The following is a 144,179-nucleotide window of genomic DNA, read 5'->3' as shown; positions in this document are numbered from 1 at the left end:
TGTGTGTTTAAGTTGCTGTAAGGTGAGCTGTGTGTAATAGACCCTTGTTTACACCTTGTGTTTTACCTTAAAGGCTAAAGCTGGTAACATTTCTAAATATAACTATTTGTCATATTTGCTCAAACTGTCACTATATCCTGACAGTGTTACATTGGACAGATAATCCATGATCCTTCTCACTGGCATGTGGGCACTAATGCAGAGGAAAACAAAGGCACAATTAGACTTACAGTAATTATTCATTGGGCACAACATTTCTTTTTAAATTATCAATAACTAAAAGAGGCAAAACATGAAGAATTCAGATGCTGTAGCTGACTTTAAACCTTGATATCTTCATAATTAAACAGTAATTTTGCCACAAAGACACCTATTAGAAGAAGTAAGCTTAGGTAGCAAATTTTCAAGGCGAGCATAACCGAATGATCCAGTAAGTTTGCATTTGAAACAAGAACGTGCCCTGACTTGAGAAAAGGTTGTGACGTCTCAGAGTACTGTTTGGCTCAACTTGCAGAGCAATTAGCCAGCGTTAGTCGATGGAACACCGCTTGGTGTATATCTCTCGACTCTCGCAATTCAGAAACTTGCAAGCACTCATTTGCTATACTTCCCTAATCAAACACGCGCTAAATGTGTCATCTGTCATGTCTTGTATGACTTCCTGCCTTGTGCGAGAGCCTTTGTGATTGTCTCCCCCACCCTGATGTGTTCCACCTGTTCATCAGCTCTCATATCACCGGTCTCTGGTTACCACCCTCAATGCCCTGTGTATTTAGTCTGTGTGCTCCCTTTGTCTGGTGGCAGTTCGGCGTCTTACTTGGTGTCAAGAAGTTCTGCCTGTTTTCTAGTGCTCCGTTTCCTGGAGTTTTTAGGGTTTTTTGCCCCTGTTATTTTGTTTTTTTGAATTTACTGCCTGCTTACTTGCACCGTAAGATTATTTTTCGTCTTTGAAACCCTTTTACCTCTGTGTCTCTTCTTCTGCGTTTTGGTCCTAACCTGCAACTCTTAAAACTGTGAGAAAATGGGAAGCAATCCACATTGTTTTGCCCGAGTCCTCCTTTCCCTGAATCTCTACGACAGAGTTGGCAAGTGCAAAGTTAGCCCGACCGACAGAGCCACATTTATAGGAACCACGGCAGGTTAAAATCAACCAGAATCATTCTTTAAGAGACATAACTGTCTATAGGTCTGACAGTTATTTATGTACGAGACAAAAAAGTAGGGAAGGGACGCAGCCAAAGAAAATATCTTGTGGAAGATGACAGTAAACTAGTTGGAGAAAATCCATGTTACAAAGTGACAGCAGGCTATGTACAAGGCTGTGGGGCTCAATACAATGACAGTAAAAGCTGGAGGGAAATAATTGTCTGTCTGTTTATACACCGTTTATGGAGCCATTTCTCAATGTCTGTGACTTGCTTTTTTTACTTAGAGATTCACTGCCAACTTACCGTTTAAGACTGTCCTTACCCAAAAAACGTCCATAAGATGTTTGTTCAGGCAGCAATTACAGCCTATATTTACGTTTATAGTGACGCCATCCTCTAGTGGCCGTAGTAATTATGAGTCTAAAAGTATATTATGGTTCCAAGTTCCTCATAGGCAGGGATGGGTCAAACAAAGACAGGACTTTCACCCAGGAGACTGGGGTTTGAAAGTAAGAGTAAATGGTGATTTTGTTTTCTTTTTCTTTTACTTTACGGAGCAAACAGAGCTGCATCACGTTCAGTGTCACTTGGCTAACCCAAACCACGTTCTTTACCTAAACTTAACTAAGTAGTTTTTGTGCCTAAACCTAACTGGTGACCGTTACGTTCTCTGGTTTAGATACGAGGACGGATCATGCTCCTGTGAGTCGTATTAAAGGGTTAGAAATAACTACTCTCTACGACCCTCTCCCTGTGCTTAAGGCCTAATCATGCAGTTCAAGAGGAACATACTGTCACTGCCCTGTTGTTCACACTTGCTTGACTCTAATGGCAACCTGGAATTCACTGAGTGTTTCTGATGGCTATCCTGGGTCTTTGCATAAGATCACCATTATAAAGTTTGACTTATACATTTGCCAGTGGATGAGTTTTGCACAACTTGATAAGACAATGAGGGCATCAGAACGTTTCAGTGAGCAGGGAACCTGTTTTGCATCTCTGAGCTTTGTGTGTCCCAATCATCCAGTCAGACTCAATTGTGTGTGTGTGTGTGTGTGTGTGCGTGTGCGTGCGTGGCCTGGGGGGCTCAACAAAAATCCTGGGGCGCAGCACCCCCTTGAAACCAAAGCCATCTGTTTTAATCAATGTATTTCATGTTTTTATCATCCCTTTACTTTCATGTAAGTGCAAATTCACTATATCAAAAGAGAAATGAATTGTAGCCATTGATTCCAGTGCAGACAGGATATTGAAAAGTCATATTGGTAAATAATAAATGAATAATAAAGTATGCAGCACTAACAGCAGGAGGTCACTGACTGATCTCCTGACCAGGGGCGATTTTAAATCTGCATTCAATGTTTGACCAGGGTGAGTGAGTACTGGAAGATTGAAACAAAGAATCATGTTCACGCTTAAATGAATGGCGCAACGGAAGGCACAGTATATTAAGTGTTGAATCAACATCCTCGCTGCTTTTTGCAGATGATGTGGTCCTGATGGCATCGTCGGACCGTTACCTGTAGCGCTCACTGGATTGGTTCGAAGCCGAGCTGCTGGGATGAGGATCAACACCTCTAAATCTTTGGCAAGATGGCAGCGCACATAGTCGCAGCAACCCGGAGCTCCCTCTGCGATAGCAGCTTTAGTAGATGTGCTTGGGTGAGAATGTGCTCGTGGATGTGTATATATCTATATATTTTTTTTCCTTCTTTTTTTTACTTTTTACTCTATGCTGCTATTTGGAGAGGATGTCTCCAACAAAATTTCGTTGTACCGCAAGCAATGACAAAGATCTATCTATTTATCTATACAATCTGAGGTAATGGTTCTCAGCATGAAACCGATGGAGTGCCTACTCCGGGGAGGGAATGAGTCCTTACACCAAGTGAAGGACTTCAAGTACCTCAGGGTCTTCTTCATGAGTGAGGGGACAGTGGAGCGGGAGCAGCGGGTGCGGCATTGCATTCGCTTTACCGTTCCGATGTGATGTGATGAAAAAAAGAGATGAACTGGAAGGCAAATCTCTCAATCTACCGGTCAATCTTCATTCCTACCTTCACCTAGGGTCAAGAAGGCTGGGTCATGACAGAAAGAAGAAGATCCAGGGTACAAGCGGCCGAAATGGGTTATTTGTCAAGAGAGTGGCTGGCGCGTCCCTTAGAAATAGGGTGAAAAGCTCCGTGAGGAACTCGGAGTAGAGCCGATGCTCCTTTGCATCTAAAGGAGCCAGGCACCTCCCTAGGGAGGTGTTTCAGGGACGTCCAGCTGGAAGGAGGACTTGGGGAAGACCCAGAACTACGTGGCGAGATTATATCTCCACCCTGGCCTGGGAGTGCCTTGGGATCCCCCATTCAGAGCTGGCTAATGTGGCTCGGGAAAGGAAAGTTTGGGGGGTCCCCTGCCGGAGCTGCTGCCCCCGTAAATAGTCCGAGATAAGCAGATGACGATGAGTTAGTGAGAATGAGCAAATCGAAGAATAATATGCATAATCAGAACAGCAACCCAACCCTGCTGTGTTAGCAGAATGCAGACAGACTTCAAAATAATCAATTGTCCATGCAGTTTAAAACACCAGGTTTAAATAAAAGCAACACTAATGGAAGTGGAGTCTTATTTTATGTTTATCCAATATCCTTACAATATATTGTTCTATTTAGCTGGGTGAAGAGCACATATATCATGTGGCCAACAGCTCAATGTTCCCTTAGTGCATAGACCCTCCTCTGCTAATTGCTTAGCACTCTGACTGCAAGTGGATCATATATAAAGATGCCTGCTGCCTGTGACACACTTCATTACTCAAAATGTATTCTAGAGTGCAATATGCTCAGTAGGAGCAGCTCACTGCACACAACATTCAGTGAGAGTTAACGGACACAGGCAGGCTGTTCTCATGAACCATTTTTACATATATAGTAGCTACGTAAGGTAATGCACTGTAATTTGTATATATTCCACATATTTATTACTGTTTGAACCACAGTGACTTAACTTGAAAGTTAAATGTCGTCGCCGCAGGACAGTCCCCTTTTGTCGGCTAAATTGTAATTCTAACGACCGCTGAAAGGACCAGAACCTCGCGGTGTTCTGTACACGGCTAACGTTCACAATTTGTAAGTACACCCCTAGGTTAAATTCCCATGGAGGCAGGCAGGCCAGTTATTTCATGGATCCAGGATACTATGCATCCTGATAAAGTTCCCTTGGCCTTTGGAATTAAAATAGCCCCCCATCATCACATCCCCTTCACCATACCTAGAGACTGGCACGGGGTACTTTCCATAAAATCATCTCTCAATGCAAATCAAACCAGCTATTAGGCTAACTGAAATAAAACCATGCTCTATGCTCCCAATCTATGGGAATTTAACATAGGGGTGTACTTATGCACCCTGTATTTTAAGGAAGAACATTTATTTATTTACTATACATTATTCATTCACAAAGGTAATTGGCGTCCTTAAAGGTTGGATTTTTTTCTTTTTCTTTTTTTAATTAAGGCATTAAGATCAATTTCCAAAAGATGATTTTTTTATTCCTCTTTTTAGTCAACGTATGAGCACCACTGTAATAGTATATCACTCCAATTGTTGTACATATCTTTTCGTACAATATCATACAAACCTGTTCATGAGAATGTGTTGACACAGGTGTCTCTGTTTCAATAAAAATATGTAAGGTGTAAAAGCAAATAACTATTTGTGTGAAGCAAATAACAATTAACTAAAGTTTATTTTACTATCAATTTACCATCTATTAATGATGGTTATTATAAAGTGTTACCAGTTTTTTTTTTTTATGTTGAACAGGTGTCCTTTTGCATATTGTGATGTATCTGCTGAGATTAATTTTGGAGAGTTCATATGGAAAAAAGGATACATTCATGTTAACAAAAACAATATTTTGCTTTGGACTGTGCAGACTGACATGAAGATTGAACTAATTGAATGCTTCACACACTTGTTTCCAACTGGTTCAAGTTATAATATAAAGCATATGTTTCCATTGTCAACACATTCAAAATGAATCAGGCTCAGCTTTTAGAGCATGTCGGAGGATAGCTGCACGTCTCTGACATATCAAATGATTTCTAAAGCTTCAAATTCCCAACATTCTCAATCTTCCCGGCAGCCACTGTTGTTCTGATTTCTTGTTATTTCTGTTTACTTCCACATCACACAGGCATGGCACGTAAATAAATTAGCAAAATGCACCTGCAGTCAGTAAATGTATTTGGTGCAAGTATCAAGTGTGTTGCTATTTTTGGGTAAGTTCATCTTCATTGTTAGTATGGCTCTTCTTTTGAAGACAAGCTCAGCGCTGTAAAAAAGGGACGTTTGTAAGATGTGACACACCTCAGGTTCAAGAGCTACTTTAAGAGATCCCAGAAATAATATTTTGTATGTCAGTTTGAATAGTTTACTGGATGGACAATGCCAGTAAAGGTCCAGTTTAAAGGTGACCTGCCACACGTATTTCATTACTTTGTGGTAATGTCTGAAGTTCTACCATGGACTCTGTAACATTTTTTTTGTGGAAAAAATGCCTTGGTTACCTTTGTTTCCAGCCATTCTAGCGTGGTGTAGAAAGTCTGTAGGAAGACTCAGCTCGATTTGTGCCAGTTCTCATTAATATGCTAACAGCATCCTTTACCCAGCGCAACTGGGCAAACTCATGAATAGTAATGAGCTCAGGCAACATGATGTCAGACTGACCAGTTGTTGTGATTGGTCTGATTTCTCTGCTGATTTCTTTTTAGTGGCTAGAGCTGACAGAGGAGGTAGCAGTTCATTTTCACATCCACCACATAACACAAACACATATGGATGTAGAAAATATGATGGTTGGCAATCTTCTTAGCATCTCATCAGGTGGGGAAAAATTAGGTAGGCAGGTGCAAAGTATCAAAAAAACAAATAGTCATTACAAACCAAGCCCCCAGAAATGGTGCTGGGCTGTGAAGCCATTTTTGGCTAGCGGCTACCTGTCGTAATACAACATCCATCCAGCATCAACATGACACACGCTGTCCCAAAAAGCCTGTTCCCATACACACTCATTGGAAAGGAAGCAGCTGTAAAACGGTGACTACATTTTTCTCAGCATCACAAATCCAACGAAATGACTCTTTTTTAAAAAAAAAAATTTATTTTCAGAGTTTAATCCATTCGGTCCAGTAACCCTTGGACAGTCCAGCAAAGCCGTGTGATTAAATAACTTTGTCCCATTCATGTGTGCAGGAAGCCAACAGGAGGTCGGCCGGCTTGGCCAGAGGAAGTCTCGAATGCTCTCAACAGAAGCGTGAGAAAGCCTGCTGAGGCTTTGTCACTGTATGTTCCGAGTGAGCAACTTTCATACAGTAACTCTTCAAAGTGCCGGCGTGTGTTCCAATATAATGTCAGTAGGGGATTGAACTCCAGACAGAACCTACATTTTTGGCCGTTATGAGATTGACCCTGTTGACTCCGCTGTAAGTATTTCAGCCAACAAGGTCTTGGAAGGATTTTATTTTATTTTTTTAAATATCTGATATCCATCTGGATATCCATTTTAAAATCATCATAGCCATACTTGTTTCAGTTTAACCTGTACGGTTAAAAGTAAAAAAGAAATGAAAGATTCACATACTCCATTAAGTTCTGTGTTATCATTTGATAGAATGCAGAAATATGAGTACTGTACTTTATTTCAGAGGACTTGAGGCAGACACTGGTGATATGTCTTTATTCATACTTAGGAAGGAGCAATACAAGCCTGGTGGTCTAACAAGGGCACCGAGGATTCTGAGGAGACCACCATAAGGGTTTGGGTCGCGTATAAAAATAACCTTGCATTTATTAAGAAAATAAATGCAAGGTTTTTTTTCTTACTTGATGGAAACAAACTATGTAACTATGTAACATTCTGCATCATGTGTGAACTGAAAGGAAGTGAAGAAAGATAACCGATATGTTAATTTGAACCCAAACCACAATCTTCTTTTCTAAACTAGTAGTGGTATTAGTTTTTGTGCCTAAACCTAACCAAAGTACAACTGTTTCACAACGTTAATGACATGTTTAAAACCGTGACCTTTACGTTCTCTGGTTCAGGTGTGAACCTGCCACCGCCAGGGACGCTAATTTCTGAAATGCTCCTATGGGTCGTATAAGAGGGTAGGAATAAACAACCACTATAACGTCGTATGGTTTGGAGGACTTGTTTGTTCTGAAAGATTGTACAAATCCACCAAGCAGCCTGTTGGAAGCTGAATTAATAGAGGTCCACAGATTAAGGATAAACCAATATACAGGGATATCATAGTATTCAATCAAATAGGGATGAGAGAGAAATACAAACCGATATGGCACAACAGTGTATATTTTGAATAGATTGAAATAATCCCCATACAGGGATTGTGTGCTTTGTCTGTGCTGCCGATAATTGGAAGTCTGTCTGTGCAGTTACCTTCAAAAAGAATTCACAATTTCCAACAGCCCTCACATTGCTCTGTTTATCTGCAGACAGTTCAAGAAGAGTGCAGATAAGACTTTGCATTATTGATGCACTCTGCTAGATTGTCATCAATGGCCATGGCCATCATCTGTACCGAGGAGCCCATTTACTGTAATGTGCTGGATTGATGCATGCAGACTTTGATTTCAAAAGACACACGCTGGGCTGCAGTGCCCACTGGTAAGCATCCAAAAAGCTTCTGTCTCAAAAATAAAACAGCTGGAGCAGAAACAGTGATGACACACTGTAATGCACAGAGACATTTAGGTTGGCAGTGATGCAGTCACATCACATCAGCACATTTTTGGTACATTTACGTTAGTAATTGTAGGGTAAGCAATTTTAGCAAAAGTAAAAATTTCTCATGTATGACCTTTGTTCAATATTTAGTTATTAAACGTCTGCATTACTGCAACTTACGTAGAGTCCATTCCTGCGTCTGCAGACTCCAAAACCCTCATTATAGGTCAAACATATTGATACACAGCATCCAGCAGGTTGTATAATGACATTTTAAAGGCTGCAATGAAACAAGCTGAAAGAAAATCACTGTACAAAAATAACCTGAATGATCCGTGATTTCATTAGAACATTTGTCTGCATGTTTAATGGATGATAATATAATAATACATTTAATTTATGTAGCGCTTTTCACGAACTCAAAGGTTTATCTATTGTCCACATTTCTTTATTAGCATGAGCCAAAGACAAACTAAAACAAAACATTCCAGGAGTTCAACAGTAACCGTGCAAACTAGAGCAAGGCTGCTATTTACACTTTTCAGCGTTGGACAAAATTTGGGTCAGTTGCAAATCCGTTCTAAGCTTAGGATGATCTGGCTTGTTGAGGGTGGTGTTGTCTTAAAATCCAGTGCATCTAGCTGCCGCAGCCAGTCCTCTCGGTGTGCTAGGATGTGAATGTATCTTAGTGAACTGAGGCGGTGGCTTGAAACAGTGATACCGCACATATGCAGCACATATAATGCGCTTTCAGATTCTGCGTCACAACTAAGAGCAGCTTAGAATGAATGAGGAAGCTTTGCTTAATGGTGTCACTGGAGAATGCTTTGATTGACACAGAGAAGGAAACTATCCAGACTCTCTAGTCTTAGGAACCCACTTGTATTTGTGTTCTTGCTTATACCGTTTCACAGCATACAATGAAGGATTGAAGTACATTTTTACATTTATATAACTATGCAAGCCTTGCTCCCCCGAAACAAGACCCCAACGGTTGTTTACATCTATATTAAGACACATAAAGTCTGATAAGCGTGCGTGGGAGTGGCGCTGGATGGGTCAAACATACAGTACTTTCACCCAGGAGGGAGGTGTCCATGTCCTGTTTGAAATCTGTTCGAAAATAAAACGGCAAATTATTTTAACTTTACCAGAAATGGAACGACAATCATGTTCTGCGTCACATGCGTAACTAACATCTTTTTTTTTTTTTTTTTTTATCTGACACTTGTGATTCTACCTTTTTTATTATGAAACTGCAATGCTAATTCACTGGAGGGCCCCTTAAACAGGAATGTAATGTTTGCATTTCGTTCCACGTTGTATAAAACAGCTCAACGGTATGATCCCCACAACAACCAATGTTTCTGATCATGTCCGGCTGCCTGCAAAATTATGGACCCAATGTGCTCAGTGCATTTAGAAAGCTACAAATTTCTTACTGCATCGTATGCAATACATTCAATATGCATTACAATCTTAAAATATACTATATTATTTATATTGCAATGTAAATAATACAGCATGATGTGAGAATAGTTGGGGGTGTTTGTATCTCACTACATCTTTGAAGTAGCTCCCAGAGCCACTCATGTCCCAGTACATCATATTTATGCACCTTGCTTTATTTTCAATTTAGTGGTTGTTATTGTAATGGGTGCCAATTTGAGGTTGGCGTTGGGGCTTACAATATACTGTTTATCATATCAGTTTATTCTTATGCTTTCATACCTGACAAATAAACATTGTAGTAACTTTAAAAGAGAGGCATCAAATAGACAGTAAGATGTGAGCTTCTCCTCTCTTTTCTGTCTCTGGTACTTTATGACTGCATCAGTGCAAAAAGTTGACACTTGCAGGTTGCAATTGTGAGGGACTGACACCATAATCTGAATTTATCTGATCATGTTTTAGAGCGGCAAAATACTGCCTTTAATTACAGGATTCTACACCCAACACAATTTTATATATCCAATTTACTGCGTAGTGATATTTTCTGTTAGTTTTATGATTTTATTTCCATACAATTTCTAAAGGAGAAATACTTAATCCCGTGTTTTTTATTGCTGGCCTAAGAAAAATGTAGATTCTAATGTTTCAACCAATACTTAAACTAAAAGTCTGTTCCAATCAAATGTACCTAACCAACAGATACTTTTATTACAAAATGTTATTGCAATATTTGTGTACAAACTGATTCCAAATCTGATTCAGTTAAAGTGTGCGTATTTACAATGACATACTTTTTTTTAGGAAATATGCTCTTGATTGGTTTAAAAATCAAAAAGATCATTTGAATGCTTCAAAGCATGATCATTTCATCATCAAGTGGAGTTGCAACATGTTCTCATTCCCAACTCGTCAATACTGGCGCTTGGTCAGCGGCTCTCAGCGCCAGATACCGTCACTTTAATGTCTGTATGGAACGCACCGGGCATAGCAGCAGCTCGACCGCGTCGCTGTATGATGACGTGCTATACAGAGCGAAAACGGTAGCGAGAATTATGAAGGACCAAAAAGTAAGGACACAGGATGGGGCCGTGGATGGGTCGAACAACACAGGACTTCTACCCAGGAGACTGTGGTTTGTGTCCCCTTCTTGCCCCGCTTGTCACTTAAATGTACATTTTGTAACCCCACCAACAATCTTTTCCTAAACCTAACTAAGTGGTTTTATCCTGTACATTGAGAAATGTTGCCAAATCAGTCCCAACCCATAGCGTCAGAAAGTGACGCAAAGGGGTCCCGACCAATCGCTTTGAAGATTTACGCCAAAGGGGTCCCCAGAGCATCAAATATCACCACACATGGGATTACATTGGAATAAGTTGAAAGCCCCCTGTGTCTGACTGAAACGCTAAAGAAGATTTTTGCGTCAATAACTAACGCCAAAGGCAGCAAACCAAGCGTCACTTTTTGACATGCTGGGAATGAGACTGTGTTTGGTGGACAGGTAGAAACTAATAAAATAATCAAATAATTGTATTGAAGCCTGAGGAATTTTTATTACAGTTATTACCAAAAATATGTTACTTTATATATATATATATGCATTTAATCATTCTCATTCTTTAGACCACTGTCCAAAATCAGACAGAAAGGAGTAGTTCTAATTTTAGAAAGCGTTGTTAGCATAGACCCAGAAAGCTTTTAAGTTTTTAAGAGACTCAGACCATGTCCTATATTTCAGGAAACTCATTTTTCCTTATTTGAATGCACAGACACAACCCATTTTCCTTATTTGAATGCACAGACACACAACACACATACTTGCAGTTGTTACTGTGTGTATTGTTCTGTTTGTGCAGTTTTCAGGTCACTATCACATTTTATCAGGTCAGCTCTAAAAGCTTCACAAAAACTGTGTGTGTGTGTGTGTCTCAGAGGAACAGGGAGAGAGAGTCAAAGGATAAGTGCAGACACAGTGTAAACATGTTAATGCATCTTTCAGTAAAATAAAACCATATAAAAAGGTGTTAACCCCTTGACGCCTGAATTTATTCACAATTATATAAACAAAGTATGTGTGTTTCTGCCTCCAAGCTGATGCTAAATTAAGTTGAGATTGTTAATTTGTCTATAGCATATGGAATAGATATAAATGTAGGTATGATGCAAATTAGCGACAACAGGCATTATGGTAAAATTCTTTACAAAATGGTAAAATTAATAAAACACATAGTAGATTTCATTCATGTCACAAAGTTGTTAGAACTTCTAAACTGTAAATGACAAATACATGGATCTTGACAACGGCAAGAAAGAAAACACTCTCCTACTCCCTAACATTGACAGTAGTTTCTTTAGGGTTAGGGGTAGGGTTAGGTTTAGGGGTAGGATTAGGTGTAGGGGTAGGGTTAGGGTTAATTTTGCTTCCGTGAACCGGATGTATCTCCCACTCCAACCGGTCCTACGAGAAAACCAGTGCATGCAAAAGGTTCCTAGGTATGTATCGCATGTAAACAAACCGGCATTGGGGGGAATACACACGCTATCTCGCCTGCAGTCGGAATGGAAGGGGTTTGATGCAAATTAACGACAGTCGGCGTTAAGGGGTTCAAGTACTCATTCAGCAGTCTGTTTTCTGTATATTGCTAGACGGATAAGACGGAATGTGTATCTCAGTTATGGTATTTAAATGAAACCTACAGTATCCCATTGATTTATTTCCTTGTTAAAATCTATTCTGTATTATTGACCACATTCTCCTGCCTGTGCAGGAACATCTTTGACTTTTCAACATCCATGCAAATTCCTCATTTCTCATTTATCAAGTATGACCTGTGTACACACAAGATAAGGTAATAGAAAAATGAAAACAATCAATTTCTGAAGAAGTACATTACATGACATGTCATTTAGCTGATGCTTTTATCCAAAGCGACTTCCAATTGCTATAAATGTCAGAGGTCGTACGCCTCTGGAGCCACTAGGGGTTAAGGGTCTTGCTCAGGGACGCATTGGTTGATGTATTGCAATGGGAATTGAACCCAGCTCTCCCGCACCAAAGGCATGTGTCATATCCACTGCACCATCATCACCAAGTATATACTGTTCTTAAGCAGCTGAGAAGTGTCAGGGTGAGTCCAGCTTGAATTCCGTCTTGGACTGGACTCAAAGAAAGTACAAAAGTAGCAGTAGCTTGCTAGTTCAGAGTTTGTTGATGTGTCCAAAGGGAACAGAGTTTGAGAATGGCAATACACAGAGAGAGAGAAAGCAAGGGACATCCAGTGTCAGGCACTTATCCTGGAAATGTACTTCTGTTAATCCAGACTACCATATAGGCAGCAGGCAATGGAAACAAGTGTGCATTGTTTGTCTATTTACATGATTACTGTTATCAGAAGCCATTTACAAATGCTGTCCTGCTGATTCTATAATAACTTGCAAGGGGAAATTTAGGAAAATTAAAAACAAAGCAGGATAGTTTGCATACATGTCTTTCTTCAGTGTCATCATTGCTATCTGTTGACAGGGCTGGATGAGTGTAACAGGGAGCACAGCAGGGTGCTGAGACGCGGGCTGAAAGTGCTTTGCAGTCAGATGCATCACCTCCCTGCAGAGAGTTCGGGGGCATTGTCTGGAGTTCACTTTCATCATCCTTATCTCTGCTGCCGTGTGCAGGAGGCCCATGTTCAGCTTGACAGCACATTAAGCCTTTAGGAGACAACTGGCGATCGTCTGTATTTTTCTCATTCTCAACCAATACCGTGAAAAGACCCAAACCAACAATGAATCAATCCTGCTAACAAGTATTGTCCGTGTATGTGGCCCCCCCCTGTGCCATTGTTGTCCAAAAACTATTAAAACGCATCAATGAGCCACTCTGTTGCTCTGGACATAGTCTGGGTCAACGGAAGTCCATTTTCAGGACAATTGCCTCTGCCATCTGATGTCAAAAGTTGCTGTCATGCGTTACATAGAAAGTAGGGCTGTCATTCCATTACAATTTTTTATTGTGAATATTTGCATGTAACTCGTGATTAATGGCAAATTAATCACACATTTTCTTTAAAAGGGGTTTATTTTCAAGTTTTTAATGCTCAAGTGGTATTTGAGACTGGACGTACTCCGGTGGTAAGTCAGTTCACATCGACAGTACACGCAAATAACTTCAGTCTCGTGGAGAGAACCATCTGGAAAGGCTTTGAAACTCAACTTGCCATTCAAAAGACCCTTTTCTTTATCCATGTCTGCTTAAGGAGCTTTGTTTCTCCTAGCCATCCACTCCCGTTCATGGATGTATTATAAGACCTGTAAGACCCACTCCCCGTTCCACCGTTTGGTCTCTGCAGCCTACCAAGTCTTATGTTTTCCCCGGGACATAAACTCTGCTCCCCGGCTTGAAACCCCTGTGTTTTGGGACCCACTCATCCACCCCAACCGTACAGTAGCGACAGCAATACATACGTGGAATACATACGAATTACGATGCATTACTCTTTGTAGCGAAATGCATGAATGTTTCATGAGAACAGCCTGGCTCTCTGGTATGGATTAAAATACCCATGCCTTCATCTTCCTAGTCATCTGTAGTCCATGATGTCATATTACTGCAGTTCAGTATTGATATGACCACAAGTAAATGACACCCATCACCATTCACAACTCTCTTTTGTCCCTGCAACCTCCAGCATACACTTAGCATCTTTGTAAGTCTCTGTTGGACACAGTAAAAGCAAATAATAAGAATATACAGTAGGGTACATTCCTTCAAAAGTAATGTTCTGAGATCCATTACGCCAATACAATTCCACCAACAAATTATTGATGTTGAGGACTGAGGTAATATTACTGTGAAATATTCCGAAGTTTGGCATGTGTGTGTAGGTGTGTTTGTGTAAACACTTGCATTAAACAACTGCAATTCAAGGAGCAGTCCATGGGGCAATTACACACATCAAACATTTTTCATTTGTCAGCCTGGCACGCACCACACATACACACATACATGCACAGTAAAATCATAAATATTGTATGTTCCATCCCTTATGGGAATATCAGAAAGATCTTGACATGCGCCCGCCCACCATCTGTGAATTTCACCTCGAGAAACAACTTGAATGATTATGAACTGCACCGTTCTTGGAGAGAGAATATAACAAACTGGAGGATCAAAGCAAGGCAACTTTATTTATATAGCATATTTCAGCAGCAAGGCAATTCAAAGTGCTTTACGTAGCAATTAACAACAATTGAAAACATTAGTTAAAGTTAATAGAAAATAAAAACAAGCTAAAATAGAAAAAAATAAAACTTGAATGTTGACACAACTCCAACCCAAGCAAAAAAAACAGTCTGCTTCCCAGATTTCCCCAGATTTTCATTCTGGATTATCGCTAAAAACTATACACAGATTCCCTTTGGGTCTGCTCATTAGTGACGTCTCTAGATTGTTCTGTTTTAGGAGTGGCTTGATAACTGCAGTTTTCAGGGCCTGTGGCCTGACTATGAAAAAACCTAACGTACATTAGACACGCAGGGCACACTTCACTGCATTCTGCACCGCACCAGCTGTTTTACAAAAATAAAAAGCCCAGTGACATGAATCAACGTGTTTACTTTAAGCGCTAGACTCTGACACTGACGGCCAACCGCAGCAAGCTCTGCCTATAACTTTGGTACGGTTCAACAAGGTACCATTTGTACCATGTGAGCTATTATGATTTACCTGGGACTTATGAAAGGTTTTGGATGAACCATTGGTGGCTGCAATGGGAAAAAAAAAATGTCTATCTTCTTAAAACTTTTGTAAAATCTTCTTTTTAGGATGTTGACAATTTGGTCTTCATTACATATTATTGTATTTATTCCATACCTAGTAATGGTCAAATAAAGCTTCATGAGTCTTTGTGAAGCATTTTCTTTATTTTCTGAGCCCACTAGGTGGTGCTCTTGGTTTAAAGAAGAAGCCTCAAGGAACGGCAACTCGGTGTGCTTTCAACCCTTTGTTGAACAGAGAGCACCATCTAGTGGGCTCAGAAAATAAAGAAAATGGTTACTAAATATAGAAGAAATAAAATAATATGTAATTAAGATCAAATTGTCAACATCCTAAAAAGTAGATTTTACAAAAATTGTAAGAAGAAAGAAAAAATGTTTTATTGCAGCAACGACTGGTTCTTCCAAAACCTTTCAAAGGTCCTTCAGGGAATATCCCCCTTTCTCTGAGGTTCTGGTTCAGCCAGTTGCCTTACCATTAGGCAAAAGTAGTGAGATAGTGAAACCAGAATATTCCTATTTGTTGATTAATTCAAAAGTAACCTATTTAATAGAACACCCTTGCCCTTATTAGTGTTGAAATTATCTCTTGAGATATAAACTAGGGGAAAAGAACAATTTGAGGATTTAAGTTTGCTTCAGGCCCTGATATTACCAGAGACGGTGCATTGTTAAATGGAGTTGCGGTTTTGATACTAGGTAGTATATAGTCTCGCATTGACAGACTTATCTGGCTCCACCACAGATACGTTCCAGGATAGAAGAATAAAAAACACCTTGGGTTGTTTGCATTTCTTTAAACCAATCACAATCATCTTGGGCGGTGCTAAGCTCTGGATTCAGCGATGGTGGCTCTGCTAAATAGTCTCGGGAAGGACTTGTTTTGGTGGAACATTTTGCACCCCATGATGAAAAGAAAAACTCCACATACAATATAAAATGAAGCTAACTGTTCACACAATACAGTAACGTGATCTTTTTAAATTAGCTGATACATGGTTAAACCTCATTGGCTCTTACCAGTGTATCGCCGTGTGTACTTCGTCCACAGATATCCTCTCCTATCGCTCCCAAAACGTCCCAGTTAGAGTGTAAATGCCGTGAACATATTATTTGTTAATCTTAACAGTCATTCCCTGAAAGAACCAAGCAGGCCTGCCTTGTTGCAAGATCCAAATTTTCTTCAAAAGACATTTTCAGCGTGTAGCTTCCTAGCTCGAAGTTTGTCGTTTCCCAAAGTGAAGGGATTATGAGAACGGCGACACACAGAGAGCGGAAGGTGAGGGACATCGCGCCGGATGTCAGGCAATTATCCTGGAAATGTACTTCCATTGATCCAGAGTAAGTTGTAATGCTTGCAAACAAAAAAAAAACATCTTATTATGAATAAAAATAACTTTAAAAAGCATGTCCTTCAGGTACTTAGTGTCTCTGTCTGCTTCTGTTTACCCTCCCTCTCTCCTCTGTTGTTCTGTCCTTTCACTCTGCAAACCCACCGGGCATCGTCTGTAAAAAAAAAAAAAAAAACATCTTTAACACAACAGAAAAGGGGAACAGATGGAGTGGAAGCCTGAAGCCATCTACAGGGAGCACCAGCTACTGTTATACAAGTAAGATTAAAATGACCACAGTGGAGGATTCAAAGTGACACCAGACAGTTTGAGCTGATTTTAACAAAAACAAATGTTTCACTCACACATCAAACAGGGTTCTTCTCTGCTGGGACCATCAGTCAGCGTGAATCATTTATACAGCTGTGGCAATGTTACAGTTGAATGAGTTAAAGGGAGCAGTCCCAACGTAATTGGATGAATCAATAATATCCGTTAACACGGCTTCCAAACCTAAGCTTCCCCCGGGTATTTGGTGGAAAAGTCAATGAATGGCCATAAATGATCACACTCTATGTGGGGGAAAGCGTGAAAAGGAGGTTGGCTGTTTCTGGCCTAAGTGATGATCGATGGATTACCTGGAAAAGTGTACTTGTTATGTTCTGTCTCAATTTAAAATCAGTTTTCAGTTCATTTAAAATGAATTGGTTGGGTCAAGGGAAATGTGAGAGGCACAATAACCAACATGAGCTGCTTTTTCTTCATTAATTAAAACATTGTCATTGGCAATTATCCAGTGAACATGCAAAAGCAAAGACAGAGAAAAGTATCATATTTTATGTATCAATCTTTTTCATTGTGTGTTCAGACATTTTGAATTGAACATACTAACACTTCTCAAACTGTGCTTTTCCCAAGACTTGCTTCCAATTACAGTAGCCTTCTAGAAGCTATTTTGAAATGGATTAAAACCTAGAGTAATATTTACTAATGACTTACATCATAGTTGCAGCTGGGAACTGAGAGCCTGGTATTCCCTGGGACTCGAGACTATAAACAGAAAGAACCCAAACTTCGTCAAGACCACCATGCAACTAGAGCTGGGCAATATATCGATATTGTATCGATATCGTGATATTTCTTATTCTTATTCTTTATTTATAAAGGACAACACACATTAATCAACATTTCTGTAAATGTGCCAGTGTTAGCCAGCCGGCTAATTTTCAACTGCAGTCCTTTTGGCCAGATGATTTTAGACCAGAGCATTATTTATCATAAATCTCATTGTGTACATATTTTGTGAAAGTACCATTAGTCAACACTACAATATCGTTGCGGTATCGTTATTGAGGTATTTGGTCAAAAATATTGTGATATTTGATTTTCTTCATATCACCCAGCCCTACATGCAACTGTTGTATCTATACTGTGATCTTGAACTGGATCAACTATTCAGCTAGGTTTCTTCCAATTACTTGTCATACTAAAATAACCAGCAGGGTGCTTGGATAATGTTTAGAATAAGTGTGAAATAATTGGGGAGTAAAAGCTATCAACACAAACTATGCAGGCAGTCCAACAAGTGGCTTAATAAGATAAGCAGGCCTCCATCCCCAAATGAGAGTGCAGAGCGACATTCAACAAGTGGACAGTGAGTGCAGATAATCGCCCTAACATTACAACCATCCAAGAACAATCATCGTGTTCCTCAAACCACAGAAACAACATGCTGGAATGGCATTTTCCTTTGTTGTCACTCCACATGGTAATACTAAGACTCATATACTCCCATAAAACCACTGGTAGGCTACATATTGACACTGGTAATGGTGAAGAGAATATGATGAAAAACACATGATCAGACAATACTGTACTGTATGGCTGGGGTTGTATTTTTCAAAGATAGAATGGAAGAGGAATGGTTCTTTTGCATCCACGTCATCTAATGGATGTAATCCATAATTAATACATAAACATAGAGTGTGTTTAGTCAATATGGCCCAGCAGCAGTAAGATAATGCTCACGTCTATTGTTCATGTCCAACTGATGAAAAACAGAGCAGACAAACACAGTCCTGAACTAAAAAAAACTAAGTATTACTTTACGTTTTGAGACTTGTAAAGAAAAAAAATCAAAATGGCCTTATGGGGTTTTTTTTCGGCAAGAAGGCTGAATGAAGGTTACTATAATGAAGGATGAAATACTAATATGTTATGTGGAAAAAGGTAACACCTCCATTTACTTTATTATTTGTTGTTGTTATTGAAAATTTCTTTATTAGGAGTAACCCCTTGAGATGCACCATCTCGTTTTCGAGGGCGTCCTAAACAATAATTGAATATACATTACAATCATAATTACATACAACAGTTAACAAAACAGAAACAGACAACAAAAACAGACAACAAAACAAAAACAAAAAACAGAATTAGTATAAATATAAAATGTATAAGTACATATAAGTACAAAATAAAAATGATTCTGAATACTGCTCATAATAGAATAGAAAAGTTGTTATGGTGTTGTAGAAGCTTAAAAACGGGTACAGTTGTTACTATAATAAGAAAACAGGGCATTTTTAAAGAAGTGGAGAGATTGAATGGACCGAATATTTACAGGTAAATTATTCCAGTCTGAGGGGCTTTAAAGCTAAAGGCTTTCTTAGCTGTTGAGAAACGTACAGCAGGGACAGAAAAGAAAAGTTGTGTAGAGTGTCTCAAGTGATAGATAGAAGAGAAGGGTACGATAAGATGTTTCAGATAACTAGGGTAATTGCAATGTATACATTTATAAATAAGCAGCAACCAATGCTGATGTCTTCTTATTGAAGGTGATGGAAGACCAAGTTTTTCATACATGATCCAATGATACCAATGAAGTGAAGCAGCCTCTTACCACATCCCCTTATCATGCATTCAGTGTCACTACATGCACTTCACATATAGTGTCTTTTATTATGAAAATCAACAGGGTTACTTTTGGCAGCACCCCTTAAAAAGCCGTTTTTGTGAACCGCTCTCCAAATTTCAATATTGGGTCGCTTGTTCTAATTTACTAGTTTGAGGGACACGTGCTTGTTTCCTCTCATTCTCCCTCTCTGAAACACTCAGAGATGTATAGAAAGTGAACAGAGAGAGGGCTGTAAAGTGAGAGTTCCCGGTGGGGAAAGACTGGAGGAGCATTTTACAGTAGGTAGAGAATTAGGAACACCACGCATCATTATGAATTCTATTGATGCTGCAGACTGTGAGGTTTATTCATGCAGCGAAACAACGGGACACGTTTACAGCAGAGAAGCTGAGTAAATCAAATATTAGAAATGGTGTTTGTTATTGTTATTTACAACTGCCTTTTATTCTCTCATCTCATGCAGGCTTTAAGCAAATATCCGTGAAGAACATCAAAGGATGTCTCCCTGAAAGCCTATTTATATAAATGTGTGAGTAACCCTCCATTGTACAGTACACTAGTCTGAGAGGCTGGTCATGACTAGTTTTGCCATTTTAAAAGCCAAGAAAGGGGAAGATGCTCTAATATTTTGTTTGTGGTAATGTTTGATTTATTCATGTGTCTTAGGGATTCTGTTTCAGGCTTTTTAAATTGTTAAACCACTACTTGTGCTGCATTCCTCTAATCTTCTCCATTAGCCTATATCACAACAGCAATTCTGGCCCCAAGATTTTTGAATTATTGAGAATGTGACAAAAGCATCAAGTTAGAATGTCTGATAGCAGTAGTCTGGGCTTGTCATACATGGAAGTATGAGATGAAGGGTCTATTGTATAGACAGCAAAAAAAAACAATGTTATGTAGACTGGAAGATAAGGAAATGTAGGATTGGACTGCGTTATAGCAGAACGTACTGGGAGATAGTAATTATGTTTAGAACCTTTTAACAAGGCAGTTTAAAGTGCTTTTACATTAGACATAGTTTGGATCAACGGAAGTACATTTCCAAGATAATTGTCTGACATCCTGTCCCTCCATCCATGCCCCTCCACTTCCGCTCTCTGTGTGTTGCCGTTCTCAAAATCCCTTCGCTGCAGGAAACAACAAACTTCGAGCTAGCAAGCTACACGCTGAAAATAGAAAGTTTTGAATAAGATTTGGATCGTGCTACAAGGCAGGCCTGCTTGGTTCTTTCGGGGAATGATTGTAAAGATTTACAAAGAATATGTTTGCGGCATTTCCTCTCTAACTGGGACGTTTTGGGACTGACTGGTGTGATTGCTGTGAACAGAGTACACACGGAGATACACTGGTAAGACCAAATTATGTTTAACCATGTATCAGCTAATTTAAATAGCTCATGTTACTGTATTGTGTCAACAGTTAACTTCATTTAATATTGTATGTGGCGTTTTCTTTTGCGGGGTGCCAATGTTCCACCAAAACAAGTTCCTTCCGAGACCATTTTGCAGAGCCACCGCCGCTGCGATCAGAGCTTAGCGCCGCCCAAGACGATTGTGATTGGTTTAAAGAAATGCAAACAACCCAGAGCGTTTTTTTTCTCCTATCCAGGAATGTATCTGTGGTGTAGCCAGACCTTACTTCACAGAGCTGTGGAGATGGCAATGCGAGACCACATTAGACAAAAAAGTCATGAAGAAAAGATATAAAAGAAACTTAAGGCAATACAAAAAGACACAAGTAAATGGGATTTCAAAATAGCAAAATAAAATAGAAGATTGAAATGAGCTAAAATGGAATTAAACAGAATAAGCAGAAGGGAAAATTCCATAGCGAGTTAAGATATGAAAACCAAAATTTCAAGCCTGGGGACGGTAAGCTGGAGACAGAAAGCAGACCTTTCCTAGGCTAAGAGGTCTGAATGGTTCATTACGTGTCAGCAGATCAGAAATATAAACACTAAGGGATTTATAAAAGTAGTATCAATAAATTCTCCAACACACAGGAAGAGCCACAGGAAGATCCAAAACCTGCAATGCCTTGTAAAAACCGCTAAATGAGCAATGCTGCTCAGAAGTGGTGACTTTATTCATTGCAGAAATATGCACTATAGACAATTTCTTCTACAACGCAATCCAGTGAGGATTTATGATAGAACATGGGCACACATGAGGTTCCAGGGTTTATGCACATTTTAAAGTCATGGAAATCCTATTTGATCACATGCATTATTCTAAAATTACTCAAAAGGATTTATCACAAGACCACCATCTTGCAAAGATTACCATGTATCCTAAATCTGGCAACTATAGACTCTGAATGTTTATATGTTGCAGTGGCTTGAAAAAAGGGTTTGAAAGTTGTGCCAAGCTTTAGGTCTTTTGTTGTTGTATAGCCAAGCTGGCAGTCATTTTTCTTTCATGTGGATTATGGAATGGGTTAAAAGTGCTTAGAATGTTAGGGCCCAGTTTGCTTGAGGAGTGAATCCCATAAAACTAACCATACAGAATAATACTTTGCTACAGTATATGGCCACTTTGACAGATAAGAATAGCTGCAATTCTTCAGTCTGCGCATTTGGCTCATTATCTAAAGTGTTCCTATAGGTTCTTCTATTGATTTATATTTTTGTACAATAAAGACACATTCTATGTCATTTTATTCTGCTCATGCCCTGCTGAGACTGTAATTTGAAGGCAATTTAAAGTATGCTCATGTCAACAGAATAGTCACATTTATTATGTCCCTTCAAAGGGCTTAAGCATGAAATACCCTTAAAGTACCACTTTAAGTCCTTACTTCTACTATGTCTTTTTTTTATGAATATCAGCAGGGTTACTTATATATATATATATATATATATATATATATATATATATATATATATATATATATATATATATATATATATATATATATATATATATATATATATATATGTATGTATGTGTTATTAGAGTGTACTTAAGCCTGCATTTCTCCTCACATTTTTCTTCAACTGATGTGGGCATACTGTAAAGGTGACTACTTCCAGTAAAAGTGAACAATCATTGTTGTCCTTTTTGAAATGTAAGTCATTGTTTGTTCCTCTATCTGGGACAAAAGATTACACATGTGTAATTGTCGCGGGGGATAAGGGGGCACATCAATTTGGCCAGCATGTCTACAGCAACAGGCTGTAAAGCTGTGAGAAAACATACTGTAGCTATGTACTCTAGTGACTGTGTGTAATGTAAAGGCATCTGAACTGGGACATTGCAAATAGTTAACTGTATTCATTGTTCACTGATTGTGAAAATCTATTATTTCTTTCATTTGGGTAGCTCTAATTGTACTCCCCATGACAAATTATTGCAGCATATTTATATTGTTGCCCTTTGGAGTTTTAAAGTAAATTGTGAATCTTGAAGAAATGACTGAGAAAATATAAAAACTAACATTTGAGTTGTTTTCTGGGGGAAACAGCGTGGCGCAAGTCTTTACATTAAAGCATCATAAAATAAATGTGAATTTCAAAGACGTTTCAAGCAGCAGGTGTATCATTATTTGGGAGAGATGTTTGCAATGAGGCTGCACTAAACTATAAAATTCTGAAAAGCAAAAGAAAACTACCATATTTTCTGTGATTAACATGAAAGAAATGAAATCTGGTTCTAATGCCGGTTCGGACGTAAAGCTTAAGAAGCACAGGAAAGATGAACGCAGATGTATTTTCTATAACGACAACTAAATAAAAACACGGCAAAATAGTGGAAGCACATTATAGTTCTGCCTGTGGTACCAAGCTATTTTTTGAAGTGGAGGAAGAAAAAAAAACGTATGCAGTCAACAGCTTCAAAGAAAATGGAGAGATCAAAAAAGGATGAACATCCAAAAATCCCCAGCATTGGCAGACAGTAGAGGACCGTTAGTGCATTTAAAGAGAAAGGCAGCCTTTCTCAGCACTGTGGAGTTCACGAAGACTGAATTCTTCCAAAAATGCTAAAGTGATTTAATAAAATAAAACATACAACAAATCGGTTTTAAGAAACTTTCTGAGTAGAATAGAAATGAAAATGAAAGAACACACATACATGTTCAGAATGTCCTCTCTTATTGATTTGTTGTAATGGCCATATTAGCTGTCAGTCAGTCTCGTTATGGGAAGATATAACCACATGTGATGTAATTGGAGAGGTTCAACGTAGGATCCAGCTGTGATTTCCAAATGTCTTGCTAAAACAGTTCAATGTCAACATTCAGAGGATGATTCTCACTGTTGTTGACTTTATAATGAATACAGTTAGTGAGATTATCAAGGGACTTGTCTTTCTTTAAGATAGAAGATAAGATAAGATAGAAGATCTGGAATGTAGAATATTTATTCCTTAACTGAAGACGTCAGGTGAGGATATCCAGAGAGATGTGTAGCTCTCCTGGAATCTATTTTCTATAATGTAGTTATACAGTATACTCTATACCTTTCTATCTCTAAGATAATAATGAATATATGAATCAAGAAAATTCAACCAACGTAGGCAGGCATTTTGTAGTTGACACATTTTAACATTTGATGAATGCAGACTTTGTCAACCTTTTCAAGAAACAAAATCGAAACTTATTTTTGTAGGATGACTTTTTCTTTTATTTCCTTTCCTTCTCTTTATTTCTTTGTTTCGTTCTTTGTTTCTTTCTTTATTGCTTGTCATCCAATGTCTGCATGATTTATTTCATTTCATTTCCATGTTTTAGAATTGGACTATAACTGTCTCTGCTATAATTTAGTCTTGGAAAGTAGCTTTGATTTAAAATGTAGGCTATTATGAGACGACTGTGTAGCATATAGCCTACCTGGCTGTGTGCTATTATCAGGTATTGAATACATTCACCCTGGTAAAATAGTGATATGTTAGAGACTCATTGTCGGCAGTCCAGAGTCTGTTGGGTCTGGTGCGTCCCAGAGTCAGCCTGATCTAGTCTATGGAATCCTGGTAGCATTAAATAGAACAAGGCGGGGCAGTGAGTGAGGTTACTTTCTTAGGAGACAAAAGAGAGACACCTGTATTATTCCTTAGCGGGCAGTACAGCAAGCAGGTGGGGGACAGGTAAAGTTGACCAGAATGAGAATGGGACACACTAATCTGAGCAGCACACATAAATATTGGGAAACCAAAGCACCCAACCGGATTGTCTGAAGAGCGCTATATAGCAGCCAAAGACAGTACAGTAGGCCTACAGCATATGGGCAGAAAGAGAACTGAAATCATGAAATTTTGATTAACAGAAATATGACAAAAAGTATCCTTTCCAAGTGAGATGTAGCAGGGACCCCCTACTACAGTACATATTGATTCAAATTAAGTTGCATAACTGGGTCTACAATAACTGTTAGGGCAATCTAAAGCCTTCTTGTATATCCTTTTTGCATAAGCTATTAAAATATTAATTGTTGCATGATTTTATAAATCATATTTTAATTTTACACATGTGGCACAGTGAATCTATGATTAACTGTATCTGTGGGCTGCTATCTTAGTGACCACCTTACCTATAGGCCAGTAAGCCTATCATCAGTGGGAATTTATATTTGCTAATAATATGTTGGAATTATGTTAAGGCATTTAATTTTTTTTTAAAAGACTCAAAAATTGACAATAATTTGGAGGACCCCCTGCAATGACTCTGAAGACCCCCTAGGGGTCCCGGACCCCCTGTTGAAGATCTCTGCTCTAGAGTGTTGAGGGAAAGGGAAATAAGTGAAGTTGCTGTTTTACTTCTTGAGAGACTCTGGACAAATAAGAAGGATCTAATAGGAAGTTGGTACAGTAACTGAATAGTCCCAGACGGTGGCAGCAACGCAACATTGCGGATGCCTGCTGCCGTAAAACTCCAAAGGAGGAGAAGATGTGCGACAACTCCGTTGTTTGTGTTTCATCCTTCATCCAGTGGAGGGCAGGAATCTCCCTGTCGTGCTGCTCGTCTGCTGTAAATCCACAGAAGAAGTTTCCAATGCAACAGCTAGGCATCAACATGCCTGCTGCTGTGATTATGGAGGAAAATTTTGATAAATTATTAGAGCAGTGTGAATCTCAAGAGCTCGAGGTAAGTACTGAATCGCGACTATATGCTTGCTTGAAGGCTTGCTAGTAGCTAGTGTCCGCCACAGTTAGCTCAGGGGCCGTTTGTGCTAGCTAGCTAACGTTATGGTTAAGAAGCTAACCTGTTTCCACTTACGCTAATGTTACTTTCAGGCACTGTTAAATTGACGTAACGTTTCGAGTTAGCTCATAAATGAACCGGTTCCGTGCTAACAATGTAGATTAGATTTGCCCTTACTCTCTGCTTTAACGTGGGCTATAACTAGCTAGCAGACAGTGGGCAAGCTAGCTAGTTAGCTAGCTAACCTAAGATAGCCAGACACCTCGTTGTGTTGGTAAACATAGCTTTAGCTGACGTTACTAACTTACAATACTGTTTTATTTAGGTTTTCATAATGTAAAAGCTATTGCTTGGTTCACTGGGTGGCGTTAGGTGACCTTTTAACTGACCAATACCTTTTAATAAAAAGTAGCATTGTAAGGTAGCTAACAGTTAGCAGAAACTAAGGAAAAATAATAACTGACTGGCCGGAAAGTGTTAGCTAGCTGATGCACTAACGTTACGTAGCGAATGTCTACTAGCGGTTAATAATTACAATAACAACATGGGTTGGTTAGGGAAATAATGGCTTGGTTCTCTTCTAATATTTAGCTTCAGTCTTTAACACCACACCTGCATTTGTTTTGAACAGGCTCCAGGGGGCATTGCAACACCTCAAGTGTACGCTCAGTTGCTGGCTCTCTATTTACTTCATAATGATATGTAAGTCAACAATGTGTCTTTCTTCTTATTCTACAAGGTTTTTATTAGGAATGGGGCATGGGCTCATTTGCTTTCAGATTTTTACTTCATAGATAACACATGTTGCCTATTCTGTTCTTAAATGCAAAGCAAAGAAATACAAAGCATCCTTAATTTCAAAATAGCAATTTCAAAACATAGTTGGGATGCCCTTTTCCTCTTTAGCCTTCTGTGCTATGACTTTTTGTAGCATATATCATAGTGCATGGATGACTGTACAAATGCTAAATGTGGTTTTGGAATGGATATGTGTGTGTGGCAAACTACAATAGATATCACTGCTAACCCTGTGTTGTATTGCTGCCTGCACCTGCAACTTACTTCTGTTTATTGTCTCACCTGTTGATGTTCCAACAGGAATAATGGCAGGTATCTCTGGAAACGGATTCCCCAAGCAATAAAATCGGTAAGCAAGATTGATAAGGACTGACTCCTGAAAACCATTTCCGTTAAGGCTACACAGTTAATCGCAATTTTATTAAAATCGCATTATGAACTAGTTCAATACCCAAATCGCAAAATATGTGTCAAACCATTGTATTGTGGTGCTGCAGAGACGTCCCAGCCTACAAATCATATCTACAGACTAAAGAAAAAATCTTTGTTTGGTACAGATCCTTGCAAAACATCACACTTCAAATAATTTATTTTTTTTATATATATATATATATTTTTTTTTTTTTTTTTTTTTTTTTTCAATGAAAATGAGAGTAATGATACTAAAATTATCATTCCCTCCAATATTGTGAATCATATCGCAATCACAATATCAGTCAAAATAATCGCAATTTGACATTTTCCTCATATCGTGCAGCCATAATTTCAGTATGCAGTGGCGGGACCAGAGATGTTCTTTTGCTGGTGCTTTGGGGTTGCTGGACGTTTCAGTGAGGGTGCTCTGAAATTTTGAGTTTCCCTTGACACAAATAGCCTAACATTACACACACTCGCGCAGATGCCCACCCACCTCCGCCGCGGTTTACTAAGCGAGCGAACGAGCGATGTTGATTTAAAGTTGCCGAGACAACAGCACCATAGAACTCTGATTAGCCCATATTTCAAATACCAGCCAACAAGCCGGGTTCAAACCATCATTACTGCAGCTCTTACATTTGTTCAGAAGAGTAATGCAGCAGGCCAAATACACCACACATAGCCAAGCACACAGATAAACACACACGCGCATGTATCCTCACACAGTTTTCACACTTGCGCATTTGATCAAAAATAATGTAGTCATATCTGTAGTGACTTAATATATCTAAATAAGGTAATGTGGGCGAACATGTTTTCTGGGCTAAAATAAACCAATGTCCTATATAACTTTACATTCGGTGATCCATTTATTCACATTTCTGTAAAACACATGTTCACTGTAATGTTCTTTTACGAGACAGAGATAAGAGTAAAGTTCTTGCATGGACCCCTATCAGCTGACTCCCCCACTGTGACCTGGCTGTGCGGTCCCCTGGTCTAATGTCATGTACAGCAGGGTGACGTTAAGCATCCTCAGCAGCAATCACAGCCCTGGTCAGCTCATCTTCCTCTGGCTGCTTTTCTTCATCCCGATTGGTGACAAGTTCACCATATCTCTCAGTCTCATTTACAGATTTTGATAAAGTCTACACACCTTGAAGTTTACGGAGTAAAAAACTATCCTTTGCTAGCGTTAGACTCACTCCTCTGAACCTAACCCCAAATATTGAGCTCTTCTTCTTCTGTGTGAAAACGTTACTGCGGAAGTAAGGTCAAAAGTTCAATGTGTGCTGCACCCTTTGGCCAAATACGATCACCTGTGTTTTTTTAGCCTAAAAATAATCTGTTTGTTTTATTAATGTATTTATTTATTTTTTTTAAATATAATATATTATTTATAAATCAACCACAGCAATTTCTTGGGGGTGCTAAGGGGGTGCTATTCCAATCCTAGTAGCTACAGCACCCCCAAGCCCCTCCCTGGCCCCGCCTGTGTCAGTACGACACATGTCACACATTGCCCTGCTTGTGCTGCTTCATATGATCATTACCATATCTACCAATTTCCAACTTGTAAATACCGTCAACATCAAATAGTAATTACAACTTGTAACCTTACTTTCTTTTTACTTACTTTTTTTTTAACTCTGATTCTAACTTGACAGTAAATATAAAGACAAGTCTGAAGAGTAAACAAAGGTGGCTGTCCAACATCAGCTAAAGTCTTATTAATCAAAGTTGAACGCACCATATTAAATACTTAAATATCTAGTTAATGCACAGCAGTTTTTTTTTTTTTTTTTTGTTGTCTCTGGCCCACCGTAGATAAATAATAAATTGTTCTTAGTAACACATGGTAATACCACCTTGGGTTGTCAGATTGCATAAATGTTGGCAATGTATAACCATGGACAAAGTAACCATCACTTCTGTCACTTCTGGTTCTGCCTGCTGAAACTAATGGAATAATGTTATCAGTCAGATCACAACCCCTTGTTAAATGCTAAGCTGAAGGCTAAGGCTCTCAGATCGTATAAAAGAAAAAGCCTCATCTTGCCTATACACGCTATTATTTGGTGTTTTTAATAGGCATTTTAAAATGGACAGTACAGTTAAAAAATGTAACCGCTGTGATTCAATATCCTATGTATTTGGGTGTGACTGCTATTTACAGTAACATGACAACCACTGCCATGTCAAGTGTAGCATTCTAAAAGTTTTTGAAATGCGTTTCCACTTGTTGTGTGCAGGCTAATCCTGAATTAACATCTATTTGGGCTGTTGGCCAACGCATTTGGCAGCGAGACTTTCCAGGGATCTACACAACCATCGCAGCTTACCAATGGTCAGAGAATATCCTTCCAGTCATGGAGGCTCTTCGAGGTAACAACAAAAATGATTTTTTATCTGACCTCGCACTTTCATTCCTTTATGTCTCATTTAGCTATTTAAAACATTTCTAAATGATAATTATATGTTTTACACATTTGGCTCTGGTTAAACTGTATCAAAAAGTTCTGTAGGTAATTTCCTCTGAATGATTTAGAATTACAATCGGCTGAAAACCGTTATAGCTATGATGCAACCCAGGGGAAGAAATATGTTGGAAAATGAAGGGACTGAATTTGACTGTTTGACAACTTTTCATATCCAGCATTATGATATATCTGTATCATGAAGGCTAGTTGAGGTGGTTACAAAACTATACTCAGAATAAGATAACAGTTTACATGCTCACACACTGACATGATAATCTGTCATAATGTCACAGAATATCTCAACATGTCTGTGTCTTGAGTCACACATCACCTCTTGCATCAAAAGCCCAATTTTGAAATGATTGCCCTCATGCTGAACATTGTTTGGGCATCTGTATCATGTGATGGTTCCCTTATGCAAGAGTTTAAGAATAGCTTCTCCCTCATGTTTACCGTACTTCTTGTTTATCTGCCATGGATGCTTACATACACTGTCATAAGACACTTGGGTAACCATAGAATTGTTTGGGTGGATGTGGTGACTGGGAAAATAGGAGTGTTTGAATCTAAATGCACACATTTTACTCTTTAGGAAATAAGGCAACACATCTTCCCATATTATCTCTATCATAAAGTTGTTATTAGCAAGTAGATTGGTATTTACTGTGTACACTTTCTATTGACTGTTTGTGCAAAAATAACATGTTGCAGTTCATCTAAATAACCACAGTATCACAAGCCAACTGGCAAGTCCCAACAGCTTATTAGCCATGAGCGTGCCATCAACATAAGGCTTTAAAATTAGAAAAATAACACCAAATGGGCATTTTAAATTACTAAAGCTCAAATGATGTGTTAAAATTTCTCAATTAGTCTGAAAGATAGTTTAAAAACCCCAACATTTATTTAAAAACAAACAAAGCGAGAACAAAAAAACAAGTAAATATTTACATTTGAAAATAATTTACCAGCAAATGGCTGCTATTCTTTTTTAGAAAACTACACACACTTAAACGTTATGTAATGGATGATTTAATAAAGACCTTATTAATCATCAAAACTGTCAACTTAGTATTGATTAATACCATTTATCGATTTACATTTTAAAGTGTATGAATGAAAAAATAAATAGTTACTGTGTTTCCTGTAGCAAACAAAACAATTTATATTAAATAGCAAACTAGGTAATTGACAACATATCACAGGAGATAAAAATGGTCAAAACAACACGAGTCCCAGGTTGTTGACATTGACTTGTTTACCAATTTGATTGAGCTCTCTCTCTCAGTTGGGGCTCCTCATATCCAGTCACATGGACCCTGGTTGTCTCTGCTCAGTCCACCAAGTCTGTCACTGTTAGAGGGGAACAAGTGACACAAGAAGCACTGAGTAGGAGGGGGCTATTTCTGTGAAAAGATCCCGAGGCAACAAGCAGGCAGGAATGTGCTCTCCGGTTGGTGGAAAGGATCAGATGTCACCAGCTGTGAGGCGCTGGTATAAAAGCACAGAGCTGCCAGCTCTCAGCCAGAATAGATGTCTGCAGTTCACAAGTAACAGCACACACTAAGGATAAGTTCGCAGAGACTGACCTTTGTTTTGGTAACTTTTTGAAGGCAGCAGAAAGTGAAGCTTTCAGTTTGTCTCTTGTGAAAATTAGGTCTAACTGGTCTAACAGTAGGCAGAGACATTTCCATTATGGATGTTCAGAGGACAGGATCTGTGGTTCGGCCCCCAAGCCCCATGGATAGCTTTGAGAAACAGCTGAGCTGCCCCATCTGCCTGGACATGTTCACCAAACCCGTGGTCATCCTGCCCTGCCAGCACAACTTGTGCCGTAGTTGTGCCAGTGACCTCTACGACTCCCGCAACCCTTACCGCTTCTCTGGGGGCGTCTTTCGCTGTCCTACGTGCCGTTTCGAGGTTGTGCTCGACCGCCACGGTGTGCACGGGCTCCAGCGTAACCTCTTGGTAGAAAATATTATTGACCTCTATAAGCAGCAGCAAGAAGGCAGCAACAGCGGAAGCACGGAAACCACCCTGAAGCCTAAAGAATCCAAAGAGCCGATGTGCCAGGAACACGAGGATGAGAAAATCAACATCTATTGCATGACCTGCCAGACACCTACCTGCTCCATGTGCAAAGTGTTTGGCCAGCATAAGGACTGTGAGGTAGCACCTTTAGCAAGCGTTTACCAGGCCCAGAAGGGCGAACTGAGCAATGCTATCGATACCCTAGTGGCAAGCAACGGCCGCCTGCAGGCCCTGCTCAACCAGATGGAAGATGCCTCCCGTGCTGTGCAGGACAATGCTCAGCATGCTAAGCAAGGGCTGGCTGAGCGCTTTGACCTGCTATATGCTGTCCTGGAAGAGCGCAAGACCATTCTACTAGAGCAGATTGGTAAAGAGCAGGATGAAAAGGTGGCAGCTCTGCGGGCACTGGCTCAACGTTACGGTGAGCGACTGCAGGCCAGTTCAGAGCTCACAGATACGGCGGTGAGGGCATTGGAGCAGGGCGGCGCTGCCGAGTTTCTGTTGGCCTCCAAGGGCCTCATCACGCAGACCAAAGATGCGGCTAAATGCTCACTCGGTGAAGAGAGGCCAGAGCCAGGCTTCGAGAAGATGGACCACTTCACTTTGTCGACAGAGCAGGTCGAAGCAGTCCTGGCAAAAATGGACTTTGGCGTGGGTGAAGATGATGAATTTGAGGATGCGGAAGAGGAAGAGGAGGAGGAGGAGGAATAATGAAAGTAGTAACAGACTTCTAGGAAATACTGCAATATGTGATTTTTAATGGTTTTTTGACACAAGTGTTTATGGCAGGGACGGCATTTGACGTCGAAAGAAATACAAGGCTGCGGTGGATATGGGCTGAAACGGCTTGCCCTTCTAAGTGCAATATTTAATTTCAATGTCGTATTCATACTTTTTCTTTACTTCTTTTTATACTTTTGTACTTGTAAGCCAGTTAAATTGGTCTAGATAAATGTAAATATAGAATGTCTGAAGATTAATTACACATCATTTTCCTCATATGTAGCTTATGGAAATAGTTGTTTGTGTTCTTCTCACTTGTCTAAGTTTGTGTTGAATTGGTGATCAGCTGATCTGCCTGTAATCACCAAATCTGTCTTTGATGGAATGTGGAATAAAGCTGCATGAAGTTAAGCACCTCTTTGATTTATTGCTAAACTAAAACATGGAGTTTGATTCAAGGGAGCATACAAAGGAGGAAAACATAAGAAGACCAAAAATAATTTTCGTTGCATAGATTTTAATTGAACTGCTTCCAACAAAATGTTTCCCAGTCTGTTGTTGCTCTTACTAGGCAATAGGCTGTATTTAAAAATAAAAGCCCTTGCCATGTCCTGTCTGCTTTGCCTTTGCTGGTGAAAAGTGGGGGCTATTTTTAAGAGGTGAGAAATGATAGCGGCCCTGGAATAGACTCTGGGAAAGGACAGGCCAGGTCCTGTTTCTCTTCCATAAAACTCCCATCCTCCCACTCGTGGATGTCTTGCTCAGCAGCTTCAGCCCAACTCTGGAGTGTCAGAAGGGCATATTAAAGGCCTGTCCAGTTGCCACACGAGTCCGCTCCTCACGGTCAAAAGGCCATGGTAAAAATACATGTCTGCCTCAGGACTGGGTTACAGAAAGCCCCTGGAGATGACCTGCTTGGCTGTGTTTGGAGCATTTGCTCAGAGTCCTCATATATTTTCTAATATGCAGCCAGTCGGATGCAAAAAAAAGTTATTCCAACACAAAAAGCAGTTTTATGAAGATTAATTTGTGGTTCACAGGAAGTTTTATGCTCACTAAAGCCGAGAAAAAGAACTCTGTAAGTTTCCTTTGTAATCATTCACCAATGTTGAAACAACCCAATGACAAAACAATAGTATTTCATCCACATTTCTCTGGAACCATCAATCAAATCGTCTTTACTCATCATAGTGTATAAAGAAGGACTGCAAATATTACTCTACAAGCATAACTTTGATTAAACCATACAAAAATCAAGTACCTTCAAACCCAAGTGAGGCACAAACACTGCCTTGCCATAGTTTTCCAAGTTCATTTCTGCACTCCTTCCGTCTCTTTTTGGACAAGTAAAATACCAGAGAGAACAGGAAGCCCTTCGGACAGCAGAATGGGAAAGTGCTCTTGAAAAATCTCCAGCCTTCCACTCACAGCTGTCTTTTCTCATCCCACTTGTTATTGTTACTGCTGCTAGCTGCTGTAACCGACTCGGGGGTCGACTGTTGGTATACATACACCGTTGCTAGGCTATAAAACACGAAAGGCCACAACCTTGAGGCATTTACGTGATAGCTGCAGGAGCAGCAAGTACAGGGCGGTGTATGTTGTTCAATGCTGTTTGTGAGGCCCTGCCACTTTAAAGTCTATCTCCAAAGACTACAGCAGCACGTCAGCTCAGGCAAGATAAATGGGCCAGCTTTGACGTTTTGGAAGCCCAAGTGCCTGTTGATAGACTTGAGTGGTTTGTAGTGTAGGAACTGCACAGCATATAACGTCAATGATTCATGTTAAGCATGCTTCATTTAACATGATTGGTTTTCATGTATTCTTCATTATGGAAAATCCTAATTTTGGTATTTGTTTTAGCTCCTGAGTTCATCATTATCAAATCTAAAGCCACATAAAAAGATATGGACCATTTGATTTGAAAACCAACCCAGATGCTAGAAGTAATTCAAGAGCAGACAACCCAGAGATTTTGCTCAGAATAGCTTAATTTTATATAAATCCCAAACAAACTTGTGTCAGTTGTTAAGTTGGTTGTGACCGTGTGCTTATTTGGGGTGAGCAGGAGATGGACTGGTAAGAGGAAGCCACTTCATGAACTCAAAACACACATAGTTACTATGAGCAAGCCCTAAAATGGAAAATATACAAGAACAGGGAAAAACCTGTGTGCTGGAACTTCCAGCTTAGGAACTCATGCTATGTAAATTGAGACAGTGGTACCCCAGGCCTCAATCAGGTCAGTGTCCAACATACCCTCATAACCTTTCCAGACTTCAACCCTGTGCCTCCATAGATGACGGGAGGCTTAACGGCTGTATGATAAGACAGTGCTGTCTCACCCTGCCAAGGCCATAGAGAACCTAAACACAAAGCCTCCAGCATGAGTTTAAATGCACCTTCAGGAAGACAGGAACTTCGGAGAGTTGGGACGGCACTGCACAATAACACGTCGTGGTTAAACTGTACTGCTTCATTCTCTCCTCAATTGGGAATTCATTAAATGCTCCTGTGTAAGTCAACAAAGTCTCCCGAACCTTCTTCACGTATATGAAATGAGTTGTGCTGTTTGCTTAACAACATGCATCCCTTGAGCATTCACTTAACATTTTACCAAAACCTACTCAACGCTGACTGATAATGATCATAGCAGAGTACTTACTTTTTTTTTATTTATTTTTTTATATATATATAAACAGCCCGTCTTCAAAACCTTACCTGTCACTCTTGATCAATTGCTTGTTCTGTTGTAATTGGCGAGTTTTCTCACAGAAACATGACTCTTAAAGGAACACGCCGACTTATTGGGACTTCAGCTTATTCACCGTAACCCCCAGAGTTAGATAAGTCCATACATACCCTTCTTGTGTCCGTGCGTGTCGTAACTCTGTCTGACGGCTCAAGCGGTAGCTTAGCCTAGCACAGACCCTGCAGGTAACTGGTTCCAACTAGCCTACTGCTCCGAATAAGTGACAAAATAACACCAACATGTTCCTATTTACATGTTGTGATTTGTATAGTCACAGTGTGTACACAAAACAACGTAACATGAGACACAGCCGTCTACTAACCGTAAACAAACTGGGAACTATATTCTCAGAAGGCGAAACTCAGGTACTTCTGCTACTTGGGCGGAGTGATTTACTTTGCAGCAAGCCTTTCTGAGAATATAGTTCCCGGTTTGGTTAGGGTTAGAAGATGGTTGTGTTTCATGTTACGTAGTTTTTTTTAGTTGTACACACTGTGACTCTACAAATCACAACATGTAAATAGGAATATGTTGGCGTTATTTTGTCACTTATTCTGAGCAGTAGGATTGTTGGAACCAGTTACCTGCCGGATCTGTGCTGGGCTGCTACCGGTGGGTGCGTCAGACAGAGTTACACCACACACAGAGATGAGAAGGGTATGTATGGACTTATCTAGCTCTGGGGGATACGGTGAATTAGCTAAAATCCCAATAAGTCGGCGTGTTCCTTTTTAAATGTCACGTTAAATTTACACGGCCCATACAACCAGAGCGGCGTTTTTGATATTAATGTCTATTGTTCATGCTTCCTTCACAGAGAGCACACGGCAAAGGGCGTACAGTCTCGTGGCCCAGGCATACACTTCCATCGCAGCCGATGATTTTGCCGCCTTTGTGGGATACTCGGTGGAAGAGGCCGTAAAAGGTAAGATGCAATTTACACAACCTCTTCACAGGAAATGCTGTATCATCACGGTTGTTGTGTATAAAGAATTCAAAAGTAACTTTTAGTCATAAAAAAAAACAACCAACTGCTGTAGTATTGCAGTATTTCCACAGTGGCGTAATGCAGCTAATTTTCATTAGATAACTATTTCAACCTTTGCTGATGAGGGTGTTTTTTTTTTTTTTTTTGTCCCTAGGTGTGGTGAGCCAGGGCTGGCAGGCAGACCCGGGTACCAGGATGGTGATGCCCAAAAAGCCCGGTAGGTGGCAGTATTGCTCTTCTGATCTGTACCCATCATCATTTTTTTTTTTTTTATTTAGACGCACATAAAAATGTTGGAAGCAGGAATTAAATGGCCATTTTAATCTCAATAAAAGACTGAGGACATTTTCCTTTTCCTAGAGTCTCTTCAAATGTTTTCTTTTTCTTGTTCTTTTTTTCTCAATCGCTTGATAGAGGTAAATTGGAGTAGTATTTTTTAATACAATTGTTTACTTTATCTTATTGGATTGTGCACTTTTCTATGGCAAAGACAGGGGGTAGGACTTGACAAGCCTTCTTCCTATAACTTTTCGAACAAGTTTAGTGTGTGTGTGTGTATGTGTTATGTTGATATTCTTTTTTTTTTTCCCTTCTTTTTTTCCTTCATTTTTATTTTCTTGTCTTCCCTTGTCTATTGTCCATATTTTCAAAGGTTCCCTTATCCTTTCCATCTCTTGTCTTCTCCTGGGCTCTGTCACGGTCAAGATTTTTCTGCACTCCACACAGCGCCACTGGGGCTTAATAGTGCTTGGTAATTTTGAGTGGAAATCATTCTGTTTGGGATTAATGTAAAAGTGTTGTAATGGTCTCCAGGCTGAATGTCTCACAGGCACATGGGGAGACTCTGTAGGTTAGTGTTGTTAAAGCGGTCCGTGGCAGCGGTGAGCTCCGGTGTCGACAGCGCGGTTAACTCGAAACCTGTGACCTGCTGAGTCTGTCGGAGTTGAACACGTGGGCCGTAGCCACCAAGTTAAAGCTGGAGGAGATGTAAGAAGATGGATAGGCCTTGGCACAACAAGGAATCCCCCTCTGACTCAACATTTCCCCCCTCTCTCTCTCTCTCTCTCAACAGATCCTCCCCCAGTCTCATTGGTTCCAAATGAGCAGCAGTTGGCCAGACTCACCGACTACGTGGCTTTCCTCGAGAACTGATAACCCAACACAACCACCACCGACCTTTTTTTGTTGTTGTTCGCTTGGTACAGAGGGAGATTACAAGTTTGGATGGACTCTTCCTCCAGTCTCGCTCCCTGACAGAGATGTACCAAAAACACACCAATCGTCTTGAGTGAAGGCTGCAAGCTCTCCTCCAAGACCTGCCTATTTATGTTCATCGGCCAATATAGCTTCCCCCATTTGAATATCAGATATCTTTCATCTTAGATGATTTATTATTATTATTTTTTCTATTATTTTTTGCTTTGTGCAGCCCACCTGATGGGTTGGTAAGATTTGGGCCTGATTTCAAAGGAGAAATGTGTTTCTCATCACTGTCAGTATGTTTTTATTGCTAACCTAACAGACCCTTCTCACACAATGGAACAACACAAGCTAGTACGTACAGTTCGTCCATTCTGTTTTAGCACTTAATGGTCACCTTGAAACATCTTTTGTCAGGTAACAGAAGTCTTGACATGTATTGCTCAGCGTGTGGATTTTAGTCCTCAGACTTCATATTTTGAAGTTTATGTTTTGACTGGTGAATAAATATTTTGCTATTTCCAATTAAGTGTTCTTGTATTTCTTTTATGCAAGAGTTTTGTTTCAGGTCAGTCTTTATGGAGCATGCTGGGCTCAATCAAGGATGTTGAATATTGAATTATATTTGGCATCCGGGGCTTATTGCTGTCACATTTATTTCACATGAAAATAAGTTTGCCATTTTCTGTGGCCTGGCAACAACAATTCACATTGCAAGGGGAAGAATATAATGTTTGAGGAACACATATCAATGCTGTGGAACATAAGACCACCAGGTAACCTGATATTGGCGCATATAATCAGAATCAAAGCTGTTTTGTTTTCGCCATGTGTACACTTCAAATAGTATGGATTGCTTTGGAAAAGTGGAGTTGCAGTAACCACAAACTTTCATTTCTGTTGCATGACCAAGCCAACCAGGTTACATTACTGTGACATGCATTTACTGGCATGGCGGAGTGTGTGGATTTTTATAAATCTGGCTGCCATCTGTCTAGCGATGCTACGAAATGCATGTCTGGTGGTGATTTTTTTTTTTCTTAGTTCCAACTACATGCTATTTTGAAGAAGAATTTGAAAACTTACACTTCATATTTATTTGATCTACACTAGCTTGCAGTGCCGGACATTTGATGTGATTTAGTGTGAAATTGTGTACATTAAAGCCATTCTTTGCATGTTTGTGGTAGCGAGGAACTCCTTTATTTCATGACATGGTTTACTTTGTTTTAAAATTGGCTCGACTGCAAACAGAAATTGCCATTTTGTTTACATTTTCTGCGTTGGTTCTTCCTTGCTCGCCTTGTCAAGGCTATTTAGTAACAATCAAAAATATATCTTATTGTTTTTTTCTTAAATGTTCAGTGAATAAGTGGCCTTTTGCCGTTTCAGTATTGAATATGTGTTGAATGCAACTTACCGGTTCAGGGGTGTGCGTGTTAGTACAGTATGTTTTTGTGTATTTGCTGTATATACATGTGTTGACTCAATCCCATGTCCTAGCATATGTTGAACCTGCATTGGCCTCAGAGTCAGTCAGCACAAGTGTGAGCGTGAGAAGGTAACTGACACTGAGCACTCCTCTGGGTCTGTCACAACAGTACTAAATTTGTACACAGACGGACTATGAAATGCTGGGCAGAAGTTGCACAGCTTGCAGTAAATATGTACTGATCTGGATAACCTCAATGTGTTTCCAGTGTGAAAGTCAAGAGTAAATTAACAAGATAATGTTATTACTGTATGACAACTGGCTTCCGTTAATTTGAATGGCATACTTTGGGGAAATGCACAACTTAAGCAAAGTATCTAAATACATAATGCTGACCTACATTATAGACCTACTGTATGAAGATTTTGCATTGGCTGGTGTTTCACCATTTACAGTGAGTACAATGTGCATGTCTGGTTAGCTCAGCTTGTTAAAGGGTGGTGCTAATAGTGCCAAGGTTGTGGGTTTGATTCCCTGCTGTTCATGCCAAAGTTATCTTTTGGCCAGGTATGTTCTATTAATTACAAATCCCCAGTTTTCCTTCAAAATAACAAATACAAATTATTACCATGTTTAAAAAGTAATAATCTTAATAAAAATGATCTTGATAACTAATCAAAAAAACATGTTTTGTTGTTTGTACAGTTCTACAAATGTACATTAGGCTATATCTGTGTTTCTACAGTTTAACTTCTTTTTATTTATTCATTTCTGTATCTCTGTTCCTGTATGTTCATAACAGTGTTGGGCAGTAACACCACATTACTTAGTAACACGTTACAGTAATGAGATCACTTTGTTCAGTAAAGAGTGTGAGTGTAAATCCAATTTGAAATTCAGCAATTACTTCCCAGTTACCGTATCCTGTTTTAGCACGAGTTTGATGGCAGGCCGATCAGTTTGGTCTGTCTGTGTTCATATCACAGAGTGTAGCTTGGTGTAGGGGAGGTGGCTATAGCCTCTTCTAAAATAGGAATCATGCGCCTGCCAGTAGCTCCAAAGTAGCCTCATTAAAATGTTGAGTGTGGTTAACGTTACCGCTGATGAGCCACGGAAGCCCGGTCTCCCCAATGAGTGTGGCCTAACAAGCTAACTATTGATCTGTTTGCACCATAACCTCATGTCCTCCACCCTCTCTCCCTACACAATCTGCTGATCAACAGTATGAGCTCTGTATGAGCACTGATCTCCCTGACACAGTCATGACATATGAACCCTAACCATAACCCTAACATGTCATGACAAAAACCGAATGACACTTACTAAAAGAAGCATTATGTCATAAACGTTTATGACTTGTTTATAATGTTTATGACATGTTCGTGACAGTGTCATGTCACTCTTATGTAGATACCTTCAAGTAAAGTGTAACCAACTTTTGTATTTATACTGACAAGTTTCATTAAGACTAGTAAAGTAGTCTCAAAACCTGCTGAAGACTAAATCAGTCTTTACAGTATCATTTTGGTGCTCTTTAAAAAACCCTTTCAGACCACTAATACTGAGTAACTTGATGCGTGTGGATAACCGAAGCAGTTTTACAGGTACAAATGATACATACAATTTGCCATGGCGAGGTTATGAACCAGCTGTGAAAATACTTTGATGCGAAGACACAAGGTCATACTGTATTTCCAGAATAAGCTCTCAGCATTTTTACAGCTGTGGGTCCATCAGCAAGTTTGATAGTCACATGTTGGTTTAATGAAGAAGGCCAGTGAGTGTTTAAATGATCTTCTCTGTTCGTCCGATGCATGCATGACCCAGAGACGGAGCCAGATGTCCCATTTATGGCTGCTATATGGACTTTTTATTCAAGCCATTTGATAATAAAATGCCTTAAAATCTATACATCATTGCCAAGAAAAAAAAATCCTATTTGGTATCTCATTGTTCTCCAACTGTCTTCCTCATTCTAAAACCTGCACATGACTAATTTTCACTCGTGCCATCAAAAGAAAAGGGCAAAAAATGGTCTGATGTTAATATTTTAAGTCAGGCTAAATAACAAGTAGGGTAGGAATTTGGCTCAAACAGCTTTACTAATATTGAAACCTATTTTTGTTTTACTATGCTGGAGTCGAGTTCACAGAATTAGCGTTGATATTGCCCCAGTAATAGAACATTTGCTCAATTGATTTGCCAGTCCAATCAGAGGGGGAATTAGTTATTTTAAAACCCTCAAAGAGAAAACCTTCAGGTCTGGAGCCCCACAGAGGCAAACAGCAATGACTACTTGCTTTAGTAAAGGTTAAAGGTTGTGACCTCATGCAACATTAACTGAGCTTTAAGACTTCTGTTGGACAAAAGGCCGAACTTTGGTGTGATTTTTCATTTCCACTGGTCACTGCTGGTTTGACCAAGACTAGAATGCACTGTTTAAAACAAGTGTTCTGTAATGAACTGCAGTCGTCATTACATAAATAGCTGTCAGCTCTTAAAATCAGTCTTGCCTTTGCTAGGTTTCTCACAGCTCAATACAAATGGCCTGCACATTTCAGTCTTTGTCATTCCCATGTTTCCCGTCCATCCTGCTTCCTTTGAAGTGGCTGAGATCACTGTTTTGTATTAGGCTATTTTTACAATCATCTTATTTTAGTTCACAGTGAGCCTGCAGACAGAATAGCACATTTGAGAAACACTTAACATAAACACAGAAGAAACAGAAAAGCAGAAGGAAAGATGATTGGAAACATTTGGACATCATCAATATGTTGTTCTTTTTCTTTCTTTTTTAAATGTTGGTTTAATTCGAGTGAAGAAAAGAAACTTAACTGAGTCAACGCATCTTTTGCACAGATGCTCACAAAGAGCCGGGGGCTTTGGTGAGGTCATTTTTTCCAGGGATCAAAGGTTACTTCTGTCCTGGATCATATAACATGCCACCAGCATGATGTTATAGGGTGGTATGCAAACATAGTTCTGCTGAAGCAGAGGTTTTCATAGTTTGACAATTTAGCCCCCATCCCAGACAAAATTGAGACAGCTGCACGAGTCAGTTAGCCCTGGGCTAGATCTTGATCCCATTTTATTTTAGCCTATATCCTTTTACATTCTGGCAAACGATGCACCCATGAATATACAGACACCTGTCACTGGATTACTTTGATACTGAAGACAACTTTGATACATGTTGATTCTCAGACAACATAAAGGAGCAGTTTGTAGGATTTAGTGGCATCTAGTGGTGAGGTTGCAGATTGCAACCAACTAAACCCTCCTCCCCTCACACAAATTTGCATTTACTAGGATGGCAAATACCTGTCTCGCCCACCTCTACCTTACTCTGCCTCTGAATGAGTACTAGCCAATCAGAGACAGGGTCATGCCTTCACCATCCTAGGAAATGCACATTTGTTCCCCTCACACCCCCTTTCCAAGCATCTATACTATAGAGAATCTACGGTGGCCTTCAGGTAACGTGAACATGTGAAAGGCCCTATCTAGAGCCAGTGTTTGATTTGTCCGTTCTGGGCTACTGTAGAAAAACATGGCGGGCTCCGTGGAAGAGGACCCTATGTAGATATGAAGGGCTCATTCTAAGCAAACACAATCTCAAAGATTCTTAGTTTCTGGAGAATGTTATATTCAATTTTTGCCAATAGATTATCCTAATTCTGCTCCTTTAAGAAGGAGGTATTTTGTGAAATGATTTCTAGGCAAATTTATCGTATCATGTGTGTATAGTGATGCGCGAATGAAGCTTCATGAAGCTTTGTGAACCATTTTCTGTATTTTCTGAATCCACTAGATGGCGCTCTCCATTCAACAAAGGATTGAAAGCACAATGAAATGCCATTCCTTTCCTTGAGCCCCGTTCTTTAAACCAAGAGCGCCATCTAGTGGTCTCAGGAAATTAAGAAAATGGTTCACAAAAGCATCATGTCGGTGTGTTCAGATTTGACTAAGTTATGACTCAGAGAATAATGCATTTTGACGTAGATTGTGCCAATCGGGCTAATCATTATTGCCTCCATGAGCTGTTTGTTACAGCAGCTGTTGACCTTGTTGATAAGCAAGCCCTATCTGCAGCAAAGACAGTTACAGAAGTGGACAAAATGTTGTTTTCTACGGAGACCAGTGAAGGATATTAGAAGTCACTTTTCCGGTGATGGCTGAGCGTTACTGTGCAGCCTCCAACTGAGCTTGACAACGTAAATGTGACGTGAGCAACCTGTCTGAAAGTGTGAAGTCTTCTGGTAGCTGTGCCGAGAGAAATCTCAATCATTCTCAATCTTACGGAGACGGAGAGTGTAGGTATATGTAAGGAGATAACATAGACACAGGCTAATCATTGATCACTAAAATGCTAGTTAACATTAGTAATTAAACCTAAACAGCTAATGTAAGTCAAAACTGCCCGCAAGCTTCTCCTGTACTGTACGGTAAAGCCTCTACTATGCGACAGTAAGTCACTTGGTTATGACACAATCGTTAACCTATTTTTACAGAAAACTCTGCTACGGAGCCATAACGTGAGGTACAAGGTAATGGAGCCTTTTATACATTGTCGTGTTTTTTTAGAAATAAACAATGGACAAATAGAATCTTTAAATGCTTCAGATGTAAAGTTATTCACTGTCAAAGTGGCGCCAAAATGAATGGCAGTCAATGGGATGCTAACGGCGGGTGATGGCTTGATGGCATCAAAATGGCGCCATAGGAGCTACGCTTTGTGGACGCTCGCTTACCTCTTATGGGCTTGTTCATTTAGCACTTAATAAATCATGCTCATGAAGCTTTAGTGACACAGTTTCATGGTAAATTGAATGCGGCACTACAGTATTGATTGTATTAAGTCAGAATTGTGAGAAACAGACTTTATTCTCAGAATTCTGACTTTAAACTCAGAATTGAAATACATTTTTCACATGTGGCCTTAATCCTCTTTCGTAGAATATGTACACATTACATAAGATATCCATAATCCGTTATGATGGAACGGCATGGATAATGCAGATTTTTATGTGCAGTTTGTGCGGAAATGTTCTTGCATAGTTGATGACAAGTTGGATGTCTATATCAGGTGCAGATGATGTGTTCAGCAGTCTGATGATAGCTGGGAACGGGGGAATGCCTTGGATGGAGGAAGAGCTCACATAAGAGAAGAGATGAGCCAGTAGGGGGCAGTCTTCACTTACGGTTGGTGTGATCTCAGAGCACCAGTCCACGGTCGTCTGACATGACACACACTGCTATTGGATGATCAGATACTAAAATGCATCATAGACAAGTTTATAAAGCCTTCATCAAAAATAGCAATATTTGAATAAGAGGAGAAAAAGCAGATTTCCTTTTTTTTCACATTTTCCTTTTGCTCCAACTTGGAGGGGGTGTTGTTTAAATTCTTATTAACAGTAGTAAAAGCTCCCTCACATCCACAGAGAAAATCTTTCCATGTGGGATGATGAGTCATGAGCATGAGACCAAGACAAGAGTCCAAGAGGATGTGGGAGACTGAACAGAGGACGGTAATGAGAAAAAGAGGGAGAAGAGAGGAGGAGGAGGAGGAGGAGGAGGAGGAAAAGAGTGATGGTGCCAGGGGCGGGTAGGCGCCAAAGTGAGAGAAGTGGCGGGAGGAAGAGGGAGGAGAATGAGGGAAACATTTCAAAGGCATTGCTGCATGAGTGCCAAGTGGACACATATCTGCTGCAAAGAGACAAACATAGAGAATGGAAATTAAATATATAGCTGGAGTACAAGTGGATTTTCCAGCATTATGTTATGTTTAGACTGATTATGGCATGGCTACATTAAAATGAGGTATGTTTTCAAATGATGTAAACAAAGTGGAAAAATGAATCTGTGGCAGCTTTTAAACATGTACTAACGTTTTTGTTATTACAAGCCACATCCAGATTCTGCAGCTTTGTGGATTCATAAATCACTTATGTCAACCCTGGTCTAGTGTGACAAATAGCATGTTTTCTATAGAAGAGAAAATAAAAACTCTTAAGGACTCTCTAAATCTATGCAGTCCCACCAAGTCCTGCATCCTTGAAGAAGTTCATGAGAGCCAGCAGAACGTGAAAATTCATTCTCACGAATGGAAAATTAGATGCAGTTTGTCGATGCAGCTGTTTTCCGAGCCATGTGACCTCAGTGAGAGTTCCCAGATAATGGCCACAGGCCCTCACATCTCTCTTCCAGGAGATTTCCTAATCCACTATTAAAAATCAAGATATCCTGCAGAAGTTGACTTGGCTTAAATGGTCCTGCTGCCAGCTAAAAGTGAATGGGTCTTTTATGAGACCACCATGTGTCTTTCCTTCATTTCCTGCTCCTGGGGTCGTCACCTTTAGACTTTGTGGAATTGCAGAGGAAATTAAATGAGGAAAATGAATACAGATCAGTAGCAGAGTACAGCGAGGACACACAAAAGCATGTTTTCATTTTATTCAGCTCGTATTTGAAAGTTAAATATAAATGTCCTCTTGACACCAAACATTTTTTTCAAATAAAGGCTGCTTTAGTGTTACATAATACTTGGCTGAGAGAATGACACAAGGGGACAGAGCAGAGATGGCTCTTGCAGCTTCTAAGCCTCAGCCAACTAGAATATGCAGAATATTCTTCAGCAATTGTCTTTCCGACAGACAATTTTCTTACTTGGCATTTTATTTCTCATACTTATCGTTTGATCTTATACATGACTGTAATACTATATAATTGTCTTATTGTCAACAAATCCCGTGAAAATACTAAATCCAACTATGAACGTATCCCACTAGCAAGCATTGTCTGTGTATAGCAAACCAGATATCGTATTCGTATTCCTCCACTGTTGTACAAACACTATTAAAACCCACTGAGTGACATTTTTCTTCATTACCATGAACACACACTGTAGTTTTATTTCCCGTCATGCTGCCCCAAATACTCACTTCTGCAAAATGTGTAAAAAAAAAAAAAAAAATAAATAAGGAAAACTACAGTGCCTAGCTCAGCCTTTCTAGCCATGCTAGTGGCTGTAAATAATTAAACGTAGAAAAACATGGACACAAGAGGAGGTGAAATGCCTCATGGACATATGGTCAGATGAATATATTTCAATCAGGAGAGACTTTGTTGCAGATATGTAAAGATTTATCGTGCATGATATGACCAACCCAGTCTCACGTCAGTTCGTGATGGCATTACGAGATTAAATCTATTAGAACGTGATACCATTACGTTATTGTGAAGATTTACGTATTGCGGTTTTTTAAACTAATGCATTTCAATGAGAAGCATCTTACGTAATCACATCACGAAACTTTCTGCCACGGCTGCAGCAGAGAAGCTAGATACAGCTTTGATATTATTGGTATTTTTAGCCCAATAATCGCTGTTTTAATCAACATTTATTCACCAGATCTTATCACGGTTTATATGTATTTCTTTTAATGTTATTATTTCGGTCTATTTCGGCCAGGGAAGCTGGATTGCTTTGTTGTTTATTCATATTTTTAAAACTATAACGCTACATCTTTCAACATGTATTTAGCTGTTATCATGGTATGCATTTCTTTATTTTAATAATATTATTTTGGTCTTATTACCGGTGAAATATTACAGTAAATAAGACAGAACAGTAGGCTACGATACGAGCCGAGCTGGGCGCATTCAAAGCCGATGTCCCACGATGCAATGCGGGCATTCATTCACAGAATCAGACGGCGATCAGTTTAACTCCTCAAATACAAACCATAAAAAGGTAGGTCAGCGTGCTTGGTTAATAGCATTTGCTATTAGGACACAAGTCAACAAAAGCACACAACTTCAACTGAGGGAACTGCTCAAAACAAAGCTGTTTATTCTCTGCTCTTTATGTGCCATCATCCCACTTAGTTAGCATGATTGTTTCCATTTGTGAATAATACAACAGAGGGTTAGTAAGGCAACTGATCACTGCAGTCTACTTTGTAAGGTCAATAGCTGTGGCACCAGCATAATAGCTGCAATGTCACTTTATATGAAATCATTGTGTAGATGGCCTCTTAACTCTATTACTAAACGTAGACTGCAATATTGCTGACTGCAATGCATTCCTTCCTGTTTCCTGTATCTTAAAAAAAGAAATCTCTTTACATTACATGTCATTTAGCTGACGCTTTTATCCAAAGCTTAGGCTGGCTACACACTGGCTGCGTTGTGTGAGCGTGTCAGCTGCGTGGCGTGTCCATTTTTATTTCGGCTCCCATGTTAACAGGTTAGAGCTTACACACTGCCTGCATGACACGCACGTCTCAGGCGCGGCTCGAGCCGCGCAGAAAACATGTGCCTGCTAGAAATAGAACCGACGCCTATTTTTGACGCGACACGCAAGCGTGTTGGAAGCGTTTCCATGCAAAATAGAATAGGAAAAGATGTTTATATGTCATTTAAACACGAATACATATTAATGAATGACATGTTGATGTTTGAAAGTCTCTAGGTTTTGATATAAATGCAGTTATTAAATGTAATAAAAAATAAATAAATCGATTTTCTAATATTGCACCTGTCAAAATCCATCCATCCATCCATCCATCCATCTTCGTCCGCTTATCCGGTGTCGGGTCGTGGGGGGAGCAGCTCCAGCAGGGGACCCCAAACTTCCCTTTCCCGAGCAACATTAACCAGCTCCGACTGGGGGATCCCGAGGCGTTCCCAGGCCAGGTTGGAGATATAATCCCTCCACCTAGTCCTGGGTCTTCCCCGAGGCCTCCTCCCAGCTGGACGTGCCTGGAACACCTCCTTAGCGAGCAGAGGTGTCAAGTAACGAAGTACAAATACTTCGTTACCTTACTTAAGTAGAAATTTTGGGTATCTATACTTTACTGGAGTAATTATTTTACAGCATACTTTTTACTTCTACTCCTGACATTTTCACGCAATTATCTGTACTTTCTACTCCTTACATTTTAAAAATAGCCTCGTTACTCCTATTTCAGTTCGGCTTGTTTTCATTCCAGCTCGTCAGTCATCGTTCAAAAAAACACACACACAAAAAAACCCTATCCAGATCGCTCCATCCGGAGAGAGTGAATTTGATTGTGGTTGGATGAGAAGTATAAACATAGTTATTCCAACACCCTATTGGTTTGTTCGCGATCCATAACACCTGTACAGACCCGGTGCTAATACGACACCGGTGCCTTAACGACCGTTATCTACCGGACCGAATAGCAACACGGATTTCGGTGCCTTAGGTGCCTGCACGATGCTCCGAAAACGGACGTTAGAGGGAACTGAACATCGCCGCACGGGACGCTAGTCAACACTACAGTTGGAAGCAGGTTAGCCTAGCGTTAGCTAGAAGATGGAGTAAACATGATAAAATGCTGAGAGCTAAACGGTGTAAAAGTGTCTGTTTCACTGGAGAGGAGTCTGACACCAGACTGTAGCTGCCGTTACACAGAAGAGATGTAGCCTACGTGTCACCTTTTTCAGCCCTTCTGAGTTTGCAGGCATGATTTTAATATACTGTAACATTATTATAGTCATATGATTTTGTCCCCGCGTTTTAGAGTTAAGCTGTTGTCCTTAATGGCATTTCCCCCCCTTACATCAGCGGTCTTGATCGTTTTTTAAGCCAAGGACCCCTTAACTTAAAGTGAGATGTAGCAGGGACCCCCTACATATTGTATGAAATTAAGTTGCATATTAAACTGGGCCTACAATAACAATTAGGGTAACCTAAAGCCTAATTACATAACCTTTTTTCATAAGCTATTAAAATATTAATTGTTGGTATGATTTTATAAATCATATTTTAATGTTACATACTGTATGTGACATACTGTATGTGGCACAGTAAATCTAGGATTAACTGTATCTGTGGGCTGATATCTTAGTGACTACCTTACCTATAGGCCAGTAAGCCTATTTATATTTGCTAATAACATGTTGGAATTATGTTAAGGCATTTTATTTTTATTTTTTTAAAGACTCAAAAATGTACAATAATTCGGAGGCCCCCCTGCAATGACTCTGAGGACCCCTTGTTGAAGATCTCTGCCTTCCATTACTTTTACTTTTATACTTTAAGTAGTTTTGAAACCACTACTTTTACACTTTTACTTAAGTAAAAAGCTTGAGTTGATACTTCAACTTCTACAAAAGTCTTTTCAAACCCTAGTATCTATACTTCTACTTGAGTAATGAATGTGAATACTTTTGACACCTCTGCTAGCGAGGCGCCCAGGGGGCATCCTTACCAGATGAACCACCTCAACTGGCTCCTTTCGACGCAAAGGAGCAGCGGCTCTACTCCGAGCTCCTCACGGATGACTGAGCTTCTCACCCTATCTCTAAGGGAGACGCCAGCCACCCTCCTGAGGAAACCCATTTCGGCCGCTTGTACCCTGGATCTCGTTCTTTCGGTCATGACCCAGCCTTCATGACCATAGGTGAGGGTAGGAACGAAAACTGACCGGTAGATCGAGAGCTTTGCCTTCTGGCTAAGCTCTCTTTTCGTCACAACGGTGCGATAGATTGAATGTAATACCGCACACGCTGCGCCGATTCTCCGACCAATCTCTCGCTCCATTGTCCCCTCACTCGCGAACAAAACCCCAAGGTACTTGAACTCCTTCACTTGGGGTAAGGACTCATTCCCTACCTGGAGAAGGCATTGCATCGGTTTCCTGCTGAGAACCATTGCCTCAGATTTAGAGGTGCTGATCCTCATCCCAACCGCTTCACACTCGGTTGCGAACCGATCCAGTGAGTGCTGAAGGTCGCAGGCCGATGATGCCATCAGGACCACATCATCTGCAAAGAGCAGCGATGAGATCCCCAGCCCACCAAACTGCAACCCCAGCCCACCAAACTGCAACCCCTCCCCACCCCGACTACGCCTCGATATCCTGTCCATAAATATTACAAACAGGATTGGTGACAAAGCGCAGCCCTGGCGGAGGCCAACCCTCACCTGAAACGAGTCCGACTTACTGCCGAGAACCCGGACACAGCTCTCACTTTGGTCGTACAGAGATTGGATGGCCCTGAGTAGAGACCCCCTCACCCCATACTCCCGCAGCACCTCCCACAGTATCTCCCGGGGGACCCGGTCATACGCCTTCTCCAAATCCACAAAACACATGTAGACCGGTTGGGCATACTCCCAGGCTCCCTCCAGGATCCTTTTGAGAGTGAAGAGCTGGTCCGTTGTTCCACGACCAGGACGGAATCCGCATTGTTCCTCCTCAACCCGAGGTTCGACTATCGGCTGAACCCTCCTTTCCAGCACCTTGGAGTAGACTTTACCAGGGAAGCTGAGAAGTGTGATACCCCTGTAATTGGCACACACCCTCTGGTCCCCCTTTTTAAAAAGGGGAACCACCACCCCAGTCTGCCACTCCTTTGGCACCGTCCCAGACTTCCACGCAATGTTGAAGAGGCGTGTCAACCAGGACAGCCCCTCCACACCCAGAGCCTTGAGCATTTCTGGACGGATCTCATCAATCCCCGGGGCTTTGCCACTGTGGAGTTGTTTGACTACATCAGTGACTTCCGCCTGGGAAATCGACGACAATCCCCCGTTATCCTCCAGCTCTGCCTCTAACATAGAGGGCGTATTAGTCGGATTCAGGAGTTCCTCAAAGTGCTCCTTCCACCGCCCTATCTGTCAATACAGAACGAAATATTCTGTAGCTTATTTTGCCGTCAACACTGCTGACGTTGTCTTTGCTGTTATCAAATCAGCATATATTTATGTTTAACATGGTATTTAATTTCATCAATGGGAAACATACATGTGTCCAGACAAGGCTAGCAGCAGCAGCAGCAGCGCGTCAGACATGTTTCTGGTGTGGAAAGACATAGAAAAATCCACGCAGCTGACATGCAACAGAAACACCACGCAGGCAGTGTATAGCCAGTCTTCCAATTGCTATATATATGTCAGAGACTGCACGCCTCTGGAGCACATTGGTTGATGTATCACAGTGGGAATCGAACACAGATCTCCCACACCAAAGGATGTCATATCCACTGCGCCATCACCACCCAGATCTCGACTTAATCTTTTGATGTTCTTCTCTGAGAACACTTTTCACACTGTTAACTCAGGATGGAAAGAATGTTTTCCTGTCAGACTAAAACTAAGGTGTGGGTTGAATTTACATTTCATTGCTGTCGGATTAAACTGCCACAGCATGAAGTGGGAAAAGGAAAAACAGACATGAAGGTGTCTCTGGATATTTTTTTTTTTTTCAAATAATTTTTTAATTATTGACCAAAGTAGATGATTATTATTCATAAGCTACGCTAAATATCTCTAATCTCTATTTTGGCACTTCCTTTCTTCACTTCCTTTCCTCTTCTTTTATGCTTCCACCTTGTCACCCCCTTGATTACCTGATTGAGTTCACCTGGTCACTGCACTTCCTCTCAGTCACTCTCTCACCTTCACATGAGGCCGCAAGCTGGTAAGAGGAGTTATGCTTGCTCTTTAATTAAGTGCCCGTGTTGTGTGTTTTACCTGACAAATTCATTTTAATCCTTATTTCTTGGCGATGGACTTGAATGTTGTGAATAGTTGATGTTTCGTCAAGTTGTAATTTGTATTTGTGTTCTTTCAGATTCACCAGCCCATGTGTGTTTTGTTGACATTTGCACCACCATTTTGAGTGGAATGACATTTCCTTGCCTTCTAATCAATGTCCCATCATGATAGTACTCACATGATACATGACTGGCTTCACTTCCCCCTCCCCCCTCCCCGGCAACGTCATGGTAAGTGTATGCACCAAAACAACCAAGAAATGTGTGGTTTCGGTTAAAATACCGGTCCCCTTATACTCCCGGGACACAAACTTCTAGAACATGAACCCCAGGTTAAGGTCCTATGTTTTTGGACCAATCCATCAGCCTCACCTACGCCGATTTTTGCGGCCTTATGCTAGGTATTCCGGTCATAATGTCGATGGACTTCCTTACAGCAAATAACAATGTGGGGCTTACAGTAATAAATACATGGAATACATTGTTTCATAGCTATATGTATGAATAGTTCATGGTTCAGCCTGCTGTTATTAATGATTAAAATGATTTTTCTAATTTAATTCTCTATAACAATTCTTATAATTTAAAAGATTATTATCCTATTTATATATTTATTTTAAATATGACATTGTGGGAGATGCATTGTTTCAGGATAATTTCCAGTAACATTTGTTGATCTAGTGTTCCCTGGCTTTTAATTCACCATGAGAGCTGCTGTGGTCTTCATTGTCGCTGTCATCGTTGATGTTATTTTATTTATTTTGTTGTTCTTTTTGTTTTATATTTTTATCTCTGTAAAGCACTTTGGTAACCTTGTTGTTTGTTTAAATTGAGCTATATAAATAAAGTGGATTGGATTGGATAGTGTTCAGAAACTATAATCAATGGCAACAAAAATGAGATCCAAGTTGTAATACATTGGAAATATCCATTAGAGAAACAGTGTTTACATACCTCAGACATGCACAATTTTAACCAGCTTTTGTTTATCTACACAGATTTATTAGGTCACTTTCACAACACTTTGGATCACACATCAGACTTAAACACTGCCATATCTTTATATACAAGGCAATTTTAGGTCTACGTCCATCCTACCTTCTGACCTATATCAGTGTAAATAGTATCGGGACTTACAATCTTCGTTCCAAGGATCTTTTCCTTCTGTCTGTTCCAAAGGTTAGAACTGAACTGGGGAAAAAATTAGTTCAAATTTGCTGCTCCTTCGACCTGGAACAAGTTACAGAAATCCATATAACTTATTGAGCCGGTCTTATTGGTCGTTTTCAAGAGGATGTTAATTGACTTGGAGGCAGCAACATCTAGCTGTAGATGTTTTGCCAGATGTATTTAGGATTGTAGTTGACTGTAAAAAATTTGCTGAGTTGTTTTTATGATTTTTTTTTTTTTTTTTTTTTTTTTGTGTATTTTGATTTGGTGTGTATACTATGTGGTTGTACTGCTGCCCGTCTTGGCCAGGACACCAAGACATTTGTAATTTCAATGAGTCTTTTCCTGGTAAAATAAAGGTAAAATTAATAAATTATCATAGCAAGCTTGCACATGAAGGATGTCAGATCTATATATTTTATGTCTAAAAACACCTGTCACCCATTAGAAAATGTAAAATATGCAGTCAGAAAAGATGACTTGTTATCAGAATGTTTGAAATCTAGACCATTTACTCTGGAGATCCAGCTGAGTTCCTCCCGTGACGATGCTGTTACCTTACTCTTTTGTCCTCAACATGGAGTAACTTTCAGACATTGAGGGAAGTTGAAAGGGGTTTTGAAATTGTCAGTTGAGTGTTTTGTTAACAAGCATACATATAAATAGCCAACAGACTAAAGAAGACAGGCATGAACAGGTGTTCTGAACTTTGGTTCGAGTAAAGTGACAAACTTTTTGAAGTCAATCGACTCACACAGTTGTGTTCTAGACATCCCAGTATCAATCCACATATTAACCCACGCTTACTCCCGCCTATCTTGCACCCAGCGCAATTGCCTTTGTACACCGACGCATGTATCATTCCTATTTTGCACCCGACGCAAAGCGGACTTTTCCCTCCACAGACGCACGTCGGTAAATTAGGGAATGTATTTGTGCTCCCGGGGGCGGTTCAGCGAAAAGAGGAAGTGTGTTCCGGCGCATACGTTACTCTGTGCTATTTTGCAGTTTCAGAAAATAATTCCGCCACTGCCGCTAGTCTAAAGTCAGTAGCGCGTTATTCAGATGCTATTTTAGGGGCGCATGCTTGGCCATAATGTAGCGTGTGCACAATGCGGAAATTTCTCTCATCTAAACGGACGCAGCAGTTTTCATTTTTGCAAACCATACATAATTACAAGAAAAAATATTACTGAAAATGCGCTTCAGGTGTTTGGATAGGTCAGGAGGCACTTTACAGTACAGTCCTCAAAAAGTTTCAGCATTCTTTGTGGCTTGTTGTGATTTACACAACATTTCCATGGATCATGGATGTGTTAATGACATAAATGAGGAAATATTAGAGGACTTAAGGAAACGTGATGTTGCGGGATCTGGTCCGGGAGTAATGCGCGATGTGCTCCTGATGGAGCGGGTGGACGGAGATGGAGTGGGGGGAGGAGGAAGGGGCACAACAGGAGCAGGTGGTGCTTTTGGAGGCCCACGCTCCATGGCTGCAGCAATCCTCTCCAGACTTGAGGAGATGCGACCGAGAGGCCGCAGCAACATCGCCACCCGGCCAAGACGGGCATTTATTACTTTGCCGCATCACGGACAGCTCCCGCTGGCGTGCGCCAAGCAAATCCGCCGTCATAATAGCAATCCGCCATGGAACAAGCGCACCTGCTCTTAAAGGGAATGTGAGATGATGCTCTGATCGGCGAACCACACCTAGCTACTTCAGACCAACCCATTTTAGATTTGCGTCTGGCGCAAGACTCATTTATCCCGCCGGTATCATAGCAACAGCGCTAGAGATCCGCCTACAAAGCTACTTGCGTTTTGCGTTTCATACTTGCGTTTCAGATCAGTGAAAGCCCTCCTGTATTGTTTATTATTTAGATAATAATATCGTTTTTTTATTTCAGTTAACGGCAATGTTTTTTCCCACCTAGTTTTCGTTATTTTGTTTTTGTTAACGATTATAACCTTGCTATATTGACAGTCATAGAAGCCCGTGCCCACATGGAGCTCTGTACCCAACTGACAGACACACTTTTGGTAGGAACCACTAAAAACCCAACAACCTCGCCGTCCTCTCCATCCGCTGGACAGACGCACTTCCTAGGCTTAGAATAATGGTAGGAACCGTTAAAAATAACACGCGTCTGAACACACTTTATTGGCTTAGAATTACGGCAACTATCGCTAAACACACTGCAAACTCACAGTCCTCTCTTCCCGATTTACAGCCCCCCTCTCTTGGCTTAAAATAACTCACCATTGTCGGCTATGGCCGCTGAACAGGCTACACGTTGTCAACAGCCGTGGCCCGCTTGCCTGGTCCTTCAGTAACGTTAGCAGGGTTAGCATGGCGGTGTTAACCAGGACCAGTCGGGGTCACTTTACTGGCTGTGTCTCAATTTGTTTTTGCGAGTAACCAATTTGGGTACTCTAGCTGTATAATTCAATGTGACTACACAAATGTTGAAATTACATAAAATTCCTGTCCCTTGTAGTCGTGATAAATTAGCCTGAAGGTAATGCTACTTTTCACTATATTTATACAGGAAGTAATCCATTCTGATGTATATTTCCTACCTGACAGAATAAGCTACTCTACTTTAACTACATTTATAGAGGAAGTAGTCCATTCTGATAGATATTTCCAACCTGTCATAATGAGCTACTTTAAACTAAATGTTTGATAAAGTAGGTCATTCAGATAGATATTTCCTACCTAATAGATTAAGCTACCATACTTTTAACTATATTTATAGAAAAAGTAGTCCCTTCTGATAAATATTTCCCACCTGACTGAATGAGCTACCATACTTTTAACATTTATAGAGGAAGTAGTCCATTCTGATTGATATTTCCTACCTGACAGAATTAAATATAAATGTTTGATACAGTAGGGCATTCTGATATTTCCTAGCTGACAGAATGAGCTACCATACTTTTAATCATATTTTTATGGAGTTATTACTCCATTGCGATAGATCTGTCCTAACTGACAGAGGTACCCTACTTTTACCTACAATAGAGGAAGTAGTGCATTATGATAGATATTTCTTACCTGTCATAATGACCTAACCTACTTTTTACTACATTTATAGAGGAAGTAGTCCATTCTGATATAAATTCCCTACCTGACAGAATAAGCTACTCTGCTTTATCTACACTTTAAGAGAAAGTAGTGCATTCTGATAGATATTTGCCAACGACAGAATGAGCTACCCTACTTTTAACCACATTTATAAAGGAAGTAGTCGATTCTGATATTTCCTACCTGACAGAATGAGCTACCATACATTTACAGCCGAAGTAGTCCTTTCTGATAGATATTTCCAAGCAAAATACAAACCTTGCAAGGCGGTAACTAACTTCTTTTTTTTCAACATTGTCCCTTAAACTGTCCATGAACACTTGCGGCTTGGCCTAGGAGAACGAAGGCTCTGAGGATACTGCACCATTGTACCACCCCCACTGTCCTCAAGGCCCACAGGAGTGGAAGAGTCACAATTTGTGATGGAGGGGCGAGAAGCAGCAGCTAAAGGAAGCGAAGAGTCAGCAGGACCCACTGGGGGTGACACCTCCATAGGTCTCGAGCTCTACGCTTTCTCTAGGACCCAGGCGTTGTCCTGCGGGTTGCAGCAGCGATAAGGCTTCAGCTGATCATGGTGTACTACTTTGACTTTTGTCTTTGGCCCTTTCTGGATTCGAAAAACCAGGTCGTCCAGCTGTCTCAGCACGAAGAAGGGTCCTTCATAAGATGGGAGGAACTTCCTCACTTTGATTTTGACTCTTTGTTCCTTTTTAATGAGGTACAACACAGTATCACCAACTTTGTACTGTGTGCAGCAACAGTTCTTCTAATATTATCTCTTTACACGTTGTACAGACTCACCAAGAGCATCTCTGGCGTGCCAGCTCCAGTCGTTCTTGGAGCTGCTGTACGTACTCGGGGCCTGAGGGAGCTCTTTCAGGATCTGGTCGCATCCTGGATACAAGGTCCACTGGCTCCCTCACTTCTCAGCCTAACACCATGTATTTGGGGGTGAAACAAGTTGCACTGTGCTTTGTTGCTCTGTAGGCCATGACAGCATAGGGAATCTTGAGGTCCCAATCCCACTGGCAGCGCTCTGTTGTTGTGACAAGGATCTTTTGTAGAGTAGCATTGAACCTCTCAACTTCGCTGTCGGACTGAGGTCGGAAAGGCGTAGTGTGTGTTCTGTCAATCCCAAACAGCATGCACATTTTCTGGGACACATCAAATTCAAAGTTTCTGCCTTTGTCACTGTGCAGCATCTGTGGTGCTCCATAATGACACACCCACTCTGAGGCAAGCACTTCAGCCATGTCATTTGGCAGGGGAAAGGCTTCAACCCATTTTGCCCATAATATCCAAGGTAACAGGCTCCATAGGGGCTCCAACTCTAACAGTACCCATGGGGGCTTGTGGTGTCTTCTGGGGCCTGGCTTTTGATGCACAACTGGTGCAGTTGCTTCACCAGATGGAAACGTCTTCTCTCATTCTGTACCAGAAATAATGGGTTCGCAGCCATGCTACAGTGCGCTCCACACCAAAATGTCCACCAACCTGTCCCTCATGAATCTGTCTCATGATGTCAGAAATATGGGGCAGCATAACTTGCGGATAGAACTGGGTGTTGTCCAGGCAGTAGAACCGTCTAACCAGTACTCCATCTTTGATGTAGAGGCGCTTCCACTGGCTCCAATAAGTCTTCTTGGCTGGGCTGAAGGTTGACTGTTACACAGCCGGGACACTCTGTGCTGGCTTCCAACCACCTCCTGATAGGTGCAATGTCTGGGTCGTCTTCCTGGGCTTGTCAGAGTTCCTTCAGGGACCAACCACCAAACAGTTCCGTTTCTTTAGTCCTAGTCAGGTATATTCTTTCAGGGGGGTCTAGGGCTGTGTCTCCCCGACTGGACTGACTGATGGCAGGGTCTCCGGGAGAGGCTGTCTGCATTGTTGTGAAGCTGACCAGGGCAATGAATGATCTCAAAGTTGTATTTGCGAGACTCCCTTGCGAGTTGTCCCGCAGGCTCCTTCATTTTTGTTAGCCATCGAAGGCTGCTGTGGTCGATTCGTACAGTGAAGGGCCGCCCCAGGAGATACTGCCAAAAATGTGACGTGAACTCCACCACGGCTAGCAGTTCTCGCCGTGTGGTGCAGTAATTCTGTTCAGTTTTAGACAGCTCGTGGCTTCCACAGGCAAACGCACGTTTCACACCCTGCTGAACTTGTGAGAGAACGGTGCCAATGCCAACGTCGCTGGTGTCCGTGTCAATATCATTGAGTGGGTATCCCATGACTGGAGCTGTTGGCCGGCTCTTGAGTTCATTGAAGGCTGCCTGGCATTCCTGAATCCACCGAAACTGTGCATGTTCTTGGTCAGGGCATGGAGGGGCTCAGCAATGGAAGCAAAGTCTTTCACAAACTTGGAGGGATGCTGGCGTAGGCCATTCCTGCATCTTCTGGACTTTGTTGGGGTCCGTGGCCACACCGCTCTATGTAACAATGTGACCCATATATGTTACTTGGTGGCGGAAAAGGCAGCACACGACTGAAAACCTGGCCAAGAGCTGCAGCATCTGTGGCATGTCCCTTGCCAGCATAGTGATGTCGTCTAGATAGACTAGGCAGGTTTCCCACTGCGTGCCAGCCAGCACATGGTCCGTCAGATGCTGGAATGTTGTCGGAGCATTACACAGTCCAAACGGCATTACATTCCACTCAAACAGTCCATTTTTGTTATACAGAAGGCTGCTGCTTTGCGTTCTCTTGGGGTCACTTCGACTTGCCAGAAGCAAGATCTAGCGTGGTGAACCACTTGGCAGCAGAGAAGGGTGTCCAGTGTGTCTTGAATGCAGGGCAAAGGATAAGCGTATTTAACTGTGCAATCATTCAGGGCGCTATAGTCTATGCAGAGGCGGTACATCCCATCCCTTTTACGTACCATTACTATGGGCGATTCCCAGCTGCTTTGGCTGCGGTGGGCAAGTGCTATGCTGCTCTGCTGTATTTGGTGGTCAGCATTCTTTTGTCTCCAATGCCATCCGGCATGGTGGCTACTTAAATGGGAGGCCTGGCTGGGTTAGAATGCCATGCTGAACAAGGCTGGTCCTGCCAAGGTCATTGGGTCTGGTTGAGAACAGTCGTAGGTGCACAGTAGCTGAGCTAGCTGGAGCTGCTCCTCTTGTTAAGCTCAGTAGAACTCTGGGTATAGAGCTCCTGCAGGTGCTGAGGGACAGACGGGGAGCTGCAAACAGTCTGTTCAGGCTAGCTTTGGGTAACTGTGTTTGCAGGCTGCAGAACTTTGGCAGGCTGGAGGAGCCCCACAATGGCCCCCTATTTGATAGTTACAGCACTCTTACCAGGATTAAAGATGCGGAGGGGCATGGTACTAAGGGGATGAGCTTCCACTAACACTCTGGCCACTAACACTAAGTTTTTCTACATGGCCTCTTACTACATACTTCTGTCCAGCCTCCAGCACCACAGTCCTGGCCACTCTTATTGCGTGTGATTTTGGTTTGTTTTGCGCGTGAAAATACAGCACCTCTTCTCCAAACAGCACAATGTGGCGATTTCCAAAAATCAGATGTGCTTGGGTCAGGAATTGATGTCCAAGGAGAGCCAGCTATGACAGCAACAAGGAAGCGGACGCTCACCTGACGGTTGTTAGTCTGGACAGGGATGGAAGCCTCACCGAACACGGGTACATTACCAATCCAAATCCTGAACAGATGACTGAAGTGGAGGCCGGACATCTGGGTGAATAGCGTTGTAATGACAAAGAGGGAGAACGCTTTTCCGTGCACCACTGTCCAACACACCACACGCTTTTAGTTCATACACAAGCATGTGAATGCTCATTTCCTGACCTTGGGCTTTAAGGTGAAGCACAGCAGACTGCGCTTTCAGAGGAGACGGTTTGTGCTCGAGCTCTAGGTGCTTTCCTTGGTTAAGGGTAATTTCTCTTCATGTGACCCAGGCCTGAACAGTTATGCAAACAATTCTCTTCCCGCTTAATGTCTTTATGGCCTCTCCCTTTTATAAGGTGTGTGACTGGGGCTGGAAGACTCCAGGTTTCCAACTAAATGCTGGGGACGCTGTACCAGTCTTTAATATCTCCTCTTTGGCTCCCTCTCTGACCACAGCAGCGCGGGGCCTGCGATCAACCATGCCATGGGGTTCTGAGTGCATGAGACTGGTGACATATGATGGCGCTCGCCTGGTGGTTTCATGGCGACTGGCAATGTCACGGCCTTGGGCTAATGTGTTGGGGCGCTGCTCTAAAAGTTTTTGTACAATTTCTGCATCCCCCACAGCAGTAGTGGAAACTTCAACTCCTATTCCATCTTGCTCAGCATCAATCCTGTCACTGTAAGCTACAGACACTCTTTCATAAATGTCATCCCTCATGGAGTGCCTCACCTGGTTTACTGACACGCTGTCTCAGTTCAAAGGCCAGTGCCGCTGCATGCTCTGAAGAAGGGCCGTAGGCAGTTTCCATCTCCTCTACCAGGCAGGCGTATTCCCACTTGGAAGACCGTGGATTTCTGTGTATGATGGCTACATTTACAGCAGAAGTAGTCCTTTCTCATAGATATTTCCTACCTGACAGAAAGAGCTACCCTACTTTTAAAGGTGCTCTAAGCGATGTCAAATTGTTTTCATACAGCAAACATCTCCTCACTATCTGCTACCTGCCTGTCCCCCGAACACACTGTAAAAAAAATGCGGTCTCTGTAGCCAGCCCAGGCTCCACAAACGCCAACAAAAACAAACCGTGCCAACCTGCACCACGAAACATAAGTCTTCCAGTGTTCCAGCCAATAATGGACAAGAAGGATTTGGGGGTTAGGGGGTTAGTGTGCGGAAGCATGGAAGGAAGGGGAAGATGACGGGATGAGGAGAAAGGAGGGGCGAGCTAGCCTCGTTTTGTTTGAAAATACTCTACTACTCATATCTTTAGAGGAAGTAGTCCATTCTAAAGATATTTCCTACTTGACAGAATGAGCTACCATACTTTTAACTACATTTATAGTTCAAGTAGTCACTTCTTGTAGATATTTGCTACCTGAATGAGCTACCATACTTTGTATTAAATTGGTAACACTTTTTAATAATGGTACCTGACTGGTATCTGAATCATCCTGATTCCGGTTTTATTAATGATGTTCATGTAGTTAAAGTGACATGCTAAAAAGAAAAAATTGAATTGTTATAATCATGATTAACTAATCAACTTATCAAACTAATTAACTTCTGGGGTAACACTTTATAATAATGGTACATGAAACATGAACTATATGAAATATCATGAATTCATGCATGATTTCATTCACGTAGTACTTCATGAAGTAATGTACAAGGATTAATAGTATATCATGCATGACTTAATGCAGGAACAATACATTAATTAATGCATCAAGTTAGGTATTTGAATCACTATTTTTTTTTTTGTCTCCTTCATGGGTAAAACTGTTAAAGTTGACAGGCAATATAAACCGAATTGTAGTGTTGTAATCATGATTAACTAGATATTGCTTCTTTATTACTTCATCATGTTTGTGGCCCTTTAAATAAAGCGCTGACCTGGTCCATCTTTAACGTTGATAAATAAGATATGATTAGTAATGGCATAAGCAGCAATCATCTTTGTGACCCCTCAAATAAAAAAATATTGCAAAGATATTTCTGGTGTTCAGACACTTTAGAAGTTAGGAAAAAGTAAAAATAATAAAAGGATATAATAAATATCTTACTTGGGTGAGCATTGTTCTCAGGCATTACTTATTTAACCCTTGTGTTGACTTCGGGTCACATTGACCCATTTTCAATTTTTGTTTTATATCAGAAAATATGGGATGTACAAATAAGCGCTGAAAATGGTTAGAAGAAAAATTTTACAATTTAAAACGTTGGAAAAAGCAAAAAAACTGTGGAAAAAAGGCATCAAAAACAAGGTTTCAAGGTTGACGGGAAGACAACACAATGTTGTAAATAAAGCAACTATAAAAATGCATCTGCAGTGAACTGTATTTTTATGTCAATGTATTGACCTCTGTATCATTTTGCCAATCTTGTTAGGCCCTCTGCCCCAGTGTAGTGTGCCTGGTCTCTCTCTCTCTCTCCAGCCTTTGAAAATCTTGTTACCTGATCTGTATCTTTCTAATCCTGTTTTCCCTATACCTTAATTGCCTGTCCTGACCCCCCACCTCCACTCCACTCCTACACACACGGCTCTGGATTTCTGGAACTCCATCTCTGGACCAGCCCCTGGACACTATTGGATAACCTTTCCCCCTGAATCTCAGTATCTGCCGGATTTCCCAAGACCCCTCGGTCTGTTCCCTTGGACCTGGATCTCTCCCTGAACTCTGCCCCTAGCACATTTGAGTATTCAGTTTAATAAATCTTGGTTTTGTTCACGTCTCTGTCTCTGAAGTTCTGTATTTTGAGTCCTAGTCAGCTAACTGTAAAAAATAGAATTTCATTCTTAATACTTTTATTTCCTGCCACCATTAATCATATCTTATTTATCAATGTTAAAGATGGACAAGGTCAGCACTTTATTTAAAGGGCCACAAACATGACAAAGTAAGGAAGAGGTTATCTTTAGTTAACCCTGATTACAACACAAATTCTTCAGAATATATGTACACTGCTGGGACTGGTCAGTTTTCTGGAGACATGAACATGATTAATAAATCAGAAATCTCACCTTAATTGATACATTAATGAATGTATTGTTCCTGCATAAAGTCATGCATGAGATACTATTAATCCTTGTACATTACTGATAGTTCATGAAGTACTACATTAATTCAAGATAGGGTTCAGGAGGCAGGGCAGGAGTGGAATCTGATAGGGATACTAGGATCGGAATGAAAGGGGATAAGACTCAAGGAAGGCACTAATTAAAACTAGAATTTTAGATGATTGTAAAATGACATGTTACACACTCCTGTACAGTAGGTGGCACTTAAGATGTTTGCAATCTACCATTAAATAAGAGAAGAAGAAGATCATGGCTGTTCAGAGACACATGGTGCCACACTGGAAGATCTTGCTGGATGTCAGGGGCTGTGCCAGGTTATAAACCAAATATAAAAAGTTGGGGACAGTTTCATTGTATAGGTAGCCATCTAATGAAACCAAGCATACACAGCAACACAGTGCAGGAAGAAGATAACATATTTTTTAAGATGGAACAGGTTCTGCAAACAAAGTTAGCAGACAGTTAGCAATGGACTCTACACAAGGATATTTGGAACTTGGATTAATTTAAAAGAAAAACCCTTTTGATTCTTTTGATCTGTGGACTCTTACAGACTATAGGAATATATGTAAGCTAGGATTGGATTCACCAAATTCAGCATTTAGGAACCGCTCACAGGTAAGGAATCATGATTTTTTTTTCATGTTGTTCATTAGCATGAGCACTAAAGTTATGAATCATGCTTTGGTGCTTATGTTTTTAGTAAAATGAACTGAACATCTGAATTGCATCTGAATCTAACCAAATTTAAAGCTGTGTAGCATGTCCATATTGACACAAGTTTAAAACTTTTGTGGTTATTAATGTGAAGCACATCTAAACGTATGTAACTGGCTGCTGGTGACCCGGTGGATATGAACAGGAAGACCAGTGTTATGAAAAAAGTCAATTGGAGCGCGTGAAAACTGGAGGATCAACAGTGTTGGTGTTGTGCCTCACTAATATGCCGAAAGGGTACATTGTTTGATCATCATCGGGTAAGTTATTAAAAAATTAACGTTAATACTTTGTTTGGGAAAGCAGTCATCATACAGAATTAGCAGTCCATCTGTAAATTTACCAACATGCTCATTTAATGTAATTCTGCATAATAAATGTTTTTACCGTATACACTGTAACGGACTGCTGTTTCAATTTAATAATATAATTTTGGTTACTTGGCTGTGTGCCTGCTGTCATGATGTGTAGGCACATGAAACATATTTTATTTCGTGGTGGCCAGCACGTTTGTTAAACTAATGTATTTTAATGGGAAGCATCTTTCGTGATCACAACACGACTACGGTAGCGAGTAGTATGAAAGGCCAAAAATCCACGTAGGGAGGTTGGTTGGGGTGGTGGATGGGTTAAACAACACAGGATTTTCACCCAGGAGACCGCGGATCATTTCCCACGTGTCATGTTTCCTTTCCCCGTTCACCAACATCTGTGTTCCCATTACGTGCTGACCACCACTTACCTCTGTGTTCCCATTTCGTGCTGACCAGCACGAAATAAACGGGGAAAAGTGTACACTAATCAATAGATTAAAAATGACGTGCCCATTTCACGAACTGCCGTGAGACCGCAACACGGGTTTGAGAAACTTTAGAGACATTTATTTTAAGAAAAAAGTTTTAAAGGAAAAAACTTTTTCTCCTTCTGTTCTCTCAGATCTCTTTGGCCTTTCATGCCAGACTTTAACTTGGCGACATTCAGCAGCCCAGGGGGATTTTCAGTGTGCTTAGCATTTAGCCTGACCACAAATGGGCAATAGCTGACCTGCATGTTGGGGATGCCACTGCCAAGCGAGCCAAAGTAGACAATGGGGGAGGGAAGAGATGAGTCTGCCGGTGGTTTCTGCTGTGACTCAGGAGCTTCAGAAAGTGGGAGTGCATTTACAGCTCTGCTGCTCAATGTGAAAGTCATTACAGGGCCCTGACGTTTATGGCTCTTGTGGAAAGATGCAGAGCCAGCGGTGTGAGTCATCAATGCTACAGCAGTAAAAACTCCTCACTGCTCTCCCTACCCTGTGTTCTTTTGGCCACATACAGCATAAAGCCTCCAGGGACACAGCAGAGCTCCCACGCTCGCAGTGAAACCTTGCCAAGTTCATCAATTGGAAAATAGTCGACAAAACCGCGGCTACATGATTTTTCAACAGCAGGATCACTTTAGCTTCAAGGCCGCATTAAATATTTTCCTTGGATTTTCTAACTTCAAAACACAGTTTGAGCCCCCAATTATTATTTCACTCATCTTCAAAAAAGGTCATGCGGATGAAACCAGTGCACTTTGGTCTTTAAAGTTTCTCCAAATTTTTCCGAAAAACCACACAATTTTCAATCATGTCTTTGAGCAGTTTAAGTTTATGTCAGGCTCTGCCTTTTCTCCATCAATGTTTACACTTCAATGGCTCTATGTGAATCATCATCATCAGCATGTGGAAATGCCCACCCAACCACTGGTTTTGGTAAAAGGCACCATATGGCAGAATCAAGGGAGCCTGTTCAGTCTACTGGAAGCGATGAAAGCCCCTCTTGTTTATTAGGCTCCTGATAATATTACACTGTCACAGAGAGGATAAGATGTTGCACATGAGGACATGAAGATGACATTGTTGCTGTTTGTGAATTAGACAGAAGTAAATGAAAAGGCTTTAAATAGCAGGGAAAACAAAAGGCTTTCAATTCCTTGTTCTACAGCCACAGATGCAAGATTCAAATGAAAACATGGTTTAAAAATTATATACATATAGAATCATATAATTCCTATTTTCTTTATTAATTAAATACCCCAAATATAATTATGCACTGGGAAACCTACTGTGGAAACTGAGTGGAGTTTACATCTACAAAATAGACTGTCCTCCCCTGAAAAATGCCCACATAAGTAATTTGTTCAAGCAGCATGTATGACTTAATAAACAATGGGTATCTTCATATGGTTTGGTGGACTTGTTGCTACAAAAATGTACAAAATTACTGGACTATCCTCAGTGTCTTATTATGTGAACCACGCATACTAAGATAATTGTCCAGAGTACGCATAAGATGCCCGGACAATGGATTATTGGATAGAATAGAAGACAGAATGTTGTTGGTTTGAAAAAGAGAAGAATACCCAGAGGAATGTTACTTTTCAAATTAAAGGTCCAATATGTAATATTTGTACTGTAATAAATCCAAAAATGACACCAGTGCCTTATCAGATATTAAGGAAACATGTTAAACTGAAATACTATCTTTTCTGACAACAATGCTAATGTCAGTATTTTTTCTTTTTGAAATTTACATTCCGTGACGGAATTTATGTTTATGTTTTGATCTGTGTGTTGTTATCAACGGCCCAGTTTGACAGCCAGGCCGGGTTGCCAGATATACCTGTAAAAACGTAAACCCAGCACGCTACAGCTGTAACGGTAGTACAGCCATGAAAGCAGCAAACAAACGAACATGATCAACGGAGATAGATTCTACATGACAAAAAGAAAACATAATTGTTTCTAACAGTTGCGTGACCAGAGACGTAACAACCCCCTGGTAAATATTGGAGATGTATTTGAAAGATGGAGACAGCTTAGATCCCAAAAGGACGCAGAGTTGGCTTATTTTCTCCTGAACAGGTAAGCATTAGCTTCAGGCTAATTTATCACAGCTACTAGGGATGGGCATTTTTTGTCATTTCAACATTTGTGTACTCACATAGAATTATATAGCTAGAGTACCCGAGTTGGTTACTCGCAAAAACAATTGAGACATAGCCAGTAAAGTGATCCCGACTGGTCCTGGCTAACGCCGCCATGCTAACCCTGCTAACTGTTAACGTTACCGGGAGGACCAGGCAAGCAGCCCATGGCTGTTTACAGCGTGTAGCCTCTTCAGCGGCTGGAGCCGACAACGGTGAGTTATTTTAAGCCACGAGAGGGGGGCTGTAAATCGGAAAGAGAGGACTGTGAGTTTGCAGTGTGTTTAGCGATTGTTGCCGTAATTCTAAGCCAATGAAGTGTGTTCCGTCGGCAAGGTAGTGGTATTTTTAGCGTTTTCGTATTGTAATTCTAAGCCAAGGAAGTGTACCTGACTGGCGTGTGGAGAGGACAGTGAGGTTGTTGTGTTTTTAGCGGTTCATACTGTAATTTTAAGCCGAAAAAGTGTGTCTGTCAGTTGGTTACAGAGCTCCGCGTGAGCACGGGCTTTTATGACTGTCAATATAGCCAGCATCTACCGTTAGCTACTCCGCTGTGCTGTGGAGTAATGTCTGGCTATGTGAGACTAGCATCTAACGTTAGCTACTCCGCTGTGCTGTGGAGTAATGTCTGGCTATGTGAGACTAGCATCTAACGTTAGCTACTCCGCTGTGCTGTGGAGTAATGTCTGGCTATGTGAGACTAGCATCTACCGTTAGCTACGCCGCTGTGCTGTGGAGTAATGTCTGGCTATGTGAGACTAGCATCTAATGTTAGCTACTCCACTGTGCTGTGGAGTAATGTCTGGCTATGTGAGACTAGCATCTACCGTTAGCTACTCTGCTGTGCTGTGGAGTAATGTCTGGCTATGTGAGACTAGTATCTACCATTAGCTACTCTGCTGTGCTGTGGAGTAATGTCTGGCTATGTGAGACTAGCATCTACCGTTAGCTACTCTGCTGTGCTGTGGAGTAATGTCTGGCTATGTGAGAAAAGCGTCTAGCAACATTGTTGTGAATGCTGCGGTCTCAGCCTGGCAACCTCCTTGAACTTCGAGTCTGGACAGGAGGGGGCAGGGGAAACGACTCTCCAGTATTTTGCATTGGTAGTGCAGTAACTATTTTAACCACTAGCTGCCAGTATTACATACAATATTACATATTGCACCTTTAAATAAGTGTCTGAAACAGAAGAGGAAAGCAGTGAATGGGAAGCATTAGTGGGGATACAGAGAGAGAGGCAAGAAGGATTGTGCTTATTTACATGTTCTTTATGACCCATTCATCACCTTACGGAAACCCAAATCATGATTTGCTCTGTTTAACGATGTAATGATATTTGTTTTGATTCATTCATATGCTGCTGGGTGGTTGGATGTTGGATGAGAGAGGGTGGTTTTTCTTGGCATGTGCTAAATGCCTCGGCAGTTTACCAGAGTGAGCTGCCGTTAGTCACTTTCTGCTCATTGTGTAAATTCTGACAGAATTGCCCGTTGCTGTGGCCTCTGTGTCTTGTTGTACATGGAGGACTGGTAGGTTTGTTTATATACTTTTAACTCCTGTGGCTCTAAAGTGAACCTAACAGAGGTTAGATTTAAACAAATTTGACATTTTAGCAAGAATGTGGTGTGTCCACTACAACTAGTAAACTTGGACAGATATAAGCCCTGCATTTAAAAAAAGCAAAAGTCTGTGTTTTTGTGTCACCACAGGAACAAGTGAGAGGATGGAATATTATCCAGAAAGGAAGTACTCCGGTTCTTCACTTAATTAAAGTACCAATACAACAATGAAGAAATACTCTCAGGCTATTTACTCACAAGTAAATAGCCTGAGTTTACTTGGGTATTGCAGGGGTTAAAGTTGGAAGGAATGATTGGTCCTGATGTTTTAGCTGTTTTAGATAAGATAAAATAAGATGATATAGACTTTATTAATCCCACACTGGGGAAATTCCTGTGCTACAGCAGCTCAAAAGAAAAAAATGTACACACATCAGAATAACACAAATACACACTGGCCCTCATTTATCAACCTAACGTAGAAACCAGCGCAGATATGAGCGCAGAAATCATCTTACGACAGGCTTCACGTGGGATTCATGAAAAGTTCGTATCACACCAATCCGAGCGTAAGAATGGTCGTACATTGATAAATGCGGCGGCTGGAAACGATCGTCATTTAAATATCACGCCCCAATATATTCTGGGTTTTGAGGCCTCGCCCCTACAATTTACGACATGGCGAGACGTAATCCGGCTGAGAAGCAACACTTTTCAGAGGTGGAGATTGAAACCCTGATATCTCTGGTTCATTTGCACTAACGTGTGTACTTTTTGGCAGCCTGAAAACTGGTATTAAAGGCTGTAGAAAGAATGCGGGATGAAAAGAGATCACTGATGCGGTCAACAGTGTTGCCGTAGTAAATCGGACTCCAGCTGAAGTTTAGCCTATTTAATTTATACATCCTTGACACATTTTCTATAGTCCTAATAGTAATATACAGGCTTCTATTGCAATCTATTAGGCCTACATGTAGGTGTACCTATAATTAAATAAACACACGGTAGCTGAGTTTATGCAGTGTCTTTTATTTTACTCGTGTTTGTCGGAACAAGGCAACAGCTGAGGGAGAGCGCGTGTCCGCCCCCCCGTGCTGGACTCTGTCTCCTGACAGCAGAGGGGCTGGAAAAACAAGCCAAAATAACTTGGTCAATGGCAGAAATAAATCATTCACTTGAAAGAGAAACAAAAACCTGAAGAATAAATAAAAATGTTGTGCATCGTCATGTTTCCTGTATTGAATATCATTGCCAAACATAACACTATAGGCTACATTTTAAAAGTGAGGAATAATATCCTGTCTCCTTCATATAGCCCTCAGTTGGTGGCTGTTCTGGACACTGCTCTCTGGGCATCGGGTCATCTGGCTCCATCGCTACATTTATGGCACCGTGTTTTCCTGCGAGATGTTGTGCAGAACCCCACAGGCTAAAACAATGTTGCAGACCGGCGCATAGAGGTCTTCTAAAAGAGCCAGATCTGTCATTGCTGATATGTGATCAACTGATGACTTCTGCTTCTCCTGTTAAACTGATTATATGCTGCACCGCAAGTCCACACTGACTCGAGAACTTGCGTACACGAGTTCAGACCAGACGTGAGATTTGATCGCAGCCTACGCTCACGTCGAAATTGATAAATGCCGAGCTTTGCGTAGGAATCGGCGTACGCCCGTCGTACGCCTGTTTTAGGTCGTACGCACGTTTCATAAATGAGGGCCATTAAGTAGACATAGGAGAAAGTTTGAAGCGGTGATGCTGGAACCATGACACTAATCTACAACAGATATCTGTTTCAGATATAACTTTATTTACACTGATTAAAGTGTTCATGGATACAGTTTGATGCTAGTGCGTGACATGCAGTCCCTGCATGCACAGCCAACCACCACTCACAATCAGTGTCAATCAATCCGTTTTTACAAACAAGCTGGCCCCGCTAGTCGACCCAACCTGAAATTTAGAGGAAGCAGCATGCATGCATTATTAATATCTTTGACTTTAGCCTGGATTGATAGTATTATATTTATACAATGGTGTCATGTCAGTCAACCAGTGTATTTAATTACCTAATTTCCCTCTCCAAAATCACTTCAGAAGAGTAGTCACAGCACTTACTTGCTTTGGTGTTTGTAAAGCATTTAAGTTCAACAAAGAAGGGTTAGAAAAGTTCCTTTTTTCTTTTCTATGTAGATGCACTCCCCTACAAAATCACCCCAGTAGTCGAGAATGATTTAGTATTTCTAAATAGAGCTGTTTATGTCATCTCGTAAAAATGTCTTTTTTTGTTATTGCAATATATATTGCAGGTAAAATAATATTGCAATGTCAATTTGGTTTTCAATATCGTGCAGCCCTAGTCACAAAATACATCTACAAGTTCAAGACATAATTAATGGGAAAAGAATAGGGCTGGGAATTGTTAAAACAATTGATAGTTATGTTGTGAATTCAATACCTGTTCTCTAATGATGCTTTTTTTTTATACCAATTCTATAAAATCCATTTTAACAAAAATAAATTACCATATTACACATTACGGCACTAATTTGTTTTTCATCTCCTTTCCACTTATGTGACGCACACTGTAGTTAAGTCTATTAAACTTTGATATTGAATGGGCAAGTCAAGTTTTTGAATACTTGACACTTAGTAAGCAATTCAGTCGGTGCCTAAAAACAATCGAAGTTCACTACTCGGCCCTAGAGAAGAAAGGAGAAAAACCAAGCTCTGTTACACAATTTGGTAGCCTTCTCTTCCCCCCTCTTTAATTCTTATGAAATAATGATTAGTTTGCCTTTTTCTGTCCACAAACACGTGTTTAAATGAAACCATCTGAGATGTATCTCTGGTGGAACATAAACATTGGTCAAGTCTTTATTTCAAAAGTAAAATTTGATCTACCAGATGCATGTAGTAGAGTAAAAAGCACTGTTTCCCTTTATGAAATGTAGTGAAGTAAAAGTATAAAATAGTAAGATGGAAGTACTCATGTAAAGTATAAGAACCTTAGAATTGTACAGGAAGTGTACTCTTCTTGAGTAAATGTACTTAGTTGCTGTCCACCACTGTGATTAACCAATTCAGTTCATTGCTAAATTAAATCGATTAGACTTGAAATAGCTCCCCCACTGAATCAATGCAGCTGCTTCACTTAAAATGAATGACGGGGCTGAATGATGGCTGCTAAGACGTTGACAATGAGTGTTACTGATTAGCTCCAACTGGATACATTGTAGGGCTGCACAATTAATCGCTATTTTATCGAAATCGCAATATGGACTAGTGCAATATCCAAATCGCATTGGGGTGAAATATTTGTTAAAGGCAAAATATGTGTCTAACCATTCTGAATGAAGTATTGTGGGGCTGCAGAGATGTCCTGGGCCTACAAATCCTATCCTACAGACTATAGGAAAACCTCTTTGTTTGGTACAGATTCTTGCAAAGATCACACTACATGACTAGACTATATTTTTTATTTGTGTTTCAATGAAAATGACAATGATGATCCAGAAAATGGATCATTCCCTCCAATATCGTGAATCATATCGCAATCGCAACATCAGTCAAAAATAATCGCAATTTGACATTTTCCTCATATCGTGCAGCCCTAATACATTGTACAATGCACCATGTCAGGGTATGATCAGTATATGCAACAATGAGTCACATATACTGACATGTCAATGTACTGTATGTTATCACACTCATTAGCAACCCCTTACAGTCTTGCAATCTTCAACACATCTGTCCAAAAGTACAAAATTCTACCCACAGAGAGGAGACCCCACATCAAGTCTCACCACTAATTGTGAGCAGTTGCTTCCACTTAGGCTTTTGGATTTGAATAACTGTTCTGTGTGTGATGTTAATTATGATTACAAGATTTGTCTATGTCATGTGGGATATTCAAACAGTCCCACATTAACTAAAGAAAGCAAAGTATGCATACCAATCGACCGAATTGGAGTGAGGTTTTTTCCAGTTGTTTTTTTTGATCATGCATATTGACCATGCAGATTATTTATATATTATATATTAATTGGGGGGTTTAATCTACAAATTAGTTTGAAAACACAGGACAACAGTCAGAAGGATCATATTAATAGCCACTTGCATATTGAGCACCAATATGTCAGCTGCTTCTACTCCAATTCTTGCTCATTTAAAATTCACTTGTAAAAACAAGTAAAAGGCAGTAGAATTATACAAAATCAAAGAACAATGTCCTTTAGAGAAGTTATTTTCTTCTGGTTTTATGCAATCTTCAGCTCATTTTTGAGCTCCACCTTTGAAAGGAAGTCACATATCGTTCATACTCCTGACACTCTCTGGGCCCTATCTTGCACTCAGCGCAATTGACTTTGTACACCGATGCATGTATCATTCCTGTTTTGCACCCGACGCACAGCGGACTTTTCCCTCCACAGACGCACGTCAGTAAATTAGGGAATGTATTTGCGCTCCCTGGTCTAAAGTCAGTGGCGCTAGTCTAAAGTCAGTTGTGCTAGTCTAAAGTTAGTGGCGCTAGTCTAAAGTCAGTGGCGCTAGTCTAAAGTCAGTGGCGCTAAAGTCAGTGGCGCTAGTCTAAAGTCAGTGGCGCTAGTCTAAAGTCAGTGGCGCTAGTCTAAAGTCAGTGGCGCTAGTCTAAAGTCAGTGGCGCGTTATTCAGATGCTATTTTAAGGGTGCATGCTTGACCGTAATGTAGAGTGTGCACAACGCGCATACACTTTGCTTCTCTCATCTCACGGACCCAGCAGTTTTACATTTTTGCAAGGAAAAATATGACCTTGTTTTACACATTTCCATGAATTATGGATGTGTTGATGACATAAATGACAAAATATTAGAGGACTTAAGGAGACGTTGATGTTGAACTTCATGTGCCGATGCCACTTAACCCAAATGCCCCAGCAGCAGCACGGGAGAGGAGAGACAGAAGAGCTGCATTGTCTATAGTGCTGTCATCTCAGTCTAATGTTAGACTACATTGCAAAAATATCACAGAGTGAGCCCAAAACATCGGAAAGTATGTTTTTGTGACATTTCTTTATTTACATTTTGTTAAAAAGAAAAATCAATAGCAAAAGTCGGTCTCCTCGGCTGTGAACCGCTCCTGTCGTGCGCCCATGGATGTATTAAGAGCATGCGCCTAGCAAATCTGCCATTATAATAGCAATCCGCCATGGAACGCCTGGCTTTTAAAGGGAATGTGAGATAATGCTCTGATTGGTTTATTGCACGTTACGCCCAAACCACACCTATGAGTAATGTAGCTACTTCAGACCAACCCATTTTAGATTTGCGTCGGGCACAAGAGTCATTTATCCCGCCGGTATAATAGCAACAGCGCCTGAGATCCGCCCACAAAGCTACTTGCGTTTGCCGTTAGATACTTGCGTTTCAGATTGTTAAAATAGGACCCTGTATCTGTTTCTTAAATCTTAATTCAAAACAAGAAAGGAATCTTCTGAGCTTTGATAATTTGATCAGGTATTCTAATATCCGTTTGGTTCACAAAATTCTTAATGATGCCGCTCCACCCCCTTTAAAAACATATGTACAGCTACGCTCTAAATTTACAAACAGAGCCTTGAGGTCTGTTTCCAGGGGTGATTGCAATGTTCCCAAAAGAAAATCTGTTTTTTCTCAATCAGCCTTTTCCTATAAAGCAGTCAAAGAATGGAATGGGCTTCCTAACAATTTAAAGAATATCTAAAATTTTAAAAGCTTCTCGCGGGCAGTTAAATACTTCCTTTTAGAACATCAGACCTGCTCTCACTAACGCTTTTTATTCCATTGTTGTGTATATTTGTGTATTTTACCTTTGGTGTAAATAGTCTATTTATTTTATATTGCGGGTGCATATTTATATTATATTGTCTTAACTGTCTTGTTGTATAAATATGTTATGTTTATTGTTTTTTTCATGAACTCAACTTTGTTATGTCATTATAATTGTGGAGGACTACAGATGGAAAGTAGCATAATGCTCAATCTGGTGCAGCCATCTTTTTAATGTAACTGCACATTGTCCTGCTAAATAAACTAAAAAAAAAAAAAAAAAAAAAATGAGTTGCTCATGTTTATTAGAAAGTCTAGTTTGTGTTTATTTCCACTATACCCAGATGGAACACAAATTTCAGTTAAAACCAAATGAAACAAAAATAAAAACAGCTTTACAAGTAAATTCCATTTCAATAGCTGTAACTTGTGTGTTTGAGGCAGTGGATCCAGAAGTGCACTTAACATTCCATGTTTGGTCACTGTCATTTAAATACAAACACTACCATACGAGACTTGTGTAAACATTGCTGTGGATTCTGTGACTGTAAAATAGTGAAGTAATGATTTCACACGGATCAAGTGAGTTTTAAAATAGTAATCAATACAAGCCAATGACTATGTGAATGTGGAATGTATAAAACGCAATATATAAAAAGGACTGCATTTAATAATGCCAGTTTTGCAAGTATTGATTCATTGATAATCTCTGTCCAAGATATACATGTTTTTTTTGCTTATAAAACTGCATTTAGAGAAATATGATGACATTGTTCCAGAAAACATGACTTTACAAAACTGAATCCACTTAAAAACTCCTTTGGTAAAACAAACATACTATGTAGCACCAGTAGGTTAAAACAAATCATGCAGCAAATCGTGTTGCCTTCCTTCTTGTTGTAAAAAAGACTTCTTCAAGAATTTGGGGGATAAAGTCCATTTTTTTTGTGGAATCCAGTGCACCCACCATTGCTTTGGCATTGCATCCTTACAGTATGGCCATTTTGGATGTTTCTTCTCAGAATCCCCTAAACGGAGAGGAAAGCTGGCCATCTTTTGTCCTATGTTCTTATTGTAGCGATGACTCCTTGGTTGAGGGGTGCTGGTGATAAATGGAAAAGATGAACAAAGTTAGCCATTTAAGATGAAAAGAGACTTCTATCATACTATAACAGACTATGAAGAGTATGTTAAGAACGTTTCAATGACCTAAGCCAGTGGTTCCCAACCTTTTGTCCTTGGCGCCCCCCCCTACTTATGTCTAAGAAAAGCTGACCCTAACAACCCTAACCCATCTTAAACAATCTATTTTATAAACTTATCATATGTGTTTTTATGTCCAACCTTAATCTGAAAAGTTACTAGTAACTAACGTTATAAAATGTAGTAAAACGTACAATATTCCTCTCTGAAGTTTTAAATATGAAGTAGCAGAAAATAGAAATACTAGTAAAGTACAAGTATGTCTAAGTCAAAATTTTACTTAAGTAACAATAATTGAGTAACTGTACTAAGTTATTTCCCCCACTGTGTGAGCATAAACACAGACTGGGAGACCCTGTGACATAACTTGATCTTCCAGCATTCGTACTGATGGAATGTGTAAAACTTTTAACTGCGCAATAAATGACATCCATCTAAAATTATGAGACATGGAGTTTATTATATTACAAGAATAAAAAAAACATTTATGACATAAAAAAATCCTTCATTGGTCAGTAACCTGTGGACTTACAATATCTGATCAGTGACACTGGAAGATTATTACTATAAACAAAGTACCTGGTTTTCCACAAGCCGTCACACACTGCTGGTGTGTGTCAAAGCGATTCTGGTTTCCACCGCAGCCTCCATACCAGAAGCGTGTGCAGCTCTTGCTGGAGGCATCGTAGTGCCACTTAAGTACAAATTTGGCACAAGTACCTTCCTCTTTGGGAAGCTGGCAAATGTCCACTGCTGTAGAGGCCGCTGTGAGGGAAGCGACAAAGAATAACAATTAGGCAAAGTGTGAGAACACATGCAACTAGAAGAGACCACATCTCTGGAAAGGCGGCATGCTTTCACTAATTGTTCACTAAATTAGACTTTACTGTAAATATCATTACCATTATTAATAATGACCAGACCAAAACAGAATCTGCGGATTAGTTTGTACAGGTTCAGCGGTGATCCAGAATGAAAATCTGCGTTTTTTCTGCTTGAGGTGGAGATGTTAAAGGAGAAATCCGGCGCTAGGTTCCTTTTGCACCAGATTTCTCCTTTAACATTCTAAGCTTTCTTTTAATTTTTAAAATTGGTTTAAAATCTGCGGAAAATTCTTCAGAAAATACTGCGGAATTCTGCACCCGCAGATTCTATGTGGCCCTGATGATGATTAGTAATAAAGATGATGGCAGCATTTTGCCAGTGACCTGTTTATGTTGTGGAGGGAAAATCGGTGTAATGTTTATACATGTTTCAAAGAAAGAACAAAAGTACTTCCAACACAGCAGACTTTTATTCTTCCATAATGAGATACAGAACATTTGGTTTGGAGTAGACTTTGTGTTACTGTGAGGATCTTGTGCCAATTCACTCCACAGCTGACGTGGTACTGACAAATTGAACTTGTATGGGAATCATGTGAGGCTCGCTGGAAGATATGTATGGCCCAGTTATGGAATCGTCTATTAGATATGGACGCAAATAGGTTGACAAGGAAAATATTTCTCTGGGATAAACACATTCTTGGTCTTTGGTCTAACGACATATGCAAATTGTTTAGTAATTATGGTTTTGGAGATTTGTTTTTTTACTAATGAAAAGCTGAATATCGGTTTGTTTAAAGAATCTGTATTTGCTAAAGACAAAAAGCAGTGGGCTGACGATATATGAGCTAAGCCAAAACTGCGTATTTTTGTAATGATAAAACCAGAATATGGCACTGAGAATTATGTTGTATATAATTTGTCAAAAAGGCAAAGAAGTCAAGTAAGATCTGGTGTTTTGCCTTTGACTATTGAAACAGGACGATATGTTAATGTAGAAGAGGAAAAACTGATCTGTCCTATGTGTTGTTTGAATGATGTAGAAAATGAGTTCCATTTTGTTTTCTATTGTCCTTTTTATCGTGAGCAGCGTGATTTTTTGTTTTGTAGGATAAAAGCAGAGATTGATTTGGTAAATATGGATGATGCTCAAAGATTGAGATGGCTGTTCACATATGAAACATAAATTGGCCAATTATTTAGATAAAGCCTGGGAGAAGAGGAAAAAAGCTCTTTATCGAGTTTAGATGAGAACTAGTTGTTTGTGTGTGGTATGTGTGTACGTGTATATACATATGTGTATGTGTATATGTGTGTATGTCTGTGTTTGTATTCATGTATTTGTCCGAGGGATTTGTATATGCGACAGGAAGATGTTTGTTAAATGGGTGGATTTGTGGTGTCTTGTAATCCCATGTGGGATGGGCCAAGGTGTTTGGCATGACACAGAAATAAAATATAACTAACTAACTAACTGTATGAGGACTGCTGCCAGAAAAACAATGAACCAGTGAACAAGGCTTTTCCATTCATTTTCTTTGTGGTTATGACTTGGGCTTGCTCCTGTGTCAAAAGCTTAACCTCCTTAACGTTTTATGTTTTTCTTTTTATTTGTTCCTTCATTCATTTCGACCACGTGAGGGGCAGCGGAGGAGGTTGATTTGTTTCCAGTTGAATAAAAAGAACATAATGTTTTGCAAAGTGAGCACAGTTTGTGGAAACTGAATTATGTAACAGTGATACAATAAGATGCACATCTGGTGACTTGATGTCCAGATATGTGCCCAACATTAGGGATGGTCTGAAAAGATTTGATCATCACGTTTTGAGGATGTGGGTTCGCTTGTTTAAAATCAGGAGGAAATGCATGTTCTTTCCTCTTGGCTGGCATTTGCAAAGCATACACATGCACCCACATCAAAGTCAGTTATGTCTTCAAAACCAGGGAGTTAGAAGGGAAGGAACAGTAACATAATACTGTAGGTCTACAGAAAACTAATCATGTTAGTCAGTCAGTGTATATGAGATCTCACCAGGAGCCGGAAGGATCTCCACTTGTTCAACCTGCTGCACTTTTGGCTGAGGCTCTGGCACTGTGGAAACATAAAATATGAATGTAGTTTCAGCTTTAAAGAAATAGACTTTTCACTGCTGCTGGAAAACTATCAGGAGGATTTCCAACATGGTGCAATGTTGATATGAATGACCACAGACATGTACTCAGATGCAATCCTTATTATCTGTTACAAATTGCCCACATCGGCAGGTTGATTTTTTTTTCTACTTATAAAGTTACTATATGTAACTTATGTTTTTGAAACATGTAATTTTTTATCTGATGATCATAAATGATCTGTAACAGCAAATGAGACTAACAGTGAAAAGAACCTTATTGTTATATAGTTTTTATAAATGCCTATGCCCGGGTCCGAGTTTTCCTGCAAAGTCACAAAATGATTGACCGCAGGCGACCGGCTCTACAGTAACACATTCTGACGGGTCACAGATTTCGGTGTAACACCAGAAAAGCTTGTGTTAGTGTATCCAGCCAGGTAAAAGGTAGCAGGTGATTGATTTGTATTTTTATTTTATTTTATAAGTTATCAGTTGTAGTTATAGCTGACACTGGGGGAGGGCCATCACAGAAAAAAAGGAAATTAAATGAAGAACTAAAAGCTAAAAGGGAAAGTGACAAATGACAATGAGACAATTGCTGAATTTAAAATTATTCAAAACCCACCCAAAATTGGCCCCTCAGGTAATATGTCCATTTCATTCATAAAATAACTTGACAATGCATGATGTGGTTGTAAGTCAGTAGCCTACATTAAATTATTTCCTTTTCAGTCTGTTTGTGTTGGCCTACTATTTTCTTTTCCCTTGTCCTCCTGTACTTGTGTAAAACATTCTTGGATTTCATGAGTGCGCTATATTAATGTACCCGGTTTAGCTCACAATACAGTCAGGCTAAGTTACCACATGCAACACTTGAAATGCAACGATGCATGTGTATCATATTCTCTTATTGTAAATTAATGATTTTCTGTCTGAGCAAAACATTCATCGCAACTATATGACCTTCCGGTAACACTAACTCTGTACAGCACCGTAAAGAAAAGATCTTTACGGCAGCAGCTGTGGTAAAAACCCTACCGCTTTTTGTCCAAAGAGGCTGCTAGAATCAACACAAACTGAGAGTTACAAATAGCCATCTTAACTTCCCATCAAATTTCTGTATTAAGATGTAATCCACATTTTCCCAATAGCGAATGTGATCAGTGACAGACATTTTAATATATTGTCAATATAAGATATCAATTTATATCAGGCATAAGAGTAAAATTCCTTCAGCTTATATACATTGGGTGTATTTAATTAACTGTTTGCTAAGCCTTGCCCCATTACTGTTGCTACGCCTGTCAAACCAGTCTCACACTACACAGTTTACAATGATAGCAGGATCAATTTGCTGTCATTTTGAAAACGTGTCTTGAATTAGCACACAAGCAAGCAAAGCATGCTTCTCATTTCTAGCCAATCACTATGGATTATGTCAGCTGAGTTGACAACTGTTGCATGTAGATTTTCAGGAGAAAAGCCTTTGGGGATGGAGAACAACTGAAGAGTTTGGCAAATGCAGTTTTATATTTTTAGAAAAACAATGTAATTGCACATTCACACCACTGCTTTTTTGGCGGCGTGATTACATACAAAGCCAATGCAAAGAGACGTGAATGTGGTGCAAATGACACGAATGGCGTGACGGGAAATTCGTGTTAATATGTGGCATTTGCGTCATTCGCATCGTCTCTAGATGTTATTAATCCAGACATGACGCTGTTTGTTTGTTTTTCGTCGTATCTGGGACTTCCACAACAGGTGCACAGCAGTAATAGTAGTTATTTTGGTCATAGTCTATACCCTTGATGTTCCACTTCCGGGATTGCTCCGTCCCCGCCGGAAAATCTGGATTTCACTCTTTAGGCCGGCTATCCGTTGCCTTGGGCTTCCTTTTGTGTTGGCATTTTAAACTCTTAAAGATTTCTGAGGACTATGGTTAACTGCTCCTCAGATCTCTGCAGGGTAAATCCAGACAGCTAGCTAGACTATCTGTCCAATCTGAGTTTTCTGTTGCACGACTAAAACAACTTTTAAACGTACACCAAAAATGTGTACATTTAAATGTTCCACCAAAACAAGTTCCTTCTGAGCCTATTTTGCACTGGCACTGCAGCCTTTCTCCCGTGCTTAGCACCGCACAAGGCAATTGTGATTGGTTTAAAGAAATGCCAATAAACCAGAGCACATTTTCCTCCCATCCCCGAATGCTAGACCCTCCTTCAGCACGCTTTGGAGGAGGGTCTGGCAAAGCGAGACTATTTTGGCCATATAACGTTACAGTACAACACTTGCTGGACTTTTAGTCCATATCGTCCTAACCCTGTTCCAGCCACAAACAGATATTTCCTGTAATCTATTCTACAATTGGTTAGATTACATGCCCCCTATCTCTGGAGATATAGATTACTACTATAGGTAGCTAGTTTACTTGCCATTACATGCTGGTGTTTGCAAATCAGATAAACACACTGTTCCTTTCATTCTTTACAGTTTTCCCACTTTGTTTTTGCTTTTATAGTAGTGATTTCCCATGCACACCATTTCAGCATGTGGAAAAATCCAGAACTTGACAGGCCTGGCGTGCCTGGTTGCTAAGCTATAATTTGACAATTGTTGTGGAGCGAGGTTTAGCGAACGGTCATTTGTGGGCTTGGTATCTGCAGGTGAAGCTCATAAATGCTGCGTGATTATATATTATGCCATCACACCAGGGGGCGGAACATTCCCTCAGGGGGCCTGGCAGTGACAGCAACTTACCTGACCTCATGCAGTTTTTCAGGCAGAGGGCCTCAGTGTCGAACCTATTTTCATTGCCTTCACAACCTCCATACCAGAACTGTGTACAGATCCCGTTCTGTCTGTCAAAGAACCACTTAGCCTGATAGTCTTTGCACGGCATTCCAGGGTCATAGTCAAGTGAGCATGGGTCTGCAAATTCAATAACTAGAACATGCAAAAAGAAAAAGAACAGCAGCAGTGATGGACGACAGACAGAGAGAGAAGATGAGTATGTGTTAGTTAAAATAACAACTTCAGGAGGCATACTGAGTGATTACTGTGTGCTGTTAAAGATGATGCTGGTAATGGATACATTCATATTAGAAGTTATGGGGTGTTTTAAAAGGGTCTAATGGGGTCAAATGAGACTTAGTGCTGAAGGAAAATGTATTCAAAATGACTTCCCGAGGGTTCAGGTTTGTTGCATTATTAGGATTTTGGACATTTGAAAATCAAGCAGTCAGTAGAAAGAAAGAGGTTTACATGTAAGTGTAGGTTTCCATTGGTAAATTTGAAAGTTAGTTAAAACTACAGCTACTGTTTTGTTAGTTCATTTTGGTCACCCAGGATGTGCATGGCTGTGTGGTCCAGGTTATTGACACCAGAAATACTTCATCACAGCTAATTATGACAAAATCCACCTCATTCTTGGCCGCATTGTTTGTTAAGGATTTCTGGGACAGCATTGTGTGAAGTGCAGGGTGCTAGTTAAAAGGTTCTTGCTCACACTAGGTTATCAAAGTACAGCACTCACTGACTTTAAAAAATACAGTTACTACTCTTATAATCATAACTGGATAGTTGGGCAGGTGAGGAAGCTTGACTCCTCAAAGACTCTCCTGAATGTACAGCAAGTATAGAGTTCTCATGTCTAAGTTATGCCTTAAGTGTTGCCTTTTCTAAGACGCAGCAGCTGTAAGCCTTCACTCCTAAAACAAATATGCACTGTGTAAGTGTTCTTCATCGCCTCTAAGAGGCATCTTTCTCCAAAATGGCACATACAGTGCAACCTCAACTCGTTTGTTTGTCATAACACACAGCAAAACAAGACTCAGTTGAGTAAGCCACAGTATATTTTGGCATGTACTAGTGACTTGCTCATTATTCAAGTTAAAATATGGCTGCATTACAGCATATCATTTACTTTCAGGTTTTATTTATGTGACTAATATTCTGCCTAGGAAACAACCAAATACAAGAACATTAATGCATATAGAGTAAATATTGTATGGATTTGTGCTGAAAGTTCAAATACAGCATAATTTTTTTTCTACTAAATAACAAGCTATGCAGGTTCAAAATTGAAGAATAAACGTCATAGCTTATGCATAACAAACACAAGTGCATAAATGCATGCGCAGTCACTCACCAGTTTCTGGTTTGTCCAGTGGTTCAGTATTTACAAAACTGGAGGCTTGCCTGACTGGTTTATGCTCTTGCTTAGGCTCTGCCGCTTCTGTAAAAGTGAAACAATATGTCATTAAACAGAATGTTCAATATTTATCTTTCATTTTAGTTGAACTTAGCTTTAGTTGCATTTATAAGGGCCTGTGCACCGACAGCGGCAAAGGCCCTATTGAAACTGAAGGAATTATTATTACGCCTTATTATTACGCAAAATGAATCGCCTTTTTGATGGGCTTAACATACTCAAAAACTCACCAAAATTGGCAGTCGCATCAGGCATGGTAAAATATTTTATATTTTAATGGTTTTGTAAATGGTCATTCAAAAATGGCTCGCTAGCGCTCCATACAAACACAAAAAAATGGAGCCCCTGCAGTACGTTTCACGTAGACTTACGAAATCTGGTACACATATTAGGGATGGAACGGGTACATGTATTTGTATTGAACCAAAACAGTACGGATGTCACGGTTCGGTGCATGAATTTACACAGAGAATACACGGTATACAAATTAATGTCATGTGGCACTACTGTAATGCGGAACTACTGTTAGTTACGCGGGTTCTTTAGGGACACCTAATCTGTAGCCCCGCCTTAGCTCTGAAGCTCTCCGCCTATGTCTGCAGTTTTAGTGAGTCAGAGATAGAGTTGGAGGACTCGCCGGCCTCTTTAAGATCGCAAGTTTGGGAAAACGTTGGTTTCCCAGTCAGTTCCAGTAGTAGTAGAGAGTGGTGGATAAGAGTGCTGTGTAGATTAGTGTAACGGCTCCAGCGTCGCGGCTCCGAACCGTAACGTTAGTTGGGACACACGCCTTTCTGTTTCTTCAGGCTAACTATATTAGCTTTAGCCAGGCAGGGAGCAGCTTTCTGCAGTGAAAAATGGCCGGGAGACGTCGTGATAACGTTGCATTAATCAGGTAATTTAGTTTGTCTTTGCAGAGAACAGAGATGCTGTATTTTATAGCTGATTGTCTTATTTTGTTTACAAGTTCCAGATGGAGTCTGGAGATGATGTGGGATACTTATTGTCTACTGTTTACATCTTACTTTACATACTTCAGGCTGTTGCAGCTAGCTCAGGGGAGAGACTGTATGACACTAGGTGGTACAGCCTGAGACATGCACAATAAAAAAGAAATTGAGTGTTCATTGTCCAATTGGCTCGAAACTCTTCAGGATTCATAAGAGTCCAACCCTAAGGACATATACAGGCCGATAGACTCAAAGTTATAGCGCCCCCTAGTGACAACAGGAACTAGGCCTAAAAGTCAAGGTGCTATACTTTAACAAACTCCTCCCTGAGATTTCATCTGATCGACTTCAAATTTGTTTTGTGCCATCTCAAGACCTTAATGATGAAAAAATGAAAACCTTGAGTTTTTGTCTAATGGTATGGGCATGGCGTGGTGGCCATTTTGAGCATGTATCGATGAACAAAGTTGTTGTAACTTGAGTGTTCGTTGTCCAATTTGGCCGAAATTTCAAACGATTAACAAGGGTCCAGGCCTGAGGACATCTATAAGCAAAAATTTACTTTTGGTTATAGCGCCCCCTGCTGGCAACAGGAAATTGGCCTTACATGACAAACATCATCCAATTTGAATTTCAAGTCACCCAAAACTATAATAATCATAATATTATTATAAAAAGGACCAAGGTATTTATCAGTCTTATTATCTAGGGAAATTGATCAAGTTACTGCCATCCAATATATTTAATATATTGCTATCTTTAGTGTCCTGGTCAAGGGGAAATATTGCGTATTGCTGCTTTAAATAATATGTAATCTTCTGCGATAAAACGTATATCGACACATTTTTGTAGATGTGTTTATGGACTTACTGGTAGTCATGATGCCTTTGCGAGTGGAGACAATTTCACCCTCTGCAGTGTGAGCGGTGACCACAGCATGATATGTTTGAGCACTCTCTAAGTTGTCCACAGAAAGCTCTGTGCCTGACACGTTGGTCTTCAGCACCAGAGCATGGTCGTGCAACCGTGTCACCACTACCTCAAAGTAGACAAAGAGCTTGGAGTCTGGGTTGGTCCAACGCAATTTCAAGCTGGTGGAGGTGACATTAGAGATGTGCAGCTCATCTGCATCTGAAGGGGTAAGATAAAGTGATGTCAAGGCAGGACATTGCATAATTAAAGTCATGTTGACAGTTTGCAGAAAACCACAGCAGACCTGTAGCTGTTGTTAATAAATGTTAGTGTTACCAAGATCATGTTACTATCATGTCCGGGCGATTAATGTGTTTTACATCACTGTGCTTTACGCTGAGAAAGTACAACAGCAAATTTCAGTTCTTGAGACGAAGAGGACACAACTTCAAGATAATCTTTTGAAGAGTCCATGTTTTATAGTCCTCTCTGTCCTCCTTGAGCTACTAGCAAGTGCATGGAGGAACGGTTGGGGTGGTGCATCATGAACCCCACCCCATCCAATGTTAGCGGATAGGGCATGGGCCGAACTAAAAAGTACATCTCAAATAATTTTTTTCCAAAGATGGTTTCTGTCATTTAAGATAGGTCTTATCACACTGAGGTTTGTTCAATTTTTCATATAAGTATGATTTTTATTTGTTATTTGATGCTATAAAAACAGGTAAAATGTCATGATTGACAGCTGAGATTGACTCGTGATTTGTCGGGCGGTTGTATGGGCGGGTCGTTGATACCGCGGCTCCACCTCCCCATCACTACTGCGCAGACTCTGGCTTCAAAATTGCAAGATTGCCGCACCCGTATCCGGGATATTTTGGCTCTGCTTTTGTACAGTGGGAGGAAGTGGAGTCCATCCTTTTTTAGAGTCAATGGTTTAAAGGCACTGTTTCTGAATACGGGCTGTGTGCATTTCTTTGCAGATTGACTATTTTGATACTTACACCATATTTATATAGCACCTCTACCTGTTTTTAATTAAAAAAATACATTGAAATCTCACTTTTCACAATATAAGACCTTTAAGTTTACTTTAATACATCCACACTTACCTTTGTGCTTGCTTTGATGAACTTCTTGGTGGTCTTCATGATGTTTCTGATGTTTCCTACAAATGTACCCATAAATAGTGAATAAAACCATAAATTTCCCAAAAAATTAACAAACTAGCGATAGGGCATATAAATATAATATAATAGTTACTCCTGTTGGTGTGATGATGTAAAGGGGTTTTTAAGTGGCTGGTCACTCTGGAACCACTTGCAGTTTTTGGATACTTCAGGGGACATGTAGAAAGCATTTTCAACTGAAAAGAACACAGGATGTCACTCAGAGAGACTTATTTGAACCGATTAATTACTGCCATTAAGTCTAAAATAGTAAATAAAAAAAAGCGTGAAAAGGCAATATAATAGATAACTATCTTGAACTTACTGCTGATGTACTTCGGCAGCAGCTGGCCGAAGGTCTGTATGTGTTTTTCGTAAAAGTGTGAGATGCTGTCCAGCCGCTTGAAGAAGACATCTGATGGCTCGCTGGCCATGCTTGAAAAGACACGAGCATCTCCAGCACTCAACCTTTTACCCACACCCATGATGACCAGGAAGTAGCCTCTGCACTTGACCTCAGTGGCGATACGCACCAGCTGCTCCTCTTCTTCTTCGACACTTCCTGTTACAAAGAGCATCAGTACTTTTCTGTCACGCTGGGCAGGTGCCTTCTCAAACACTTGCTCCACTGTCGATTCGATAGCCGCTGCCAGTGCGCGGCCACCCTCTAACTGTGGTGTCTTCTCCAGCAGAAATTTGACAATATCCTGAGCTGAGTGGTGCTCCGTCAAACCGATATCCACATGAATGGGAGAGCCAGTTTTGTTGTGGATGAACTCGTAAGGTGCTTGCTGGATCACAGCCACTCTGGCGTGGTGAATGGATGATGTTGGATTTGAAGAGACTTGTAGCTGCTCCACTATGTGCGCTATGTAGCGCTTAATCTCGGTAAAGACGGTTGGGTATGTCGACTCAGAGCTGTCCATGACGAAAACCATGTCGATGTCCACGTCTGTGGTAGAAGACCTCCTATCTCGGCTGGCCAATGGGGGCACATAGTCACATATTTGGTCCGGAGAGCAGACATCTGAAAAACAAACACACATATGTTACGTTAATGCAAATGCAATTTATTTATGATCATCAAAAGATGTACTTGGATTCTGCCCAGTCACTGTACTGTTAGTGCCTGTGGATTCTTTTGTACAATGGTGATTCCACACAAGGTTAAACTATACTATGATTAAGGCTATTCAAGACCTGAAAATAACACCCAACCACACAGCAAATGTGGTTGAATATTGCCATCGGTAGGGAAACTATCAATCCGGCTACCCGCATACTTGGCAGGTAAAGAGAATTTAGTGATTCATTAGTTGTTTTTTTTCTCCATTGTCGTTCTTTCACATTTCAACCAAGTCCACCATATCCTTGGATTTGAGCTAAAGATTAGGAGGCACAATATTATTACAATTTCATTAATAACCTCAAAGAACTTCAATTTGTATTCAAAGTTAAAAAATTATGCTCGTTCATTTCCTGTATTTCACATTTATGAGGGAAAAAAAAAAATAATAATAATAAACAATAAGAATGTAATGTCATTATTAATGCACAAACACAGAAGTCTTACCTAGGCAGACATGGCAGTTCATCACCTTTTGGATGACTGAATTGTACTGTGCACTTCCAGGATTTGGGAGGACAATTACCTGGCCCAGTGCTGTGTTGTTGACCTGGTGTACAAAAAAGAGCCAAAAGTAATCAAAATACAATCTACACTGTCATTTAATTTCTTTCGAAACAGACGCTGCAAATATACATTAGAAAGGTACTGTATGTGCTGCAAAGTTCTTTGTAAGAAATATTTTTTAGTTTTTTCTTTGTTTTACCTGCAGTGCTTGTCTGAGTATTCTGTCCTCACGCTTAACCAAGAACAGAGAGGCAATTCCAGCATTATGGAGGCGAAGAGCAGCAGTAGTAATTAGTTGTGGCTTACTGACTGCCCCACCAACAAAGAAGATGGCCACCTTCCTCATTAGGAAGCCACTGCGCACTCGCTTAAAGATGTTTTGGGCCACAAAGCTCATGGACGTGTCCAAGCTGCGCGGCTTGCGGTTTTGCAGGGTCTGCAGTCCCTCGATGTGCTGCACCAGGGCACGTTTCTTCTTTGCTTCAGCAAACCGGACCTCAGTGGTCACTTCTTCATTGTAAAGGGCTATAGCAACACGAGCTCCTCTTGGACAGTTACTCTCTGAGATGGTGATGTCTCTGACTAGGCGCAGGACTGTGTCACGCATATTGTTGAAGGCTGGGCTGTCAACATCTTGAGAGGTATCCAGGGCAAAGGCCAGCTCAGTGGGGTAGAGCGGGCATTCCTGCTGACCTAATGGTGTACACATGGAGGATTTTGTTCTTTTTATAGTAGTGCGTACAGTACATTATCAAACTGTAATTATGTAATAAAAAGTATTTTTTTTGTACTTACCATAACAGCAAGCTGGTAGAATAAAAGGAAGAAAAAACACAAGACATTTTCTGTAGTACGTAACACACTTAGAATGCTTATTATTGTTGTCATGGAATGACATTATTGGTACTTATTGAATCATACTTACGACAATTTTCTCTGATCTTCTTAACCAGGTCACATTGCTAAGGACAAAGATACATTTGGAGTAAGATTTTAATCACAGGCACCAGAGTAGAATTTTGCTCTGTTCATTCAATACAATTTTGTATAGTTTGATATTTGGGTGCATACCACAACACCAGGTCCTCTTGGTCCTTTCTCACCCTATGGGAATAAAAACATTTGGGTTAACAGCTGGACATGGCCAACGATAAAAAGGACTTTAATTTTTGTATTGCATGTAAAGCACGATTATTTTTGTGAAATCATGTTACAAAATTAACAGTATTACATTGTGCAGTGAGGATTCACGAGAAGACAAAATTAAAACAACAGACCAAGTAAGATAATGTATATTGTAAATTGACAGATATTCTGCTACGGACTTAATTTAAACGTTTTGTGTGAGTTTACTTTGTTTATAAGCAAAGGGTATAGTTTTATGTTACTTACATCAGGCCCAGGATATCCAACCTCTCCCTTCTGTCCAGGTGTACCAATATTTCCAGAGACACCCTGGAAAGAATAGAGAGACAAATACATATGTGTCCAGTGATAATGTGAAAGTGAAAGTGTTATACCATACTGTATGTCACATTTAAAAATGAATGTTCAGTGTGACTTAATCTAAGTGGGGTCTGGAAACTTACCCTCTGTCCATGATTTCCTCTGCGTCCAGGTCCACCCTTGGTGCCAGGGTCACCAGCCGCTCCCTGAAATAATGGAAGTAAAGAGAATACAAATAACCGACCGCAAAAGGAAGGCCCATTTGCCAGAGTGTACAGCGTAACGCTATAATTTGAAACCTCTGTTGAAATTGCACTTGAGAAGTCAATGTTTTCCATTACCTTTGGTCCTGGGAATCCTGGGAAGCCCTCATCACCCTATAGAGGAAAATGCATTCATATTTTAAGTATTATCATTATTACATTATTATTAATTATTATTATCATTATTCTACAATTGAATGAGTGTAAAAGTTGATTTGTCTTTAGATTTGTAATAGTGGTTCACTGATAATTGTATCTTTAAATGGGCCTGAGCCATGGCATTCTTTACAGTGCTATTCAGCATCACAGAAGGGATTTAATTTGTGTGTTTAGGAAAGGACTTCAAATGTCTTAAATGACAACAGTAGTTAGACTAACAGGTTTGTTACTTCTTCTTCTTATCCTTCTTTTCATTTCTGTAGTGTGATTTAAACATTCACTTAATCCAATTTGTAAAATATCCCTGGATAGTCGAGGCTAAATCAGATTTTCACGTTAACTTGTGATTACCATACATACCTATATATTGTTAGAAGACAAAATTCACTTGCCTTTCTTCCTTTAGGACCTTCAACGCCAAACCCATCTCTACCATCCTCACCCTATCAAACAGACATGAAAAGAATGCTCGACCAATTAGCCTAGTTTTATTTGTAATGTGCTATACATATACTTCGTAGTAACAAGAAAGAAAGCAACCCTTACCCCTTCTTGTCAACATAAGTTTTGTTATGTGATACTAAGCAATGGATACTAATACAAGTCAAAACACAAGGATTAGGATCCTTTCAGCAAAAAAAAACATTTCTCAATTAAAACCATTCAACATACATTTCTAGATGCAAAAGACACAGCAACATAAGTCTTCCTTTAACCACACATGGCAGTGATGCAAAGAATATGCCTCTTTAACTTGCAGCCTGAGGCAGAACTTCTTCTTTCAAGGCGTTATCTTTTACAAGGACAATTATTGATAATGTAATAACAATCTACTGTACTATAAAGTATAGACATTTGGTTTCATAAACAAGAACACAAACCATGTGCGTCTGATATCTCAGAGATTTGAAAGTTCTTATTTTGCTAATTTCTTCTACCCAGTTTTACACAACAGTAAATGCAAAGAAGAGGTGGTTTAATTCTTACAGGCTCTCCACGGGGACCAAGAGGTCCAATAGCACCCTTAGGTCCTGGATCTCCTGGCTCTCCCTAAAAAGGCAGAGAGATAGCCAGAAACAGAGGATAACACACAGACAGAAATAGTTAAAGATTCAAAGAGAATAAAGGGTTCAAATTAAGAGTGAAATATTTCTCAAACAGAGACTCAATGTTTTCTCGTGCTTTTATGTTTGTTCTAATAGACTACACGTGTGTCCAGTAATGTGAGAAAGCTAGGCTTAGGCAATTGTGTGTATAAATGAAACAAGCCTGTTAGAAGTACATTAGCCAGGCAACATTATGTTCCACTCAGTACCTTGCGTCCGAGAGTTCCTCTTCTACCCTTTTCTCCAGCGGTACCTGAGCTCCCTCCGGGACCCTAGAAAACAAAACATTAGGACATACCTTTTCTCAAAATTAAGTGTATTGTGCACACTTTCAGTCAGTAAAACCAGTATACCATTACAATAGCAATGTGTGGTAGACAGTAGTTATTGCTTGTTTGTGAAATAAGGATTGTCTGTGTTCCCTATTTGCATTTTATCATTTAAATTGATGCTGGTTTTAATTGTGATCCATTATTATATTTCACTTGACTTGAATGAATATGTTTGCAATATGTTACAGACATAGCAACAGATTGTATTCTATAAAATAAGTTCACTCACCCTGGGCCCTGGGTTTCCATCTTCTCCTCTTGGTCCTGGTACACCAATTGGCCCGGATGGACCCTTAAAAAAGACAAACCAGACATGGATGATGCACCAGTTTCTTGCATAATAGAGCTGTACCTCCATCCAACAAGTTAAGAATGAACACACTTGACTAGACATATAAATACACCAGTCACAGTCCAGTCAAAACAATCTGTCAGATTGCTAATGCTGCCAAGAAAAGTATTACCAGTAATGACAACATCCACTATAAAACATGTTTTGGCAAGTGCATCTTTAGATTGACTAATCTGCCAAATACCCTGAAAAGAATGACAAACTTACTCTAGATCCTCCAATACCAGGCTCTCCCTTAACACCTTCCTCTCCTGGCTTTCCGGGAATTCCCTTTAATGACATGCAAGCAGCAAGATGAATGGATCACTGCCATTAGAAGAATTACTGCAATAAGCATTAAACTATGTATGTTATCACCAAAAAGAGACTTACAGCCTGTCCAGGCGTGCCTCTTCTGCCAATAGCTCCCTAATAAAGTGTGATTAGAAATAAGTCTTGATTAACAAAAAACTGTGTTAATTAAGTCATTGTCTTTTAAATATAATGAAGATATGGCAAACTTGTTTACCTTTCTTCCGACTTCACCAGGGCCCCCCTTTTTTCCATCTTCACCAGGCGCTCCCTGTCATTTCAGGGCAGATATCTCCCGTAAAACAAGTGCATACAAACAAAATTTCATGTTGAAAATGCATTGACAGGAATTTTTTTACCGGTGGTCCGGCATCACCAGGGTCTCCTTTAGGTCCTGGGATGTTGTTATCTCGTCCACTTGTACCCTGTTAGATAGATGTCACTTTTTCAGCTACTTTCAAACACATTGAAACACTGACCAAGAACACATTCTAATGTATACAAACTGCCTGGGAGAGCAATTGCAATGTATACAATCGCATTCACAATTATCAAACCCTGCAATGTCTTACCACTGTTGAAAGCCTAGGTCATTAGAACAGTGACCATTCAAGTGTAGCCATGTTGTAAGAATAAGGGATTAAAACAAGTTAGTCCCTTTATAAATTTGTGTGAAAGTAAGTAATTAGGCAATTAAACGGACAGTAATTTAGTTTAGTAGAGAAATAAAAATGGTTAACTTAGATATTAAGTATAATTTTATTTTAATTTAATTAGTTAAAGGGTAACTGCCGCTTTTTTCAACGCTATTTTCCCATGTTTTTGTGTGTAAGCGACTGATGGGAACAACAATCTTTGAAATTGGTCCAGTATTAAGTGTGAACGCTGTAACCGGCAGCCACAGACCGGGCTGCAATGTAACCCTATGGGACAAATGTGCATCGTCAATTTGGTCCACTAAAAGTGCTTTATTTTGCCACTGAAAGGCTCAGATTATTATTATAAGTGTCTGACAACATTATGGAAAGGATCCCTACAGAGATAGATCTTTAAAACCTTTGCTATCACTTAGCAACCTTTTTGTTTAACCAGAAACAGCTCTGAGGTTGCTAGCGCTAAATCCACCAGACTCCATTTTAAAAAACAAATATACTTTTACTGTGTATAGAGTCAACATATTTTCACATATAAATCTGTAAACTATGTGTTTATTTCAACCAAAACTAGAGTTGTGATGGCTGGAAAAGTGGAAAGACAATTAAAAATAGATTTATTTTGTTTTGGTTGACTTTGAATGAAGTGTATTTTACGATGCTAAAAGTACTGTTTATTTGCATGGAGTCTGGTAGGTGTAGCGAACTCAATTTCACAGATGTTTTTATGTAAAAAAAAAAAAGGATCTTACTCTTTAACATAATGGGCGACCTCCTTTATAATCCTTTCTATAGTAATCCCAGCATGTCAATGGCAAAACAAGCACTTTTGTCAACGTACATACAAGCTGCACAATTACCCTATTAACTTTCATTGTAGCTTGTTTTGCTGCTGCCAACTGCAGCGATCTTGCTTAATACTGGGCTAATGTCAAAGATTGTTGTTCCCATCAGTCACTTAGACACAAAAACATAGGAAAATAGGGTCCAGGTTGAAAAAAAAACAAACAGTAGTGATCCTTTAAATTAGACAGGATGTGGATAGTTGAATAAGAAGTTTTAAAAAACAGTTCTATAAACTATTGAAAGCAACCGGTAATACTGAAAGTAAACGGTGGCAGAACTTAATAATAAATACACGGAGTGTGCCTTTATTTTGAAGTGTTTTATGGTGATTGGTTACTTTTCAGTCAGTGTCACCTGTGGTAATTGGTTTTTAAGTAAGGAAGAGAATGAGTAAGAGTAAGAGCAGGGAATAACGTGGTGCAGCAGATATGAAAAGGAGAGAGGCGCAAACCGAGAAGAGAGAACAAAATACGGAGTGCACCAAACCTTGAGAAACACTAGGATAGCTAGCTTGATTAAACTGAAAGTGAACAGACGAAGCTGTAGCGGTGGACAATAATGCACATTTCTTGTTTAATCGCAGAACCAGATGATGCCATTTGGGACCGGAGAGGACCGTTGTGTGTTGCCTGCAGATGAGGACTTCGCCATCACTGCCATCGGGTTTCATCTGACGCTGAACTGTGAGTTAGACAGTATTTTTTAGTAAATATTGACCGATAATGATCGGCGTTCAATCAATCGGGGCATCCCTAGTGAAAATGGCAAGAAATTAAGGTTTTGCCAAAGGAATTGGAGGTTTTGTGTTGAAATATTTTGTTTTTTCAAACAAATAATTAGTTTGTTACCTTTATTAAAGGGTCATTTTGTGTAATATTATTTTGAAGGTACATTTTGGTCTACTTTGTGTTACATGTTATTTTTCATTCAACCCAAAGGTTAAATATTAGTAAACTATTCCAGTTTTAAAGAGTTGTCTGGGTCAATTATTTTAAAATACAGCACAATAGATATATATGTAGGGCTGGACAACAATTCAATATGATAATATATCGTCTTTCATATCGTGATGAAATCATATTTTGAGATATCATGAAATAAAATGACATTGTCCAACTTGATAATAACAAGCACATACTCAGCCTTTTTTTTTTTTAAAGATAATTTGTTTGGGCATTTTTAGGCCTTTATTTGACAGGACAGCTGAAGACATGAAAGGGGAGAGAGGGGGAATGACATGCAGCAAAGGGCCGCAGGTCGGAGTCGAGCCCAGGCCTGCTGCATCGAGGAGTACACCTCTATATATGCGCGCCCGCTCTACCAATTGAGATATCCGGGCGCCCAGCTTTTAAGAAAATCTGTTGTGAAACATTTTGAGGGAATATCATTTGAAGAATTGCAAATTTGTTTTAACATCACACTATTTTTGTGCATGCATGTACAGTATACATAGTCAGTATATAGCTAGAAATTTCACTTGAAACTGTTTACCACATTATTGATGATTATTTATCCCAAATCTCATTAAAAAAAAAATATTTTGTGAAAGCACCCATAGTCAACCCTACAAATATCATTATGTATTTGGTCAATAATATCGTGATATCTGATTTCTTCCATACCGCCCATTCTTAGATGTATGTATGTATGTATGTATGTATTAGTAGGGTATTCTACAATTTGTTTAATAGATTCAGACAGTAAATGGCACCTTAATCAGTTTGCATAATACTCACAGGGTCTCCTCTGATTCCAATTTCTCCTCTGTCTCCAGCTTGTCCTTTGCTACCTTTGGGACCCTAAAAGCAATACATGTTTCGTGAGCATTTATCAGCACCAACCACTTGAGATTTTTTTTTTTTAAATGGGTAAAAATGTAAAGCAAAATTTGCATAGAGTCACTCACTCTTCTGCCAGGGTTTCCTCTGTCTCCTGGGGGTCCAGCCACTCCACCTTTGCCCTGAAAACATACAGCAGATGCCAATTAATGCCCAGAATCATGCATAAATCCCAGCACATTTACATGTTTTTGTTTCATGAACACATTGGTGTGACTTGCCACATAGCTTAAGACAAGAAGCGATTGTATAAGACTCTGATATATTACATATAACATAACAAAATATAATACAACACACACTTACCTCTTCGCCATTAATGCCATCAAGCCCAATTTCTCCAGATTCACCCTGCAACATAGTAGCAGTTTGTGAGGTAATCAGTGCATTAGTCTTTTTCTTACAGCTTTATCTAGTAATGAAGAATAAAAAAAACTTACTATTTAAAAAAAATACTGACCTTTTCTCCTGAGTAGCCACGAGAACCCTGAACAAAGGAAGAACAAAAAATGTGTTGCAACATTATATTAAATAAACAAAAAGTAATATTGACAATTTAAATAAAAAAAAAAGTTTAAGTTGGATGTTAAAGGTAATATTAAAGCCTTTACCTTAACACCTCTATGTCCAGGACATCCCTGGAAACCCTGAGTTCCATTAACACCGGGAGGACCTCTCTCTCCCTGTCATTACAAAAAATAGACAATAAAATACCCTGACAACATACAAATGGGATGCAATATTAAGGAAGATGAAGTGGTGGAAAACAAAAAGAACACTGAAAGTTGTCACTGAACTTCTTGAGAGCAAAAATAACATGTTTGTTATTAGATCAGGACAGTTAACAGCAGGTGTATGAAAAACTCTAACGGAAACATTGTCAGACTATGACTATATACATAAATAGGCATTCAAACATACAGGTCCACCCTCATCTCCAGGATGTCCTTGGCTTCCTGGCCCTCCCGGGCTACCCTGAAAGACAAAACAACAAGTATTAGCCCCTTAAAAAACTTTCTTTTGTGATATAATTGAAGGCAAGGTCTCAAAAAATATTAAAATTTTTTGACATTGGATACCTTAGGCCCTGAAAGTCCAACTGCTCCTCTGTCTCCTCTGGTTCCACTACATTTGCATGGCACTGCGCAACAAACCCTCTCTGCAATATTGTCCTACGCAGAAAAAGAAAACAAACATTAAATGATTTAAGGGCCGAAAAGAAAGCTCATGAAAGTCTTCTCCGTGACTGATTAGTACTCACCAGTTCTTCCATAAGCTCATAGTCCAAGTCCATGATATTGAGTCGTAAGGGTCTTGTGTACCTGAATCCGCGACCAAATTCCAGCAGCAAAGCCTCGTCAAATTGTGACACCCGCTCCAGCCCGACCAGGATGAAACTGTTCACTCCTGTTTTGCACATACAAGAGTTTCAGGAACATTAAACATCTAAATCTGATATTGCTACATCTAAATATGATATTGCTATAATTTCATAGAGGTTTAAAGAGAGATAGTCATTAAGGGCTATTTGTACTGTAATAACTTTTTACCTGACAGTCGAAGCTCCTCAACTTGCCTTTTCATTTCAGCATATGGGGCGTCAATACCATCAGTCAGATGAACGACAATCTTCAGCGGAAAAACACAATTTAGTTTCACACATTTCATTACACTTTTAATGAGTCTTTTCATTAGTAAGTTTAAACTAGGGATATCCAGTTGTTTTGGCCTAGATCCAATTCCTTGATTCAATATTTTTTCAACCACAATATTGATTAAAGAAAATATTTTGGTTAAACACATTTCAAAGTATGCAAAACTACGGTTATGATAAATATTTTGTTTAACATGGTTTCCCCACATAAAAAGTAAATTAAAAGGCTGAAAAGTGGCTAGAACACACAATTTCCCTGGCCTCGCCCCACCCACCCTTCTCTTGTTTGTTAGCTTGTAACTTGCAGTCCCTGACAAATGTTGATAGTGTGTTATTGCTCTCTGTACTGACAGTCTGCTCTGTGCTTGAGCTTTCAGGTTTCTTTGCTGGCTTTTGAGGATTTATACAGTAATTGGTTGACGGATTGGAGACCCAATCGAGCTTGCCCAGGATACATTTCAATCTCTGATTTGAAAGAAACTCCACCTTTGGGAGAGGAATGTGACAACACCTCTCTAGTGACAAACATTGCACAGATACAATTCAGTATAGTTAAGGTCAGACATTTGTGTAGACATAAACTTTAGAAAAACACATTTTTTTAAATATGTATGTGACATATTAAAATAACAGCTGTAGAACACTAAAGTTGGCATACTGTATTTTTCATGAGTGCATTGATCATCAAAACTATTACAGTGATCATGCTATATTATTGATATGATTTGAATGAAGATTAAATGGGAGAATGTGACTCCAAAAATGAGAAGCTGCTACCTGGATGTTTTGTACACTTCCGTTCGCAAATGAGAAAGAGAGAGCTAAGGTCGGGGTTTAGAGAGGCCAGGTTGACTTTTTCCAAACTCATTTTGGCTTGGGACATAGTTTAAACTGTTTTAGTAACCAACCTTGACAACGTCGTCCTGTCTGGTTTTGAACCTATTGGTGTAAGCTGAGATGGTCTTGCCATTGAGGACAAAGGGGCCACGACTCCCTAGGGCTTTGAAGTCCCCAATGAGCTCCGCAGCATTGTCTGTGAAGTCCAGCTGGACAGGCTCAGAGGCAGAGTCCATGGCCAGCATGCCCATTTGCACAGATGGAATCTGCCCAGATGAGCAACTGATGGCTGCCAATTTAGGAATCCTCTTCAGAATGGCCTCCATATTTTTCTGGAGGTTGGTCTGAGCACTGAAGATATTCTGGGCAGCAACATCAAAGCCCACCAACACCTCTATGCTGCAGGCTGTAAAACATAGCATTTTCTAAGGCATTTTTTGTGAACCACAGAAAGCATCTGGAAAGTAAAACTTTTAATTAAAGGTTGCAAACTAAGAAAGAAAGAAACACTGCCTCTTACTTTTAGGAGTTTCTTTAACAGTAGCACACAGCTTCCCTTTCACTTCATCATCCAAAGTCTCCAGAATTTGCTCATTGAGCTCTGAAAGTCCTAGAAAGGTGCTTGCTCTAGCCACAGTTGAGGACTCACTTGCCAGGTTTTCTAACTCTGTCTCAATGTCGCCCACGCCTACAGCAAAGACTCTCACACCTTTTTTCTTCAGACCAAGGGCTGCTGTTTTCCCATCATCAGCTGAGCGTCCTCCAGTGAGAAGCATAAGAATCTGAGGAGTTCCCTCATCCATCCTACTGCCTTTTTCTTTGGTAAAGTGGACATCTTGAACGTGGCGAATGGCTGCACCAGTGTTGATTCTACGTCCACCTTTGTACTCTGTTCGGCCAATGGCACTTACAATGTCTTGCTTGTTCTTGTAGGTGTTGAGGTAGAAGACGTCAGTCACATCTGCTGTATAATGCGCCAGGCCAATCCGCAGGTTGTCTCTCTCGTTGAAGAACAGATCAATTAAGTTGGTGATAAACATCATCACGTCATTGAAGTTGTCTCTGCCCAAGTTAATGGAGCCATCCACCAAAAACACTATATCAGCCTTTTTGGGGGCTGGAAGGTCTGATGAGAAGGACAATGAGACATCAATGAGGACAAGGTTGAGAAGGGTGAAAACAGGAGAAGAAATGGAGAAAATTGACATATTAGATTTTAGCAATGTTTCACCTTGTCCTTGTGTATATTTGCATGCTTTCCTATCTGTACTACTTTGAAGCGTTCGGTTTAACGTGTCTTTGTCTAGCTTTGTTTCCTGTTGAGTCTGATTAGACCCTAATGTGTTCGATCTCTTTCTGCTCGTTTGCCTCTGTATTTAATGTGCTCTATTTTGTTCAGTCCTTGTCGGGTCCTCATCTCATGTTGTGTTTCTGCTTGGTCCCTGCAAACCTGTTATTGTGTTGGATGTTGTTACCCATTTTGTATTATCACTATATGGATTATTACCCTTGTTTGAATTCTTACCTACAGTCACTACATGTAAGCCTGGGGTTTCTGTTGTTTAACTAAATACTACAGCTGCATCAGTTCCTGCTTGTGACTTGCATTTGAGCCAAGAACTCTATTTTTCTGTCTCAGCATTCGGCCGATCCTGACACCTTATTTAGGTAAAACATACGTTACCTAAGTATCTCTAATATGTGTACATTCTTTCACAACTTACTAGGATCCATAGTGTCTGTGGGTGGTTGCTCGATGATGGTCCCACTCAACCTCTCAATAACCACCTGCTGGACTGCTGGCAGGCCAGTGAAATCAGGAACTTGGAGGACATCAGCTGAGGTGGTGGCAATTTGGGTTAGCTGCCTTTTGTCAGCACCAGCAGCTCCAACACCAATGCAGTTGACCCGGGTGCCCTTAAGCAGAGGTCCATAGATAGAAACATCTTGGGGGGATCGTCCACCTGTGAGAACCACAAGATGCTGGGAGGCCTCAGCTTGACGAACACCAGCAGCAGGTTTAAACTCATTCCTTATAACATAGTCAATGGCATCCGCCAGATTTGATGCCCGGCCACCCATCTGACGAAGTCTTTGGATAGCAGAGACAACAGCTGGCTTGTTATTGTGAGAGTTGAGTGAGAACTCTGTTTTAACTCTGTCGGCATACTGGACAACAGCCACACGCACTTGATCAGGCTGCACATCGAGTTGTCGGACAATGCTGAGGATGAAGTCACGGATACGAGCAATGCCATCAGGACCTGTACTGTCTGAGCCATCAATAAGGAAGATAATGTCCTTTCTTCCAAGATTTAGGTTGTCTGCAAAAAAAGCACAACAAAGAGAAGAGGTATATATACTTTATATTGAAATATATTAGAGAAAGGCTGATGCATAAAACCTCCATAACAGAATAGAGCTCTGCACCCTGATGCAAGTTTTTTTTTTTTTTTTTTTTTTTTTTTTTACTGTATATGAGTTATGTAAAAAGCAAATCATGGAAATGTGTATGTTAATGCTTAGAGCAATTGTAGCTTAAAGTATGAGATAGTATTTCTTACCTATATCCACTGGTGGCGGAACATTAATATTGATGATATCCTTGGTGGATATTGTTTTGACTGAATTAATGAGCTGTGACTCCACTCTTGGAAGCTGCTGGAAACTGTCAACTGTATATACAAGTTCGGGCGTCAGGGAAATCTGTCTCAGTTCATCAGGGTCTGCATTCCTTGATCCAATGGCAAGAGGTGCAACCTGGTTTCTCTTAAGTTGGTCAGCTGCAGTGGATACATCATCTGCAGACTTGCCACCTGTAACTAGAATGAGGAACTGAGGTACACCATCCTCAATGCGGCTTCCTGCTGACCTCTGGTAGACATTTCTGTAGACCCACTCGAGAGCACGACCTGTGTTTAGACGGTTCCCACCTTTGCTTTGAAGTTTCGTCACAGCCTGGTGTATCTCATCTTTGGTGGAGAATTCATTCAGAAGAAATTCTAACTTTGGGTCATCGCTGTACTGTACCACTGAAATTCGGACCTTATCCAATCCTACATCCAGCTTATCCACAACTCTTCTTATCATTTCACGGATGGAAAGAAACCCATTACGACCCGCTGTTGTGCCATCAACTAAAAACACGACATCCCTCTTTTCTCCTCCCGTGGTTGCTGGTGTGATTACTGCTCAAAAAGAATGCAAGCACAGTAACAAGGTGAGATTACTAACTACACAGTTTCTGATAGATATAGAGGACATACAGTATGACTGAAAAAGTCAAGGATCATGTAAAAAGTATACAATTGAATTGAGTAAATTACCATCAATGTTTGGAAATTCTGGAAGCATGCTGGTGATGTGATCATCTGACAGCTCAGTTAGAGTGTTAATTAAGTTTTCTTGGACTGTGTACAGGCCAGGGAGGTCATCTACAGTGAAGGCAAAGTTAGGCACGTATGACACCACTTGGAGCTCTGTAGGGTTAACATCCCTGGTCCCAATGCTGAAGGGAAGAACTCTAGATTGTTTAAGGGAATATGCTGCACTACTGATGTCATCTGTTGAAGACCCACTGGAGACGACAATTACAAACTGCGGTACACCCTCTTGCTTCCTGCCACCACGTGCTGCTGTCAGAACATCCTGACTGACAAACTGCAAGGCCTGTCCCAGGTTACGTTGTCTTCCTCCTCGCTGCCTGAGTCCCTTAACGGCATTCAAAACACCTTCTTTGGTTGTGTGTGTATTTAGGAACATGTCAGCCTGAGCAGAGTCACCATACTGGACCACACCAATCCGGATCTTGTTTTCTCCCACATTGAGACTCTCCACGACCCTGCGGATAAACTCCTGGATGATAGGAAATTCCCGTCCAACACCAGTAGATCCATCAACAAGGAAAACAACATCCTTTCGGGGTCCCTGCGTCTCGGCTGAAAGAGAGAAAAATTATTACTATATTGTGCAACAACAAAAAAAAAATAGAAGAAAAGATCAAAGTACTTCTATGGCAGCAGTTATACACCAATGTATGGCAGCTTTCATGACTGAGAGACTGTTGGACTCCTTTTTGCAACCTTTCTCGATAACATAGAGAAATGTTTAGTGCATAATGTGTTCCTAAACCATATATAGACAGCATGTTTTGCCAAATGTGTGGTAATCTGCTGAATATTCAAGAGGCCATTTACATTTTCTCCGAACTTTTCCTCTTACAATGAACTGTTCTTATTGCAGGAGGACCTTGTTAATAATGGTGAACAGTTGTCAGGATTATGTTAGTTATACTAAAAAGTAAAAAATGATGGGGTCATTGTTATCTTTTCAGCAGTGTATTTCACAAACGAATAAACAATTTGCCATGAAGACACCGATTGACTCTGCACCACTGTCTGCTTAGCTGTAATAAACACTTTGCCAGTGCTAAGAGTATTGTAGCAATAGCCACCGCTCTTATTTCACATCATGCTTGCCTAGTGCTGGACTGAGTAGTTTCTTAAAATAGCTGCTTATTGTACCAAAATGCAAGTGTTACTTTTTTGTTAGTGTTTGCAATGTGTCTGCTCAGAACATGGTGGCTAATGTTGGTAATTGTTATTTTTGTGCTGGTATATAATTTGAACCATTAGAGAGGTGGATATTTCCCTTAAGATTGTAAACATTGCCAACCAATAGCTGCTTCAAGTCTCTCAAACCACACTGCTTCATGTCTCAAAATTGCTTGCCGCAGTATTGCAAGTCGATAAAAATGCATCTACTGTTTGGAGAGTGTGTACTTAAAATTGTTGATTTAATTTTTTAACTGAGGGGCAAGGAGCAAGAGAAGTGACTTTGCAGCAGACACACAGTTATTAAGTGTCATGCCAATAACTCGATTTATGCTGCTCCATTTGACGAATAAGTAAGGAAATACTGAAGTTTAGAAAACCCTGATCATGCGTATGTATGCCTCCATGTAGGGACTGTAAGATACTGTCACATGAGACATAAAGTACATTTTAATAGAAAACCAGAAAGGACAGAAAGAGGCAGGTTGCCTTTCTTTTTAATATACCAGGTGATTTTAGGGATATGCTACAACAGCCCCCATGTAAGACTGAAGTTGGTGATGGATACTGGGAAATTCAGGGAATTCAAACACGGATAGAACAGAACTGGCACCATGAGATATTGTCTGCAGTTCTTTGCTATCATAGTTCCTGGTTCCATCTCACCTATCAACTGTTTTGTCAAAGTGGTACAGGCTGACCTGAAGTTGAAAGTGAAATACAATTTAATACACTTTAATTTACTACCATGATCTAAGAATGTAAAAATCTGTCACTTTCTTACCAGTTACTGTTGGTATCATGGGCGTGGCCCTCACCAGCACTGTGCTTATTAAAGAGGAGAACTGTTCTTGGACACTGGGGAGGTCAGTGAACTCAGACACTGATAGAGCATAACTACGGTCATATGATATCTTCTGCAGCTCTCCACTGTCAAAGCTCCTTGTTCCAATGCCAATCACAAAGATGCCCTGCTGTTTGAGAGCAGAGGCTGGGCTATCTACACTGTCAAAAGACTTTCCACCACTTAGCAATATCAGGACCTGTGGAACTCCTTCCAGGCGCCTGCTTCCAGCAGAGGCTGTGAAGACATTATCCCTCAAGTACTGGAGAGCTGCTCCAGTGTTGAGGGGTCTTCCGCCTTTGTGCCTTAAAGCTCTGACAGTGTCGAGGATCTCGCCTTTTGTTTTGTACGTGTTCAGATAGAACTGGACAGCTGGATCTCTGCTGTACTGAACCACTGAGACACGGTCTTTGGTGTCATCCACACTGAGTTTCTCAACTTGTCTTTGGACAAAGTCTCGCATAGCTGGGAATCCAGTTCTAGTACCATCAGATCCATCCAACAAGAAGACAACATCCCTTCCTGGTGGCCGTCTCTCCACTAAGGAATATAGAATTTCAGAAATATTTAGCTTCATGTGTCAAACGCTTTCCTGTGCAAAAGTCAGATGATGAAAGCTAAGCTCAACGTTTACAACATTTTCTTTATTAATGCTGGAACTGTTTTCTCAAAGTGGCACCGGCTGACCTATACTTAGTGAAATACTATTTAATGCAGTTCAATTTGCATCCTACCGTGATCTAAGAATGTAAAAATTGTTCACTTTCTTACCAGTTACTGTTGGTGTCAAGGGCGTGGCCCTCACCAGCACTGCGCTCATTAAAGAGGAGAACTGTTCTTGGACACTGGGAGGTCAGTGAACTCAGACACTGATAGAGCATAACTAGGGTCATATGATATCTTCTGCAGCTCTGCACTGTCAGAGCTCCTTGTTCCAATGCCAATCACAAAGATGCCCTGCTGTTTGAGAGCAGAGGCTGGGGTATCTACATTGTCAAAAGACCTTCCACCATTTAGCAGGATCAACATCTGTGGAACACCTTGCAGGCGCCTACTCCCGGAGGAGTTTGTAAAGACATTGTCCCTGACGTATTGGAGTGCGGCACCAGTGTTGAGAGGCCTGCCTCCTCTGTGTCTCAGCCCTCTGACCGAATCCACAATATCCTCTCTTGTGGTGTATGTGTTCAGATAGAAATGGACTTCTGCATCTCTGCCGTACTGGACTACAGAGACACGGTCTTTGTTTTCTCCCACATTGAGTTTCTCCACCACTCTCTCAACAAAATCACGCATGGCAGGGAAGCCATACCTTGTGCTATCAGAACCATCCAGAAGGAATACGATATCTTTTTTGGCAGTGTCAACTGAGAAAAGACAGGAAGACAAAAAATAAAGACATTTGCAAAAAGTACGCTTGTAGACTAGTCATCAAGTAGTGGACTATATTTTTTAAAGCCCCTAGCACTGCCTACATCAATTTTAAAAAGAAGGAAAGCACACCACCACCTATATTTAAATGCACTTAACACATTGCACTTAATTTATTTCCCTCAGTGTAGGTAAAACAAGTCAGCCTTTAAGGGCAGCAAGAGGCCGTCCACGTTAACATACCAAGTACAGTTGGTAATTCTGGGGTGACGTCAATGACCACAGAGTCCACTGAGGACTGAAGTTGCTGTTGGAAACTGGGAAGTTCAGTGAATTCAGACACCGATAGAGCAGAACTGGCATCATGGGATATCGTCTGCAGTTCTTTGCTATCAGAGCTCCTGGTTCCAATTGCAAAGGCCAAGACACCCAGCTGTTTGAGAGCAGAGGCTGGTGCATCAACACTGTCAGAAGACTTTCCACCACTTAGCAATATCAGGACCTGTGGAACTCCTTCCAGGCGCCTGCTTCCAGCAGAGGCTGTGAAGACATTATCCCTCAAGTACTGGAGAGCTGCTCCAGTGTTGAGGGGTCTTCCGCCTTTGTGCCTTAAAGCTCTGACAGTGTCGAGGATCTCGCCTTTTGTTTTGTACGTGTTCAGATAGAACTGGACAGCTGGATCTCTGCTGTACTGAACCACTGAGACACGGTCTTTGGTGTCATCCACACTGAGTTTCTCGACTTGTCTTTGGACAAAGTCTCGCATAGCTGGGAATCCAGTTCTAGTACCATCAGATCCATCCAACAAGAAGACAACATCCCTTCCTGGTGGCCGTCTCTCCACTAAGGAATATAGAATTTCAGACATATTTAGCTTCATGTGTCAAACGCTTTCCTGTGCAAAAGTCAGATGATGAAAGCTAAGCTCAACGTTTACAACATTTTCTTTATTAATGCTGGAACTGTTTTCTCAAAGTGGCACCGGCTGACCTATACTTAGTGAAATACTATTTAATGCAGTTCAATTTGCATCCTACCGTGATCTAAGAATGTAAAAATTGTTCACTTTCTTACCAGTTACTGTTGGTGTCAAGGGCGTGGCCCTCACCAGCACTGCGCTCATTAAAGAGGAGAACTGTTCTTGGACACTGGGAGGTCAGTGAACTCAGACACTGATAGAGCATAACTAGGGTCATATGATATCTTCTGCAGCTCTGCACTGTCAGAGCTCCTTGTTCCAATGCCAATCACAAAGATGCCCTGCTGTTTGAGAGCAGAGGCTGGGGTATCTACATTGTCAAAAGACCTTCCACCATTTAGCAGGATCAACATCTGTGGAACACCTTGCAGGCGCCTACTCCCGGAGGAGTTTGTAAAGACATTGTCCCTGACGTATTGTAGTGCGGCACCAGTGTTGAGAGGCCTGCCTCCTCTGTGTCTCAGCCCTCTGACCGAATCCACAATATCCTCTCTTGTGGTGTATGTGTTCAGATAGAAATGGACTTCTGCATCTCTGCCGTACTGGACTACAGAGACACGGTCTTTGTTTTCTCCCACATTGAGTTTCTCCACCACTCTCTCAACAAAATCACGCATGGCAGGGAAGCCATACCTTGTGCTATCAGAACCATCCAGAAGGAATACGATATCTTTTTTGGCAGTGTCAACTGAGAAAAGACAGGAAGACAAAAAATAAAGACATTTGCAAAAAAAAGTACGCTTGTAGACTAGTCATCAAGTAGTGGACTATATTTTTTAAAGCCCCTAGCACTGCCTACATCAATTTTAAAAAGAAGGAAAGCACACCACCACCTATATTTAAATGCACTTAACACATTGCACTTAATTTATTTCCCTCAGTGGAGGTAAAACAAGTCAGCCTTTAAGGGCAGCAAGAGGCCGTGCACGTTAACATACCAAGTACAGTTGGTAATTCTGGGGTGACGTCAATGACCACAGAGTCCACTGAGGACTGAAGTTGCTGTTGGATACTGGGAAGTTCAGTGAATTCAGACACCGATAGAGCAGAACTGGCATCGTGGGATATCGTCTGCAGTTCTTTGCTATCAGAGCTCCTGGTTCCAATTGCAAAGGCCAAGACACCCAGCTGTTTGAGAGCAGAGGCTGGTGCATCAACACTGTCAGAAGACTTTCCACCACTTAGCAATATCAGGACCTGTGGAACTCCTTCCAGGCGCCTGCTTCCAGCAGAGGCTGTGAAGACATTATCCCTCAAGTACTGGAGAGCTGCTCCAGTGTTGAGGGGTCTTCCGCCTTTGTGCCTTAAAGCTCTGACAGTGTCGAGGATCTCGCCTTTTTGTTTTATGCGTGTTCAGATAGAACTGGACAGCTGGATCTCTGCTGTACTGAACCACTGAGACACGGTCTTTGGTGTCATCCACACTGAGTTTCTCGACTTGTCTTTGGACAAAGTCTCGCATAGCTGGGAATCCAGTTCTAGTACCATCAGATCCATCCAACAAGAAGACAACATCCCTTCCTGGTGGCCGTCTCTCCACTAAGGAATATAGAATTTCAGACATATTTAGCTTCATGTGTCAAACGCTTTCCTGTGCAAAAGTCAGATGATGAAAGCTAAGCTCAACGTTTACAACATTTTCTTTATTAATGCTGGAACTGTTTTCTCAAAGTGGCACCGGCTGACCTATACTTAGTGAAATACTATTTAATGCAGTTCAATTTGCATCCTACCGTGATCTAAGAATGTAAAAATTGTTCACTTTCTTACCAGTTACTGTTGGTGTCAAGGGCGTGGCCCTCACCAGCACTGCGCTCATTAAAGAGGAGAACTGTTCTTGGACACTGGGGAGGTCAGTGAACTCAGACACTGATAGAGCATAACTAGGGTCATATGATATCTTCTGCAGCTCTGCACTGTCAGAGCTCCTTGTTCCAATGCCAATCACAAAGATGCCCTGCTGTTTGAGAGCAGAGGCTGGGGTATCTACATTGTCAAAAGACCTTCCACCATTTAGCAGGATCAACATCTGTGGAACACCTTGCAGGCGCCTACTCCCGGAGGAGTTTGTAAAGACATTGTCCCTGACGTATTGTAGTGCGGCACCAGTGTTGAGAGGCCTGCCTCCTCTGTGTCTCAGCCCTCTGACCGAATCCACAATATCCTCTCTTGTGGTGTATGTGTTCAGATAGAAATGGACTTCTGCATCTCTGCCGTACTGGACTACAGAGACACGGTCTTTGTTTTCTCCCACATTGAGTTTCTCCACCACTCTCTCAACAAAATCACGCATGGCAGGGAAGCCATACCTTGTGCTATCAGAACCATCCAGAAGGAATACGATATCTTTTTTGGCAGTGTCAACTGAGAAAAGACAGGAAGACAAAAAATAAAGACATTTGCAAAAAAGTACGCTTGTAGACTAGTCATCAAGTAGTGGACTATTTTTTAAAGCCCCTAGCACTGCCTACATCAATTTTAAAAAGAAGGAAAGCACACCACCACCTATATTTAAATGCACTTAACACATTGCACTTAATTTATTTCCCTCAGTGGAGGTAAAACAAGTCAGCCTTTAAGGGCAGCAAGAGGCCGTGCACGTTAACATACCAAGTACAGTTGGTAATTCTGGGGTGACGTCAATGACCACAGAGTCCACTGAGGACTGAAGTTGCTGTTGGATACTGGGAAGTTCAGTGAATTCAGACACCGATAGAGCAGAACTGGCATCGTGGGATATCGTCTGCAGTTCTTTGCTATCAGAGCTCCTGGTTCCAATTGCAAAGGCCAAGACACCCAGCTGTTTGAGAGCAGAGGCTGGTGCATCAACACTGTCAGAAGACTTTCCACCACTTAGCAATATCAGGACCTGTGGAACTCCTTCCAGGCGCCTGCTTCCAGCAGAGGCTGTGAAGACATTATCCCTCAAGTACTGGAGAGCTGCTCCAGTGTTGAGGGGTCTTCCGCCTTTGTGCCTTAAAGCTCTGACAGTGTCGAGGATCTCGCCTTTTTTGTTTTATACGTGTTCAGATAGAACTGGACAGCTGGATCTCTGCTGTACTGAACCACTGAGACGCGGTCTTTGGTGTCATCCACACTGAGTTTCTCGACTTGTCTTTGGACAAAGTCTCGCATAGCTGGGAATCCAGTTCTAGTACCATCAGATCCATCCAACAAGAAGACAACATCCCTTCCTGGTGGCCGTCTCTCCACTAAGGAATATAGAATTTCAGACATATTTAGCTTCATGTGTCAAACGCTTTCCTGTGCAAAAGTCAGATGATGAAAGCTAAGCTCAACGTTTACAACATTTTCTTTATTAATGCTGGAACGGTTTTCTCAAAGTGGCACCGGCTGACCTATACTTAGTGAAATACTATTTAATGCAGTTCAATTTGCATCCTACCGTGATCTAAGAATGTAAAAATTGTTCACTTTCTTACCAGTTACTGTTGGTGTCAAGGGCGTGGCCCTCACCAGCACTGCGCTCATTAAAGAGGAGAACTGTTCTTGGACACTGGGGAGGTCAGTGAACTCAGACACTGATAGAGCATAACTAGGGTCATATGATATCTTCTGCAGCTCTGCACTGTCAGAGCTCCTTGTTCCAATGCCAATCACAAAGATGCCCTGCTGTTTGAGAGCAGAGGCTGGGGTATCTACATTGTCAAAAGACCTTCCACCATTTAGCAGGATCAACATCTGTGGAACACCTTGCAGGCGCCTACTCCCGGAGGAGTTTGTAAAGACATTGTCCCTGACGTATTGTAGTGCGGCACCAGTGTTGAGAGGCCTGCCTCCTCTGTGTCTCAGCCCTCTGACCGAATCCACAATATCCTCTCTTGTGGTGTATGTGTTCAGATAGAAATGGACTTCTGCATCTCTGCCGTACTGGACTACAGAGACACGGTCTTTGTTTTCTCCCACATTGAGTTTCTCCACCACTCTCTCTCAACAAAATCACGCATGGCAGGGAAGCCATACCTTGTGCTATCAGAACCATCCAGAAGGAATACGATATCTTTTTGGCAGTGTCAACTGAGAAAAGACAGGAAGACAAAAAAAAAATAAAGACATTTGCAAAAAAGTACGCTTGTAGACTAGTCATCAAGTAGTGGACTATATTTTTTAAAGCCCCTAGCACTGCCTACATCAATTTTAAAAAGAAGGAAAGCACACCACCACCTATATTTAAATGCACTTAACACATTGCACTTAATTTATTTCCCTCAGTGGAGGTAAAACAAGTCAGCCTTTAAGGGCAGCAAGAGGCCGTGCACGTTAACATACCAAGTACAGTTGGTAATTCTGGGGTGACGTCAATGACCACAGAGTCCACTGAGGACTGAAGTTGCTGTTGGATACTGGGAAGTTCAGTGAATTCAGACACCGATAGAGCAGAACTGGCATCGTGGGATATCGTCTGCAGTTCTTTGCTATCAGAGCTCCTGGTTCCAATTGCAAAGGCCAAGACACCCAGCTGTTTGAGAGCAGAGGCTGGTGCATCAACACTGTCAGAAGACTTTCCACCACTTAGCAATATCAGGACCTGTGGAACTCCTTCCAGGCGCCTGCTTCCAGCAGAGGCTGTGAAGACATTATCCCTCAAGTACTGGAGAGCTGCTCCAGTGTTGAGGGGTCTTCCGCCTTTGTGCCTTAAAGCTCTGACAGTGTCGAGGATCTCGCCTTTTGTTTTGTACGTGTTCAGATAGAACTGGACAGCTGGATCTCTGCTGTACTGAACCACTGAGACACGGTCTTTGGTGTCATCCACACTGAGTTTCTCGACTTGTCTTTGGACAAAGTCTCGCATAGCTGGGAATCCAGTTCTAGTACCATCAGATCCATCCAACAAGAAGACAACATCCCTTCCTGGTGGCCGTCTCTCCACTAAGGAATATAGAATTTCAGACATATTTAGCTTCATGTGTCAAACGCTTTCCTGTGCAAAAAGTCAGATGATGAAAGCTAAGCTCAACGTTTACAACATTTTCTTTATTAATGCTGGAACGGTTTTCTCAAAGTGGCACCGGCTGACCTATACTTAGTGAAATACTATTTAATGCAGTTCAATTTGCATCCTACCGTGATCTAAGAATGTAAAAATTGTTCACTTTCTTACCAGTTACTGTTGGTGTCAAGGGCGTGGCCCTCACCAGCACTGCGCTCATTAAAGAGGAGAACTGTTCTTGGACACTGGGGAGGTCAGTGAACTCAGACACTGATAGAGCATAACTAGGGTCATATGATATCTTCTGCAGCTCTGCACTGTCAGAGCTCCTTGTTCCAATGCCAATCACAAAGATGCCCTGCTGTTTGAGAGCAGAGGCTGGGGTATCTACATTGTCAAAAGACCTTCCACCATTTAGCAGGATCAACATCTGTGGAACACCTTGCAGGCGCCTACTCCCGGAGGAGTTTGTAAAGACATTGTCCCTGACGTATTGTAGTGCGGCACCAGTGTTGAGAGGCCTGCCTCCTCTGTGTCTCAGCCCTCTGACCGAATCCACAATATCCTCTCTTGTGGTGTATGTGTTCAGATAGAAATGGACTTCTGCATCTCTGCCGTACTGGACTACAGAGACACGGTCTTTGTTTTCTCCCACATTGAGTTTCTCCACCACTCTCTCAACAAAATCACGCATGGCAGGGAAGCCATACCTTGTGCTATCAGAACCATCCAGAAGGAATACGATATCTTTTTTGGCAGTGTCAACTGAGAAAAGACAGGAAGACAAAAAATAAAGACATTTGCAAAAAGTACGCTTGTAGACTAGTCATCAAGTAGTGGACTATATTTTTTAAAGCCCCTAGCACTGCCTACATCAATTTTAAAAAGAAGGAAAGCACACCACCACCTATATTTAAATGCACTTAACACATTGCACTTAATTTATTTCCCTCAGTGGAGGTAAAACAAGTCAGCCTTTAAGGGCAGCAAGAGGCCGTGCACGTTAACATACCAAGTACAGTTGGTAATTCTGGGGTGACGTCAATGACCACAGAGTCCACTGAGGACTGAAGTTGCTGTTGGATACTGGGAAGTTCAGTGAATTCAGACACCGATAGAGCAGAACTGGCATCGTGGGATATCGTCTGCAGTTCTTTGCTATCAGAGCTCCTGGTTCCAATTGCAAAGGCCAAGACACCCAGCTGTTTGAGAGCAGAGGCTGGTGCATCAACACTGTCAGAAGACTTTCCACCACTTAGCAATATCAGGACCTGTGGAACTCCTTCCAGGCGCCTGCTTCCAGCAGAGGCTGTGAAGACATTATCCCTCAAGTACTGGAGAGCTGCTCCAGTGTTGAGGGGTCTTCCGCCTTTGTGCCTTAAAGCTCTGACAGTGTCGAGGATCTCGCCTTTTGTTTTGTACGTGTTCAGATAGAACTGGACAGCTGGATCTCTGCTGTACTGAACCACTGAGACACGGTCTTTGGTGTCATCCACACTGAGTTTCTCGACTTGTCTTTGGACAAAGTCTCGCATAGCTGGGAATCCAGTTCTAGTACCATCAGATCCATCCAACAAGAAGACAACATCCCTTCCTGGTGGCCGTCTCTCCACTAAGGAATATAGAATTTCAGACATATTTAGCTTCATGTGTCAAACGCTTTCCTGTGCAAAAGTCAGATGATGAAAGCTAAGCTCAACGTTTACAACATTTTCTTTATTAATGCTGGAACGGTTTTCTCAAAGTGGCACCGGCTGACCTATACTTAGTGAAATACTATTTAATGCAGTTCAATTTGCATCCTACCGTGATCTAAGAATGTAAAAATTGTTCACTTTCTTACCAGTTACTGTTGGTGTCAAGGGCGTGGCCCTCACCAGCACTGCGCTCATTAAAGAGGAGAACTGTTCTTGGACACTGGGAGGTCAGTGAACTCAGACACTGATAGAGCATAACTAGGGTCATATGATATCTTCTGCAGCTCTGCACTGTCAGAGCTCCTTGTTCCAATGCCAATCACAAAGATGCCCTGCTGTTTGAGAGCAGAGGCTGGGGTATCTACATTGTCAAAAGACCTTCCACCATTTAGCAGGATCAACATCTGTGGAACACCTTGCAGGCGCCTACTCCCGGAGGAGTTTGTAAAGACATTGTCCCTGACGTATTGTAGTGCGGCACCAGTGTTGAGAGGCCTGCCTCCTCTGTGTCTCAGCCCTCTGACCGAATCCACAATATCCTCTCTTGTGGTGTATGTGTTCAGATAGAAATGGACTTCTGCATCTCTGCCGTACTGGACTACAGAGACACGGTCTTTGTTTTCTCCCACATTGAGTTTCTCCACCACTCTCTCAACAAAATCACGCATGGCAGGGAAGCCATACCTTGTGCTATCAGAACCATCCAGAAGGAATACGATATCTTTTTTGGCAGTGTCAACTGAGAAAAGACAGGAAGACAAAAAATAAAGACATTTGCAAAAAGTACGCTTGTAGACTAGTCATCAAGTAGTGGACTATATTTTTTAAAGCCCCTAGCACTGCCTACATCAATTTTAAAAAGAAGGAAAGCACACCACCACCTATATTTAAATGCACTTAACACATTGCACTTAATTTATTTCCCTCAGTGGAGGTAAAACAAGTCAGCCTTTAAGGGCAGCAAGAGGCCGTGCACGTTAACATACCAAGTACAGTTGGTAATTCTGGGGTGACGTCAATGACCACAGAGTCCACTGAGGACTGAAGTTGCTGTTGGATACTGGGAAGTTCAGTGAATTCAGACACCGATAGAGCAGAACTGGCATCGTGGGATATCGTCTGCAGTTCTTTGCTATCAGAGCTCCTGGTTCCAATTGCAAAGGCCAAGACACCCAGCTGTTTGAGAGCAGAGGCTGGTGCATCAACACTGTCAGAAGACTTTCCACCACTTAGCAATATCAGGACCTGTGGAACTCCTTCCAGGCGCCTGCTTCCAGCAGAGGCTGTGAAGACATTATCCCTCAAGTACTGGAGAGCTGCTCCAGTGTTGAGGGGTCTTCCGCCTTTGTGCCTTAAAGCTCTGACAGTGTCGAGGATCTCGCCTTTTGTTTTGTACGTGTTCAGATAGAACTGGACAGCTGGATCTCTGCTGTACTGAACCACTGAGACGCGGTCTTTGGTGTCATCCACACTGAGTTTCTCGACTTGTCTTTGGACAAAGTCTCGCATAGCTGGGAATCCAGTTCTAGTACCATCAGATCCATCCAACAAGAAGACAACATCCCTTCCTGGTGGCCGTCTCTCCACTAAGGAATATAGAATTTCAGACATATTTAGCTTCATGTGTCAAACGCTTTCCTGTGCAAAAGTCAGATGATGAAAGCTAAGCTCAACGTTTACAACATTTTCTTTATTAATGCTGGAACGGTTTTCTCAAAGTGGCACCGGCTGACCTATACTTAGTGAAATACTATTTAATGCAGTTCAATTTGCATCCTACCGTGATCTAAGAATGTAAAAATTGTTCACTTTCTTACCAGTTACTGTTGGTGTCAAGGGCGTGGCCCTCACCAGCACTGCGCTCATTAAAGAGGAGAACTGTTCTTGGACACTGGGAGGTCAGTGAACTCAGACACTGATAGAGCATAACTAGGGTCATATGATATCTTCTGCAGCTCTGCACTGTCAGAGCTCCTTGTTCCAATGCCAATCACAAAGATGCCCTGCTGTTTGAGAGCAGAGGCTGGGGTATCTACATTGTCAAAAGACCTTCCACCATTTAGCAGGATCAACATCTGTGGAACACCTTGCAGGCGCCTACTCCCGGAGGAGTTTGTAAAGACATTGTCCCTGACGTATTGTAGTGCGGCACCAGTGTTGAGAGGCCTGCCTCCTCTGTGTCTCAGCCCTCTGACCGAATCCACAATATCCTCTCTTGTGGTGTATGTGTTCAGATAGAAATGGACTTCTGCATCTCTGCCGTACTGGACTACAGAGACACGGTCTTTGTTTTCTCCCACATTGAGTTTCTCCACCACTCTCTCAACAAAATCACGCATGGCAGGGAAGCCATACCTTGTGCTATCAGAACCATCCAGAAGGAATACGATATCTTTTTTGGCAGTGTCAACTGAGAAAAGACAGGAAGACAAAAATAAAGACATTTGCAAAAAGTACGCTTGTAGACTAGTCATCAAGTAGTGGACTATATTTTTTAAAGCCCCTAGCACTGCCTACATCAATTTTAAAAAGAAGGAAAGCACACCACCACCTATATTTAAATGCACTTAACACATTGCACTTAATTTATTTCCCTCAGTGGAGGTAAAACAAGTCAGCCTTTAAGGGCAGCAAGAGGCCGGCACGTTAACATACCAAGTACAGTTGGTAATTCTGGGGTGACGTCAATGACCACAGAGTCCACTGAGGACTGAAGTTGCTGTTGGATACTGGGAAGTTCAGTGAATTCAGACACCGATAGAGCAGAACTGGCATCGTGGGATATCGTCTGCAGTTCTTTGCTATCAGAGCTCCTGGTTCCAATTGCAAAGGCCAAGACACCCAGCTGTTTGAGAGCAGAGGCTGGTGCATCAACACTGTCAGAAGACTTTCCACCACTTAGCAATATCAGGACCTGTGGAACTCCTTCCAGGCGCCTGCTTCCAGCAGAGGCTGTGAAGACATTATCCCTCAAGTACTGGAGAGCTGCTCCAGTGTTGAGGGGTCTTCCGCCTTTGTGCCTTAAAGCTCTGACAGTGTCGAGGATCTCGCCTTTTGTTTTGTACGTGTTCAGATAGAACTGGACAGCTGGATCTCTGCTGTACTGAACCACTGAGACACGGTCTTTGGTGTCATCCACACTGAGTTTCTCGACTTGTCTTTGGACAAAGTCTCGCATAGCTGGGAATCCAGTTCTAGTACCATCAGATCCATCCAACAAGAAGACAACATCCCTTCCTGGTGGCCGTCTCTCCACTAAGGAATATAGAATTTCAGACATATTTAGCTTCATGTGTCAAACGCTTTCCTGTGCAAAAGTCAGATGATGAAAGCTAAGCTCAACGTTTACAACATTTTCTTTATTAATGCTGGAACGGTTTTCTCAAAGTGGCACCGGCTGACCTATACTTAGTGAAATACTATTTAATGCAGTTCAATTTGCATCCTACCGTGATCTAAGAATGTAAAAATTGTTCACTTTCTTACCAGTTACTGTTGGTGTCAAGGGCGTGGCCCTCACCAGCACTGCGCTCATTAAAGAGGAGAACTGTTCTTGGACACTGGGGAGGTCAGTGAACTCAGACACTGATAGAGCATAACTAGGGTCATATGATATCTTCTGCAGCTCTGCACTGTCAGAGCTCCTTGTTCCAATGCCAATCACAAAGATGCCCTGCTGTTTGAGAGCAGAGGCTGGGGTATCTACATTGTCAAAAGACCTTCCACCATTTAGCAGGATCAACATCTGTGGAACACCTTGCAGGCGCCTACTCCCGGAGGAGTTTGTAAAGACATTGTCCCTGACGTATTGTAGTGCGGCACCAGTGTTGAGAGGCCTGCCTCCTCTGTGTCTCAGCCCTCTGACCGAATCCACAATATCCTCTCTTGTGGTGTATGTGTTCAGATAGAAATGGACTTCTGCATCTCTGCCGTACTGGACTACAGAGACACGGTCTTTGTTTTCTCCCACATTGAGTTTCTCCACCACTCTCTCAACAAAATCACGCATGGCAGGGAAGCCATACCTTGTGCTATCAGAACCATCCAGAAGGAATACGATATCTTTTTTGGCAGTGTCAACTGAGAAAAGACAGGAAGACAAAAAATAAAGACATTTGCAAAAAGTACGCTTGTAGACTAGTCATCAAGTAGTGGACTATATTTTTTAAAGCCCCTAGCACTGCCTACATCAATTTTAAAAAGAAGGAAAGCACACCACCACCTATATTTAAATGCACTTAACACATTGCACTTAATTTATTTCCCTCAGTGGAGGTAAAACAAGTCAGCCTTTAAGGGCAGCAAGAGGCCGCACGTTAACATACCAAGTACAGTTGGTAATTCTGGGGTGACGTCAATGACCACAGAGTCCACTGAGGACTGAAGTTGCTGTTGGATACTGGGAAGTTCAGTGAATTCAGACACCGATAGAGCAGAACTGGCATCGTGGGATATCGTCTGCAGTTCTTTGCTATCAGAGCTCCTGGTTCCAATTGCAAAGGCCAAGACACCCAGCTGTTTGAGAGCAGAGGCTGGTGCATCAACACTGTCAGAAGACTTTCCACCACTTAGCAATATCAGGACCTGTGGAACTCCTTCCAGGCGCCTGCTTCCAGCAGAGGCTGTGAAGACATTATCCCTCAAGTACTGGAGAGCTGCTCCAGTGTTGAGGGGTCTTCCGCCTTTGTGCCTTAAAGCTCTGACAGTGTCGAGGATCTCGCCTTTTGTTTTGTACGTGTTCAGATAGAACTGGACAGCTGGATCTCTGCTGTACTGAACCACTGAGACGCGGTCTTTGGTGTCATCCACACTGAGTTTCTCGACTTGTCTTTGGACAAAGTCTCGCATAGCTGGGAATCCAGTTCTAGTACCATCAGATCCATCCAACAAGAAGACAACATCCCTTCCTGGTGGCCGTCTCTCCACTAAGGAATATAGAATTTCAGACATATTTAGCTTCATGTGTCAAACGCTTTCCTGTGCAAAAGTCAGATGATGAAAGCTAAGCTCAACGTTTACAACATTTTCTTTATTAATGCTGGAACGGTTTTCTCAAAGTGGCACCGGCTGACCTATACTTAGTGAAATACTATTTAATGCAGTTCAATTTGCATCCTACCGTGATCTAAGAATGTAAAAATTGTTCACTTTCTTACCAGTTACTGTTGGTGTCAAGGGCGTGGCCCTCACCAGCACTGCGCTCATTAAAGAGGAGAACTGTTCTTGGACACTGGGGAGGTCAGTGAACTCAGACACTGATAGAGCATAACTAGGGTCATATGATATCTTCTGCAGCTCTGCACTGTCAGAGCTCCTTGTTCCAATGCCAATCACAAAGATGCCCTGCTGTTTGAGAGCAGAGGCTGGGGTATCTACATTGTCAAAAGACCTTCCACCATTTAGCAGGATCAACATCTGTGGAACACCTTGCAGGCGCCTACTCCCGGAGGAGTTTGTAAAGACATTGTCCCTGACGTATTGTAGTGCGGCACCAGTGTTGAGAGGCCTGCCTCCTCTGTGTCTCAGCCCTCTGACCGAATCCACAATATCCTCTCTTGTGGTGTATGTGTTCAGATAGAAATGGACTTCTGCATCTCTGCCGTACTGGACTACAGAGACACGGTCTTTGTTTTCTCCCACATTGAGTTTCTCCACCACTCTCTCAACAAAATCACGCATGGCAGGGAAGCCATACCTTGTGCTATCAGAACCATCCAGAAGGAATACGATATCTTTTTTGGCAGTGTCAACTGAGAAAAGACAGGAAGACAAAAAATAAAGACATTTGCAAAAAAAGTACGCTTGTAGACTAGTCATCAAGTAGTGGACTATATTTTTAAAGCCCCTAGCACTGCCTACATCAATTTTAAAAAGAAGGAAAGCACACCACCACCTATATTTAAATGCACTTAACACATTGCACTTAATTTATTTCCCTCGGTGGAGGTAAAACAAGTCAGCCTTTAAGGGCAGCAAGAGGCCGTGCACGTTAACATACCAAGTACAGTTGGTAATTCTGGGGTGACGTCAATGACCACAGAGTCCACTGAGGACTGAAGTTGCTGTTGGATACTGGGAAGTTCAGTGAATTCAGACACCGATAGAGCAGAACTGGCATCGTGGGATATCGTCTGCAGTTCTTTGCTATCAGAGCTCCTGGTTCCAATTGCAAAGGCCAAGACACCCAGCTGTTTGAGAGCAGAGGCTGGTGCATCAACACTGTCAGAAGACTTTCCACCACTTAGCAATATCAGGACCTGTGGAACTCCTTCCAGGCGCCTGCTTCCAGCAGAGGCTGTGAAGACATTATCCCTCAAGTACTGGAGAGCTGCTCCAGTGTTGAGGGGTCTTCCGCCTTTGTGCCTTAAAGCTCTGACAGTGTCGAGGATCTCGCCTTTTGTTTTGTACGTGTTCAGATAGAACTGGACAGCTGGATCTCTGCTGTACTGAACCACTGAGACGCGGTCTTTGGTGTCATCCACACTGAGTTTCTCGACTTGTCTTTGGACAAAGTCTCGCATAGCTGGGAATCCAGTTCTAGTACCATCAGATCCATCCAACAAGAAGACAACATCCCTTCCTGGTGGCCGTCTCTCCACTAAGGAATATAGAATTTCAGACATATTTAGCTTCATGTGTCAAACGCTTTCCTGTGCAAAAGTCAGATGATGAAAGCTAAGCTCAACATTTACAACATTTTCTTTATTAATGCTGGAACGGTTTTCTCAAAGTGGCACCGGCTGACCTATACTTAGTGAAATACTATTTAATGCAGTTCAATTTGCATCCTACCGTGATCTAAGAATGTAAAAATTGTTCACTTTCTTACCAGTTACTGTTGGTGTCAAGGGCGTGGCCCTCACCAGCACTGCGCTCATTAAAGAGGAGAACTGTTCTTGGACACTGGGGAGGTCAGTGAACTCAGACACTGATAGAGCATAACTAGGGTCATATGATATCTTCTGCAGCTCTGCACTGTCAGAGCTCCTTGTTCCAATGCCAATCACAAAGATGCCCTGCTGTTTGAGAGCAGAGGCTGGGGTATCTACATTGTCAAAAGACCTTCCACCATTTAGCAGGATCAACATCTGTGGAACACCTTGCAGGCGCCTACTCCCGGAGGAGTTTGTAAAGACATTGTCCCTGACGTATTGTAGTGCGGCACCAGTGTTGAGAGGCCTGCCTCCTCTGTGTCTCAGCCCTCTGACCGAATCCACAATATCCTCTCTTGTGGTGTATGTGTTCAGATAGAAATGGACTTCTGCATCTCTGCCGTACTGGACTACAGAGACACGGTCTTTGTTTTCTCCCACATTGAGTTTCTCCACCACTCTCTCAACAAAATCACGCATGGCAGGGAAGCCATACCTTGTGCTATCAGAACCATCCAGAAGGAATACGATATCTTTTTTGGCAGTGTCAACTGAGAAAAGACAGGAAGACAAAAAATAAAGACATTTGCAAAAAGTACGCTTGTAGACTAGTCATCAAGTAGTGGACTATATTTTTTAAAGCCCCTAGCACTGCCTACATCAATTTTAAAAAGAAGGAAAGCACACCACCACCTATATTTAAATGCACTTAACACATTGCACTTAATTTATTTCCCTCGGTGGAGGTAAAACAAGTCAGCCTTTAAGGGCAGCAAGAGGCCGTGCACGTTAACATACCAAGTACAGTTGGTAATTCTGGGGTGACGTCAATGACCACAGAGTCCACTGAGGACTGAAGTTGCTGTTGGATACTGGGAAGTTCAGTGAATTCAGACACCGATAGAGCAGAACTGGCATCGTGGGATATCGTCTGCAGTTCTTTGCTATCAGAGCTCCTGGTTCCAATTGCAAAGGCCAAGACACCCAGCTGTTTGAGAGCAGAGGCTGGTGCATCAACACTGTCAGAAGACTTTCCACCACTTAGCAATATCAGGACCTGTGGAACTCCTTCCAGGCGCCTGCTTCCAGCAGAGGCTGTGAAGACATTATCCCTCAAGTACTGGAGAGCTGCTCCAGTGTTGAGGGGTCTTCCGCCTTTGTGCCTTAAAGCTCTGACAGTGTCGAGGATCTCGCCTTTTGTTTTGTACGTGTTCAGATAGAACTGGACAGCTGGATCTCTGCTGTACTGAACCACTGAGACGCGGTCTTTGGTGTCATCCACGCTGAGTTTCTCGACTTGTCTTTGGACAAAGTCTCGCATAGCTGGGAATCCAGTTCTAGTACCATCAGATCCATCCAACAAGAAGACAACATCCCTTCCTGGTGGCCGTCTCTCCACTAAGGAATATAGAATTTCAGACATATTTAGCTTCATGTGTCAAACGCTTTCCTGTGCAAAAGTCAGATGATGAAAGCTAAGCTCAACGTTTACAACATTTTCTTTATTAATGCTGGAACGGTTTTCTCAAAGTGGCACGGCTGACCTATACTTAGTGAAATACTATTTAATGCAGTTCAATTTGCATCCTACCGTGATCTAAGAATGTAAAAATTGTTCACTTTCTTACCAGTTACTGTTGGTGTCAAGGGCGTGGCCCTCACCAGCACTGCGCTCATTAAAGAGGAGAACTGTTCTTGGACACTGGGAGGTCAGTGAACTCAGACACTGATAGAGCATAACTAGGGTCATATGATATCTTCTGCAGCTCTGCACTGTCAGAGCTCCTTGTTCCAATGCCAATCACAAAGATGCCCTGCTGTTTGAGAGCAGAGGCTGGGGTATCTACATTGTCAAAAGACCTTCCACCATTTAGCAGGATCAACATCTGTGGAACACCTTGCAGGCGCCTACTCCCGGAGGAGTTTGTAAAGACATTGTCCCTGACGATTGTAGTGCGGCACCAGTGTTGAGAGGCCTGCCTCCTCTGTGTCTCAGCCCTCTGACCGAATCCACAATATCCTCTCTTGTGGTGTATGTGTTCAGATAGAAATGGACTTCTGCATCTCTGCCGTACTGGACTACAGAGACACGGTCTTTGTTTTCTCCCACATTGAGTTTCTCCACCACTCTCTCAACAAAATCACGCATGGCAGGGAAGCCATACCTTGTGCTATCAGAACCATCCAGAAGGAATACGATATCTTTTTGGCAGTGTCAACTGAGAAAAGACAGGAAGACAAAAAATAAAGACATTTGCAAAAAGTACGCTTTGTAGACTAGTCATCAAGTAGTGGACTATATTTTTTAAAGCCCCTAGCACTGCCTACATCAATTTTAAAAAGAAGGAAAGCACACCACCACCTATATTTAAATGCACTTAACACATTGCACTTAATTTATTTCCCTCGGTGGAGGTAAAACAAGTCAGCCTTTAAGGGCAGCAAGAGGCCGCACGTTAACATACCAAGTACAGTTGGTAATTCTGGGGTGACGTCAATGACCACAGAGTCCACTGAGGACTGAAGTTGCTGTTGGATACTGGGAAGTTCAGTGAATTCAGACACCGATAGAGCAGAACTGGCATCGTGGGATATCGTCTGCAGTTCTTTGCTATCAGAGCTCCTGGTTCCAATTGCAAAGGCCAAGACACCCAGCTGTTTGAGAGCAGAGGCTGGAGCATCAACACTGTCAGAAGACTTTCCACCACTTAGCAATATCAGGACCTGTGGAACTCCTTCCAGGCGCCTGCTTCCAGCAGAGGCTGTGAAGACATTATCCCTCAAGTACTGGAGAGCTGCTCCAGTGTTGAGGGGTCTTCCGCCTTTGTGCCTTAAAGCTCTGACAGTGTCGAGGATCTCGCCTTTTGTTTTGTACGTGTTCAGATAGAACTGGACAGCTGGATCTCTGCTGTACTGAACCACTGAGACGCGGTCTTTGGTGTCATCCACACTGAGTTTCTCGACTTGTCTTTGGACAAAGTCTCGCATAGCTGGGAATCCAGTTCTAGTACCATCAGATCCATCCAACAAGAAGACAACATCCCTTCCTGGTGGCCGTCTCTCCACTAAGGAATATAGAATTTCAGACATATTTAGCTTCATGTGTCAAACGCTTTCCTGTGCAAAAGTCAGATGATGAAAGCTAAGCTCAACGTTTACAACATTTTCTTTATTAATGCTGGAACGGTTTTCTCAAAGTGGCACCGGCTGACCTATACTTAGTGAAATACTATTTAATGCAGTTCAATTTGCATCCTACCGTGATCTAAGAATGTAAAAATTGTTCACTTTCTTACCAGTTACTGTTGGTGTCAAGGGCGTGGCCCTCACCAGCACTGCGCTCATTAAAGAGGAGAACTGTTCTTGGACACTGGGAGGTCAGTGAACTCAGACACTGATAGAGCATAACTAGGGTCATATGATATCTTCTGCAGCTCTGCACTGTCAGAGCTCCTTGTTCCAATGCCAATCACAAAGATGCCCTGCTGTTTGAGAGCAGAGGCTGGGGTATCTACATTGTCAAAAGACCTTCCACCATTTAGCAGGATCAACATCTGTGGAACACCTTGCAGGCGCCTACTCCCGGAGGAGTTTGTAAAGACATTGTCCCTGACGTATTGTAGTGCGGCACCAGTGTTGAGAGGCCTGCCTCCTCTGTGTCTCAGCCCTCTGACCGAATCCACAATATCCTCTCTTGTGGTGTATGTGTTCAGATAGAAATGGACTTCTGCATCTCTGCCGTACTGGACTACAGAGACACGGTCTTTGTTTTCTCCCACATTGAGTTTCTCCACCACTCTCTCAACAAAATCACGCATGGCAGGGAAGCCATACCTTGTGCTATCAGAACCATCCAGAAGGAATACGATATCTTTTTTGGCAGTGTCAACTGAGAAAAGACAGGAAGACAAAAATAAAGACATTTGCAAAAAGTACGCTTGTAGACTAGTCATCAAGTAGTGGACTATATTTTTTAAAGCCCCTAGCACTGCCTACATCAATTTTAAAAAGAAGGAAAGCACACCACCACCTATATTTAAATGCACTTAACACATTGCACTTAATTTATTTCCCTCGGTGGAGGTAAAACAAGTCAGCCTTTAAGGGCAGCAAGAGGCCGTGCACGTTAACATACCAAGTACAGTTGGTAATTCTGGGGTGACGTCAATGACCACAGAGTCCACTGAGGACTGAAGTTGCTGCTGGATACTGGGAAGTTCAGTGAATTCAGACACCGATAGAGCAGAACTGGCATCGTGGGATATCGTCTGCAGTTCTTTGCTATCAGAGCTCCTGGTTCCAATTGCAAAGGCCAAGACACCCAGCTGTTTGAGAGCAGAGGCTGGAGCATCAACACTGTCAGAAGACTTTCCACCACTTAGCAATATCAGGACCTGTGGAACTCCTTCCAGGCGCCTGCTTCCAGCAGAGGCTGTGAAGACATTATCCCTCAAGTACTGGAGAGCTGCTCCAGTGTTGAGGGGTCTTCCGCCTTTGTGCCTTAAAGCTCTGACAGTGTCGAGGATCTCGCCTTTTGTTTTTTGTACGTGTTCAGATAGAACTGGACAGCTGGATCTCTGCTGTACTGAACCACTGAGACGCGGTCTTTGGTGTCATCCACACTGAGTTTCTCGACTTGTCTTTGGACAAAGTCTCGCATAGCTGGGAATCCAGTTCTAGTACCATCAGATCCATCCAACAAGAAGACAACATCCCTTCCTGGTGGCCGCCTCTCCACTAAGGAATATAGAATTTCAGACATATTTAGCTTCATGTGTCAAACGCTTTCCTGTGCAAAAGTCAGATGATGAAAGCTAAGCTCAACGTTTACAACATTTTCTTTATTAATGCTGGAACGGTTTTCTCAAAGTGGCACCGGCTGACCTATACTTAGTGAAATACTATTTAATGCAGTTCAATTTGCATCCTACCGTGATCTAAGAATGTAAAAATTGTTCACTTTCTTACCAGTTACTGTTGGTGTCAAGGGCGTGGCCCTCACCAGCACTGCGCTCATTAAAGAGGAGAACTGTTCTTGGACACTGGGGAGGTCAGTGAACTCAGACACTGATAGAGCATAACTAGGGTCATATGATATCTTCTGCAGCTCTGCACTGTCAGAGCTCCTTGTTCCAATGCCAATCACAAAGATGCCCTGCTGTTTGAGAGCAGAGGCTGGGGTATCTACATTGTCAAAAGACCTTCCACCATTTAGCAGGATCAACATCTGTGGAACACCTTGCAGGCGCCTACTCCCGGAGGAGTTTGTAAAGACATTGTCCCTGACGATTGTAGTGCGGCACCAGTGTTGAGAGGCCTGCCTCCTCTGTGTCTCAGCCCTCTGACCGAATCCACAATATCCTCTCTTGTGGTGTATGTGTTCAGATAGAAATGGACTTCTGCATCTCTGCCGTACTGGACTACAGAGACACGGTCTTTGTTTTCTCCCACATTGAGTTTCTCACCACTCTCTCAACAAAATCACGCATGGCAGGGAAGCCATACCTTGTGCTATCAGAACCATCCAGAAGGAATACGATATCTTTTTGGCAGTGTCAACTGAGAAAAGACAGGAAGACAAAAAATAAAGACATTTGCAAAAAGTACGCTTTGTAGACTAGTCATCAAGTAGTGGACTATATTTTTTAAAGCCCCTAGCACTGCCTACATCAATTTTAAAAAGAAGTAAAGCACACCACCACCTATATTTAAATGCACTTAACACATTGCACTTAATTTATTTCCCTCGGTGGAGGTAAAACAAGTCAGCCTTTAAGGGCAGCAAGAGGTCGCACGTTAACATACCAAGTACAGTTGGTAATTCTGGGGTGACGTCAATGACCACAGAGTCCACTGAGGACTGAAGTTGCTGTTGGATACTGGGAAGTTCAGTGAATTCAGACACCGATAGAGCAGAACTGGCATCGTGGGATATCGTCTGCAGTTCTTTGCTATCAGAGCTCCTGGTTCCAATTGCAAAGGCCAAGACACCCAGCTGTTTGAGAGCAGAGGCTGGTGCATCAACACTGTCAGAAGACTTTCCACCACTTAGCAATATCAGGACCTGTGGAACTCCTTCCAGGCGCCTGCTTCCAGCAGAGGCTGTGAAGACATTATCCCTCAAGTACTGGAGAGCTGCTCCAGTGTTGAGGGGTCTTCCGCCTTTGTGCCTTAAAGCTCTGACAGTGTCGAGGATCTCGCCTTTTGTTTTGTACGTGTTCAGATAGAACTGGACAGCTGGATCTCTGCTGTACTGAACCACTGAGACGCCGGGTCTTTGGTGTCATCCACACTGAGTTTCTCGACTTGTCTTTGGACAAAGTCTCGCATAGCGGGAATCCAGTTCTAGTACCATCAGATCCATCCAACAAGAAGACAACATCCCTTCCTGGTGGCCGTCTCTCCACTAAGGAATATAGAATTTCAGACATATTTAGCTTCATGTGTCAAACGCTTTCCTGTGCAAAAGTCAGATGATGAAAGCTAAGCTCAACGTTTACAACATTTTCTTTATTAATGCTGGAACGGTTTTCTCAAAGTGGCACCGGCTGACCTATACTTAGTGAAATACTATTTAATGCAGTTCAATTTGCATCCTACCGTGATCTAAGAATGTAAAAATTGTTCACTTTCTTACCAGTTACTGTTGGTGTCAAGGGCGTGGCCCTCACCAGCACTGCGCTCATTAAAGAGGAGAACTGTTCTTGGACACTGGGGAGGTCAGTGAACTCAGACACTGATAGAGCATAACTAGGGTCATATGATATCTTCTGCAGCTCTGCACTGTCAGAGCTCCTTGTTCCAATGCCAATCACAAAGATGCCCTGCTGTTTGAGAGCAGAGGCTGGGGTATCTACATTGTCAAAAGACCTTCCACCATTTAGCAGGATCAACATCTGTGGAACACCTTGCAGGCGCCTACTCCCGGAGGAGTTTGTAAAGACATTGTCCCTGACGATTGTAGTGCGGCACCAGTGTTGAGAGGCCTGCCTCCTCTGTGTCTCAGCCCTCTGACCGAATCCACAATATCCTCTCTTGTGGTGTATGTGTTCAGATAGAAATGGACCTCTGCATCTCTGCCGTACTGGACTACAGAGACACGGTCTTTGTTTTCTCCCACATTGAGTTTCTCCACCACTCTCTCAACAAAATCACGCATGGCAGGGAAGCCATACCTTGTGCTATCAGAACCATCCAGAAGGAATACGATATCTTTTTTGGCAGTGTCAACTGAGAAAAGACAGGAAGACAAAAAATAAAGACATTTGCAAAAAGTACGCTTGTAGACTAGTCATCAAGTAGTGGACTATATTTTTTAAAGCCCCTAGCACTGCCTACATCAATTTTAAAAAGAAGGAAAGCACACCACCACCTATATTTAAATGCACTTAACACATTGCACTTAATTTATTTCCCTCGGTGGAGGTAAAACAAGTCAGCCTTTAAGGGCAGCAAGAGGCCGTGCACGTTAACATACCAAGTACAGTTGGTAATTCTTGGGTGACGTCAATGACCACAGAGTCCACTGAGGACTGAAGTTGCTGTTGGATACTGGGAAGTTCAGTGAATTCAGACACCGATAGAGCAGAACTGGCATCGTGGGATATCGTCTGCAGTTCTTTGCTATCAGAGCTCCTGGTTCCAATTGCAAAGGCCAAGACACCCAGCTGTTTGAGAGCAGAGGCTTGTGCATCAACACTGTCAGAAGACTTTCCACCACTTAGCAATATCAGGACCTGTGGAACTCCTTCCAGGCGCCTGCTTCCAGCAGAGGCTGTGAAGACATTATCCCTCAAGTACTGGAGAGCTGCTCCAGTGTTGAGGGGTCTTCCGCCTTTGTGCCTTAAAGCTCTGACAGTGTCGAGGATCTCGCCTTTTGTTTTGTACGTGTTCAGATAGAACTGGACAGCTGGATCTCTGCTGTACTGAACCACTGAGACGCGGTCTTTGGTGTCATCCACACTGAGTTTCTCGACTTGTCTTTGGACAAAGTCTCGCATAGCTGGGAATCCAGTTCTAGTACCATCAGATCCATCCAACAAGAAGACAATATCCCTTCCTGGTGGCCGTCTCTCCACTAAGGAATATAGAATTTCAGACATATTTAGCTTCATGTGTCAAACGCCTTCCTGTGCAAAAGTCAGATTATGAAATCTACCCTCAACATTTACAGCATTTAATTCCTTAATGCCGGAACTGTTATGCCAATGTGGCACTGGCTAACCTGACCTTTTAATACATTTCAATTTGCCATCCTACCATGATCTTGCAACTTGAAAATAAGTTTACAGTTGGTTTTATGGCTTCTAATTTGGGTTTAAAACAAGAAGAAATAAACTTGCAAAAATTCCAAAGAGCACTTTAACTATTACAGAGCTGATGTAAGAATGTTTGACTCCCCTGACTTTTGTGTACAGCAATGGCAGATTAAATAATGCTTCTGCATGGAATGCCATTTCTTTAAATTTTCTAAAATATTAGTATAAATACATACATAAGCTCTCATTCAAAATTCACATCACATGTTGTGTGGCATCTCAGGCAAAAAGTTTGTTATATCACTGTATTTTATATGACAGGTTTGGTTGGTCTTCTCTGCAAGAAAGACATTATACTCACTGGTAACCTCTTTATCTTTAAAACATCTGACATTATACAACTGCTTTGTCACTCAGTGGAAGCTAATTAGACTTGCTGTGCTTGGCTGGCTTTTACTTGGCTTTTACTTTTTACAGCAACTCTGTCTTTATTTTGTCCAATGTTAAACCTTTCTATTACTTCGTACAGGAATTCATGAATGGCTGAAAATCCATTTCTGGTATTATCAGATCCATCCAAAAGAAAAACTATGTCTCTTCCCTTTTCATCACTTTGCTCTGTTAATAAAAAATAGATATGTTTTTTGATGTTAATAATATACAGTATTAATATCTAAATTGATTACGTATTCAATAATGATTAAAATAATCTAAATTCTTACCTGTTATAGTTTCCTTCTCATCCCCCAGTTGAGTAAGATGACTCATCAAACTTTGTTGAATACGAGAAAGATTTACAAAATCAGGGACTGAGTAAGCATGATTTGGGTCAGAAGATATGACTTGCATCTCAGCTGAATTTGACATTCTTGACCCAATTGCAAATGTGACAACCCCTGCAGCCTTGAGCATACTTGCTGGGCCTCGTGGAGAATCTCTAGATCTCCCACCAGCCAACATAACAAGTATCTGCTTGGCACCTTCATGATGTCGACCTCCAGCATTTGACACAAAGATATTTTCCTTCACAAACTGCAGTGCCGCTCCAATATACTGAGGCCTTCCGCCTTTTGGTTTTAAGCTTGCGACATGCTTAAGAACATCATCTTTTGTGTTGTAAGTAGTCAGATTGAAATTGAGTTCAGCATTGTTGCTATACTGTACAACAGCAACTTTATCTTTTCCTTGGTTCAAGTCAAAGGTCTCAACAATTTTTGCAACGAATTCACGTATAGCAGGGAATCGACTCCTGACATCATCAGATCCATCAATGAGAAAGACAATATGTCTATTCATACTGGAGCTTGACCCTAGAAAATTCCATAATCATGTAAATTGTGTTAATTAACAATTCCACAGAAATCAGATTTTTTGAAATACATGCAGTTTACAGGGTTTGAATATGTACAAATATTATTAGATGTGCTTAGTAATAACATTTATTGAAGATAAAGTATAAACTTAAATTAACGAATTTAATGAATTTTTTACTCACCTACACCAGGGCTGACAGTGCCTTTGTGAGATACAATGTCTGAGAGCAACTGTTGTCTTACAAGAAGAAAGTCAGAAATATCCTTGATAAAATACTGCACCCTAGAACTGTGTGCTAATTCCTCCATCGCCAGCCTATCCACATCATTCACTCCAACACTGAAAATGACAATTCCAGCATTTCTCAGTCTGTCCACTGGACCTAAGACATCATCTTCTGACTTTCTCCCACTTAAGAGAATCAGTATCTGTGGGACTCCCTGCTGGGCTCTGCCTCCAGATGAAGCAGTGAACACATTGTTCATCACATAATCAAGGGCTACGCCTGTGTTCACAGTGAACCCTCCTTTCAGTGTCACATTGTTCAAATGACTCAAGACATTGTCTTTTAGTGAGTGAGTGTTCAGGAGAAAATCAGTAGTGGGCTCTGTGCTGTACTGAATCAAAGCAATTTGTACTTTGTTTGGCCCAATTTCTAGTTGCATGACAAGCTCTTTGACAAAATCCAAAATTTGTCTTTCACTTGCTCGCATATCATCAGAACCATCAAGGAGAAAAACAACATCGGCACTCTGGGGTTCTAATTCTGGAATTGAGGAAGTGTCTGAAATGGATACAAACATTTTACAAAACCATATTTGCTGTAGACAGAAACATGCCCATGGTATACAGTCTTACAACTTTTATTTCCATTTAAAAAACATCTCTAAAACGCTAATTATTTTCTAGGTCTTACCAGTAATGTCAGTTGTTTCTGGAGCGCTGCTCAATTTAGCTTTTACAGATGGATGGATGCTTTGCAGATTGTGAAAGCTTGTAACATGAAAATTATGTGCTGGCGTGAAAGCGATTGTTTGCATTTCCAATGTATCAGCATTCTTTGTTCCAATAGTAAAAGTCTTTATCCCGTTTCCTTTGAGAGACTGTGCTGGTCCTCTGACATCATCCCCTGATCTTCCACCACTAAATACATACAGATATTGAGGAACTGATTCAGCACGTCTGCCTCCAACTGAAGCAGCAAAGACATTGTCTCTGACAAACTCCAGTGCTTTACCAATGTTGAGGGGTCTCCCCAACTTATGCCTTATTTTTCTTATGGAATTGAGCACATCGTTCTTGGATGAGTAGGAATTCAGGTAAAAATTTACTGTGGCATCACGGCTGTATTGAACAACAGCCACTTGGTCTCTGTTCTCATCTAGATTTAAACTTTCAACCATTTTTTCAACAAAGCCTCGTATCTCTTCAAAACCATTGCGTGAGTCATATGATCCATCAATAAGAAATGCTATATCATGTTTCTCAGAATCTGTATCAAAGACAAAAGATGGAGAAACAAAAGCAATGTGATTTTCTGCAGGTAACCGGTAAACAGCTACAGTGATAGTCCCCAATAATTCATGTCATGAAAATCATCTCAGTCCATTTTTAGTCCATTCCCCGTATCTCTTTACTACATGTTTAAGCTAAAAGGTTAAAATATTTCATCTTACCAAAAACATTTTTGGGAGTGGTTTGCTCTACATGGTGCGAAGCATCTCTTAACAATGACAACACATCCTGCTTAGCAGTATGAAGCTCCTCATAATCAGTAACAGAGATCGCATAATTGGGTTCATGAGATATTGTCTGCATCTCTAGGGTGTCAGCGTCAGTTGTTCCGATGGCAATTGAAATGACACCAGTCTCTTTCAGCATTCTGACCGGAGTTCTTATGTCATCTCCAGATCTTCCACCACTCAGTAGTATGAGTATCTGTGGAACTCCTTCAAGAAGTCTACTTCCTGAGTCAGAAGTAAAGATATGTTCCCTTACATACTGGAGAGCTGCTCCAATATTATGAGGATAACCTCCTTTGTGACTGAGGCCTCTTACTCCATCAAGAACCTCATCCTCTGTTGAGTAACGTCTCAAGTTAAAACCAATCTCCACTGTGTTGCTGTACTGGACCACAGCCACGTGATCTTTGTTTGCATCAATATTTAGGTCCGCCACTATTCTCTGCACAAAATCTTTAATATCTGGGAATCTTTGCTGAGAACCATCAGAACCATCGAGCAGAAAAACAATGTCTCTTCTGTTGGGATCTGTAATCACACAGGCATAAACAAACATACAAATTGCGATAAAAAGTGTTTTTTTCCTGCAAATTCAATAACCCTGTGTGCACAATTTGCTCTACTATTTTAGAGGACCATCTTTGTTGACACAATCTCAATCACTGGAACAGTGCTAAAACAACATGAGGAAAGCCTAAAACAGCCATCGTGAGCAAAAGGGCACTAGTCTGTTACTGTCCATCATTAACCATCATATAGAATGAATGACTTGAGGTCCACGGCAATCTGATAATGTGTGAAGTTGTGCACACGGCATACAACGTGAAGTCATCACAATGTCTTACCATACAATGCCGGTTTGACAGCAGGGGTCTCCCTCTTCTTGATGACAGAAAATATTTGTTGTTCAATGCCTGACAGATCACTGGAGTCTGCAGCAAAGAAAGCATGACTGGCTTCCTGTGAAATAGACTGAATTTCAAGGGTATCTGCATTCTTTGTTCCCACCACACATATCATAACACCCATTCCTCTCAAGTTTTCTGCAGCATTTCTGACATCATCACTGGAACGTCCACCAGTTAAGAGAACCAGAATCTGAGGGACACCCTGTTGGTGCCTACTTCCAGAAGAGGCGGTAAAAACATTATCCTTGACATAATGAAGGGCTGCACCAGTATTGAGGGGCGTGCCTCCTTTATGCCTGACACTTTGCACATTGGCAGCAACATCCTGTTTTGTTTTGTATGTGTTTAGAAAAAATTCAACAGAAGGTGTTCTGCTGTACTGCACCACTGAAACATGATCTTTGTTCTCATCCACATTGAATTTGTCCACCATTGTCTCAACAAAGCCAAGTATTGCCTTAAAGTCATTTTGCATTTCATCTGAAGAATCCAGTAAAAATACAATATCACGTTGAATGGATTCAGTTTCATCTGTGACAGACACAAAGATTATGCTCAGTAAGTTACACAAAGTTATCCAATAGTAGAACAAATTATTATGACTAAGATAGATAGATCTTACCGAGTACATTGTGTGATTTTAGTCTTGGCTGCTGTCGAGGCACCCTTTTCACAAATGACACAAGTTGTTGATGGATACTACCCATATCATCAAACCGAAGCACAGAGAAAGCATAGGAAGGGTTATATGCAATCATTTGGAGCTCGAGTATGTCTGCATTTCTTGTTCCCACACAGAATGGAACAACTTTGTCCTGTTTTAGAGAGGCAGCGGCACTTGCAACATCATCTTGAGATCTTCCCCCATTCAACAGAATCAATATCTGAGGGACACCATCTTGATGCCGACTCCCAGAGGAATCGGTGAAAGCATTTTTCCTCACATAGTCGAGAGCTGCCCCAGTGTTGAGGGGTCTGCCCCCTTTATGGTTTAACTGCTGGACAGCAGCAAGAACATTTTGTTTTTCTTTGTAGGTGTTCAAACTGAAATGTGTCTGTGGATCTCTGCTATATTGGACCACAGACACACGGTCTTTGTTCTCACCAACACTGAGTGTTTCTACCACTCTTTGGACAAAATCTTTCATTGCTGGGAAGCCACTCTGTGTGTCATCTGACCCATCCAATAGAAACACTACGTCTCTTTGAGGGGACTCTAATTCAACTAAAACAGAATAGGAAAATCTTGTTAAGAATCAGACACATAATACATACAGTAAGTTAAATAAAATATTATTGTGGTGCAATCATTACACATTAGATGGTTGGTAAAGACAGAAGAGCTGGTAATCGAAATTCAGACTAATAATTGTGGTAAACAAAGTGTTAGATGCAAGAACATTTAAGAAAACTGGTACAAAAAGTAATTATTGAGAGACTTGGAAATAACTACAAGATAAGAGGCATATTCTTCTTTCAAGATGTAGAAAGCTGAAAAAGATTTCAATATTTTCCTTTAACTCCAAATATACGGTCAATGATGTGATTATCATTGGCTCAAGAAAGAGCTTAAGAATAGAAAGAAAGGACATTTGCTGATGTGGGGCTGTCAAGAAAGGACTCGCCCCAAGGTACAAGAAGAAGGATGAGAGCCAAACAAGAAACAGTGTAACAAGGAAGTTGCCGCTAGCCAGTGGATACAGTTTGAGAAACATGAAACTGATCGACTGACATTTTCCAGAAGATGATGCAGTTTCATTGCAATTCAAACTATTAAAGACCAAGGGTATTAAACCATAACCATAAGGGGAGTCAGTTTGATTCATTCTCAAATATGAATCTGTGACACTTCTTACCTACAATAGTGGGAGGCTCAATTTGTATTTCAGCCTTGACAAATGCAGCTACTTCCGGCTGAATGGACAAAAGTTCACCAAAGACAGGAAGGTTGAAAAGAAATCTGGAGGAGAAGGCAATTTTTTGAAGCTCCTCCTGTTCAGTGTTTTTCATTCCAATGGCGAAAGACAGAACCCCGTTTTGTTTTATGTCTAATGCTGCTCCTGAAACATCATCATTGGATTTTCCACCTGTCAGTAAAAGCAGAATCTGAGGGACTCCCTCAAGGTGTCTACTTCCAGATGAAGCCGTGAAAATATGGTCTCGCACAAACTGTAGAGCAGCTCCAGTATTCCGAGTTCTTCCTCCTTTATGGCGGAGACTTCTCACGGCATAGATGATGGCCTTTTTTAATCTGTGAGTTTTTAGGTTGAAATAAACTGTGGTGTCATTACTATACTGTATGACAGCCACTCGAACCTTGTCTTCACCAATCTCCAGCTCTTCCACCATTCTTCTGATGAACTCACGAATAGCTGGTAGTCCATTTCTGGAGTCATCTGACCCATCAAGGAGAAACACTATGTCCCTCTTATTGCTCCCTGTGCCAACAAGGTAATACATGGATAGATAAAAAGAGAATTCACGGACTGTGCCTTCAAGACTTTTCTATGCTGCATTTTTATAAGCGTGAGCAAGCTCAGAGGATGAGCACTGAAAGAAAAATGAGCCACTTCTCTGAAAGTGTTATTTCAAGCAGAACTTCTAAAGAACCATCTTTTTTTATCAGAAAGATGTGTGAAAGAATTTGTCGACTCATTGATGTGGACAATTGGAAAGAAGAAGAAACTGGGCTACATTCTTGAAAACCTAAGAAATACAGAACACTTCCTTTTTGAAACAGAATAGATATTCTAGCAAGGGTAATACATGAAAATGGTTTATCATCATCAGACTAGAAATGTATGTTAAATATATTTGAGAGAAAGTATAAAAGAGAGTAAAGAATTTTATTCTGAAGACAAACACTGGACTCCAATTTTAGGCATATATTGAAATGTGGAATTCTTACCTACTAAATCTGAGATTCCAGTCATGGTTTCCGCAGTTTCTTTGTTTATGTTCAGTGTAGCAACAATTTGTGATTGGATTGAGGGCAACTTGGAGAAATCAGTGACTTTGTATGTAAAACCAGGTTTGAAGGCAATCATTTCCAACTCTGAATGATTGGCATCTCCCACTCCAACCCCCACTGACACAATTCCATGCTCTTTAAGAGCAAAAGCTGGGCTTCTCACATTATCAGTGGACGGTTGTGTACTTAGAAGAATTAAAATCTGGGGCACTCCTTCTAGTCTTCTACTGCCCGTGGAGGAAGTGAAGACACTGTGCCTCACAAACTGGAGAGCTCCCCCGATGTTAAGGCGCCTCCCACCCTTGTGCCTTAAATTATCTATGGCATTTATAACGTCATCCTTTGCCTTGTGAGAACTCAGATAAAAGTGTACCTCAGGGTTATTAGCAAACTGAACCACAGACACTCTGTCTTGGCTCTCACTGACAGAGAGGCTCTCCACTATGCTCTTAACAAAGAGTTTTATCTCTGGGAATCCATTTATTGTGTTATCAGAGCCATCCAGTAGGAACACAATATCTCTTTTTGCAGCATTGCTTTGTACTAAGACACAACAAATACAATTCAGTTATTCCAATAAAGCACAAAAAAACATCAGTCAAAGGGTTGTTTTGCACATTTAAAGCACCACTAGGAAAAGAGATTTAGCTTACCTTGCTTTAGAACTTCGGTCAGCTCTTCCCTTGGAAGGCTCACGTAGTTATTGAGCCTTTGTGTAACGGTGCTAAGCTCGCTGAATTCCCTCACATTGAAGGCAAAGGAAGGATTGTGTGAGATGGCCGCAATCTGCTTTGGGTCTGCATCCTTAACACCAACACCAAATGGTACAACTCCCTCTGTCTTTAGCGCACCAGCAGAATCCTTTACGCTGTCCCTGGACCTGCCTGCAGCCAAAACAATCAGGAACTGAGGGACATTTTGTGAAGCGCGGCTGCCATGCCTTTCAGACAAGATGGTGTCCTTCATGAATTTTAGAGCAGCTCCTGTGTTAAGGCTACGTCCACCAGCCAATGTCATTCCTCTGACAGCGCTTATCACCTCATCTTTGGTCTGATAAGTGTTAAGGTAGAAAGCTGGAGTTGGCCTCTCGCTGTGTTGAACCACTGAAACTCGCACCCTGTCAATCCCAATATCAAGTGGTTCAATGACTTTAAGGATAAAATCTCGGATGTAGGCAAAATCTCTTCTGACATTTTCTGTGCCGTCGATGAGAAAGGCCACATCTCTCTCAGCTCCAGCAACAGAAGCTGAGGGAAAACAAAAACAATGTTACCAGGAAAACCTTTATGTAAGTCACATTTGTTTCATTAATTGAAACGGAGATATGAAAGAAACTCACCAGTTTCCTCAGGGAACGTTGTTTCTGTCACATCTGTATCACCAACCACTGTTATCAACTTTGGCATTATTTGTTCAGCCAGAGCTGGCAAATTTGAGAAGCTTGTTTCATGGTAAGCCAAATCTTCAACAAAGGCAACTGTTTTCATTAGGTCTTCATCTGCTTGCCCAGAACTGACTGTGAAGGTCAAAACACCGGCAAGAGCCAATTTATCAGCTGCGTTTTTAGCCTGATCCTGGACTGGACCACCTGTGATCAGAACCAACACCTGCTGGACTCCCTGCTTCCTACGTGACCCAGTTGATGGCTGGAACATTTTGCTAAGGGCATAATTCATGGCAGCTCCTGTATTCAAAACTGAGCCTCCAGTCAGCCTGAGTTGAGAAATTTGATTCACAACATCTTGCCTGCTGCTGTAGGTGTTCAGATGAAATTCAATCTTTTGGCTCTCAGCAAACTGCAGGAGACCAATCCTGACTCTGTCAGGACGTACATCCAGCTGGTTGACCACGTTGATGATGAAATCTCTCACATAGGGAAAGTTACTGCTGCCAACGTAGTTTGATCCATCCACAAGGAAGACAATGTCTCGAACCACTTTTTGAGTCTGCACTGTAGTTATCTCCACCTCTAGGGAAAAGCACAAAAAACAAAACAAATTGTCCTCTTTGTAATACTATGTACATATAATTTCAGGCTCTGGACCATGTAACACTGTTAGTGACACAATAATAGCTCAAATGATGCCCATTGAAACAGTTATCTGTACATGCTATGAAGTTGAGTCTTTGCTTTGGGCACTTGTATCATCACTGTAAGCTAATAGTCAGGTAAGAGGCTACACATTTATTAAAGCCCACCCCCCAAAAAGATTATTTTGTTGTCTCTCAGCAATGGAAAAAAACAGAAATGAACTCTGAGATGCTGAAGACTAAAGGCAGTGAATTTGTAACTTCCTGGCAATGTATGTCACTTATTTAAATTAAGTTCACTTTTACACCTATAGTTCAGTAGACTCGGTGTGATTTGGGGCTGGAAGTAGCAAGATTGTTGCATTTTTTTCATTTAGTTAGTTTGTGTTCCCATTGCACTTTTTAAACGCACCAAACATTAAACAACGGTCGACGCGTTCGCTGGTCTATTCGACAGAATATTCAAGTGAAACTCCCCTGTACTTCAGAAATAATTGAGCAACACCAGATTTATTGTCTTGGGTATCTGGTTTTACTTTAGAACTTCTAAGATTTTAGAAGAAGGTGAAAAATATGAGCAGCTGACAGACAGTGGGTGAAGGAGAGGGCAGCCCCTGATGAGAGAGAGATTATGATGTTTTGTTCCACAGATGAGGAGTGATGTGTGGTTATGATACGTTATGGATTTGAAAGTTATCATCTCTCATATATAAGCCTGCAAGGTTGAAATTGCAGGCTAGTTAAATGTTTTTGGTTCACTTCTTTTATTTTGGTTGGATTACATTCACCTAAAGTGAACCAACTTTAGCGTACTTGGAAGCGTACCGAGAACCCCGTTTTCAAGCGGACCGGAGTTCTAATGAGCTTTCACACCACCACAAACAAACCCAACTATCCAAGTGGACCAAACTGCTCAGGTGTGAAAGCACCACTAATATTAAGTATTTAAATAATTGTTTTCTATTGATAATACATACAACTAAGTAAGCTCACAGCTAAAGTAGCATTATTTAGCTCCAAAAGAGTCATGTAATAAAGTTCTAGTTTTTAAAAATTAAAAAATCAACCTAAACTGGAGACTGCCCTTCCAAGAAATACAACCGCATCAGTTGTTTGAACAAATGCCCCTTAAACTGTATGTGTTGATGTTCAAGTGGCCATTGTAATTAGACTCAGCTGATGACACAGCTAAGCTGACACTAGTTGCCATAACCAGCAAACACTCTAACTTACAAATTGACTGCCTATAGCCATCAGCATCAGCCATCCGATTACTAAAACATATTTCTACGGTTTACCTCATGTTCATTGTTTTGAAGGCCAAAATAATTGCCCCCATCATAACTTTCAACAGTTTCACAATCCTGTCCCTGAGTATTGTAATCTCTGTGACTTCGATGCTTTCAAAGTCACAGGTCTGGTCTCATGTCTCATGTTTCATGGGACACCATTCATTCATCCAAAAGACATTTCCCTTTTTGGTGGTTTGATGATAGTGGCGGAAAGCGGGTCGGTCCACAATTTCACACTTGTTCAGTGGAATTTTTCATACAACAGGTATATAATTTTATCACGCAGCACATTTGTTCCGAAGCATCTGCATTTGTTGTTTTTCCACTTATTTATTCAAGGTTTTCTTTTAAGTTGTCACTTATCTGTATATTTCACTTTCATCAATTTAATTGATTGAATAATGACAAAAAATATTTTTTAAATGTAGTAGATGTTTGTGAAAGACAAAGCAGTACCTGACTCAGTGGGTCCTTCAGTCACCACCACCCCAGCTAGAGTGGAGAGTGCATCGACAATTGCCTTTGGGTTGCGAAGCAGTGAGCGGAAGTCTTTCAAATAGAACGCAGCAGTGTCAGCAAAGGCAATCTGCTGCAGCTCGTTCTCCGTCGCAGTCTTGGAACCCGCAGCTAGAGTCAATACGCCCATTTGCTGCAGGGCTTTAGTGGGTGCTTCCACACTGTCACTTGACTTTTTACTGGTCATCAACAGTAAAAGCTGGGGTACCCCCTGTTGAATACGACTGCCTTTCTCAGGCCGCAGCATATTCGTCCGCACAAAGTCCAAGGCTGCTCCAATGTTGACTGTCTGTCCCGGTCTTGGTTTGATAGAGCCCAAAGCAGCAGTTAATTCCTCCCTGGATCCATAGGAGTTGAGATCCATCTCAAGTCGAGGGATATTGCTGAACTGGGCCACACCCACTTGAACTCCATCTGGACCAATTGGCATTTTGTCGACGAACCGCTTGATGAATTCTCGCACAGAGTTGATAAGCGTTGCACCCATTGTACTGTCGATGAGGAAAATGATGTCTCGCGGTCCAACTGCCAAGACTGAAAAGAAAAGAAAATACATTAATATGAGAATAAAAGCTGTTTTAAGATTACACAAAATAATCTATAAGTACTAAGGGCTACCAAAGCCCACCAAGGATATATTTTAATAGTTAGATTCATTATTTATATTTAGATTGGATTATTTTGCATATGTGTGAACTAATTATTGTGAAAAATATGGACGCCTTCTAAATGTTATATCTTATGTGTTCTCATAAGGTATGAATTAGGATTTGCAATGAAAACCAAAAATCATTTTTTTGCTGCATATGGACAAGATATATTGTACCAAAACAAGTTTAATTTAAGATTAGAATATGAATAGAAATGCTGAATAACAATGATTAATCAACAAAATGTGAAATAAAAATACATAGCCTGGAATTGACACTGGACTTCAGCCCTTAATGAAATTTAATTTCCATTGATGATACCTGTTCTTTTATGTCTTGGTCATTCATATAGTTCATAAAATAATTTAATTTAATTTAACAAAGCCTAATAGGGGGGCCATGTACTTCAAGTGTGTTTGTTCTCTGCATTGCAATGATTGTTGGAACTTTGTATTAATTGTTAGAACTTTCTCTTTCTCAAAGTTTGACAACAAAAAAGCTATCCAGACATAAACTGCATGCATTTTGCATTTTCAAAACAACTAAATTATTCAATTCAATGCAGGAACTTATAACTACAAAACACTTTCAGCTCAATCAAGGAATATATTTGGGTTACAGTATGTGAGTGATATGATATGGGGACAACCCATTCTGCAATTTTATGCAGCTTTTAAGATCGTGACTTGGGTGTCTTTACAATGGATCAATTGAACTGTGTGGATCTATACATTTGCAGCAGGCTAGTCAAATTTCAAGTAGAGAACAATACTTTTCTAATGTTTTATTGTGTAATTACCACCTCTGTTAAACACCCTTACTATGATTGATAATACATCAATTTCAAGTTTAACACAAGCCTCTTACCTTGTGCAATATATTACATTCATTTTGAGCTTTTTAGGGCTTTTCCTTTTTTAAGTCCCCATCCACAACCACAATGCCTCACTAACATTTACAGAGAAGTTACATACCTTCTGTGAACTCGGTCTGAACTATAATGTTGCGCTGGACCACCCCGTTAATTAATGGGAGCAGCCGGTCACCCATGCTCGCCACTGTTCTGAAATCAGGGGCTGACAGGACAAAACTTTTATCTGTAGCAACTGCTTCCAGATCTGTACTGGCCGTTTCACCAATCGCCACGCCGACTGTGATAACGCCGGCCCTCTTAAGGGCCCGGTCACCGGCACCAGTATCATCCGTGGACGGCCCAGCACTGATAACCACCAACATCTGGGGCACACCCTCGTCGACCCTGCCCCCAGCTGTTTGGCTTAAAAGGCTTTTGGCTACTTCCTCCAAGGCGAACCCCAGGTTAGATTCATCACCCCCTGAGTAGGAAAGGCCCTTCACCGCTTCCAGGACTGATGATTTGCTGTCAAAGCTATTTAGATAGAACTTTATCTGTGGGTTGCCGTTGTACAGGGCCAAGGCCACCCGAACAGTGTCCCTGCCCACATCAAGGGGCTCAATGATTCTCAAAACCAAATCGCGCACAAAAGGGAAGTTTGCTGCTCCAACGTTCTCTGATCCATCAATTAAGAGTACTAGGTCAGCTGAATCTTGTGCTTTAAGGGAAGAGAGAGAAAACAAAACAAAATGGAACTTGTGAAAGCGTTAACATGGTGAGGCAGAGACAAAGAATCCAATCAAAGAACTCGTGCTAGCATATCATTGTGTGTGTCAAGGAACATTGAAAGTGAACAAATCAATCAAACATTGCAAAACACATCATACTGCATGTAGGCTGAACCAAGGAGATTTCCTAAAGTGATGCCATTTGTACAGTACTGTTGTTGTCAGTAGGAATACTAACCACTGATGAGCTAATTCTCCTCATCTAGGATGGTCAATCATAACAGCTTAATTAGGTCTAAAACATTTTAATTTAAATTCCAGAAAAACTAATGTTTTCCCACATCAGGGGCAGATTAGAACTCCATCAACATTTAAAGCTAATCATGACATAATTTAGATTTTTACAAAAAGAAAAATTTGATAAATGGTCAGAAATGTTGAATGTGACTTAGTGACCGTGAACTAAAAAGCTAGATTCTTTTATAAAAAAAATTGTTGAGCCTTAAGAAGGGAAAATAAAAAAAGTATTGTGAAATGAAAATAATTGTTTATAATTAATACATTTAACTATATGGTTCAGTAATATTTGTATTATTTACTATAAAGAAATCTAACTACCAAGGGTATTCCATCATGAGGCCATACTATGGTGACAACTGCAAGTCAAAAGAAAAACTGAAAAAAAAATTGAGCTGTTTTATCATTAAACCTTTTACAAAGTTCTTTGTTAAATTAGTGTGATGTGTCCCTTGTAGAAACTCCATTGAGTTCAGCCATCCCATGCAGACTCTTGTTATGGACCTCAGATAAAGTGACCAGCCATGACCCTGTGGCATATCCTGGAGGCCTGCAATACTTGAGAATATATTACATGTGATTTCATGTAAAATCTTTACAAATGTGTTTATTATTGATGTTTCCAATTCATTTTAATTTAATTATATATGATGGCAAAATAAATTCCTTTTATGGACACATTTTTATGGAATGTATTTTTTCATTCCAGTAACTTCTGGTAATTAATTGTAACATATTGTATATCATTTCAGGGCATCTACATATAAAAATATTCCCAAAGTACTTTTGCAGATCAAGGATACAGGTTCATCACTGTTTCAAATACAGAATATTGACAATATTTTACACAGACATTGTGACTGATAAAGACACAAAAGAAAAGAATACAAAATGCAAGACACATAAGCAGTGGTGCATGGTTAGCTATGGTTAAAAGCTCATTGATTGAATTTGAGATGTGATGTTTTAAAATCCTGGAGTCCATTCTCTTTTCCAAAGGTTTTCTGAACAAATGTCAGTCTGAGGTGTCAATATATGGATTTTACAATGTTATTCTGTTGCTGTCTGTATTGTGTCCTCTCACCACAGCTGTGTCTAATTCAAACAAGCATTATCTTGAAATGGTGTCTTAAATTATGCCTGAGGTTATGGCTGTATGCCAAAACAGAAATTAAATCACTACCTAATTTATGAGCACAGAATGGTCACATCACTTAAATAGCTTTCTCTCAATCCATTCTCATTGTTTTTGTTCTGGTTTTGCACGGGCATTTTTCAGTGCCACTGTTACACCCTAATCTGAGACGCTGTAGGGTGTAAATCGCATGCAGATCTAATTGTGATTTTTTTTTAAAGCATTAGGAGAATATTAAGTGTGGTGAGACAAAACAAGTGATGTTAATTTTGCAGGTGGATAGTGAAAGGTTATTGTGGTTAAAAAAAACACTTGATTGTGTTAATAATAAAATCCAGTCACAGCCACATATGCAGCAGCTTCGTCCTGCACATGTAGACACATTAGTTATGGTAGTGACACTGGTCCCATTTCATTACCTGTCCCTCCTCCAGACACGGGGGCCTCGTTTGCCACAGGACCACCCCCTGACCGGGTCACTGCGTCACAAAGCCCCACTACTAAATCTTGGATTATATCCCGCAAAGTCAGGAAAGAGTCTACACTGAACACATGAGTGTCATGGGGCTTGCTAGCCATGTCCCTGAGCTCTGAATCAACTGCATCCTGAACTCCAACTGCAAACACCTCCACGCCTGCCAGGCACAGCACCTGAGCTGGCTCGGCCACGTCATCCTGGGAGCGCCCATCTGTTAGCACAACCACCACTTGCGCCACACCATCAACAGCGCGGCTGCCCGAAGCAGTGGTCAAATGTGTACGAGTCAGGAAATCCAGGCCCAGGCCAGTCTGGGTTCCCCCACCACGATAAGGCATAGCCATGATGTGTGCCAGGACTCCCTGTGTTGTTGGGTAGCTGTTGAGCAGGAACTCAGTTCGTGGCTTAGTATTGTACTGCACAAGGGCAAATTTAAACCTCTCCCCTCCAACCTGGTGCAGTGATTGTATCAAGCTGTACAGAAATTGTCTGATATGCTTAAAGTTCTCCACTCCCATACTCCAGGATGAATCCACTAGAAAGTATATATCAGCTCCCAACCCCTGTGCACAATCTTCAAAAGAGTGTTTGGAGGACAAAAGTGAAAACCAGTGAAAAGATGCCTGGTGTGTTTGGTACCAGAATATTGTTTTGGTGCTTAACACCCATACGGTTGCACAATACAACTGAAATGTTGCTGCTTTGTTTAGCAAAAGCATCTGACTGCACTTGCTATTCTATTTTTTTCCTCCAATGTTAAGATACACCGTTTGAATTAAAATTAAAACAAAATAACAATAATTGAAAAATAGCCAATTAACTAACAATGCTCATTAAAAGTAAAAAAAATCATGTAATATTTAAATAATTTAATTTAACTTTAATGTGTTTGGCTTTTCTTAGGATGTCATAAGCACATTTAAAAACTCCTGCTTTTCTTTGCAATATATGAACAGGTGCAAACTACAATATACATTTTTAGGGGAGCAAAAACGGGAAGAAGAAAAAAATGTATTCCTCTGAGCATTGCTGAAAATTGGAAAAAGTTGACAAATCATCTTCAAAATGAGCACAGCCTGCTGACTGCAGCTGGGATGAACTTAGTTCGACTTACCTTCCTGAGCCTCAAGGTTAGGGAGGAGTCCTGCGAACAGGACGCCTAGGAGGGCACATAGCGGTAATAACCGATGCCTCTTCATCTTCTATCACCAATACAGCAAAGGGACACCTGTAAAACCAGAAGCAAATATCATATGAATTTAAACCAGTAGTTTTATCCTAATACCACAAGGCCTGACCAACACTTCACACTTCAAATGAGTCTACTTTTGCAATATGGTTATTATAATGATAATGAAGAATGATTCTTCTGCATGTCTATAAAATATACATTTTAAATAAACATGCTCCCGTACAAAATACGCCTTTATTTTCTGAGCCAACTAGATGGCGCTCTCTGTTCAACTAAAGGTTGAAAGCACACTGAATTGCCATTCTTTGAGCCTTTTTCTTTAAACCAAAAGGTCCATCTAGTGGGCTCAGAAAATAAAGAAAATGGTTCACGAAGTATCAGGAAGCTTCATTTGGCCATGACTATCATAATAATCTGATATTGTAATTATAATCAGATATAATGAAATTCCGTATTACTTCTCTTGATGTAGACAGAACACAGAAAAAAAGATAAAACCAGTACCGGCAACAGCAGTAGTACAGTAGCAGCAAAACAGCAAAAACAGCAGCGTAGTGAAAAGTGACGCGTGTGCAAGTACAACTTGGAAATAAATAAAAGGAAAGTACAGCATTGAAAAGAGATAAATAAAAGACACTAGTTAAATGACCTTTTTACATGCATAAAGTTACAGATGTTGAATGTTATGATTATAAATAAATAGATGGTAAATCTATGTTTATAATTTGTGGTAGCAGTCTCTGAGAGTTTGGGATAGGGTATGGGGTATTTGAAATGTTGTTGCACTCCCTATTTGCTTCCCTAAATATAACACACAACATCATATAAGCTTGTTTTAAGAATGCAACATCTAATCTTCGACACACCACACATCTCCTGTCAGCCTTTGTTGTGTAAAAATAATTGATTTCCTAATGGTACTGCTGCTGAAGCATCACCAGGTCCCAGTTGCTTAATGGTGGGATTAGCATTTTTCACATTAATAAGGCAGCGGCAAGCATGTACATCCTGGCCAAGATTTTAAATAGACATGGTATCTGCCATTAAAGGCTGCTATGTTTCAATAAAAAAAAATGACAGTTGAATCCCCAGCTCTTCTGGTCACAGATGTGTCTAACATTTTGGTTTGTGTGAGTGAGGGAGCTGAATCATGTGTTGAAGTTTCAGTAGCAGACCTGAAGCACAGAGTGGTAATGATCAAAACCACCTGTTAAAATACCAGCCAATGTGCTTTAGTAATTAACTGCTTGGCAAAGACAGAATTTTCCAACTCACAAAACAAAGTGTTCTTAAGAGGGGTGTTGGACTGGAAAGTCCAGTTTTACAGCAAGGGTGGGTGTATTTTCTATTCAGTCAGATTTTCCCCAATTGTTATGTTAAGTAATGTCACAGGAAATGAAAGGAAGGTTATGCATGGCTCACTACTGAGAATGCATGTACAGTAAGGGCACTTTCACATCTATAGTTCAGTAGACTCGGTGCGATTCGTGGGTGAAGTTGCAACATTGTTGCATTTTTCATTTGGTCCGGTTTGGGTTTACACTTTAATTTGTCAGGCATAGCAAACATTGTCACGAGGTCGAAGCTGTTGACATGTTGACATGTCATTGTAGGAAAAGCACAGGTGTATTCAAAACCATTAATGATGGCTGCATTCCACTTAGGAGAGGTCCTGGTATTGTGCATGCTGACTCACTGAAATAGCTTACTGGGACACTTGATGGAATTGAGCCATCGTTAAGGTTATCAATTTCAGCTGTGCTTTTCCTACTATGACAAGTCAACATGTCTGCTGTGAAAAAAGGTCCATTGGTCAGAATGACCGAGTGAAACTCGCCGACACTGCCTGGTCTCAGAAATAATGGAGCAAAACTAAATTTATCATGTCTTGATTTTGTGTTTCTAGAAGAAGCCAAACAATATGAGCAGCTGAGAGCGAGTGAAGGAAAGGGGATGAGAGAGAGATGATGTGTTGTCACACAAACGACCAGCAATGTATGGTCATATTAGGTTATGGATTTAAAAGTTGTCATCCCTTAAATCATATACAAGTTCATAAGTTGTGTGCAAGGTTGAAATTGCAGGCTAGTAAATGCATGTTTTTTTGTTCACTTCCTGTATTTTGGTCGGATCGCATTCTCACCTAAAGTGAACCGAACTATATTCAGGTGTGGGTACTTAATTTTTTTTCAAACATTAAATTGAACTCTAACTCAAATATGATTAATAGTGTATGTCAATATCTTCTTCAATTTCAGGTTACAAATACAATTGTTCATCAATCTTTTGCTATCAATAAATAATGCCTGAACAACAAAAAACACACACATTTGATTGTAGCTACAGCCCTAACCCTAAGATCAAGTCCTAACGTAATGAGCCTTATTACACCAAGATGTCCTTCTTATGAAATCATCTCTTACAAAGGAACAGTATATTTACAGATCCAAACACACATATTTGTACTGTATTACTTGCCTGTATCCCATTGAGAAGTGAGGATTTCTTTTACTTTCCTAACTCTCTAGGTCTAAAACTCACAATGGTCAGCAAAAAGCACAGAAACACACATAACCTATTCAGTTTCAGACCACCATGAGGTGATAATATGGATTCCAAAAGAGCAGCCAGAGCAATTACATTTTTATTGCACTAAAGCAAACTTAAAACTGCAAAACTCTGATCTGAGAAAAACAAATGCCACCCAAATTAACCCAAACTTCCAACTGTGATGTGGCAGACTCACCACTCAACTCTGCAATTAGGAAGGCTTTTTACACAAGCATATAAAGACTTAAATATAACAAAAAAAGAGGGTCTTGAAAAAATAAAATGGCCTCAGATGGCACACATGGCCAAAGTCTTCACCATTAGACTAATGATGGGGCGTCTCAGAGGAGTCTCTTTAACAGCCTTTGTGCCTGCTGGCAGCCAC

General features: G+C 41.0%; 5 protein-coding genes and 1 long non-coding RNA gene across 6 annotated transcripts; 3 read left to right on the top strand and 3 right to left on the bottom strand.

The window, feature by feature from the left end:
• Positions 1-25,070: 25,070 nt before the first annotated feature.
• Positions 25,071-37,404, top strand: cops8 (COP9 signalosome subunit 8). Its single transcript, XM_028591058.1, has 7 exons — positions 25,071-25,433; positions 26,122-26,192; positions 26,589-26,637; positions 28,958-29,090; positions 35,509-35,616; positions 35,834-35,896; positions 36,752-37,404. Exons 1-7 carry the CDS (start codon positions 25,236-25,238, stop codon positions 36,829-36,831), a joined length of 702 nt encoding a protein of 233 aa, XP_028446859.1. The 5' UTR covers positions 25,071-25,235; the 3' UTR covers positions 36,832-37,404.
• LOC114563979 (E3 ubiquitin-protein ligase TRIM63) lies at positions 30,469-32,548 on the top strand. Its single transcript, XM_075447442.1, has one exon. The coding sequence runs from the start codon at positions 30,881-30,883 to the stop codon at positions 31,925-31,927; it is 1,047 nt and encodes a 348-aa protein (XP_075303557.1). The 5' UTR covers positions 30,469-30,880; the 3' UTR covers positions 31,928-32,548.
• Positions 37,405-50,674: 13,270 nt separating the features above from the next.
• Positions 50,675-61,419, top strand: LOC114563563 (uncharacterized). Its single transcript, XR_003693657.1, has 3 exons — positions 50,675-50,766; positions 50,920-51,073; positions 61,302-61,419. It is a non-coding gene; the product is annotated as an uncharacterized LOC114563563 (long non-coding RNA).
• An 11,688-nt stretch (positions 61,420-73,107) lies between these two features.
• col6a3 (collagen, type VI, alpha 3) lies at positions 73,108-110,224 on the bottom strand. The gene is given in 55 exon segments (XM_028590488.1): positions 73,108-73,921; positions 74,602-74,787; positions 76,880-76,939; positions 79,725-79,910; positions 81,115-81,201; positions 82,995-83,255; positions 84,149-84,204; positions 84,300-84,402; positions 84,531-85,232; positions 85,779-85,881; positions 86,038-86,531; positions 86,634-86,645; positions 86,764-86,800; positions 86,910-86,942; positions 87,231-87,293; positions 87,428-87,490; positions 87,626-87,661; positions 88,099-88,149; positions 88,694-88,756; positions 89,022-89,084; positions 89,374-89,436; positions 89,704-89,766; positions 89,869-89,904; positions 90,005-90,058; positions 90,147-90,212; positions 93,023-93,085; positions 93,193-93,246; positions 93,431-93,475; positions 93,585-93,611; positions 93,736-93,807; positions 94,046-94,099; positions 94,204-94,296; positions 94,386-94,531; positions 94,675-94,753; positions 95,687-96,021; positions 96,136-96,741; positions 97,340-97,939; positions 98,180-98,803; positions 98,942-99,553; positions 100,953-101,552; positions 101,784-101,859; positions 101,862-102,376; positions 102,624-103,223; positions 103,455-103,528; positions 103,687-104,047; positions 104,298-104,487; positions 104,621-104,898; positions 105,130-105,723; positions 105,970-106,365; positions 106,803-107,255; positions 107,344-107,397; positions 107,623-108,249; positions 108,482-109,075; positions 109,323-109,922; positions 110,154-110,224. Coding segments are annotated over 55 exon segments (12,453 nt in total). The 5' UTR covers positions 110,203-110,224; the 3' UTR covers positions 73,108-73,880.
• A 1,648-nt stretch (positions 110,225-111,872) lies between these two features.
• On the bottom strand, positions 111,873-121,602 carry LOC114563693 (collagen alpha-3(VI) chain-like). Its single transcript, XM_028590487.1, is given in 16 exon segments — positions 111,873-112,417; positions 112,663-113,262; positions 113,494-114,087; positions 114,333-114,932; positions 115,164-115,757; positions 116,006-116,605; positions 116,837-117,430; positions 117,678-118,277; positions 118,508-118,581; positions 118,826-119,085; positions 119,088-119,098; positions 119,345-119,944; positions 120,176-120,251; positions 120,254-120,768; positions 121,015-121,420; positions 121,423-121,602. Coding segments are annotated over 16 exon segments (6,786 nt in total). The 5' UTR covers positions 121,540-121,602.
• Positions 121,603-123,881: 2,279 nt separating this feature from the next.
• LOC114563692 (collagen alpha-3(VI) chain-like) lies at positions 123,882-141,251 on the bottom strand. Its single transcript, XM_028590486.1, has 13 exons — positions 141,167-141,251; positions 139,994-140,626; positions 137,536-138,132; positions 135,852-136,445; positions 133,412-134,041; positions 132,726-133,319; positions 132,259-132,615; positions 131,418-131,539; positions 129,039-129,153; positions 128,485-128,721; positions 124,357-124,956; positions 123,946-124,109; positions 123,882-123,887 (listed from the first exon to the last, which is right to left on the bottom strand). The coding sequence occupies exons 1-13, from the start codon at positions 141,249-141,251 to the stop codon at positions 123,882-123,884; spliced, it is 4,734 nt and encodes a 1,577-aa protein (XP_028446287.1).
• Between the last annotated feature and the right edge of the window lie 2,928 nt (positions 141,252-144,179).

This window comes from Perca flavescens, chromosome 11 (assembly GCF_004354835.1).
Source record: "Perca flavescens isolate YP-PL-M2 chromosome 11, PFLA_1.0, whole genome shotgun sequence".
In the NCBI taxonomy this organism is placed as follows: Eukaryota; Metazoa; Chordata; class Actinopteri; order Perciformes; family Percidae; genus Perca; species Perca flavescens.
Note: the sequence above shows the minus strand (reverse complement) of the source record. Positions and strands in the feature narration are given on the sequence as shown.

Excerpts from the sequence above, each read along its gene's own strand:
- cops8 (XM_028591058.1), top strand. The coding sequence starts at position 25,236 with ATGTGCGACAACTCCGTTGTTTGTGTTTCATCCTTCATCCAGTGGAGG. Across the intron at positions 26,193-26,588 it reads TATTTACTTCATAATGATAT|GAATAATGGCAGGTATCTCT; the intron begins GTAAGTCAACAA and ends ATGTTCCAACAG. Across the intron at positions 29,091-35,508 it reads AGTCATGGAGGCTCTTCGAG|AGAGCACACGGCAAAGGGCG; the intron begins GTAACAACAAAA and ends CTTCCTTCACAG.
- LOC114563979 (XM_075447442.1), top strand. The coding sequence starts at position 30,881 with ATGGATGTTCAGAGGACAGGATCTGTGGTTCGGCCCCCAAGCCCCATG.
- LOC114563692 (XM_028590486.1), bottom strand. The coding sequence starts at position 141,251 with ATGAAGAGGCATCGGTTATTACCGCTATGTGCCCTCCTAGGCGTCCTG. Across the intron at positions 134,042-135,851 it reads TGAAGGACCCACTGAGTCAG|AGGTGGAGATAACTACAGTG; the intron begins GTACTGCTTTGT and ends GCTTTTCCCTAG. Across the intron at positions 133,320-133,411 it reads AACGTTCCCTGAGGAAACTG|CTTCTGTTGCTGGAGCTGAG; the intron begins GTGAGTTTCTTT and ends GTTTTCCCTCAG.